Source organism: Varroa destructor, unplaced genomic scaffold (genome assembly GCF_002443255.2).
Source record: "Varroa destructor unplaced genomic scaffold, Vdes_3.0 BEIS01000003.1, whole genome shotgun sequence".
NCBI lineage: Eukaryota > Metazoa > Arthropoda > Arachnida > Mesostigmata > Varroidae > Varroa > Varroa destructor.
In genome coordinates, this window is record NW_019211456.1 from 40,738,151 (window position 1) to 40,882,329 (window position 144,179).

The 144,179-nt window shown below is 41.0% G+C and overlaps 4 protein-coding genes and 3 long non-coding RNA genes across 28 annotated transcripts in view; 4 read left to right on the forward strand and 3 right to left on the reverse strand.

Moving 5' to 3' along the window:
- The first annotated feature begins 3,045 nt into the window (after positions 1–3,045).
- On the forward strand, positions 3,046–47,868 carry LOC111247278 (serine/threonine-protein phosphatase 2A regulatory subunit B'' subunit delta-like). Of its 3 annotated transcripts, none has more exons than XM_086982204.1 (14): positions 6,538–6,833; positions 7,470–9,180; positions 21,145–21,377; positions 23,206–23,447; positions 27,859–28,019; positions 28,717–28,850; positions 32,074–32,417; positions 32,882–32,978; positions 34,262–34,329; positions 35,517–35,655; positions 36,902–37,173; positions 40,239–40,434; positions 40,685–40,768; positions 43,939–47,868. In XM_086982204.1, exons 2-14 carry the CDS (start codon positions 8,886–8,888, stop codon positions 44,005–44,007), a joined length of 2,334 nt encoding a protein of 777 aa, XP_086838330.1. In that variant the 5' UTR covers positions 6,538–6,833; positions 7,470–8,885; the 3' UTR covers positions 44,008–47,868. The 3 variants fall into 3 exon arrangements, with proteins under 3 accessions (XP_086838332.1, XP_086838330.1, XP_086838331.1); XM_086982205.1 differs by lacking the exon at positions 6,538–6,833 and adding an exon at positions 6,857–7,287; XM_086982206.1 differs by lacking the exons at positions 6,538–6,833; positions 7,470–9,180 and adding an exon at positions 3,046–3,395.
- A 1,334-nt stretch (positions 47,869–49,202) lies between these two features.
- Positions 49,203–89,039, forward strand: LOC111247209 (uncharacterized). Of its 5 annotated transcripts, none has more exons than XM_086982202.1 (7): positions 49,203–49,337; positions 53,145–53,207; positions 67,970–68,082; positions 79,337–79,544; positions 79,706–81,953; positions 85,264–85,543; positions 87,611–89,039. In XM_086982202.1, the coding sequence occupies exons 2-7, from the start codon at positions 53,150–53,152 to the stop codon at positions 87,848–87,850; spliced, it is 3,147 nt and encodes a 1,048-aa protein (XP_086838328.1). In that variant the 5' UTR covers positions 49,203–49,337; positions 53,145–53,149; the 3' UTR covers positions 87,851–89,039. The 5 variants fall into 5 exon arrangements, with proteins under 5 accessions (XP_086838328.1, XP_086838327.1, XP_086838329.1 ...); XM_086982201.1 differs by lacking the exon at positions 49,203–49,337 and adding an exon at positions 51,542–51,833; XM_022797872.2 differs by lacking the exons at positions 49,203–49,337; positions 53,145–53,207 and adding exons at positions 66,577–66,970; positions 67,327–67,460.
- On the reverse strand, positions 67,888–72,539 carry LOC147756946 (uncharacterized). 6 transcript variants are annotated; one of them, XR_015322654.1, is made up of 5 exons: positions 72,399–72,539; positions 72,039–72,121; positions 71,240–71,408; positions 70,614–70,728; positions 67,888–68,609 (listed from the first exon to the last, which is right to left on the reverse strand). It is a non-coding gene; the product is annotated as an uncharacterized LOC147756946 (long non-coding RNA). The 6 variants fall into 6 exon arrangements; XR_015322650.1 differs by having other exon boundaries at positions 67,888–68,612; XR_015322652.1 differs by having other exon boundaries at positions 67,888–68,612; positions 72,039–72,118; positions 72,399–72,535.
- LOC147756947 (uncharacterized) lies at positions 72,985–76,394 on the forward strand. The gene is made up of 2 exons (XR_015322656.1): positions 72,985–73,496; positions 74,338–76,394. It is a non-coding gene; the product is annotated as an uncharacterized LOC147756947 (long non-coding RNA).
- An 18,081-nt stretch (positions 89,040–107,120) lies between the features above and the next one.
- Positions 107,121–109,617, reverse strand: LOC147756948 (uncharacterized). The gene is made up of 3 exons (XR_015324022.1): positions 108,992–109,617; positions 108,119–108,209; positions 107,121–107,362 (listed from the first exon to the last, which is right to left on the reverse strand). It is a non-coding gene; the product is annotated as an uncharacterized LOC147756948 (long non-coding RNA).
- A 3,822-nt stretch (positions 109,618–113,439) lies between these two features.
- LOC111248061 (uncharacterized) lies at positions 113,440–120,050 on the reverse strand. Of its 3 annotated transcripts, none has more exons than XM_086983593.1 (3): positions 119,910–120,050; positions 114,475–116,485; positions 113,440–113,756 (listed from the first exon to the last, which is right to left on the reverse strand). In XM_086983593.1, the coding sequence occupies exons 2-3, from the start codon at positions 114,678–114,680 to the stop codon at positions 113,603–113,605; spliced, it is 360 nt and encodes a 119-aa protein (XP_086839719.1). In that variant the 5' UTR covers positions 114,681–116,485; positions 119,910–120,050; the 3' UTR covers positions 113,440–113,602. The 3 variants fall into 3 exon arrangements, with proteins under 3 accessions (XP_086839719.1, XP_086839718.1, XP_086839720.1); XM_086983592.1 differs by lacking the exon at positions 119,910–120,050 and adding an exon at positions 119,691–119,831; XM_086983594.1 differs by lacking the exons at positions 114,475–116,485; positions 119,910–120,050 and adding an exon at positions 114,309–114,467.
- A 340-nt stretch (positions 120,051–120,390) lies between these two features.
- Positions 120,391–144,179, forward strand: part of LOC111247328 (dual serine/threonine and tyrosine protein kinase-like) — a 31,087-nt gene continuing 7,298 nt past the window's right edge. Inside the window, exons 1-4 of one of the 9 annotated variants that reach the window (XM_086983579.1) lie at positions 126,065–126,570; positions 143,221–143,379; positions 143,720–143,885; positions 144,178–144,179. The exon at positions 144,178–144,179 is cut by the window's right edge and continues 319 nt beyond it. Coding sequence is in view for 8 of the 9 variants with exons in the window: in XM_022798110.2 (XP_022653845.1) it covers positions 142,855–142,945; positions 143,221–143,379; positions 144,178–144,179 (252 nt within the window). In the remaining variant the exon portion in view is untranslated. Of the gene's footprint in view, positions 120,531–124,089; positions 124,420–124,456; positions 125,031–126,059; positions 126,571–132,631; positions 132,651–133,462; positions 133,482–138,023; positions 138,740–142,631; positions 142,946–143,220; positions 143,380–143,719; positions 143,886–144,177 lie in introns of those variants that run through there. The other 8 variants (XM_022798110.2, XM_086983577.1, XM_022798115.2 and 5 more) reach the window with 8 other exon arrangements.

The window sequence follows — 144,179 nt, forward strand, 5'->3', positions numbered from 1 at the left end:
GTCTGTTGGCCTGCCTATTTCTCGATTTTCCTGTACACGCTTTAACATGTAGGAACAGACGGCCACAGTGGTACGTCGATCAGTGTAGACTGTTCGATAGTTGAACCTAACCTTCGTTTCTGCTCGGCGGTTTGGCTTCTTTCTCCTTTCGGGTTAGGTCTTTTTTTCAGGGTGGCCATACGATAGATCGGACGCAGGAGTTAACAGGAAGCAGTGGTACACGAGTCCAAGGGTAGAGGGTTAGTCGCGGCTGGCTCTCGGGAGTCACCTCACTGGGAGGCTGTGCCTATTGATCGACAAGCAATACGCCTTGTAACTGCGCGACCGTAGTAAAGGACGCGAATCGGTGGGCTCAGATAGGTGGACCAGCAGCTAATCAGGTAAAGCCGTCCATAGCTATCTGCCAGCTGGTTACACATATGGGTCTATATTTATGTATAACATTTGGTCCGATGTCACACATCGGCGAAGCGGACTGGGCCTTATTGGCTCGCCACTTTCGGACGGTACCTGGGCTAACTTACACTCCTCGAGGAGTCGTCGTAGTCATTGGACAACGGTTCCGTTGACGGCAGAAGAGTGATCCGTAGCGCGTATAGAGCAACGCTATCCTTCTCCTTACGAAGGACTCAGTGCCAGCACTGCTGTGGCCAGCCTAGGATAACTCGAACCTTATAAAGATGTTGAATATACTCATATTATTGCCTCACAAGACCAGGAAAGACTGTGTGTGCGATTGAAAGAAACTTAGTTATCCATAAAATAGCTGCGGCCAGCAAGCGCTTCCCAGCATCCAGCGGCCTGCCTATATCGCTATAACATATTGACCATATGTGAGCAATGTCTTATTCTCAGTGCGGGCAAATTGCGAACACAACGGAGCAATAGATAGTTAGACTTATTGCGATACTTGCCTCGATCAGCTCAGTTTAGCGTACGCGATCAAATGATGAAACATTTTGCCGTCTTAAAGACATCGTATTTTAGTGGCCCGTTTACTCGAAACACGGCTGTTACTGATCAATATTGAATATTCTGACTCAATTTCATTAAAGTATACCAAATACTCGATAAATATATAATAATAAAAATAAAAAGATAATCGACCTACGCTAAGTTTATTGTTACACGTTCACTTTTCATACGTTATTACGAGAACAACTTTTCCATCCCTTCTCTTTCGCTTTTTGAACCTAAACCCAAATCCAGATGTTGAACAAAACTGTTAAACTAATAGAAAACGTTTGCGTTGGTCTCTGCACTAAAGTCTGAATTTCTCTATCTGGCATAACTGTTCATCTTACGTTACAAATTTTTGTGGAGTTTTAGCAAATGCGCAGTAATCGCCGTTGCCTAGCAAACGCTAGACACTACAACGGGTACAAAATCAGTTCGGTGGCAAATATAGTATTATTATATATTTAAGGCAACATCTCGTGGCACCGTCTAATGACATAGAAGGAAGCCATACGTTCTCTCACGCTTTCAAAGGTCTACTAATTCGTCATGTTGATTTGCTATACGTATACTAGGATTCTTTCGATAGTAATTTTTATTAACTTGACCGGTCTAACTGTCCATTATGATATTACCAGCATTTTTCCGTTTACAGGCCAGGTTCTCCTCATCGGGCACTTGAAATATTTCCTGACCGAAAGGTTGTTTCTCTCGATATCCTACCGTAGATGGGATCATTCTTTGAGCTTTTATTTGTACAGTTCTTTAGCTGCTAGCCCTGATAAGGCTCCGTCGACGGCAATACTGTGTACGCTCGACTTGCATCGACAGGTCAATACGGTGAACCCGAAACCATTGTGCGTTACGAAGGACGATAACCAGAAACAGCCGAGGTTCGTCAATGTTCAATCCACGCTAAGCTCTATCTACGATCGCTAAAAGTAAAGCTTATCTTCGACTGGCGATCGATGGCAAATTTTTATAGAAATCTTCTGGTTCGCTAAGCTAACCTTTCTATTCTTCAAAATCGACCACAACCTCTTTGGGTAGAAGGGAAGAAAGCTAGATATTATGCAACAATGAATACAAATGCGTCTACTTTGGGCTTGTGACCACTTGGGGTTGATTGAAAGTGTACAAGGTCTCGCTGCCAGAGCACAACATGACATGGGCTGCATGAGCTGTAGAAAAAGACAAAAAACCTTTGCCAAAGGCTGAATTAGATCCCGATTTTACTCTTTAGCTGTCTTATATAACTGTCTTACGCTTATAATGGTTGCCTCACATAACTGAACGACAGGCCACGCCAGACAAAAAAACATTTATTGTCAGAATGCTTTTTCTGCAGACATCGTTAATGAGTCACGTTATGTTGATCTGACAGGCTATACCCCAATTCGACAACCCGGCTAACGGGATTTGCCTACGCAGAGTCCACTACGATACTACATACCGTACAAAAGGTACTATAAATACTCATACAGAGAGCTCGACAAAGATTTTAGAAAAAATCATGGCCTGCTTGCTATTGTCGACATAAAAGAGAGTTTGTTTCCTTTTCGCGCTTCGCCGATCGAAGCACAACTCACAACCGTGGGTACAGTCTGGCCTGCGGTTTATCTTTCGCAGTGGCCCATCGGCCCGTAACAACTGATCGCTGGCTAGGTTCCCTCTGCTATCCCCGCTGTAGCAGATCAGCGATTTCAACGAAGCTACCGAATACCAATGAGGATATAGATCAGAGGCATCGAGAGAAGGCCAAGGTATAAATGAGGACAGCGTTGGCCTGGGGTAATGCCAGATTTGCCAGGACAACGGACGCTGCTTAGGTTTATATACCTGACAGAGACCGTGCAGAGCGATTCGGAACGATGCGAAAGCAGTCGTAGCTGGCTGGCTGGCTGGCTGGGTGGCTGGCTAGCTGGCTGGCTGGCTGGCTGGCTAGCTCCGCGATGATTGTCGTTTCTCGACAAGAGCTGAGCGTTATAGCAATGGTTGAGTGTATAGTGGGTAAGCACCGATAAAAGAAAAAAAGCAAAAGCCATTTTAGTAATTTGCGTGTCCTTTGAGCACATTAATAACTATTTGTCGGTTCTCATACAGTACGTCTTTTTTTCTTAAATTTAGGTTCGATATTTTTTTCTTTTAGCTCCAAACAGTTCTCCCGAGCAACAGTTGTTCGTGGATCGTCATCTGATATTAACAGAGCAAAATAACTTACGTGGCAAACCAGACTATCAGATATTTTACATTAATGATAATAGACCACTGCTGTTTCGGAAAGCCTGCAGTGTTCAATCAAGTTACCTGCTAAAACCTATTACTTACTATTATGAAGACTGATATCATTCCAAGTAATAGAAATTAATATGCGGATTAATATACCAGCAGAGCCGTACAAGGTGTAGATCTCGACTCGACCATGAATCATTTCAAAGGTAAGTTGCTTAACATGAAATATTTTATTGACCGAACTTGTAACTTTCCTCAGTATTTATTATATTATTTGGCAGATTCGCTTTCTACTATTCAGCCCATTTCTATATTCTTCTTCAATTCAGGTACACTCACAATTGACGAGTGGTAGCTGCAAAAAATACGCTTAGGTCAATTGATAAGATAACAAATATACAAATTTCTATATCTATTCTTGAGCGGGTTATTAAGTTACGTGAAAAAGAGTATTTTTTCAAACAGGCCATCCACTTTACCGCTTCCCGTTGATCGTCCTGACTACGTAATTAACACTGTACCTGTTGAAGAGGCGAGACGCCTGCATATAGGGGCTTGTGTTCGCGCTGTTTTTTTCCATTCGCACGCAATAGGACATAGTAAAAAATCAAACAATGAATAATTTAGCGTCTCGAATTCGCGGTTCTAAAATGAGGCTGCTTAAAAAAATAGTAGAGGTCGAAAAAGTGGTGTTTTGCCTAAAGCTAGGACCGTACTGTTTTATTCAGTGTAACCTAAAACTCTGATGGGGCTAGCGAAATTCTAAAATAAGCTTTCGTTTTGAATTATCTTCTTTGCACGCCATTGAGTATTCTTCACAGAATTCTAGAGGTAGTCAATTTATCAGACTCGTTACCTACCAATAGTGTAACAAACTATAGAATTAGCTACCGTATATCATAACACATCTCCTGACACCAATGAAAATTGAATACATTCGATCAGTTTAAAAGCGATCGCTGACCTGGAAGATCTGAATTCTTTGATTCAGCCTACTGATTAAACGGCGAGCCTTTTCTTGTTCCGAATGCAAGCTTCCTCTTTGCAAACCGTGAATTTTAGTTCTAACTAAATCGTATAGGCCTAATCTTTCTTCTGCAAACAAAAACTCATGTCCCAAGCGACAGAGCAGTCCATCAAGAGGAACGACCGCTGCATATCAGCGGAACGATGGTTTTATGGCAAGAGCATAAGAACGTGCAGGCATGGCCGATGCTTAGGCCATACAATATCTGTACATCAAATAGAAGAAGAGATGCGACCTGTCGAAAGACTCAGTGGGCGTAGTCGCTGAACCCATTCAGAGTTGAAAAACGAATTAGGAGTAAGCCGGTTCAGTGCGATAACGACAGGACCGCCGTCCTGCCGTCGACAATATGGAATACAGCATCGTCAACGGTGGCGACCACAGTAAGGTCTTCGTCTTTTTCTTGTGGGCGATAGAGCGTTCCGATGAATGAATGGTAGCGTTAAACCGAGAGAGGCCGATAGTCGGGTGAAATGAAAAAAGAGAGGACAACAAGAGAAGGAGAAGAGAAGCTTTACACCAAAAAGTAGAAGTGATGCCGACGATGGCGGCAACGCCAGTAGCGGAACTACGGGAGAGATCCGCCATATTTGTTAGTGCCGTATTAGTAGCAGTTACAGCTAGAGCGGTGTTCACCAAAGTTCCTGTTTGAACACACGTGCGCGGAATAGCTGTCGGCTGTAACAGCATCAGCAGCAAAAGAAGTGGTAATGGCAGCCAGTGAGTGAGGCAGTTCAGCGACGAGAGCAAGCGCGAGCATAAACTACCTAAAGAGAAAGGGTTCAGGAACTTATCTGCGCTACCATCGGCCGCAGCTTCTCTACTAGCTGTGTTTGTACCATTAAGCCTGCTCCTGATCTCTTACTTGAAAGCGCTACAAGACAAAGTTAAGACAACACGTCTAACATAGCCAATGGCTGAAAGCAAACAGCAATCACTGTTGTGTTGACTAAGTTGGTCGGGAGTAGCAGCGTATTGGCTGCTATTGTTGCTTGCTCTGACCATGACTGCACCGCCAATGCCCTCGTTGTGATTGCCAGCAAAACTATCGATATAGCTCAGCATTAGCCGACGAAAGGGTCGCAGAGTCCAACTACCTCCACGGGGCTCAGCTGCACCAGGCTGGTAATTGAACGTTAAACTTTTTCAGCTAGTAAAGCCGGCTAAGATACCAACCACTGTTTGTGCTAGAAGATCTAGGCAGTCAGACACGTTGGTCTAGTAGTGCTGGTAGTTTTTGAATTTTTTCCTTTGATCAAGCAAAGGTCTTTATTGTTGCTAACAGGGATGCTGGCAGAGACGCCTCAGACGCTCGTCGGCGTAGATGCCGGAAATACCGCGATAAAGAACACAAGAGGGCTCGATAAAAGAATCTCTCATCTTGCGTACAAGATCTTGTTGGCTGCACAGTTAGAACAACATCGAAGGGGCGGAGGGCACGCGGGGGGGGGGGGGGGTAAAGGCGCTCAGCTGCAACTAAGTGTACAGAGAGGGATCGTTCGAACTTCGACTGTGCTGTATGATAGTGGGGGTAGTTCTTTTAGACTCGTAGGAGTAGAATACTAAGACGTCCGCCTGTCACCAAGGGGTTAAGGGATATCTCATAAGCTATGTTTAGACGGTCACATCTGGTGCCATGTGTGCCTTGTTCCTCTGAAAAGGGAGGATCAGCTCCCCGTCCCGGTTACATTGACATACACCTCATATCACATGCGGGACATCGGGGATAAATGGCTAGGGGGTGAACTAAGAGCCTGATACAAGTGACCAAACCGCTTTATGGTTTACTTCACAGTCGCGCAAACAACTACTAACGATGCGGCAAGATGAAGCTCACGTCTATCGAGTTTGACTATGTGCTCACTCATGTACATAATACTATACATATGTATTCATTATATACAGCAGTCGATCTATTAGTGCATCGGTTTTACTCCAGTTAAACCTATACGTCCATGTTGTACGAACTGGCAAGACGAAAACGGCTACAAGGAGTTATGATTACGCTGTTGGATCACAGTTCGTGAATAACATAGTCTAATAACACTATGTCTAACCTAGGGGCTAAGGTTTTTCAGTATTACTAAGCTACTAGGACCTAGCAATACGCGATACCGCATAGCTGAAGCTTCTCTCTCAAAATAGTGACGGCCTAATCGAAAATTTTGATAGGATTCAATAAAAGTCAATATAGTTCTCATGTGCTTGTTCGGTTCTCCGCATCACAACAGCCGATGGTTTAACACCGGTCATCCACGAGGTCGGTTTCTCGGGAACCCGTCAGCAGGGCCTCGCTGGCAAGACCCTACTACCAGGCCAACCCCTCCTCGCAGTCACCGACTTCTCCCAACTGTTGTGGCGAGCCCGTTGGCTTTAGTTCAATTCAATGGGCTTATGGCGCGCGTTATCTAACTTCCAGCTGGCCTATAGCCTTACTGCTCACTACTAGCCGTCTGTCGCTTGCCACTACTTTGCGGTTCTAGGCCGATCTCCGGTCTGTCTACTTTTTGCTGAGCCGCGAAAGCCGATCGTTGAACAACGGCACTAGCAGTGCAGTTAACCCTAGTGATGGTACCTCTACTGACCGCGGGCCGCTTACCACCACAATCACGATCGAGTGAGTCTTGCTGAGCCGAGTGTTCGTATCTTGTTTGTCCAGCCTTTTAGTCAGACCAGCCTAGCTAGACAGATTAGATAGAGCAAAAATTCCGCTCGTTCCCAGATTAGTAGCTGTTGTCTCCTCGGGACAATGCAAAATGAACGAGAGCAACGGTAATCGTGTCTGGTGCCGGTCCTGCTTCCACAACCACAGCATGCTTCCCATCAACGGCCTGTTTGGCTGATTCATCGGGTAGACTGGGTTGCTGCTGGTGGTTATAGGTGGACGACGATGGTGGCGGACCGTAGCTAAGCATAGCAATCGGTTATAGTTTCGGCTGCAGGTGGATATCTTTAGCCCTCGCAGCTACCTCGAGCACGACGTTGGCCGTAGCTCAGTCTGCAGCAGTTTACTTGTGCCTGCGTGTTGCCAGAACTGAGCCTGCGAACGTACGGGGTCCTAATAAACCCTGGTAAAAAAAATATACTGTTTAACATCGCATGTCAGTAAGCCTTGCGGAATTTTGCCCTACCGTGTCGATCGTAGGATTGCTCAGTTGCTGGCCTAAAACGTGAAGCTTAGTTGAAGTGTTAATGGTTGGTGTTTGTCTTCTGTCCTTCTCTCTTTTTGTTCTCTTTGTCTATTTCATTATAGCGAACCAGGCTTTCTGGTAAGAAAAACAGTAGCAAATTGGCGTGCGCCCCCCATGTCGACTTGTACTATCGGACGTGCGCAAAAACGATGCCCTATTACCAATTGAACAATAGCCGGAACCCATTGTGGACCTTTACTAACCGCAGAGTGTCGGCCATGCCCCTGTCGTTCACCCCAGTAACTAGCCGGGATCTGTAGGCACACGTTGGAACTCTGGCGCATCTGGGTTAGCCTTTCCTGATAGCAACACCGATGAAAAAAAGGAGCAGAAAACGAATACCGTCGTCATACGAGTGCTTCAGTGTATCTCTTTGTGTGTGTGTCTACGCTCCGTCAGCTGGTCCCTGGTGTGTTACTGTCTGTGGGTCTCTGTACATATAGACGTCTGGCTTCTAAACGAGTGTCTCGGCCGCCTACACGCCAAGGAACTTATGTGAATCGCGGTGCGAGTTTCATGTCAACGCATAATCGCATTCTACTGGATGCTACCGGCGTCGCGAGTAATTATCACAGGGCATGCCGGTGTCTTAGTGGGAGGCAATTGGGATTCATTGTGTGATATCGCTGGGTCGTTACCGTGCGTGATAATAAGCAACTCCATCGACGGAAAGGAGCGGTCCTCTACTGTAAACTATGAGGATCAATCGATCGACTGTTTCCGAAAGCTGTGGTACTAGCGACTGGCAAATGACCATTATTGCATGCTGCGATCTGCGGCTACTGCTGCTGCCGTCGCTGTTGCTGCAGATTGACATGGTGGCCGCGCACCTGTACATTCAAGATTGGCTGGCTAAGGAATAATTTTCTTTCCGTAGTTTTTGCTGATGCAAATCTTTCTCATCGGATTTTTTTGCCTTCGTCGTTCCAACGTCCAAGAGGCGTTCGTGCTGCCACGTTAGGTCGAGTGATGATAGTGCCTGCCATTTCTTCTATCATAACCAGGCTTATTGCTACTGCTAGTGCGGGTGTAAGCAAGTAAATAGGTGCGCACCGCTGTGCGGTCCACGCCGGGTGATGATATGCCGTCGCTGACAACGACGGTGGAAGAGGCTCTATCAGTATATCTTGTGATTTTTCTATTTCATCGAGTGCATGAATCGTCTCAGTGATTCGTCTCTAGTTCGTTTAGCAGGTGATGCGGTCCTCGTTTGTAGTGATGTGGTCTGAGTGGGCCGAGGCGGACGCACCAAACGAGGTGCTGCCAGTAGTAGCTGGTATTACTCCGGTAAACTTGGCCCCGGTATCGAAAATCTTCACTTCACTTGTGACAGCAACGGCAGCGCCGGTGAGAGCTACAGCATCAAGAAAACTAGTCTTCGTCGTGTTGAGAGTCCGCGTGATTTGCCTTCTGCCGCTGCAGCTGCTAGAAGAAGATCTAAGCATAGACGCGTTAGAAAGTCGAAGCCTATCGAGTCGATGACGGCCGTGGGCGAATCTGCTGCTGTAAAAGCTGCCGGTTCAGGTAACATTCCCAGCCGCTCCGACACGGCAACGACCGCTGTTGCACTTGGGTCTGGTAACTCCACCGTGGTTGGTGTTGTTTCTACTGACGCTGCTCGTCCAATACTCGCGGCCGCTTCCATTACTGCAAATACAACTACAACTAATAACACTATCGACGGAGTACCGAGTTGTGTGGTCTCGACTAGGATTACCGTTTATAGAAACGACTCTGTGCATCTTCCCACCTCTTCGACTATTCACCACGTTGGTATGCTGGTGCCGATCAAACTCTACAAACACTCTTTAACATTGCTTATTGCTAATTTTGTATATACATACATGTATGCGAAATGACAAGTAACTTACAAGATTTAGTCGAATGAACGTGACGAAAATAAGTGCAGAAGTTCCTATTTAAGATTAAGCAAATGGCTGACCTACTTTGCTCTCAAGGCTTAGAAAAGCGTTGTGATAAGTGGCTTTGGACAGAATGTGACTAGCACGTAACGTAACGGGTAGAAGTTTCGCATTCGAATAAATGAAAGTTATCAATATATCGACACGATAGAAACGCGTAATTGTTATTATTGCAAAGGGAATAGTTGGTCTATTGCTTTTCAGCGATTCGGTAAATTCCTAACTATTTTCACTGAATATCTACGTTTATTTGGTATTACAATTATTTCTGATAGGTAGTTTGAACCTAGTACCGAGGGTGGATAGTCTATGTTTGTAGAAACCCTCTGACGGGTTCACTATATAAGGCTGATTCGGTGTTGGATGGACTCCTCTCGTAGGGGCCGTTCGCTGTTACTGTCATTAGTGAATCAATTTAGCGGACCCGTTTATCGAGGCTATTATTACTTACCTGTTCGAACAGAACGCGGTGCTTCTGCTTTTCTCAGCTTCTCATTTTAGTGCAGAGCATCGCCGGAAGGCTTCTTGGGTCTCTCAAGAGTTAACCAACAGCTATACTTAAACACGTACTGATCACGAGACCAGCAAAAAAAAATTCCAATCGGCCATTGAGCTCTAACGAAAATCGTTATGAGTACGCCGTGTAATGTTTATGTTGTGTAAATATCTCAGTATGTACTTAGCTGTCTCTCCAGCTAACGACAAAGGGTTTTCTCAGCGCACGTTTTGTTCTACAATCGCCGTTGGAGGCATATTTCTCCGATAGAATCTAGTTCTGGCCGTTGTCCGAATCGCGTAAAACGATCAGCTATGCGTTGGACCCATATATTCCTTGTAGCTTTTCGAAGCTCTGCCAGGGAGCAAGTTCGAAGCGAATCGTAACAAATAACTTGACTAGGATTACCTGTTTGCAACTAATTATGAAGTCAGTCTAGTACCTTGCCTACTTCTTTTTGTAACGTAAACTATTGATACGTGTGTACCATTCGAGTTGGACTTTATTTGTTAGGCATCATTTCAATGCTTGCTAAAACATGAATAGAAGTAGTGCTGCATTCTTGCCTTTAATACCCTTAGTTTTTGGAGAAATACTCGCAGGCAGATACTCGTCATGTATAGGTCTGTTTTGAGCTGAAGGATCAGTCTGAGGAGAATCATGTGTAATATACCGTACAAGAAAGTCATCTAAACGAAGTCTTGCTATCGAAGCACCGACCTTCCGAATACATGTGATTGTATCACATAAGGATGAAGTTTAATTAACGTACGTACAGCTCTTTCAATGTCCTATAAATGTGATGGCTTAATCAAGCGGAAAATTGTCCCGATATGATTGCACCATAAACATTTTATTATATTTTGCCTCACCTTACTTTTGTGCTAAGCCTATTTTTAATGGTCAGCAAAGTTTCTCCATCCTGCAGCTTAGACGCTAGCACTGGCCCTTGGTCGCAGACATGGTTGAGTCCGATAACGTGTAAACATATTATCCATATTTTGCTGACTACCTAATTTTTAAAAAACTAAACAAGCATATCTTCACGGGCCTTTCGTAGGTATGATCAAAAGTATCAATCGGCTGCCATCAAAACATTTATACAATCTCACAAACAAGCACAGGTTCTCTGATATTGACACTGGACCAAAGTTAGATGGAAGCAGGGCAAGATTCCCGGTTTTTGGCTAAACAATTTTCTTCTTATTCTGAATTCATCTGTGGCTAAACTAGTGGTTTGTGGCGTTACCAAATGTTTGTATCGTATACGGATCTCAGCTACATGACATACAATGAAAAGAACGGCGTCATGTTGAAAGAAGCCTGCGTAGATTATCGAGCGCAATACGGCCCGTAATGTACGTTTAATTAAAGAGGTAAAGGGTTCGTTCAGAGATCGCTATATGCTTATACTTGCCGACTGATACATTTCGAGACGTATACGTTCATTAAGGTCAGTTGTTTGACCCTTACTAATATATCTTCCCCCTATTAAGCTTAATTATAATTTATATTGTGTTTTAAAAGAGCCGATAGTAATTCACAGTATCAGGCTACCGATGTCTAAAGCTGATGATCGAAACGGCAGCTTCAGATATCTATTGATTCGAGTCGAAGAGGCACACATGGGAAACACGTTTACTTTCTTCGCTTGGCCGATACCTTGAAAGTTGACTTTCTGTAGATTGGGGTGACAATGATGTTTCTTTGCACTTTAAGATGACCAAAGTTAATAGAAATTTAGAAAAAATTCAACCTTAGTGTATACAAAAAAAGGCCCTTCCGACTAGAAAGTTGCCCCAGGCTAATCCATTTGGTATTCAATCGCCAACCTTTTCGTAGTATCTCGAATCGCCTACGACAATCCTCCTGACACTAGAGCAAGATTCATTTGTTGATCTTCGTTTCCTACATCTCATTACCAGTGGGACATTATATTTCGCCACTGTTCCATCATTGCCTGGAACGCTCAACCTTGCAGCCCTGCCGCATGGCATCGCTCGCTGCGATGTATTGTCAGGTGGTTTGTAGCTATGAGTCTCCATATGTTACGGCTACAGAAGTGGATTTTACCCACTGAATTCTCTCAATGATTTATGCTGAATAGGTCTACCGGTAAACCATAATCATGCACAGTCTGAGCCGATTGGCCTAACTCTGCGGAGTTTATCATTCGCTTGGCAAACTTCTATAATCGTACAGATACATTTGCCCCATTTGCAGAAACGTAGTACGGCATAATATGGGACGATTTACAGCCCCAATGTTCGCTACCTTGACGGGCTGTATTAGAAATAATAATAAATATTTATTAATTTAATAAATTTGGCAATGCAAAATATAGGTGTTTGGAAAACGTTACAGGATCGTATTTTTTTGATCAGGTATTTTTTCAAAAACCCACAGCTTCCAATGTACTCAGTTATAAACATCGGCTCAAATTTATGATCATGTTTAATTAGGACCGTGAGGTGGTAGTAGTAGTAGCAGCAGCCTGCGGAAGACGATACACAAAAAAATGCCTCAATTTACATTTTGGGTTGATTAGGTTGTGATATATATGCTACGAAGACGCGGGAGTTGAGCAGTGAACTTGTTCTTCCCAATTTTCCACCAAAATGTATTATTAAAGACATTAAAAAATTGTTTTAGGTTGATGAAAGCTCAGTCAGCTAGTCATTTACCTCTATCGAATTAAATCGCCTTATCGGCTCAGTCAGTATTAATAGCAAGGAAGTATCTGAACTTCATAGCCAAACATGAACTAGCGCCCGTTTGCCTCTTCAGACAGGGAGGTAGCCGTTTAGGTTCGCGTGTCGTTACGATTTCTGTTGAAACTATTTAATAGAAAAAGCTGCTTTGTGTAGTCTATCCTCACCAGGCGATATTAAGTCTCTGATTGGTCTTTGAAAACTAGTGCACAAAGAGCCGGCAGTATGTACGTGTATAGACTGAATCGTCGTTGCTTCGCGTGTCGTCTTATCGATTACTTCTTGTATCGGCTTATTCCTTCAAGGGCATCTGCTTAGCATATAATGTTTCTATTCGTTGATTTTCCAAATGTCAAAAAATCTTTACTCGGTCTTCGTTAACGTATTATTTCGATAATGATAATTAAGCTTCTATAAGGTAAAATGGGTTAAATGGCTGACCAAGTAGCACTCCGTAGCCCGAAGCAAGGTAATGCCAGCGGCAGCAAACAAATAACAGCTGGCGCGCTAAATTGGCATAATGCGTGAAGCAATCATCGAATATTGTTTTCGTTCTTTCGATTGTCCTATACGAAGCATCCAGAAATAGCCTTTAGAACACCGTCCGAGTGCTGACTGGAGGTGAGGTAGGCTCGCTTGGAAGCGACTAGTTTATGGGCCTAGAAAACAAACGAAAAATAACTAATACATACTCTTGATTATGTTATAGCGTACACATTTGGCATGCCATGGTGACAAGCGCCCTACATTGCATATAGTCATATGCAAGTGTTATAAACAGACTTAATCTTTTAGAAACACTGACTGGGAAATCCTTTGTTAAGCAATGTTTGTTGTTTAGCCAAAAGCTTATATAGTTTTATATATAGAAATGAAGCTCAAGGCGTGTGGAACGTGACGTGAGAAGAAACCTCTATATCGAACATAGCAGCAACTTTTATGTTTGCTTTAGGAAAAAAGACAACCAATACATCTTCATATAAATAATTTCGTAATATTAAACAGCCAAAAGATTGACCTATATTTGTTTGGAAATTGTTTGGGAGCGGATAGACCACTTGAGGAGAACGCTTGAAAAAGCTATAAAACGCGTTGGCTTCATGAAACCGTTTCACTTAAATATGTTGTAGCACTTCATCCAATTTTTCGTAAATTAAATTGCCAAAGATTTATATAAAATATATAATTTTTTTCTCCGATTACAGATGTTTAAATTATTACCGTTACGGCCAATACATCACTGATAAGTGTGGGTCATTGATCCATTGAACGTTTCCTGTATTGTGCTGTGGCTTATTCTTGCTCAACTACGGCTATTGGATCTTTTGGCGTTCTTCTTTTCTTGGCATAGGCTATGTTTTAGATAACCCCCCAAGAGAAAAACCCAGTGGCGCCTGGTCTGCGAAACCGGTCCCCGCGACAGCTAAGCTGATAACATGTTGGCTTTGATCAAAGGTTAGGTTAGGCCATGGCCCAGGTTCGAATCCGGGCATAGACACACTTTGTTTCATGCAACCTAACAGCGATACCGGACGAAATATAGAGGTCTAGGTATTCTATGTGACCTCATCGTCCAAATCGTCTGATTGGAAAATTTTCATCACGATAATAATAATGTATGAGTGAACAAAATTCACTATTCTCACTAATGTTCGCTCGATTGCGTGTTTCAACAAGGTCAGACAATAGTAAATAATAATAAATAAATAATGGTAAATAATAGGCAATAGTCAGGTACTTGGCAGCAGTAAATTCAGAAGAACCATAATTCAATAAATCCTGAGCTTCAATCACAGCGTGAGCGCACACACTGTAACCCTTGCTAGGGCTACAATTTTTTTACAACCGTTTAGTTTTTTACAACCTGGGCGTTCTGCCCATGACAATCTTCTTGGTCTTGCGTGAATGTCATTGTTAAAATGTAATTGTTTTTTCTTTAAAATTACCTAGAATGTAAGTGACACTTCGATTTCTTGACACATACGAAGTCTACGACTTGATAGCTTTACAGGTTACTGGCTATAACTTTCCAGTAACCTGTCTGTTTGAGGCTCTTCGTGCTCTTACATCTGGAACAAATCTGAAAGCCAGTAGTACATAAGCAGTCTATAAAATAATTTTTTCAAACTAAGTTCACATGATTTGTCCTCCTTTTGAAAGGCTTAAAACAAATGCGCTCTCCCAAATCTATTGATAGTCGTTGAAATACACCAGCCATGTATGTCTTCGACGCTACAACTAAATTATAGCAAGTATTAAATCTCTTGAAAACTAATCATTATAAACACGTACATAAAACTGGTAACTTCGGCGAACTACAACTTCAACGGAGTCGAAGCATTGCTTACAAATAAAAATAATTAATAGTATATTTTACTATAAACCTTCGGATATCTTATAGCTAATATTCCTCACATTTGTTGATAAAATCAATAGGTTTATCGTGTAGCCCTTATTCATGTATTCGATCTATTTCTCTGTCTCTCTCTACAGTAAAGGGTGTTACAAGATCTAACCGATCTGCCTCCATTTTGAATGGTCATTAAGCTAAGTAGCGTCTATGCAGCATACAATGTTCGTATTTAGAAGTTAGAATACAAAACTAAGTTCCAGTTTTTGAAACGTTTCCTTTTAGTTTACATCGACTAGATAAATATTGCGTTGCTTCTGTTCAATAGCGGTTCTATCGGAGACATTAATATTTGGTTTGTCTAGCTACTTACAATAGACTGGACTGAGTGCTCTGGGCTAGACAAGCAGGAACGGGAGGACACGTTGCGAGGTAAGGTTTCGAAACAAACAACAAGATTCGTTTTGATAAAAATAAGTAAAGTATGATCACAGCAAGTTATAATACGTTTTCGGATACGGCAAACTTTTCAGCAAATTCGCATTCGGGCTTTGAAAGTGTTCCTTTCCGATTACTGGACGTACTCACGTTCAAAGCTTTTTTCGTGGGCGTTAGAAGCTTCTAAATTCAATGGATCAATGGTTTGACAGCAACCCAAGGCCACCTACTTTACCATCAGATTTCCTTCTCTTTGAAAGACCTTTGTGTACGGGTACTCGCCATTGGAATACTTCGGAAGAAGCAATTGCCAACGGTAGTTTAAATTGTAGCAATGTAGGCTACCAGCTTATTCTGATGGCCAGACGAAACAATGAAATCCATCACAGTCTCAGGGTCTAATAAATCTTACAGGTTATAAAATCCTCCTTACTTGGTTTCTTACCTAAAAATAAGGTTTGCCTTAGTTGTTCTACAATAGAACTTACATTGAAGGGCCACTTCCTAGACGACACACCTTTGAAGCTTTTGAGGTTCATGCACGTGTGTGCACATACTAAAATAAATAGCGTCTGCGGCGTACTGCTAGACAGTACCGTTCTTACTAAACTAACTTCATAACAAATCGTTGTCAGGTAAATATGAACGGCGAAAAAGCCACTTTTCCAATATCTTCGGACAGGTTATTTCTAAACCTACGTCACCGTTATGTTCTTTGTTATATCCAATGAGAGACAGCTAGGATACATATAGGCGACATTGATTTTTTTCTACTAAACTAAATTTCATAATATATTGAAACTATTAGATACAATATCTTTCACTGAGATTTATTCTTTATTCGAACAAAACCGTATATTTGTTGGCTTTAAGTACAATATCGCGATTTCGATAGCATTTGGTTTGAATGTATAGTTTGCATGAACGCCTAGGGTCACTGTAGGAGATATCCACAGATGTGTCTGCAGCTTTGACATGTATTATGTAAAGTAGGGTTAGATCACTCGATAGTGCTGCTAGATACTTACCAATTTCGTAAATATCAACTTACTTTTTCCTACTGTATTATACGACGGCGCGGCTCACTCAGACCTATAACTGAGATCACAATTTCCTGTCTATTCTGGTCTTAAATTGTCGCTATTTGTCGTATAGATTAAGGAAACAAACACACTCATACAAATGCTGGCGTGAGGTGTTTAGTTCTTGTGCACGTGTATATTGTTTACCTAATGCTTTGCACGTTATGGTAAGTTACATTCTCTTGAAGTCCTCTATTGTTCATGGCTTGCCCGAGTGATGCCATGGTGAAGACGTTAGTTTGTACGAGGCACCCCACAACATCTTTTTGACAGCTTAATAAAATAGCACTGTTTGACAAACCAGTGTCAGACGCTAACCAGAAACGTCCAACATCATGTGACGCGACGCAGTTGGCCGTGCACTTACTCTGATATCTCAAAAATAATCAATGTTTAAATCGTTTGAAGGGTCGGGGTACAGCAGTCTTTCATAGTCATGATACGTTTTACAAACATTTTAAACGAGTTCCTCGTCCGCACCTATCGAATCGCTTATCGTCATGTAAATAAGTACAGACGGGCAGCAGCGGGGCGACTAAGCGGAAAAAACAGCTATACTTTCGACACAGCAGAAGAAGAAGAAATGGTTGTACGAAGCCAATTGTATTATAACTCCATATTAATTGAAATAATGGTGATTACGATTTATTATTATACCACGTATGTTTACGAAGTGTTAAATTTTCTAAATTGATGTAGTCGTCGATGTAGTCATCTGTTAATGAGTAAACGCATTACTTATAAATTGCAACTTCGTACAATTCTGGCGATCTGTATTTATATTCATAATCGTATCTTATGTCTAAAAATCATACATATTGCAGGATTTTTATCGTGTATAGGACTAGACACGATCATTATTAGTACTGTATGATTGGAAACTATCTGTGTCGCTTAACAGTTATTTCCAAGCCTTTTTCAATCTACGGCCTAGCTGCCACGGCGTCCTGTCTTTACAGAAGCAACAAGAAACGCGCACACGCTCACTTCGCCGCACGTACGACAAACTCCTGATTTGGGATGTATTACAACTTCCGACGCTGGGCTCTCTTTAAACACGAAACGCGGACGATCAGCTTTGCAGTCACGCAGTTTCTGAGTGTGTACCACCCTTCCGGTTTTATTTTATTATCCCTTTACTGTGGTTTATAGAATATCTGTACTGTTTACCGTGAACATGCTAATGTGGCACCTTTTAGCCGTTCGGATATAATTGGGATGATGTTTATGGTTTACCCACACAAAAGTTCACATGCCAAACTCTAGGTAGTTGGGTTTAGGCTTATCGTTAGTCGGCGAGAAAGCCTACCATTCAATTAAATTGTTGATTCCGTTATAAATATGGATATGTTCCTGTTTTTTTTTTTTCGCTCTCAAATGTTATGGTAAATGCACATGTACTTATTAATAAAATCTAATCACCTATTACAGTCCCAACCTCTACGGCTGGAGCGTTAACTGATCGATCTATTATTACTGCAGTAGAGTTTTGGCACGAGCCACATTACAGCAGCGTGGTACGGAAGCATGATACATGCCACTGAATCTCAGGTATTTTTAGCCTTCTTATTTTTAGAAAAAAAAAAATATCTTTTTTTTTCTGGGGAATTGGTCGAGTTTCGTTTTTTACTTAGCATCTCTCAACGAAATTTGGAATTAGATGCGGGGGGCGATGCTGAAATAGAGCTTCATTATTTGCAAAAGGCCAAAGCCCGCCACCGAAACGTGCTTCAGTGTCCTTTTTTTGTCTGTCCGTAAATGTCATGCGACAAATCAATGGAGGTGCACAAACGCCAAAAGGACAGACCAGATCGGCATCGTGTAAAACGAGTAAGGATACTGCACCTAGGATATTTTCCTAAAAGTCATCGTAATTATATGCTATATGCTATACGCACTATAAGTGTAATGACGTATGGAAGGAACCATTCCCAGTACAACGTTTCGGCGAACTGTTTTTACAATGAAAAATCGTAATACATAATATTCGCTCATAACTCTCTATGGATTCGTTCGGAAAAAACAACCATCACAACGTAAAAATATTTGGTTTACAATCATCCGAGTGTGTCATTAATGCTAAGTACGTACGTTAGCGATCAACACGGTAACACTTCTTCCAGGCCCGTTCGCCTTAATCAGCATTTTATACAAGTATGCCTATCTGCATATGCCTACTACAGGAAAACCTTACTATTTCCTTTCAATGAACAGGATATAGAAAGGATATTAGGTTTTCAAGTCGTTTCGCCCACAGCCAACAATGTCAATGGAGCATTGCACTATAAATAAACGTGTATTGTTTGCACTATTCGTGTTAGAAAAAATCTGTCATTTGGAGCGTTGCAAATAAACTGGATAGATAGATCTAGCGTTAACGTATCGTCTGTTTGCCCTCGACAGGTTTAACAAAGCGAAGAATGAAAACTTACGTTTCCGGTATATAGCTACACTTACGCGGACGGCAATAAGCGCAGCGATTGTCTGGTAGTCTATTCAAATAAAAACGGACCTTTCTTGTGGATTTAGTCCTGTTCTGTGGATACCTTTCGAGCATCGGTAGATTGATTTATTTGTTTTGTTTCGACTACATGCTATAGTCCTGAACACCCGGGGCGATGCTATGCTCACTATTGTGTAGACTGTGTGGACCTGCAATAAGTTCATTTTTCTAGCATTTTTTTCGGCGTATCGGTTTGTCGAGGACCATGTAGCTAGCCCGTCATCACTAACCGGCTTCTATAGGGCTCACCTGGCTCTGAACGGAAGCGTGAAATTCATGACGAGACCTTTATGCACTATGTAAGTTCAACATTATACACAAACGAGCAGAAACGTAAAAACGCAGTCGAGACAGAATTCGAAACGAATGCGATAGATCGTTAATTGACTCCAACAGTTTAGGGAAACAACCGCAGGAGACCGACGTCGGCTTGATTTTACATTTTCATCTCTCATAGCGGGGCCTTTTTGTCTTGTCCTTATACTCTATTGACAAATTCATAATAATAGAAACACAATTGTGAGATACATTGCACAGGCCGTACGACGCCGGCTCGCGTCGTCGCGCTTGAATGGTCATCTATCTCTTAACGAGTAAGCACGCTTTTTCGAAATGTCTCACTCGAATTGACCCATCTAATTTCGACTACTTGACGCGTAAGAGACGTAAAAGCAGGTTTTAATAAGGTATATTGTCGAAAAATGATTTGTGAGTGCCTACGAGATACGAACGTAGACGTTATTCCAGTGTGTCTTCGTACAATTTCACGTCACCCATCCAAGGTCTAAATGCTCGTGCTTAGCTATCAATAAGCGTATGCTGATCTGCTGTAAGTGTTGAACTGGGTTGAATTGGACTTTCAAAGCTACGCCCTAGTTTCGTGCTTGTTTCGTATAAAGAGAAGTGTACAATGGCTCTGCGCTTTGAGACTTGTGCTAATAATTCCACCTAAATATATTTCTTACCTTTTAAATAAATGGGCCCACTAGGCTAACGCTGGTCCTAAATATAGTGTTTAATGCGTTTTAAATGAGTTGTTCTTAAAAACAGAGCCTTTGAATATTTATAGGAGCTAAACATGCATTTAAATTGCTGTTACCCATAGTAACGAGGCGTGCGGCCTCGTTAGTTTGTTACACCAATCCTAGCTTCTCCGTAATGTGTTTTCCGAGACATGCGTTCTAATGGCAGCACGATTTTGTGAAAGACCGTGATATTTCACACGCAAACCGATTCGAAGACAGGCTTAAAGTATAAAAGTAATATACAATAGATTCGCAAGCACGGGACCGCGTCACTTTGCGTGTGCCCGACCCGATTAGGACCGGAGACATTTTGGATCTAAATACCCGCCCCTGCTGTTTTCGCCATCACACGGACAGAGACGTGTTGGACCACATGGTTCATAAAGGCCGTTTACGCATTTGATGATCTCATGAGGTCACGCACTGAATAAAAGCATACAACAGAAATTTGCCAATGTTAATTATGTGAGTGACGCTCTTTAAAAAATTCAATGCCTATCGATTGCTGAATCGTTCATCTTCCAAATTGTTTACCCTGAACGTTTCAAACGGGGTTGGATAGGTGCCTTTCGCGTTGGCGTACGTCGGAAGCAGAAAGCCTTCCAAACGTTCTCGAAATTTCATCTCCATATTTTGTTGCCAGCGGCTCTGTTTCGGCCTTCGTAGAATAACCACTAAACGCACACGCTTAACGAAAGACTTGAGTTTACTGTACGAAGTATTGCGTCAACCTTGCAGGTAACTAACTTTAATCGTTATGTTAAACTGACAAATGAGCTTTCATAAGACTAAAAAGTATCACTGATTATTCAGAGCTAAAAAGTTATCCTAATCAACCATAAATTTTGCGCACTTTAGCGAGGTAAGGTCCGTGATGAAGGTCGAGTCACCAAGCTTCGAAGCCTTTTCCTTTACTTCATCGTTTTTTTTTTTTTTTTTTTGTCGTGACTCCTAATCAACTTTTGAACCACTCATTGTTCGCGTTTGCATGCCAACCCGGGTGAAGGCCCTGGGTCGTGGTTGGTGACTGACTTTATATGTCATCACCAATTTGAGATTGAAAAGCTAACCATTGGGCATTCCCGATGGGGTAGTATATATGTGCAGATAAACGAGCGAAAGTTGCTCGCTCTCGCAGTTTGTTACACTATGTCTAACAGAAATGTTACCTAAGAAAATTAATCAATTCGTGTTTCACATTTTTGTCCAGGCGGCGGATGCTGCGGCTTGATGCAGTGTGGCGTCGTGCACAAAGGCTCAGCGTGTGCCATGGCCGACGCAGGGCCAGGGGGGTCGGGAGGTCGTGTAGTAGCAGTTGGAGCACCTGGCGTCGGAGGCGCCGACCTTGAAAAATCGCTGCAGAGGATGCTCGACCCTGCCGCACTGCTCGAGGACGATGCCTGCCTGGAACGTCTCGTACATACATTCGTTGCTCAAGATAAGGTAAGTACTTCCGAGCAAAAGTAGCTGAAGAGTTAGTATTGTAGTTGCGTAACGGTCATCTAACTATGGGCGATTGGTGGGTTAGTGAAAGAATTCTGCGGTAGATAGATGGCAAAAAAGCCTGAGGTTGTATGGCGAGTCTGTCAGGAAAGGGTATAGCATACAGTAAACCTGTCTATTTAGTAAAGGGCAGTAGAGACATCGTTAAACATCTTCGCTGTTTCTGCTGCTACTGCGGCCGTACGAAGAATGGTTTCAATGATAGCAGCAATAACGTCATTACCGGTGGCGGTAACTGCTGTTAAGGGCTTTTTTTTATGAGAAAGAGAATCGCGGTCGTCGTCTTCGCTAGTAACATAACCACAACTCGATGGCTTGCTGCTTCGTGACCAATTATATAGAATTATATGCACAGCGTATGTGAGCTGGATGGCAGCTAGTTGCTTCCTTGACTGCGTGTTAAGTTTCTCGTTTCCTGCAGTATGTACGTGCTTCCTGAGCGGTATATTGCCCAAACGTGTTTAGCGTGTCCAGTATGTCAACATGCGCACATGCCTGCGTAACACGCTTTATGTTTAATGTACTATGAATATATAATAGTTAGCTTCTTTTTCACGCGCCGACAATGGCGTTTAAGCCATAAAATATTGTAGAGAGCAGTCGAGAGCCCGCACCGTCTTTGCGAACGAGTGGGCCACGTTGTATGTATATGAGACAGAAGGTCCCTGTAGAACTTTGTCTCTGAGTGCATTAACGGGTACACAAACACATTGGCATAGATACACGTGTGCCTACACAAAAGATATGTAGCTCTAATAGTGGGGGAGAGCTTTCTTTTGTATTGTGTATGTCGGTATGAGAGCTGGGTGTTTAGTCGGCCCACGTCAGCGAACTTCGCTGGTGGGCGGTAGAAAGGTCTTCCTCTTTATCCGAAGGCTGCTGCGCACTCAGCAGCGGCGGCGATGATGACTCCTGTAGCCGAGCCGTTTCGTCTATAGGTATGACTAACTAAAGTCCATGGTCAATCTATCATGCGGGCCGCCGGCCGCGTTCTGCGTACTGTCAATCAGTGGGACGGCCGATTGGGTGTGCTCGATGATATTCGACCTTCTACGTACATAGGCATGCAAATGTACAAGACACGTAGTCGATGCCAATGATCGGTCAGATATTACACGGCCACTCCGTTCAACGTGCGACCAGGAAGCGATCTGCACAATCGTAAAATTGCCACAATTTAGCTGGCACTTTTAGCGTTGTCTTTTTAGCGCCGTCAGGAACTAACACCAGTGTAGCACCAACGAACTAGATTTTCGGGGTGGGGTGGGGGGGGCATTGGTTTTTCGATCCTGGGTTGGCTCTGTGTTATTATGAAAGTCTAAACACATAGTACAGTCTCACATGCTAATGATCATATGCAATAACAAACTTTAAGTCGTATTGTTCAAGAATGTAGTGTAAGCGCATGTAGCCGTTTGAACAACATGGAATAATGTCTACTGTCAACGAAAAACTAGCTACCTTAGAAAAGGCTTTGGGAGACATTCAAAAGTGTTATGTCAGCGTTCAAATTCATATCGTAGCGTATACAGCGTAAGCTAAATATGGCCGGCTGTTCCTCTCTCAACTACTGGATATCTTAAAAGAGACAAGGAAGAACAAAAAGAGTATATAGTTACACATCAAGATCATCGTTGCTACGGTTGCCGCTTAAATGTCATAAAACATAATTGAAACATAATGGTTGAATAATCAAATACAATCGTCGTATTTCGTGCTTACGACCTTGCCAGTCAGTTAACTAGTAGACGCGTTACTACTGATTCAGATCTTGCGAGGAGACGATAAGAAGCGAGTACCTCTGGGCTGTCCGACCAACAGGCCATTATCAGGAGCTCACGTAAGTGGGTCCGGTATTCCTCCAACCAGTTCTGATGGACCACCCACAGGCGTGGCCAGCAATGCGCAGCCACTCATCAAAACCGGCTCCGATCAGAAGAAGGTTTACCAATTGCGGGCACCCAAACAGATCAATCTGCATTTTCAGTCAAGCTGTGGGCAGAGTTCGTAGTAAGTATCCTTGATTCTCGTTTCATTTCGTATATATATAACGCCTATTTCATATATATATATATATATATACATATGTCGACTTTTCGTTATAGTTAGTTCACTTCACTTAGAGGTATTTTTTTATATTGTTGTGCCTTTCGCTATAAGAGTGTATAATCACTCAATTCTCAATCTCTTTATTTACAACTTACGTAGATCTTAAATCGTAGATACTGCCTTCAGATCAATAGATGACAACCTTAGCGATTAATGATAATTTAGTGGTGCATGGTTTTTGACTTTAAGCCCACCGAACTTCATCATAACATGACTTCACTTCTTCGAGGAATACTACCACACAAGTGTTCAAGTATTCCCTAACGTGTATTCTTACTTCATCATACTTTATAAACTCATGTTGGCTGACAAAATATTTCATACTATTTATTTTTCCATTCTTTTTTTACATGCGTCAGACGTTCACAGTTTTACCAGATTTAAAATGATAGCATATAATTGTATTGAACGCCGTAAGCCGATGATCGCAATAGAATGTTTTGTTCTCAATATTATTAAACGACAGATCCTTGCCTATACATATATATATGTGTGTGTATATATATGTGTGTATATATATATATGTATATATATATATATATATATATGTGTGTGTGTGTATGTATATATATATATATATATATGTGTGTGTGTGTGTATGTATATATATATAGATGCGCGTGGGAGAGAGGCAGAACGCTTTACACAATTTTGACATTAGTCAAACGTAACGAATTTTATTTAGCTTTATACATGGTGAAAGTTATAGTGACTAAAAGAAGAGTATTGTATACAATTTATCTAGAACTTAAAACCTACGAGAATTATGCATTTGTCGGTTCATAATTGTTTCTTGTTATTTGTATTCTCTTCTTCGAAGTTCTCCGGCGTCCACACAGTTTTTTTTCACTTGAGTTTTACCTGAATCCAAGAATTGAAAAACACCTAAGATTCATTACCTTGTTACCGATAACTTGTTAATTTACAGTTACCAGGTTATCGGTTTCGACATACGCAAGCGTTTAACGTAGCTGTTTCTGTAGCGTTTATTTTTTATTTTTTTTTTTTTATATCTGTTTTATATATAGGCTGTTTTAATATCTAGGTTTATAGGGCTGTTAATGTCGGTGCGGATTAGACGAGTTATGAAATTCGGAATTAAAAACGTTCAGATTTGATTCGTGTAAAATCGAACCCCGATATAACATTATCTAATAACAGACAAGTGAAATTATCTGAAATTTCTACCATTCGTAATATTAATCCTTCAATGTAAGCAGTCCCTTTCATAGTCCAATAAAGTCGTACAGTGAGACCTGCACACATGATTCAAATATGTCCTTTTTCTTAACGTACAATGTTATTTATAATAAATAAACGTCGCTCTGACCCACAAAAATGCCTTACGTTTTTACTGGCAGTGTTTTGTACATAATACATTTACTTTTCACTACTTGGGCAAAATCAGAATAACTTAACTAAAACATTTGCATTTCGATCGAAATCAGCATAACTTGACTTTGAAGTAAGGCTTCAATTTTTTTTTTCGTTAAATTCAACTAAAAATAAATACGCTATGCGAAAACAAGGCCAGCGAATATAAGTGTTAGAGAAAACGACGTGATGTATCCTAAATTCCGTTTGGCAACAGCCAACTTCGCTTACCCGTGGTCCTTGTACAATCCCTGAATAATCATAATAACTAGAAAAAATTATGGTCTATTAAACAGGAAGATTTGAGATAATGGTGGTAGGAGTGCCATGAAGTACGGAACCACGTGTGCAAGTGATACAACTCGATAACTGCGAACTATTCATCTTAACTTTTACTTCTTCGAAGTTCTGCTAAGTTGTTTTGAGAAGAAAAAGAGACCTACCACTAGAAAAGGTAGGAAAAGAGAGGTGGTAAGGATTTAACTTCGTTACGCCGGTTAACTTTAGTTAGAGTTTCCGCGTATTCGTATGTTGCGTTCATTTTTGCCTGAGGGGAGCGTGCATTAGTCGTAAGTGCCGCTGATGCGGACTCGAGTGGAGAACGTCATTGCCGTGCCCGGAGGAATAACTAGGCAATACAAAGCCGTTCAAACTATTTTATTTGGCACCGGAGTTCCGACCCTGGCTGCGATTGCATCATGGGGCATAAGGTACGGCGCGATGAGAAGATGTGGTAAATAGGGGGCGCGACTAGGCTTGAATAGAAAAGATGTAATAATAAACAGAAACGTCCATTGTGTAGATATAACTGTAAATACTTCTACAACGCCAATAGGATGAAGCCCAAAACGGATGCGATTATTCAAAATGGTCAGGGGTATAACGCGTCGGGGGTGTGTGTGTGTTCATCCGTCGAAGAAAAGTTTGCATTACAACGCGCAAATGCCTATCTATCTCATCAGATATCATAACGTACAACACAAATGCACAGACGAGTAATACAAATAAAAAGCGGGCTCTTCATCAGCTGCGCTAGGAAACTGCTGGATATTTGTTAGAGTAATTTATCGCGTAGGGGTTCCTTTCCGATTAATCACAGTGTAAATTAACGGCCCACACGTTTTTGCAACTTTTAGCTTTTTTTTGTACAAAAAAAACCTTATTCCCACAACGCTATGAAAACCTAGCTCGTTTCGCTACGAATAATACCTCAAACAAAAACTAAATAAGATATAATGCTTTTTTTTTTCTGACTTTTTTCATTTCTGCTGATGAATCTTATGATTCATCAGCAGAAATGTGTGAAGCCAAGAGATCTTCCCACTCGAATGAAGTTGTGTAGAATTACAATAGCTCGAGATAAGCTGAAAAGTTTCGTATAAACTTAAAGTGGCTGTCTAATTCAGGTTCTCTTAAAATTCCATCTGCTTAAAATTCCCTACCGGTGTCATAGCTTGTTGCACTATCGCTAGCATCACCGACAGCAGTTCTCAGATAGCCTCCCGCACGATCTCCATATCTACGTAGATTCTCCTGGAAAACATACTTAGTTACATATACATACATACGTACATAGTTACGTAGTGACTTGATGTCAAGGCGACAACAGTCGTCGTCAACACGGAACAGATTAAAAAAAAAAAAAGAAGAGATACATTTGAAATTGGGGAACACCAAGGTCTTGGTCGAGATGGTACAATGCTGCTGGCGGTATTGTTAACATCACTACGATCTTACTTTGCTGGAATAAAGTGCAAATCAGACGGAAGCAAACATTTTATCCTTGAGATGATCGGGCTTATGACGTCTCGGTGGAGGAGATCACTCCAGCGACGACGGTCCTGTCAGTTTCTCATGAAGAATTGCGTTCTGCGAAGCTCGGAGGCAACACAAGACCCGAGTGACGGACGGAAATGTCGATTAAAGAACTACTACTGAGAGAAGAGGGGCGCGCAATCAGGTAACAAAAGAAGCAAGCAATGGGAGAAGCAGATGCTAAATATAGGTGAAAATTTACGTCGAGCAAAAACTCTTTTGATCGAAGCCCCCACTTTCGCGATACGTTTTCGTCGTCTTAGTTCATGTTTATTATGTTCACATACACGCCTGTCCATAATAATGGCTCTAGTAATAGCGGCAGTAATTGTCAGGAAAAACCACAGTGAAGTTTTGTTGAGTGAATAGCGTCGTCCTGGGCAATAGAGTCAACGCTTACGGCGCCGCATGGAAAATCGTATGGAAATTCGTGAGAATAGGAGAAAATGTTCGACTGAAAAAATCAATATGTGTGTATGCTGAAAGTCAAAGTCACTCTGACTGATTGGTAAACCACACGCAACAAGGCCATGGGTAAGGCTCAACCCACGCAGAATTTTGCCTCGAGAAAGCGTTGAAAGTGGAAATGGGAGAGGCTGAGACCTTAGTTCATACAACAACACAATTGTGCCGTATTCTGAGAGATAGTATATTGGAGTAGATGCTTAGTTAAATCGTGTTTCGTACACGATAATTTTTCTAAGGTCTAGAAGAACTAAACCTTGTAGACGAACAAAAAAAGGGCATTTATTGGAGGAACTTCTCCATCCATGTGATGTCAGACTGAGGCCTTTTGTAATCAATATGTATACTACCGTTTAGTTTGTTGTTGCCCTACAGAACAAGAAAAACTAGTTCAGCTAGATACATTTCGAAAAACTGTTTAGGTTAAATTTGAGACTAACATATGTGCACCTGCAGACTTAGTCTTATAGAGGCCCATGTTGTTAACTGGTTTATTATTTCCACTTGGGTTTTCAAAATAGCAAGGTACTAAATTTTTTTTTAATCGCTTTATTTTTTTTTTCGCTTTTAATCGTACAGCTATTTTATTTCATCCGACAATTAAGGTCTTTTCATAGGATTATTAATGAAATCCCTAAAAACACTTTGTGTGCTCCAGTGTACCTCCCCCCCGTAAACCGTTGGCGATACTTGCGATGGCGCAGGCTGCCGCACAGGAAGGCCCTGCCCATCCGGCTAGGGTCAGCGTTAAGGACAGAAAGCACATCTTCGAACAGAAATGCAGAGAGGTGGAAGAAAGCCATCAACGCAAGAAAGAAGGTGAGTGCTATATGAAGGAGTCATAATGGTTGAACATATAGAATATATATAGAGAAGGTGGAACAACTTTCACCTTGAAATAGGATAATTACTTGAGTTGGCAGTTAGGAAAATATAGGTTCAGAATTAGCAAAAAGTAGGGTTATAATTAAAAGTTGCTACCCTCATCATTTTCTTTTGCATACTTGATTCTATTTTGATCGGACATCAAACCTAATTATAGTAGCCTATAGGCGCAAAGACCTGTCTTACCTGTGAATTCTTAAATTTAGTTAGTCATCTTTTGAATAGATTTCACGTTTAGTGCTGATGTTGAGACAATCGACAAAGCTCTAACTGATCGGCCTATTTCTGCCGTCAGAGTCCTACGATAATGCAGCACAGGAATGATTCGATTCCATCTGTATTCAAACGTATGAATTTGGTAGGCATAAAAAGAAGCCTATAAATTATTACTGAGCCTAGCTAAATGAAAAACTACTATAGGTTGACAAATATTGTTACTAGTGAAACAGTTTAGCACTGTAAACTCAACATGGGTCATTCAAATATAAATCTATTTTCTATATTCTGTAATTTATGTAAATACACCCAAAGTGTTATCATCTGATGTGCATCTGCGTATGTGTACATCTATATTATCGGTCTTGATTAATTGACCGGCACTATTGGTACCATGCGGCTCCATGTGTTTTAGGTACGCTGCGGGAACAGCGTCGTTCGAAGGAGATGCTCAAAGGTTCTGTCGCTGACAGAATTTTACTGTTTGAGAAGATGCCGGAACAACTTGAGGAAGCTCGATCGCAGAAGTCACCTCCCAAGGAAATATTGGTACGCAATATGCTGTTCAGCCCCCGTATGGCAATAACGCTAGTACTAGTGAAATCGACTTGGGGCAGTATCCACGGTAGTCAAAATAGCCGGGTTGAACTAGAAAGCCAGAAAAGTGGTATGTTCGAACATCTAGAAAATACAAAGAATCTCCCCTATATTTCGAGTTAGAGATGTCCTCTTTAGACGTTCTTACTACAACATACAATTTCCTAGTCTCGGAACAAAAACCACTCCAAAATCAATATTTCTGTCCAAATGCGGTCAAATTCAAAATGGACTGTTACTTCTGATCGTGTAAGCGCACGAATCAAAAGCGGGAATCCCATTGACGCTCGTTCATTTTCTCCCTGAATGACCACACTTTTTATGTCTCAGTCTCCGATGGTGCGCTTCTCAAGCGTTGCTTGCTTTTCATTGCTCAAAATCATAACAGCCGTGTGTGCTGCTCTTCGATCCGTTACGTCAAGAAGCATTGCTCTTCCTGCGAAAGCAGGGGTAAGCAGGAAGCATGACGAGAAGAGTAGGGACAAGCAACAAAGGTCCAAATACGGCAAGACAAGGAGAAGAACTCTAAAAGGATCTGCTCCTTTTTCCCCTATCAAAGGATGAGCCGCTGACTGGGAACGGATATTTAGGAGGAGCTATTGAGCCACGCAAATACTTCCGCCATTAATTTTTTTCCCACCGTTGTTAGTGTTGTGGGTAGCCCAAGTGGTGCCGCTGCTGCCCTTACGTTTTGGGATAATTGCCACAACGCCATCATCGCCGCAACTCAGGAAAATGGCTCGTCAAAAAGAAATATCGGCAGTTCTCCTTTCGATTCTTTGGATCGCGGTTGAACCACACTACGATGCTGCTGGAACCTCAACTTTCGCCCCACTCAACCACCGCCCGGTTGGAAAAGCTATTGGAATTTCAGTCTGGTTGGAGCACCCAAAAGAGCAGAGAAGAAAAGAGCCAGACGGGTGGCGTGCCGGTTCTGTGCGCCGGCCTGTGGCCAGCTGGATTAGATGGCCCTCAACGGGAACGCGATGCTGCCAACCTTGGGACTTAGGAAGCCCTGGACTGGGGGTTACTTAAGGAACTCCGCAGAATGCCCTATACCACTGCTGCCGAATGTGAAATGTCGAGATGTTGATTAGCTTCGCTCTAGCAGAGTTGAACAGAGAGTAAAGAAGAGAAGAGGAGAGAAAAGAGGAAGGATAAACAGCCGCTTCTTGCCTCCCGGTACAGTTGCAACCGCTGTGGACGCGGTAATGGGTAGCGTCGTAAACTCACGTTATTTCGCTCGAGTACGTTGGAGGGATGGAGTGATAAAAACAAGGGAACAGATGAACCTTGTAGATGTGCGAAAACGGGGTTTTACCCCTATGTACATCTGCTACTATTAACACATTTCTGCGAAAGAAATAGAGGAGGCAGAAATAATGAGAATTCCGCGGCGGACACTGCTGCAGCCATTAGTGCTAAAGTATTACTAAAAGATAGACGAATACCTTCTCGTCATTTGACAGGGCGTAAGATGGCAATTTAGATACTAGATGTCTACCTGATTCGGTAGACGTTAAGTTGATCCATGTTCGTTGTCTCTAGAGCGTTTCGGGCCTTTGTTTCCCAACTGATAAGGTAACAGTACCCTGAGCATCGAGACCTTACGTCATATTACTGACTGCATTCGGAACATAGTACGCGGTCAGCTTGTGCATACTGGTTCATTAAAAGGTCGTAAACATTTTCTTAATATATTCATTTGTCTTGTACATAATTAGACGTTGACTGTATGAATAATTTTTCATTCCAGCGAAACTGAGCACCCTTCTTCAATAAATCTAACACATTCGTATGATTAAGAATACATGTACCCCTTCTTCCAACGAACGTTTACACGGTACTGCAGTTTTTGCGTTCATTTCTTTTTTATTCAATGTACAGTGTCCGTGTTAGTTAACAACAGTCATCGGGAGATTACCCCATCTAGCGTTAAATGGAATCAGACTACCTTTATCCACCTTTACATATCACAGGCACAAGAATCACGTAGGTTGATTAGAAAGAGCAGTTTGGTCCGATATGAACCGCAAAACTATTAGACACTATAGCTTAGGGCGCTGAAACGCTATGCTGGGGCAGGCGATCAACAATTCGTCTGCTTGCTCTCGAGCAGCTTTTGCTGGCGGATTCTGTTGGCCTCGCTTGGGCATGTTCTTTAGATTTTTGTGTGTGCCGTCTTGTGTTTCTGGGTAGCTACTGCTGCTGCTGGCGCCACTGTAACCTTAACTAGCTGATCCCCGACGCCAGATTCGTGAGAAGGCATAGTGGGTATTGCTACACCCTACCTCAGGAGACGATTGCGTCCTGGTTTGCTCCTCTCTCTTAATATCAAGGCAAAAAATGGAAAATATAAGAAACTTTGTGTCCTTCCATCGCTCAATGATCACGACGTTAGAAAAGCAATGTTAGAGGTAGAACTCTACAGAACAATCTGCACGAGGGACGTCACCGTTCTGATCGTCGCATAACCTGCTCAGATCCTCGACAGGGTCCCCCTTAAGGGACGCCGTTACTTTTGTTGCTGTTCGTCGTCCTCTTACAACTAAAAAGACGAACAAAAAGTGGCTTTATGGCATATGCATTATATAATATATAACAACTAGGCTAAGAGTGTTCGGTGAATTTGTGTTGTGAAGATCTATACCTATTGTCCATGCCTATTCCAGTCAATCCCTCGTTATTATTGTGAAAAATAAATTTATTTATTTATACAGCTTGTGTCTATTATTATTATCATCATTGCTGTGGACCGTAGCAAAAGCGCTAGATAAAAATACTGCGTGGTGGTAAACTATCGTCAAAGTAGTGATGGTACCTCACGTTGAAAACGTTGTACAGTAGACCGTTGCTCTCGACTCGTTGCATAGCAATATATCGAAGAGCTTTGCCAAATCTATCAAATTCATAGAATAAAGACATATTTATTGGACTTCCTTAAAATTAGCCGTGAACAGAAATAGTGAAAGGCTCAATTTAAAAAAATGGCCCACTTAATTTAGTAAGCTACAAGTTTTACTACACAAAGGTGATCAGGCTCTGCTTTGATGCCCTACATGTTAGATGTAAGCTTACTTCTTCGTACTCGTGAACTAAGGTTGGATCAGATTCTAAGGAGCTTTATAGAGAAAGGTAATTTAGCTATCGTCGGTACGTTTTTTTCTTTTTCTAGGTGCCGCAAGACGCATCTCATGTATCACCACCTGTCCCTGGAAGAGATCATTGTGAGACTCTTCGTCGGGCAATCCAGTCGAAATGTATAACACGGCAAATTCCGGTCTTCTATCACCCCGAAGGTAAACCTTGTGACCCACGGGAGATTGATCTTCAGATGAAGAAAATCGTGCAAGCGTACCAGCTTGTTGGCGATGCCTATTGTACAGTGGCCAAATTTTCAGTTGTTGTCAAAGCGTGCGATCTTCCGTTTTACTGGAAGACGGCATTATTTATTGCAGCTGGTGGCACCATTACTGATCGGGGCCTTCATCAACAAACCTTCCTCAATTATTGGAAATCGTAAGTTATTCAGCGATAAATAACTGCACAATTATTTAGCCCACGTGGTCTGTTTTGTGACACCCAACAGTGACTCACGGCTGTTGAGTGATACAGAGATGGCACTGTTTCAGTTCCTATTTGTTGGTTGTTAGTTATAATGTTTGGGCATGCTACGTTAACTATCAACACTGATTAGGACGTCATGTCATCTCAAAAACTAGGCGACCATTTTGGAAGCATTTCAAGAAAAATGCGCAGCGTAAATATAAATACACGCATATATAGACAAAAAAAAAACATTTAATATTCATCAAGCCCTCATCACACGCACAGATGACAGTAACTATAGAAGTTGAGCAATTGTTTAATAAGAGAAGTATGAATATATGTAAGGAAAATTCCATAATACAATTTCCTGGCGAGCTATTTTACCTACGTACGGTTTTGTTTTTGTTTATGCTTTTGATGATGCTTTGTTTCAGGATAATGTTGAACGGGCGTGATGAAGTATCGTGGTTCATCAAGATTCTTTCTAACGGTCAACGTAACTACCTGATGCCGGATGATTTCAAGCCAATTGTAAGCGCTTCTAAGCTCACGTATACATCTAGTTATAATTCAAATTTTAAGTGTGTCGTCACAAGTCATTTTTAGAAGAATATATTTATAAGCAAAGCCAAATATAGGATGGTGCATGTACGTTCATGACCATGAAAGCCAAAAAAAAAAGATTTTGAAATGAAGCTGTCTTAATAGGGCTGTAAATTATCCCGGGAATTATTTCAATACTAACGTTGTCTTCAACTGTTCTGAAGAAGAGTGAACGCTTTTTTGTTATTATATCAGAATTATTCGTTTTCGATACATCCGCAGTAATAGAATTTAGCACATAACGAGAACTAGTATATAAATATACGCCGGCTCAGTCAAAATAAAGCCATGAACACTAGTGCTTCGTATAATAACAATTCATCCACGTTTTTTTGTTAATTAGACATCCTTGTTCTCATTGTAACTTCGAAGATAAAATACTTCATAACCTTATGTCCTGTATCCCATTAGGACGCCTTTAGAGTCAGTATAATTATCTGTGATAAAACTTAGCAGGGTTACAACGACGATCTATTTAACTGCTCTCACGTAAGGTAGACTATTCGACCTCGCCTGCCAGGATGCTCCTACAGAGTTTTACTAAGGCCAGTTGACTAACCTAACTCTGAACGCGCCATTGGAGTTTTGGTTTGCTTTCGGCCCTTTGTTTCCCTACGTGTTATAACAACAGCACTGTACATCTAGCGTTGTTTTCTTTATTTTGTCCATACCAGCATAGCTAAAGGCACCGACTACTCTGCAGCGAGTATGACTGCTCCGTTAACTTTTGCCAACATTATGTAAGGAGAAAGAGACACGCGACTACAAAGGTCCGATCGTGATTGGTAGAAACCGATCGAAATTCTTCCCCTATTTTCATGTCTTACCCACTCTCTGGCTTCTGAACTTTGCCCAGATCTCTCTGTGCCATTTTATTCTATCTCTACATTTTGTTTTGCTATGTTGCTCACAACGTTGTTGCCTGACAGCGTTGTTGGTAGACCATCCCACGTGTACCAAATATAGCCCGTCAGGCTCCCTCTAAAATTACCACATCTTGAGCTGGTAGGATTCTATGGTGACTGGCCAAGAACAGAAGCGATCGCTGCTGATGCTCTGTAAGAAAAGATGCCACGAGTCCTTTCACATCTGGCCGCATCTCCTCGAACGTAGGCAGCTTTCTCGCTCTACTAATTTGCTGCCCTCCACTTTGTTTGAACGATGATTCGTTTGCTTTGACATCGAACTTGCTAGTTTGTTTATTGTGACAGGTATTAGACGTAATCGCAAACCATCCTGGACTGCACTTCCTGCGCGAGGCTCCCGAATTCCACTCCAGGTTTGTATTTTATGTACGTTCTCACCTAATTATATCCATGAATAAATAGGTACGTGTACGAAAGACCTGCCTATAAACTATTTAATTATTGTTGGTGTTAAATAAAGGCTTATTTACGGACAGCAGATCTGACTTGCGCTGAGGATTATATTCTACGTGAATAAACAATCTGGCTAAACTTGCAGATAGTTTTTTACTCGAGGGAAGGTGACAGAAGGCTTAAATTAAAAATACTAGACACAGCCAACTACAGATTGAGCAAGATTACCCAGCGGGAAACAACGTATGCTTCAATAGTTGTGCTGTCGATTTTTGGTCATGTACAGTGTCCCACGTTCCTTCTGTACCCTCCGCCCCCCACCCTTCACCCCTTAGGCTGATCTTCGTTCCTAGAAGAATCGGCCGGAAACTGTTTTATGACTTAGCGCGGGAAATTCACACGATGCATTGTATATGTGTGAGTGCGCATTCATCGCGGGTGCGTTATAGTCTAAGCTTCTTTTCGTGTCCAGCCAGAACTTACTCGGGAAAAGCCTTCCCAGGGGGTGAAGAATCACCTTATGACCTGTTTCCGCTTTTCTCCCCCTCCTGACAAGGAAATGGCCAATCTACTACCTACTCTGTCGCGGCAACAGTAGAGGAATTCCTCGTGTTTCCGATCGCATCGGGAACGCGTAGCTCGTCGCTCATGGGTAATTCACTAACGAGACCGGTTTCTTCGTCCTTGAGCTCTTGGAACCTGATGCCCTGAGGGCCGATCTCCCGATGATACTGACCCAAACACGACAGATGTTGTCCAACTCCACAAACTATCGTTTTCTCTCAACCACGCTTGCCCCCTGATTGGTTGGTTCGCCCTACGTGTGCCCGTCGCGTATTTTCATATGCATATTTGCTTAACTAGAAAAAAGGTAGATGAAAGAGGTACTACAAATTGTTAATTGAAACGCTGTTGGTGTGCCGGAAATTTCCTTCTTTCATCGGCTACGTGATAACCTTGATGCGATACAGCCATCTTAGCTACAACGCATATATAATGCGCGCATTAAATCTATAATGGACGTGGGCGAATATTCTTTAGAGTTCTTAGGAGAGTATGGAGGTCCATGAAGGCTATCTTTGAAACAGGCACCATTCTCTATAGGTAATAAATACACCTGTGTTTTTGTGTGGCGTTGGCATTCCAGATACGTGACAACTGTGATAGCTCGAATTTACTACGACATCAATGCCACGTGGTCAAGTAAACTATACGCAGACGAAGTTCGTCGTAGCAATTTGATGCAGACTATACGCCTGCTGGAGTTAGAAGACGATATAAACAAGGTTTGCTTACAATACACATACTTTAATGTCTATTAATGGGCGTCTTTGTAACGACGAACACTTGTACATGATTACTCTGAATTGTGAACGCGTATTTCCAGAGTGCTTTTATAGTCGTACGCAGAAGCTACCGTCAAGAACCTAACGACGACTAGAGATACGCACGGGTACGATGAGGGTCGTAAGAAGCTCCTTTCACAACTTTTATCAGTTAGGCCTAAATGTCAAGCAGTTAATTAAACACGCTTGTAGTCACCCGGACACCCGGCTGTTGTTAATGTCAAAATTACCCCTTTATAGATAAATAGACGAAGAGTCATGATAGAGACTAGCATAGTAAGAGAATGCGAGGGGTACAGACTAGCGCTTCCATATCTACATGGACAATGGTAAAATTGTACGTGCACATCTGATGCTTCTACGTCACCCGAACGACGTCGACTTAACGATATCGAACAATAATAGCTTGCGAAGGAGAGCGGTAAGCCGGCAGAGCGACGTAATACCCCAACGGGGCTCTCTATCCGTTTCGGCGAAGCAAATAGACATGTTAAACCAACCGTCGTCGAATACGAGCACGCATAGGAGATGTATCGTGATTCACTGCATTAGGGAGCTAGCCGATAAGTATTTTACATCCTATCAACGTAATTAATCAGCTTTATCCTAAATATAAGTAACACAGCTGAAAAAAAAAAGTTTTATTAAGCAGCTAGTACTACCAGTAGCGCCATTTCGCGTTGGTCTTCTTCCTGCTGCTATCGCTCGAACAGCCGAAGGCGCATGTCGTTTCTAGCTCGACGACGCCAGCCTTCTGCTGTCGTCGCTCGATAGGTTGTTATTTCGAACGCAGCCTATGCGCGCCGGGCATATTCTTGAGGGTCTCAACGATTGTTTTTTTCTTTGGGTATTATACTGATCACTGAACATGTGGCTGGTAGGTCACAAGAATAATTAAGGCCATCTCCAATGGCGGTTGTTGATATTTTGCAACAGAACTTTGAAATTTAGGACGCAGTAGTTGCGAGATTATGAGAACGATTATTATAAATGACAGAGATTATTATAAAGGCAGCGAGTACTGCCTTGCAGAGGCAAAAACGCACTGGACTATTCACGATATGACAACTACTCGTATACTCGCTTACAACATCCTTCTATATAGCACAAATTTTTAAACAATGTTTAGCATAATACAAAATTAAATAGCATTTATTTGCCCAATGTGACACATATACCTTTTCAGATAACGGACTACTTCTCGTACGAGCACTTTTATGTGATTTATTGTAAATTCTGGGAATTGGATGATGATCATGATCTGTGGATAGATAAGAACGACATGGCCAAACACAACAATGCGGCTTTATCGACGCGAATCATAGAACGGATATTTACGTCCGGCGTGGTAATATTCAACCCAGAGGCAAGGGGTCGGATGTCATATGAAGATTTCGTCTACTTCCTTCTTGCTGAAGAGAATAAAAAGCATCCAAGAGCCGTTGAGTACTGGTTCAGGTAGGTAATCAGAGACTCCGATTTCGTAACTATAACATGCATCTCAGGTGTGATGAGTCCTTTGATGATATCGATCAAAATTGTATATAATACGGTGATGGATCCGCTATAGTCCCTTTGAAGACCGCAACTGGGTCAAATCGTCAACTACTTACGAACAAGGATATGTGTTTATAGATGAACTAAATGTAAATAAATCACAATTATGCAATAGCTACTTTCGATGGAATCAGACTTGACTGTTTAATAAATACAGAAGGTGGATCCGTGAAATTGGTATCCTGGGCGGTTATTGCCATTATACGATTGCTATGGCGTATTCTTCCAGCAAGCTGAAACTTATGAACGTGGCGTCTGCTCCGAGTGATGCACGCCCGAACAAGACAAACTTTGCACTCGATATGGTACATAAATACTCGGCGCATATTTAGCATACTCGGAGTGTTTTATACAGATACAGAATGGACTAAATATCCCCGACACCATAATCTCACTTTCATTTAGGCCATCTCGACAAAGCTCATAGTAAAATTTCGATACGTGGACGCGTACTTGTGTCATGAACATCTCATTTCAATTAGTTATTTAGTAAGCTAAATAATCGTTTCTAAATTCAAGTCGTTTTATTTATGTTGGAACGTATTGAGAATCTGTTGCTTGGCCAACAACCATGTCCTGCGGAACGCGCATATACAACCATTGATACGCGAGACGGTCTCACCGTTTCTCGTGGCTGAGAGATTACGCAGGGCGTACGCAAACAGCCTTCCTTGGTAGGTGGCCAATAAGCTTGCCGTTCGCTGCCCAGGATTTGTTCAACTACGGACGGCATCAGCGAGCTGCTCAGGCTCTATGCCGGGAGCACACATGCTGTTCTGAAGACACTCTGTCAATGAGACCTCTTGTGTGAAAGGAGAGAGACAGATAGAGCGAACGCGCTAAAGACCTCTCGAGTTTCGATTTCCTTCCGGAGTCCTCCTCTCTGCGATAAGTTCAAACTGAAGGTTCTCTACCGCTATAACTAAAGCTGACGCAGCGATCACTTCTCCTGTCGTTGCGAACGAAGAACGCGCACTTTGGACTACCAATAGTACGCACAGAGAGCTGTTGGCATCATGGCTTATCAGTTAATTGGAGGGTAAAAATCGCTATTAACATTCACCCAAGCTTATCGAGGCGCCGTCAGGGCATCCTTCGGAAGTCTGTCCGTTCAAACAACATACCCGAATGGGCTACCATAGTCAACATAGTGGGAAGTTCGATCGTCAGACGGCCGAAGGATGTTGCCGATAATCCTTTCCGAACGGTGCGCTCATTATATACATTTTATGTAGATATTCGTTTTAGGAAGTAGTTCAATTCTGTTGTACTCATATTTTTTGTCCTACTTGAAGTAGCATTATTTAGCAACAACATAACGTTCATATGCTAGCTTGAAGAGGTGAGACGATATGGGCCAATATTTATCTAGCGCCCTCGTTGGACACGATAAAGAAAAATATTGTACCAGCATATACGCTAAAGACTATTCGATTATGTGGCCCAAACGGGCCTACTACTGTTAACTCCTTTTCGAGAAAATATCTGTTGAACGTACCAATGTCGTTGACTGCTAATTCCCTTGCAACAATTTAGCCGTCCAACAAAGCTGAAGAGGGATACCTTTTCTAGAAGGGGATGTGATTATGGGTAGAGGGGTCGATGGTTTTCAATCAGGCACAGTCAAAGTAGACAGGTCAGAGGATGATTCGGTTACCGCGGATCGATATAATATGATGCTGCGAGGTATAGAGTCGGGTTTTGAATGACCGAATTACTGTTACACCCACGGGTTCCATTGTGTTTGAAAAGTGAGGAGAAATCGTATTATAATAATGCGTTATGCAAAACCAGCATTCGGAATATCGCGAATGTATCGGCAATTATTGTCTGAAGCAATTCGTTCGGGTGATAAAAATCGAAATTTTAGTAAAAATTTACTTATACGAATATTAAATTTGACATGCGTATACATATACGCGTGCCTGCTAACCTAAACTGTACTTTGAAGTCACTAAATTCTTTAATTTTTCTTTAAAATTGGCATCGATGTCCTCCGATTTTGCATATGCTCGAAACGCAGCGGCCCACAGACCCCCAGGGTAGTTATGTAATCCAATTCGATGTAATGATCGTAGCCTTTTTTTCAGTTTGTTGTTGAAGATGCAGCCTTCGAAACTGTGCTAAAAACAGCTGGTTATTTTTATTTTTCATCATTCAAGGAAAATTCAAAGCTCAGCTGTCTCAGATTATCTCAAAAGTCTGAAAATTTATTGGTAATCAAGTCAAATTTTAAGTAAACGTATAGAATCTATATATATAGCCCATGCAGCCCCTGTCCCATTTAACCATATGCTCCCCTATACCTATCGAATAATGTTGCCCGTTCATACGGTACTGATTAGGCAAAATGTTTTCGTTGTTAGATTACTTTGTTTGAAAGACTTCCGCGTTTAGATGGAAACTAGAGGTCATGCATCGACATTTTAAGCGTTCTTTGAAGAGGCCAAATCATGATAGCATTAACTTACAGTTTCAATTCATTATAACTATTGCTGCGCTTACTTACATTGTATTAAGAACAACTTAGATCAAAGGCTTCTATGAGAACTACCTATGAGAAATAACATGTCAAAACCGTGTTGCTTTGCGCAGATGTAAACCTTGGCCAGTGCAAGTGTGAATGTCTTATCAATTGTGTTTATATTTTACCAAAAGCCTTATGCTGTTAAATATGCCGTTAGAAATGGAGTCAACATATAGAGTCCTTGCAGATTGGGATAGATTGACTAGTAGGTCGACGACTGATTCAAAGCAATTTTCTACTAATAAGTAACTTTATTGATTTCGACTTCCGATACGCCTGACTGTTTCCCTTATGTGCACAGACATCTTTAGTTTACGGATCGGGAATGTCAGCGCAATGAAGGCTTGTCTGGTCTACTATGAACTCCTTTCAGAAGCATCAACTTCCCAAACAAAGATATAAGAGCAAACTGAAATAATCTATTATGGATACTTTCCAGATGCATGGACTTGGACGGCGATGGACGCCTATCGCTGTATGAGCTTGAATTCTTCTATCAAGAACAAACCCAACGAATGGAGTGTCTTGGCCTCCAGGCAATGCCTTTTGAGGATGCACTTTGCCAAATGGTTGATATGATTAAACCCTCGCAGGATAACTTCCTCACTTTAGGAGACCTAAAACGATCGCAAGCGGTAAGAACTTATATGGGACTAGCTTTATCTTATTACGCAATTAATCAGGGTATTAGTCACCTTCGACTTCGAATAAACAAACTTCATAAGCATAGAGAAGTTAGTTTCAGTGACGAAGAGACTACCGTGGATAATAGGAGACATTTTTAGGTTAGTCATCAATGGATTCATGCAACCCCGTGTGTGTGTTATTTACATTTAATGCCGGAATTGACCGAAAGCGTAACTTAGCAAACATATTTTCTTACAGGTCGGTGTCTTTTTCGATACGTTCTTTAATCTCGAGAAATACCTAGAACATGAACAAACCGATCCATTTAGCTCAGGACCGATGGTGAGTAAATACTATACACACCTAAGAATTGTTGTATCAAACCTTTAAAATTAATTGGTTATCTCACATCAATAACTGTACTAAAAAGTACGTAAAACAAATCCTCAGTCTTTGTTCCACAGATATAAATTGGTCACAATAATCATCATCAATGTCAGTAGGCCCAGCTAAGGTTGTAGTGCCGACGCAGCATCAGTCTGAATAGTGACATGTCCTAGCAAGTAAAAGCCAAGGGCAAATGGCACGTTTCCTGGATCGGACATGTACTTCATTTCCACTAAATGGTATTGGATGGCAATAACGATACATGCGTCCTCTATCAGCCGCTATGAATTCTCTTCATCGATATCGTAAATAGTCCAGAATAAGTTATTTTTATCAGACATGGGCTTTCTGGTGCAACGTTACCCAATGTAAAATTTTAAACGTACTTCTGGCCGTTTTCACGGCTATCTCAAAAATAAATAGGTGTAAAAATCCCTAAAATTCCATATTTTTTGCCCTTGTGTATGTCGAAAATTCAGATTAGCCCAGGTAATTATTTATAAAGAGTAGAATCAGAGAGCAGGCGTTTAGTAAAGTCGCCGACTTGGTATACGGTACACGAACACAAGATACCTTTACTCTGCCATTCTAGTTGTTAGTTGATAGAGAGTATAACGGTTATACAGAGGGACTGGAGATTCAGCTTTAGTGGTAGTATTAATGTTTCGTGTTGAATTGTGCACCTATCAACCGATTGCGCAGACTTGTATAAATTTGCGCGGTTATTTAAAGAAAAGCAAGCGAATATATGCTATGTTTCCCCTTGCATATCTAAGCGGTACGTCGCTCGCTTGAATCTGGGCTTTTTTTTGCACCCGAGTGAATTTGCTTGTGAATAAATAACGCTGTGGCTATATGCCAGCAGCAAGAACAGAAACAGCTCCGTCCGATTGTTTATTTAAATTTACGGCATGCGTAAAGTATCTCAGCTATATACCGTCAATCGCAGTAGCAGTATGCAGACTCTTGAGGGACGCTTTGTGTGGTAGTTTGCCTGGTCACCAAGAGTTAACGGCTTTTTCTTAGCTCGTAGCCAGCGACCATACACGGCAGAAACATTTAGTAGATGGCCGCTCGTTTGGCCGGTCGACCCCGCGTCACGTTGTAAACCATACGTTATTTACATTTTTCCAGGCCTTTGTTACATCACGTTCCCCTCATCAACCTGAAGTCACATTTCGCAGCAATTAGGCAAATCTGATAAACTTCATATGGGCTAACAGGAGGCCTTTTGGCAATCTGCTGCTGTAACAAAAGGACTATTTTGTGGAGGCCTTCTTTTGCTTTAGCGTTATGCTAGTTCAAAATTGCATAACAGAAGCTGGAACTGCTTTAAAAATGGCTGGTTTACCTTGTTCATTCAATAAGGGACCAAAGGCTTACTCTAATTTCTATACGACCTGAAAAGACCTTATCTAAGTAAGATATATAATATACAAATTTAAAATAGAACAACCGCTGTTAAATAATCACGAGCAAAAATTATTTATTCAAATTATTAAACCATTAGGTTGACCAAATTAACTGATAACAATAAAAGCAAAACTGAAGAATCGTAGAATAATTACCAGCGAGTGTCCTAACGAGACCTGTCCCACGAGGAAGAAAGGTTCTTCTTTTCATTTTAAAAATACGTATATCAGCTAGCATGGTTAGTACGTGTTTTTGTTGTTAGCGTAAATTTGGCCAAGCATACTAAGCAAACAAGGGTAGGACGAAAAAGCCGAATATTTCGGTAAGTTCATAGAGAATAAGCTATCTACTGGAGTTTCAATCAGCCACCAACCCAACTTCTCTGAAAATAAATTACCTATAGCCCAGGTTGAAAAATGATCTGACTATAAGTATAAAAAAGCCATTTAAAAATATCAACAACTAAATAAGCACAGCATATTTTAAAGTAGAAAAAAAAATTATGGTACGTCTAAATGTCTTTTGTTTGATTTTGACATTCATATTTAACAATTTCTATAGTTGATATCCCCTTTCCATAAAACGGTAATCAGGTAGCAGACACTCTGACGAGCTAACGTCTTCTATTGGAATAAGTACCCCTCAACAAGCGGGTTTGACGACTACTACAATGCACTCATGTGAAATAAGTTGCAGTCACTTCCGATAGATGGCGAATAGGCGACTTGGTACTTAAATTAAAAACTTTCAGCTACCCTAATATTGCTGATATCCTTAGAGCAGCTGGCAAATGCTACACGCTGCCGACCGGAGTAATCGTTTACAGACACTTTGGGAATATTTTTTTCTGGTCAACGAACAGAAACTTTAGTATATACCTATTCATAGTAAAGACTATTTTGACTTGAAACTATTACGTAATAACGTGGGCTGAACGATTCGTAAATATTGGCTCTCATAGTCACTGGACAATAGGGAGAACATCGTGATTTGACACCCAATTTATACATTTCCGTATCTGTTTAGGTTTTTCTTGGTGTTGCCAATGTGCGGAAGCATTATTAGACACGAAGATATATTGTAAAAACGACCTTTTTCTTCTTTTTAGTGTTAAATCATCAACAAATAGTTTAAATGAGGCATCTAAAGTGATGATTATTGTACATTAGAAACAGTGTACTTCATGTATTTTACTAACATTTATGCTTAGATCGTTGGTAAGTTTTTCCTACCATATTTCAGAAAGGGGCAATTTTATTTCCACTGCTATAAGAGCCGTTACTTTAATTTCACCCTGCTACGTAGCCGACGTAGTCACACGTCATATTTTCACAATAACGACTATATACTTGATGTTTCTTAGCGAAGAAGTGAGAGGTGGTGTCTAGTGATTCGACTATGGCTATATGATGAGAAATAACCTAGTCAATAACGACTATTCTTAAAACAAGTCCATCTTCGAATCTTCACATGTACATATATATATATATATATTGCCCCACAATGTAGCAATTGGCTGTACATATTAGACTATATTGCTGACGCTGATCTTATACAACCTTTTCGGGAAACCCCTACCACCAGTGTTATATGCATATGATCCTTATTGGATAGATTCGATCGAGCTTCTCGATTTCTATGATTGATTGTTACTGTTATTACAATCTGCCGCTCAATGTCAACGTTTTCATTGACCTGATATTTCATTGCAGGATGGCAAAGCCGCCTGGAACCAATATGCAAAGGAGCAGTATGAAATGCTCATCGCAGCTGAAGAGTGATTGGATCTTCGCCGCGACCGAGTGGCGGTGGCTATGGCGTGTCGACGATGATGACGGCGACAACGACTACTTCAAACCGAGGCTACAGCTGCACCGAAGACTAAGTGAGGCTCAAGAGAATAAACAGTACTATTGGCAACAGCCGGATCGACGATAACAATATCAACAACAGCGACGGCATGAAACACACGGGATGGCAAGTGTTGCACATGGATGGAAAAGAGGAAGGCAAATCAGCGTCTAAACTAACTGAAGCGTCTTGGTGCGCGAACGCTATGGCTGGCGGTAGTTGCGCAGGGGTAAAGTCACAATAAAGAAGTGAATCTTTCCAGCTCTCTCGTTAACGCTTTGAGAGAATCTCATTTCTTGCCAAGGATTGAAAGATTCACGCTTTCGTTCGCGGTAGAGGGATAAAGACGGTGTCAAGGGGGCGCGGGTGCAGGCCACGTAACTCCTCCACCGCCGACGAGATCTTTGTATCTCTTCGTAAAATGCCCCGCGCGCTTCACTTAGTCTCACTCTACTGCTTTGTCAGCGATAGCGCGCTTTCTACGTATTCTGCTAAGCGTCAATCAATAAGGCTACTACAACAGCAGCAAAAAGTACAACGTGGCCGGCCTAGGAGACCTCTTCAGACCTTTGGGATATCGGCGTATGTTGTGTACCTTCTATTTTTGAGAACAGAGTCGTAGTCGCAATAGTTGCTGTTATTGTTGTTGTGTAAAAAGAGGATGATAAGGCAGGCGGGAGAGGCAAGATACGCCAAAGAAATGAGGAAAGCACCAAGCACGTAACTCCTGTGGCACTTCCAGCGATTCTAACGGGTTCTGAGGTTTGGACCGAATGCCATTTCCGCAATTTCACTTTCAAGTGATGCGATAAGGCGGAAACTTCGGTGCAGGCAGGCAGGTTGTTCTATTGTCGAACTGGCACTTTTCGCAAGCACGCCTTGAGACTGATGGCGTCTTCACTCGCGGCAGCAGGAGAAGCCTAAGCTTCGTTTGCGTTGGCTGAATTACCCAGTACTGATGCTACCGCCGCCAATTTGGCTCGAGCGCCTCGTTCCTTCACTAGGTAGTCGAAAGAGGGCGACCCAAAAGCTCACTGGACACAATTTAATGCGGGAATACGGTCCTGGGCCGGTAAGTTACGGACGTCAGCCGCTCTATGTCTATCATCAATAACAACGGCAATGGAAGCTAAAAACGACGGCGACTAAGACAAACGCTTACAGACGCTCAAACACAGGATCTAGTGGTTAGTGCCACGCGCAGCTTTACATAGATTTTTATAGCTTTTAGAAAGTTGCAAGACCTCGTTGCACCGAATACACCGCGGTAATAATGATCGGGGTCGATGCTTTACACGAATTACTGTTAATTGTGGCACCTCCATACGTATTGTTTGTCGATAGTGTCGAGCAGCGCTCTGACCTCACGCGCGAGCATCAGCCGAATTTCCAAATTGCAGCGATTTGTTTACGATCGGTTACCGATGTTCGAAAAGAGATCTATTTATGCTTAGACCTGGCAACTCCATTACGACTCGGATTTTGGCTGGGTGGCCGGGGAGGGATATTGGGTAAAAATGAAGGAAACGGATATGCTAGTTCATATGGCATCAGGCAAAAGGTGACAATCTTCTGCGTTGCTCTATTGTGTTGCTTTCTTTGTATTTTGAGACTCGAATAGCTCCTTTTACGGAGCAGGAATGATCTTCTTTCGTCTCAGAGTGCTAGCCGTAGTAATAATGGTACTAATTGTAATTATGTATTTGCTTCCGACACTTAAGACCCATCTTCTATCCAGCAGCTTTTTTCAGCGCTAATAAGCTGGCATCAGTTGTTGGTGGAACTGCTCGTCTGCACGTTTTTCTTTTCATATTTTTAGCCCCCTCATAGTTCGCCCCCACGAGCCACCTTGCGGGGGTATCTTTTGCCAGTTTTATACTTGTGTAATATCGTTCATATAATGATTGCCTATATACATTATAGCATAGCAGATGCTTGTTATTTAGAACAGCTAGTTACTTTCGTATGGGAAGAAAAGCACGATCTGCAGTTTAAGTATTTACAGAAGAATGTAGATTTATTTCATTCGTTGTGACTACGGCACGACGCCGAAGAAAGCCTGCATCGTGGCCGGCCGTTTTAAACCTCCTTCTTTTGAATTTCCTATGAAATTTGTTTAAGGCACATTTACAGGATTTGTTCACATGACAAATATATAGTAAAATATGTGTAGCAGAATGAATAGTATGCATGACCTTGTTATTTTCGAAAAAGCTTAAAAACTAACCTATTTATTCGGAGTTGTCTCAGATCCGTGCTAATATCCTGAGTGGCGAGCATGATGCGGCATAGTGTGACTGAATTCGTGCTGGGGCGTCATTTTTGCACCACAGTCTGATTGGCCTCAGGTTCCTTACCTGCTTGTCATTGTTTACCGTACAACGCTACTCAATGTAGCATTCAATGTAAAGCAAAGTAAAGAATTAAATATTTTTTAGATTTACGTCCGGTACGAACGGCTGGCTTCCAAAGCTAAACGAAGGTTGTACTCACCTGACTTCGAACCAAAATTACCGCACGTGCCCTTACTACACGTACCTGAGTTTAGTAGATCAGCACATTACCGCTGTACCGCCACAAGGAGAACACATTGTAAATAGAGTATACATACAGGTGCTATACAGAGCACGCGTATTCATTAGCGATAGACAGGCCGTAATGTGGATACGTCTTAAAACGGAAAAAAAAACAATATTTACTGTGCATGTACTCAATGACAACTTATCACTAAGCCAAAAATGACGTATGTTCGAATTGTTCGATATACGGCATCAGCTTGAATGCGATGTTGTCCCTGCTAAGCAATCTCCTTCAGCTAATCACAAGTCCTTGCCAGGACAAGCAATGGTATTTGTTGAAGAGAACGATTCAAGCATGGCGAGTATCTCAGTTAATGCAGGAACAATAATAATGATAATAATTCTTCTAAAAATAACGAGGCCTGATCGTCATCGTAATTACTCAACCAACGAGGCAAAAAATCAATGATGGATCCTCGCTTAAACCAATGGCCTCAGATAGACCTACATGATAGATGTGTATTATCGGATCATTGTTAATACCGCGATTTATTATAAGCGTTATAAATAGTAGACAATACTATATTTATTGGCAATTAAGTAGTAAGCTATGAAAGCGGCCCTAGTGCTTGAGGCGTACTAACAGGATTGTTCCGTAATGCCCGCCCATACCCAACGATACAGATATAGAGGGGGGAAGGTATAATTATGTTAAAAATGATTTTTTCTTCATCCATATTGTGTATTATGTTGGAACAGTATCATCGTCATATATTACTAATATGTTGAATACTATTCACGAAGTTATTTTATATATTTCACTATCGTATAATTAGTAGAGGTAAAGCCAACATAACAAAATACAACTACAAACAATTAGAGTCGGTCTGATCTCTGTAGCGTACTTCTGTCACAGCTGGACAGGTCATTCGGATTTATTCAAGTTCGTATGAGAAATTTCGTTTGCACAGACGCTATAGAAGCTTACGGCTGGTACAAATGTAAGATATCGCTCAGACATGTAGGTATTAGTAAATTATTGGTTTTGATGATAAAAAAATAGAAACTACGCTATACTATAGCATAATTCACTGTTCTGCATTATTTTAACATGAGCTTACATTTTCTAAACTCACACAGCGTGTACTGAAAATACGGCCACAAGATCGGATATAAGAGACCGGAATATGGCAGATGCTTAGAAGCGATAGATTTTCGATGAATTTTCATATTGAAGTACTGAAAACGATAAATAAAATCCAAAGACCGCCAGTTTTTACCACTTCTTTCAGGTCGTGAAAAGATCATATAAAAATACGCAATTATTGATTCATTACGGCACGCACGTAGCTCTAGTCATATCATACGTACACTGAGCGGCAACTAACTGGTATATATTTTTTTTACGAGATATCAAATAAAAACAAAAACAGTAATTAGGTATAAATCGGAAAGATATAAAATTAATAAGTAAAATGTAAATATTAACGGTATGTTTATTGCCCTGCCAAAGTAAAATATTCACGAAGAATATTTAAATTCATATTTTTCGATTAGATTAACATTTTTTACCAATATTTAGCCATAATTACCGTGACACACATTTACCTACGGTCTTATTATACCTACATCATAAAGCTCTTTCCACGCTTAAGCCATGTGAAAACAACGCATAGTGACACAAGTTTTTCCCCTATTTTACTTTTCTAGTAGGTAAAATAATTATCTTAATAATCTTCTAACGTTATTTAAAAGCGAAACAGTAACGCCATAGTAATTTTTACTAACGAATATTTTCGAAAGTTTCAAATTAAAAAAACAAAACCTAAAAAACCCATTATGTCATAGCTGTTTGGCATACGAAAATTTTAACATAATTCAGACTTGGCATAACTCAGGTTGACTTTCGACGCGGGTTCTGTTCGCCTTAATTTGTCATAGGTCAACAACGGAGTTAGACCATCAGGCTGATCTCAAGTTGGCAGGCACCACGAGGTAGTAAAACTTTGCGAAGTGCAATTTCTATTGACATTTACTTATTACAAATAAACGACCCCAATAAGGGTATTTCATTTTTTCGACGAAATGCGTCTTCTCCTGTTAGACTGTCTCCTACCGTTTTACAATTCACCTTATTGCTAAAACTGAATTGTATAGCAGCAAAATTTTCTACCAGCCACTGTCTCTGCAGTTCCTGCAACACTTTAAACCAAACAGATGTCCTGCAATCAATTTTATATGTGTGTATTTATCGATGATAAACTCCGACATTACAGGTTTATCTATCGTTATTGACGGAAGAGAAGAAACAGCAGGACAGCAAGGTGAAATCGACAATAAGGACCACAGCATAATCGCTTCGATTTTGCTCCATGGTATCGAAGGAATTGTGTGTGAACGTCTGCGGCTGCGCGACTTTGTGTTGGTGCATAGTAGCTCAGTTTTCGTTCATTTGGAGACCCACACCTTCTTTTTTGTCGTCGTCGTTGTTGCTGGTCGACGTACTATTCTGCTCGGTCGACTCGTTACCATCACCAACCACTATTGTAGTTCACCCCACTTTCAAATAGCACTCGCCGCAGCGCAATGACAATAATAGACGTACGGCCGTCGAACAAAACAGCTCAGTCGGTTGAACAGCTGTCGCCGGCGCCGTTACCGCGACCACCGTCAACGGCATCAACCAGCACAGATCACATATCATCATGCTTCGTCATCATCCGTACTACCATATGATTACGGTACGTTGTCGGCAGACTAACTCGTTTCTACAAACCTCCCTTCCTCACCGTCGCAATTCCACTACCGTATTTCACACTATACAGACAGCGCTAGTAAGTGCTGTTCCTTTAGCGCACGTTTCCACTACGTGGAAGTCCAGTGTCGGCCACCTGCTAGCAGGACGTCACCGACATGGACGGCGGTAAACTTTTGAAACGTGAAGTACGGCGCCATTTACGTTACTGAAGCAGAAGCAATAGCTGTACTAGTCACATCTGTGGTACTATCAGTAGCAGCAGCAGCAGCAGCCTTAGTAATCTTTTACAAGATTGCAACCGTCTGTTTTTTGACTCCGTTTTCATTATCTTACATTGTTTACGCCATTTAGAAGCCTTTCACTTTTTTGTTCGTCGTCGTCATCGCCGTCGCAGACATTTACGGCCATTCTATGAGCTGGTTGAGTCATCTGATGACATAGCAAAAGAACGAGGTTGCGTGTCCTTACATAGGGCACAGCTATACGCAAGCACAACAAGAAGTTTTTACAGTAGCCATTCTAAGGATGGCAGTGGATAGATGCACGCCGTGTGGAAACACTTAGCATGAGCGGCGTTCAATATCAAAACGATACCACTCTGCCGTCCAGTGATCTGGCTTCATATGGTTCTGAGTCCTTTTTCTTCGAAACGTTACGTAGTGGTCTAGCGATTGGTCAGAACTGCAGGTAAAAAAAGGCAGTATCGTCCGGATAGTGATGGGTCAACAAGGTTCTATTGAGACTCCTATTATATGTACTGTTGATAATCTGGGCCAGTACTAGCGTTGATTGCTAATTGGTGATCGGTAATTTTACCTATCTAATTAGCAACGTACGTCTCTTTAGTTCGTGTATACATTAGATCATATTGATAGCAAATTCGGAGGTGTTTTTTTTTGTAATAGCTATTTTTTGTGCCTACACGATTCTTTAAGGGCTAGGCTTATAACCGACTGAATAAAGCTCGAACAAAGGTAATCTATATAAACTTATCGCTATAGGCATGATTTTGTCAGGATTTCGCACTATAAAGCATAGTAAATGACAAAGTAATCTCATTTCACTAATATGATAGTTTATAGGCAATATAATTGTGCACAGGTTGCCATAAAATACTTTGGTAACGTTGAAAAGAAAAAGAACCACTTGGTCGCCAAAATCTAAAACAAACGAATTCAGCCCTTTGAGGACTATAGAGTGGAATCAACATCCACTGGTAGAAAACATCCTAACAAGCGTATGCTGATTCAAAGTTATAGAAGATAAGGTTTAAACGGACCTTCATTATAGTGTACGATTCCGGGCACTATCGTTGTTCGTGAAGACAAGAATAGTTTAATATGAATACAAGTAAAAATACTAATTTCCGTGAATGTTACTAGAGATAAATAGGACCAACGGGTCTGAAACAAGAATCTCTATCGTTGGTCAAGCGCGGCACAAAGAGTTCGAAGGCTAAAGATGAGATAACGATGGGGCAGACCGAATAAGATCTGGGTCTAGCATTTGTATTTTTAGGAAAATTCGTATATTCTCATGCCTGTTCATAATATCTATATGGAATAAGTAACTTCCTTGCGCTTTCAATTTACGAAGTTTCAGAGAGAATTGGTCAGGCCGTATCTGTCGAACGGTTACGACAGGGCCAAAAACGCACAAGATTTTCGAGCTGATACGGGCCAGTAAAATAGTGCAATACCATGTGTGTAATTATTTACTTCTATTGGCAAAGCCTTTTTAAACAGTCTTAAGCTTAACGTACTCCTGTATTTAACGCAACTGTACTTCTCCTGTCGATGACACCCATAGCAGGAGAGAACAAATTTGTAAGTTATATGAAATTTACCTAAAACATTTCTGCATAGTTCCTTTCTTTGTCTCAATAACCTATTTGAAAGCTGCATCATTCGAGCTCCTTGTCGACATACCAATTTTTTCCTGTCGTCCTGGCAGTTGTTCCAAACAGCGCTTTTCAGCACTCCTTAGCCTTACTTCCCTGCTCATTATAACCCAATAGTGTGCATGGTGGTGCCAGTGACAACAGGTTATTGCCAAAAGGCAACAGAACGAGTCGAAGTCGCGCTCGTTGTCGAAGGCAGAATCAACGACGACAACAATAGTACGAACAACAGGGGCCGTTGCAACGCAGGCTAAGTGTTCACCGTTTCTTACAAACAAAAAAGCGGGGTGGGGGGACAACGAGAACAGCGACAACCCTGCCAAATGAAAAGTGCAAACATCTTACGGCGAAGATCGAAGCTAGTCAAGGTTGATGGACGTATGCGAGAGCTAACGGTAGACGATCGACTGACTGTTAACGCCTAATAGAGGCGGCGCCAGCCGCTTGCGTCTGGTGGCATACAAACGCCATCGGTTATCTCAACTAACAACGAGCGCACATCTGATAAGGAGACGCACACCCTGCGGCAAGGAAACTAGATGGAACCCAGCGATTTCTTGGCAAAAGTGGGACTCACAAGTGTGTGTAATTGTGTGTATGGTATGCATGTGCGTGAGTGTGTGTTTAACCTTATGTACGTTAGTGCATATGTGTCAAGCAGCGTCAACCATAGGTAGCGGTGGGCGTGGTACATCCACCAACCTAAGACCGCGATCACCTAACTCCTTTCCCGCACATACCTAGGGGTCATTGTTACTGTTGTTAAGCGTCACGACGATGTTACTGCTGCTAAAGGCAGTAAAGTTATTGACACTGGTGGTGACACGATGCATGATTCAATTTAAGGCAAAGTCTGGAAAGGCCGAGGCTAAAGGGCCTAAGTGGCCCTTTAGCCTCGGCCTTTCCTCGGAACAAGAAAAGCGGTGCTGTTTAATATACTGGTACGTGTGACAGCTAGTTAGTGAACGAATCGGAAGCTAGGTAGCGCGAAACCAAAAAACCTATCGATGCATGTAGGTACAAATGCGTATTCAGTGCTGCTTATCGATTGTTCTTTAACATTCGACAACGGATCGTATCCAAATTTAAGCAAAAATGCTATTTGTGCGTATTTAAAACACTGGAACAAGCTCTAGCATTTTTACGCATGCCTTGCATATTTACATGTACTCGCAGTGAATCAATATTTTTTCATAAGTAACACTTGATAGGACCCGACAACAAAAATTCTTTATTCAGTAGCAAAAATGAATTATTATTATTATTATCATCAAGGTATGCTGTTGACAAGAGTGACTGCTTGCGGTCAGTCAAGACTAAGTATACAGCAACAAAGTGCAAAAAAAACGGACTCTCAAATCGGACAAACCTCTAGGACTTCTGATTTGGTTGCTAAGGGCAAGGTCATTAGCTCGCTGTTCGTACTGATTCGAATGCGGGACCGATTCATGGTCACTACGACCTGTTTCCAAAAGCTAGTACGCTCCTGTATATTTTATCGAAAGAAGTCCGTCATTTCCTAGTTGAAATGAAATTTAACGTGTCTGTGTTTTTGAATTGAAGGTGGATACCTTCACTCTGTGTTCCCAGTATGACCAATAATGTGACCGCTACAAATCGACAAGCATAAGGGCTCATATCTTCAGAGTTCTTCTTAATCATTATTGCGTTATTGAAATAGACCTTATGTCGCAGCAAAATTTCACTAATATCATAATGCCACAATCTTGTGATAATTAACAGTGTTAATAAAAATTGTCTTCCGTTTGTCCGAAAGGATGCCGGTAAGGGGCATAGCTATCGGGCCACCGTTTTGTGTAAAATTATTAACGTTTACTTAACGATCACTGCTTATTAAATATCAAATACCTTAACTTATTTATTCGACAGGACGGATGATTGTCTCTCAAAGCCAGGAGACCATTGTCATCGTCGCTGCATTGATTCGAAAAGGTAACATACATTTGCCGGTACTCAAGCTGGGCCTGTTTTACAACAAGTTACATACATAGAACATAGAACAATAATACGCACTGTAAAACGACAGCGTCAGGGATATTGTTGAGTATTTCAAATTTTATTGTCAACCCGTGCACACAGACGAAGCCATGTAGATACGTCAACCACATTGTTCTATTGGATTTTTTTAATGTTATCATTGCCGTAAATAGATAACATAGTCAATGAAAAAAAAATGTGTTCTGCTGTGAACAGCGCACTCTTCTGCTTGATAAAAATTCCAAGTCCAACTGTTTTGAACATTGTCAAACAATGCGTCCCACACAAAAATGAACCGGCGTTAAGTAGCCCAAATGCCTCGGCCGCTTTTTCCTGAGGTTATAAACGACGACAAAGTCAAGGGTTCGTGGCCTGGCTTTTTTCCCTAGCCAAACTGGCAGAGCTTATGTGTATTACCAAGGTATAGCTATTATTTGCCTTGGTAAGCGCCATTGTCTTCTAAGTTACTGTACACATACATTTAATACAATGCTTTGAATAGCGGGAAAAAAAGAAACAGAGTCACTCCAAGTTGCTTCAGACAGAATACGGAACAGCTTGCATGGTACAAACAACAATATATGCATACATTACATAAAAAAAGAAGACAAACTATGCTATTGGTTCGCAAGGTACTTGGCCAACGATTAGATCCAACGCTCATAAGCTCAAGGCGATATCGAGTTGTTAGCGTTTGACTCATTCGATAACTAACTCATTCGAGTAAAAGCAAACCCAGTTGGTTGTCCCAAGTTTTGTACCCAATAGATATGGGCGAGTTTTTTGTTTTTTATCCGAATTTGTGAACTGCCCATAGAACTAGCCCATAGATAAATATTCAGGTAAGTCGGCGTTGTACTTTTTGTTTTAAACCATTTTTTTTTTTAAATACTATCAGCAAAAGCATCGTACGCATGGTATATTTTTTCTAGAGGTGAACGTAGCTTCCGAATACATACGGCTATCTACGGGAGCGAGAGCAAGCGAGGAGGTTTGTCCCGATTAAACCCGACCTAGTTGTTCCGCGTCAAGTCGGGGCTTACTGATCGAAAATCGTCCGACGCCTGATGAAAGTGGAGTCCTCACCTATTGACGCTGTAAGGAAAGCAGTCGGAATGGAAAGGCGGGAACTTCTCAACAACGGCGCTCCCTTCTAAATTCGACTCGATTCAAGTCAACCATTTCATGACCGTCGCGAACTATGGCCACAACACTGGCGTGGGTGACCCTACTAGTCGAACAAGTTTGTGACCTTGACGCTACCTTCTTCGTTGGTTTCTTTGCATAGTGTGATTTTCACTTAAAACAACTTAATGTCAAGATTACGGCCGCGGCTTGTAGCGGACGCAGTCGGCGGTTCACGACCACTGGCGCACGAGTGCCTATTGTCAATTGATACCGGCGGGCAGTATGCACGTTACGCGTCTTGTTTCATATCATATAACGTTAACAGGGTTGAGGCGGGGCAGCGACCACAGAGATCCTCGGACGCCCATGGGCCGGCCGCCTGTGACCCACTGATCGAGCGATTAGCTCGAAGAGGTAACCGCCATGGGTGACGCTACTGGTCGATCGCGATATTTTTCTTGTCGACGCGCGAATCGAACTGAAAGCGTATCGCTGGCAAGTATATGATCGCAAAATAGAATCACCGAGCGATCTCTCCTCCTGGAAACAGTTGGCTTTTGATGGTTGAGCAGCCCACTATGGGCGCGCGTAGCTTGGCCATCGTCGACCACTTGTGGGAGGTCTTAGCATTGGTGCTCAAGCGTACATGGAGATGGTCAAATTTTCATAGGAATTGCGAAAGAATAGCGGACTGAGCGACAAATAAGCATAACGGCAACGGGAACATGAAGCGGCGAAGACTACGTTGGTAACATTTGCATTCGAAACGAGAGTTGCAGAGGCTCACTCGAGCTGCGTGCGGGGCAATGTTGAAGCCAAGCCAATATGGAGTCATCTTTCCCTTGAGGTGCAAACAACATACAGGGTCAGCGGTGGGAATTTCAACGGATTGGGTGAAGAGGGAGCTGACCGGAGCGGCCGAAAGCTCTTGAAAGACTATTGAGAAAATTACATATTATTTTCGACGCACCGGATGCATTGCGGTGAGTGTCAAATGTATGATACTGATAAGAGTTTACGATCTGTTAAACTTAAAACTCGAGAGACCGTAACACATGACAGATTCGATTTGCTGCTGATGTGGCATTCGTCGTTTTAGACATCGGATATTTGCTCGTCGTTTTCAATGTTATGTGTCTGTTTTCCTAATTTCGATCGGTTTCAACGCATCAGTTTATCTTAATATCCGGCCAACAACGGACATCGGTCTGATAGTTATGGAAACAACAATAGAGCGGTTCTGGCCCAGGGAACCATACTAAGCCAGGCTTGAAATAAACAACGGTACTTTGGAATCGCTCCGCATTTTTTTGCTTGTAGTGGAAATCGATACTGTGAAACTAGTGCTCAATACCTCCTCAGGATATGGATTGTTCAAGCTCTGCACAGCAAGACACCGTGACATCTTAGCGACTAGTGAATTTTTTCTGCCGAAACTACGTTCTAGGACAGCCTTTGAACTAAATTTTGCTCCTTTGCACACTGGATTACACTTGTCTAGTTAAATTAACCTGACAGGAGAGAGCGTAGGGCGTACATAAGTTGTTGCCGTTATTCTCCTTTTGTATGGCATAACTATCTGCTTGACATAGGTAAATTGTACAATGATATAGCTTATAGAATAGTTCAGTCGTTTATTTTCACAGTAATCCGTCTTAATTTGATACATTTCTGATTGGTTGCAAACAGTTTTATCATAATGTTCATTTGAAACAAGCAAACAAAACCTTATCCCAGAAAGACTGCAAATTCGCTGCGGTGGTTTGAAATAATTTCGTTTCCAGAATTTTGAGCTCCTTATTCAATTTTTTCATGCTGAACGAAGCAGCAACAAGGTAATAATACCTATCTTAAGTGGGCAGTGTATGACACCGCGAGTGAAGGGCAAAGAGAGCAAGACAGGCCTCTTATACAACAGGACAGACATACGAAAGCAGTTAGGGCTTCTGGCTGAGTCGGCGAAAAGTACATTAATGATGAACTTTGTGTTTCGATAACACTGTTTCGCAATGGAATCCCGTGTGAACATGGCTGCGCAACCTTGAGAAGACCTTACGTACACGTCGAGATACTTGGCGGCAGCCAAAACCTTTTCCTCGACTTCCGTAAGAATGGAGCAGTAACAGGTCGTCTCCAACGCTTCGCTAAGGAGCAAGTGTTCACCATCGATAGCAAAATTAACCACAGAAACGAGTATGGACTGGTTTACAGAACAATGGAAGACGGTACGATTTAAAGCAATATAATGCATCGGCGGGCCGTTGAGCGCCGAACGCAGGATTGGCTAGCTGAAAATACGAATACGTCTTGCCTCTTGCGCAGGAAAATGTTTACACACGCTAGATTCAAGTCCCCAATAATAAAGGTGAACGGAGGATATATGGAATGAATATTACCGTCGGGACTGACTCTTCTTCCGAAACATCTGGTGTTCAAACTTTAAATGGATTGCCATGTATATAGATATTGGCCAGCAACGATTTGCTGGTCTGGGTTGTGATTAATTTTTTAGCTACCATCTATTCCTCTATCGAAGTCTTTAATAAAATTGTTTTTACACTAATAGTTGAATGTAGCTATTATGCCAACGAATGTTATAAACTACAGTAGCGGATTGGTCAACTAACTAAATAGCCTGTTAGCCCCACTTCCCGAGTTCAGGATCGCTCGGATTGGAAGGATCGCAGGATGGAAGTTTTGCTATGCATACGAACCGCACACATACGGAACCGTCCGTAACGAATGATAGAACATGCATTACACCTACGTATAAAAACAAACATAATTTTATAAATCTTCATAAATACTGGACGGGGGCAAATAATAACAAAAAAAATTAATCTCTACTATTTTGTCGAAAAAAAAAAACTCTATAGCCTCTGCTCATCTATTATATAGCCATGATACACATGTTCAAAATATAGCCAATCGTTTTATTGTAAGTATCGAATGAAGAAAATTCACAGATAAATATAAAGTATTCTCACGAAAATCATCATTTTCTGTACTTGAGAAATGTTATCTACAATTATGCAGGATGTTATATTTTTTTATTTACTTAATTTTAGTACGATCTTTAAAAGACATACGTGAGTTTATCTAGAAAAAAGTGGAAGTTTCATTGACATAGGCACACACACACACAGATAATATATAATCGATAATTGTACACCAGTTTATGGTATCTTGTCTAAAGTAACGATATTCATTCATGGTTGACGTACTCGCACCCGTGTTGCACTTACATAAAGTAAATCAATAGAAACTACCAGGTAAACTCTAACTCGTAATATAAGTGGCAGCTGTCAGCAGACGACAGAGTATTACTACGATTACGTGTCAACCACACTCTCTGCGAGTAACTTCCAACCTCGTATTCTACAAACTATTAATAAGTCACTTTTGTAGTTAACAGTTATCACAAATAGCACGTGTATACTCTGCACGGCTATCATTAGTGATCCCACCAAAGCCAGCCTTTTTAATGGAACTTCCATATCTCAGTTCACGTTTCTGCATCTTTGTTCTGTTCATTCTATTTGGTGTAGATATCAAGGCTAAAAAAGGTGGCGGCAAAGGCAGAAGTTACCCTAAAGGAATATCGTAGACGAGAAGGGAAGTTGGACGAGAGTCCGGGCTAAGAAGAGTACGGAACTAAGTGCGAGTGTCTTCCCCCCAGAAAACCAAACGACGATTGCCTATCTGAGACGGTCGCCGTCGAAAAGTCGGTGATACGGAATCTAACAATGAGAACAATAGGCTGGAGATACTTGGACCTTGCGACCGGCCGTGGGAGAAGAATGAGGAACGACTGAAATGGCCATTATAGTTTATATGTCCCTAGGGTCTCCCTACGCTCTTCTCAAGCTTGCCGCCCCGAAGTCTGCAACTAGGCACAGCAGGCTTGAGGCCACCAAAGCCTTTCACTGCTTTTGATACCACTGTTGCTGCTGCCATTTGGGATTGTACCGGTTGCTGTGATCGCTACGTGTGGCATACACCAGAAACCTCCTACGCCTATCCTTGTCTTGTACCTACGACGTGACCAGTTATCGGGCATACGTTATAGAGCTCCGCTCCACGTGCGCCTCTATGGCTATATATATATATATATATATATATATATATATATATGAATACAGAGGTTTAGGACTTAGGTTTAGTTGTTGGCATTTTGTTTGCCCGCCGCTGTTGCTGCCGCCCTGTAATCCAGCTTTATGCTCAGAGACACTAACTTTACTATGGCTGGCCTAACCCTACTGCCGGACATAACGCGACAAGCGGATACGCACACGAGACAGAATTGCGAATGCAGAAAGGGGTTGCCTAAAAGTGGAAAATGAACATTTGCTCAATAGAAACCGCGGCAACAGCTGCCGTAGCCGCAGTGCTTTTCAAGAGAGAATGTCGTCCATAATAGTAGGTAACGGTGGTTTATTGGTCTGGGCAGCATAGAAGAGGGATACACTAGGAAGAAAGGTAAAGGAAACCTCGTAGCGTACCGGTATCCGGACTAACTGCAACAAAGTAAGAAAACGGTATTTATAGTAATAGCAGTGAGGAATAGTATACAAGCTCAAACCGAAGGAACATTTTTATACGGATCTAAATATCTGTCGTATAGGAGAGAGAAAGCTTTCATAGAGACAACAGAAAGGCATGAGGAGCAAAAGTCGGTGAAAACATGATGACTGTCTACGACATTATGTGGATGGGTATCTTGGAATTGACGTACATACGCTAACAATTGTTATTACGTGTAACTTTTCCAGTTCACTGCAGGCGCAAATGACGATTAATGCGCATGAAAAAGCTTTGTTCGAACCCTGTAGTTCTTGGCTTTCTCTGTGGCTAATTATATCGAGTGCGCTATGCGCGAAGTCTGTTGAAGAGATTCAGCGTGAAATCGCCTATGCCTGTTATGTTACTTCAGAGCTTAATCTGATGAGTGTTTTTCATATAACTAAATTGCCTACATGTATTTATAGTAACGACAGGCGGCGACGTCGAGCGCGGCCATCAGCTGCCACACAACACAGACTTACCTCGGGATGAAGATTTTACATTTGAACCAAAACAATTATTGCAATGGACCTGCAAATTAACTAACTTCTTAGCAAATCACTTTATTTCATTGTACTCCAATCAGAGAACCCGCAGCCGATAGAGCGTAACTATAAAGAGGTCAGCTAAAGTAATCCAATTCGGTCGCGAGTTTTACGGCCACTAAGGTTATTTTAGCTTTGCTTTCGTTGCAGCCCGGCCGGGCTGTTTCTTCAGAAGATACAGCAATTCCTTGCGATCCATTAGCGTACATACTGTGTATGGCTCATTTATTTGCGCTTTAGAAAGGTCTTCCATAGGAAAGGGGCATTGTGTCCCAATGTATTTCTTGTGTGCATGTAGCTCACGTGCGCGCCTTTCTATGTTCTGAAAATAAAAGTAGTTAAGAAGCACTGGCCGCCAGGATCTATGTCAAAGCAAATCCTATAGTTTACTGTCATATCTATTTATCGTTCTTTTATCTCCAACAATTCTGCTGTCGAGGCTGTGTTGACTTCTGTGCAGCTGCTTGGGTAGTTGCCTAGTGATATTGTTGCTTTTGTTTTTGTCGTTGTCATTGTTGCCGGCTGTCGTCGCCTTTGACTGACCAGTTTTTCAGCTTGACCGACAAATGGCAACTGATTCGGCTGCTGCGGCCTCTGACAGCGCTGCTAGCTAGCTAGCTAGCTAGCTCCCATGATTCTTCTAGCTTCTTTGGAATCCAGCGTACGCAGCTTAGCGTCAAACTGCAGTAGATACTTTACGGAGGCGATAACAATCGGATCGATCGGCTGTGGGCCGCCGGGTGCGGCAGTTCTAGCGGCGGTTTGGCCCTCTTAATTTCTTTTTTCTTCCGCCGTCGTTGTTAACGGCGGTGTCACCCTATACCCAATTCTATCTATCTATCTATCTATCTATCTATCTATCCCTCGCTCCCGGGTTTGCCGACGTAAAGCTAGCGTAGAAGCTACGCTACCTCGTCAGGCAGTCATTGACAATTGAATTACGTCAGCTTCTGCCACTCCACGTTTCTTTTTTGTTCAACCGAACATCTCATTCAGCCCAACTGCAAGTTGATTGTGCTCGACCTACTGAGCCGTAGAACTGCTACACATACAGAAACCCAGATAAAGAGAGGGAGTTTGGCCAGCTAGTACGGGTTGATATTATTTATGCCATTTGAGCGCTGGCGAATTGAAACTCAAGATGTTGAAGTGGCGGAGTGCGAAACACTTCAATAGTAAAATAAAAAGTGCAATTTAAAAAAGAAGAACAGTCCCGAAAGAGTCATTTGCGCATATGTCTGCTTAATCCAAGCTTAGACGAATTAATTAGACTAAATGAAGTCTTCAAATGTATTGAATTCTATCTTGAAGCGCGTCATAGGGTCTCATCAACCTTTGTCGTTTTAAACCAGCGGAACTTTATATCCATAATCGTCCATCAGGGATATATATATATATATATATATATCAGAGGATAATATAACCTAGTTGCACTAAGAAGTAATATGAGCCAGCATGTCCCAGCATGCTGCAATGATCATCACCTGATCCCGTAAGAGAGAAAGTTAGCTCACTTAAGTAGATCCGTAACTGTTCATTAAACAAATGGTAGAGATTAAACGTGTTGTTAGATATCGCGGATGCCCTTTTACGACGCACTTACAGTACAGCTTTGAAGAACGACGGCGTAACGATTTGGACAAGTGTCGCTATCGAATGGTTATTGAATATGATTTTCTGTACCTAATACATGTAGCAGTGTAAGGACTGCAATGAAAAACTGATTTATCCTAAATGAATGTCTAATTTGACCTTATTGATAGTTCATGGATCGCTTTTCTTTGCTGGCAACAAAAACGAATTGAGAACAGCAGTTGTAAAGAAAATTCGCCCCCTTTCGTGATATATCAGATTCATGACCGAGCATTACTACCAGACAAGGCTAAATAATTTTTAAGTCAGTCACTACTTCCCTTTTCTTCCACTAACATTCTCCAGTTCATTCATTTGAAGTTGCCCTTCTCATGCCGAAAACGGCGAATATACCCCCAGCAGTCTTTTTTTTATATGAACATATATGAATATTATTTTTCTAAGTTTTACCCTAAATTTCACCTTATATTTTGTATCCGGTACAAGTGAGAAGACGTGATAACATCGTTATTCTCCACCTATAAGGCAAATTTGATAAGAACTATCACAGCACCGACAGACGCGCACTTACTCACATATTCATATACCGTTATATACTTTATAAAAATGCTTGTCTCACCCATATAAGGTGTTGCCTTCGTCACCTCGGCCAGCACTAGGCTTCTAGCCTGCTTGTGCTATCATCAGCCTTCGACTTTGCATACCGATTGCAGCTGTTCTGTACGATACGGCGAAGGTTCATCTCATCTTAACACACAACTTACTTACGATAGCGTCGCTCGTGCCATCAACCGAGCTTCCCCGCCCCTTTTTCCAGTTACCTGTTGAAACGAAGCAGCTGGGTTGGTCACCACCATTGGTCGGCAGTCAGCGATGCCTGCGATGTTGGCCTGCGATGATCTATTATATATTACATAACATGACGTCGTCATATGAATAATCATTTAGGTGGGGACTAAGGGGGGCTATGCAGGGCGTGAGACTTTGTGCTCCACTAGTGTACTAGTGAGTGTGCGTGTGTATGTATTCACATATGTGGGCGTGTGTGCTTGAGTAGACCTGCCATGCCCAGCGGTGTTTGTGTTTCTAAGCGAGTTTCTCGATGTGTTTTTTTGCTTCGTGATGTGAACGATTGCGGTCCGTGACGTCTGTAGCGTCCGTTCACCCCTCAGTTCATCCATCGTTGATCCCCGCTTGGCAGCATTAGCCAAGGTACGAGATAGGGAGGGTGAGATGGCAGTTGCTTGTCACCAAGTTACCGAATTGTGTCACAGTCATCTGGATCGCAGCAGCAGGTCTTAGCTTGGCTCAACCCCCGCTTACTCCCTATCCGCCCCCTCAGAGATGGGATCAGCTACTAATGCAGCCCTCGTTCATATCTAACAAGCCAACGTAAAAAACGTATCGAAGCAGGGAAGGTCGGGCCTAGAAAGTGCGATAGAAAAACTGATCGCACTTTGTGCGCTGCCAAAGCAATCCCACCGACCGACCAGTCCCCGATGATGGTGATTCAATGACGAAAAAGAGAAAGCTAGCGGTGCCCAGATACCGACAAGATACGAATCCTGTGACGACGTCGAGAGCTGTTGCCGGTCGATGACAATGGATGCTTTGTATCGGTGTTTTCGAAGATCATCATAGCACTCACGTTGATCAGCGACGCGAGTGACGGCGCGGGGGCAGCTGCCACCATACTGGATTCAACTGGCGTCGACGACAGTGTGACGGTGGTTTCATAGCATCTCCTTGTACACTGGTTTCCCCTCGTCCCGGGTCAGTGTATGCTTGTCGGTAGTGTTGGTACAGTGGGTGATATAGCCTAGATTGGAATTCGTCTGAAGAACTTATTTTCCCAGTTAGTTGCCTAGTCGGTAGACTGGTTAGTGTATTATATCAACTAAACGCTTCGAAAGACCTGTGTTGAATATCTACGATGGAACAAGCTTTCGTAATGCTAAATAGTTGGAATTTTCCGACTTGCGCCTGTAGCTATGAGGATATTGATAGCATGTTATTGCATTGTCGTGTAGCTGCCCTGAAAAAGCATTATTCGTAGATTTTCTTCTGTAGCCAATACGAGTGGAGCATGGCTGGTTATCAAAAGTAGATACTCCATATCATTCAAACAGGTAAAGACAGACGCTTTTTATGCGTATAGCATCGAAACAGGTTCCTCGATATTGTTGAAACTGTATCACGACAACCACTAAATTGTCTCTCTAAATCGAAACTAAAACTTAGGCAAACGTATTAAGCTTTAAATATCTCCTTAGAAATTAGACAATATCACTAATAATATGATATTGTATTATTTTAATATTTAATATAGTAATATAAAATAGAAAGATATATCTTTACCTAGATTACAAAAAGCTTTAAGCTGATACCTAAAAAAGCATCAACTAGAGATAGTTAGAGTCGGAGGGAGAACGACTGAAATTTATTATAATTGAAGTTTAAACTGAACTAGGTGGACTATTTAATGAACTTAAGTGAAAGCCGCACAACAAACAATCATGGTACATCAGTCGAATTGTTCTCAGCATATTAATGAAACGTTATACTGCACGTTTCCCTAAATCTGTTGAACTTTTGGATGAACGAAATTACTTTTTTCTATTTTCTCTTGCTCGTAATAGCGTTTTTTTTTTTTTTCGAGTAGTTTCTAACTGCTATGGTAGGCTATTAAACTAATTTCCATTGGCGTCCTTGTTTACCGACATGAACTTACGCTTTTCAAGTCTCCTGTTTATGGCCAGATGCGTCTAGATAGGCAAGCCAGCTAATCTTATTTAATGGTACATGGTGTTATTACATAAACAGCAATGATTTGAACATAAAGTCCTGAGTATGTTTATATTCTCATCGACAAAATCGTAACAGTATAAGAAAACAGAACTTAAACGTGCACCATAAGCATCTGAAACGGTAGTTCTCACCAAAGAAGCTCTGTAAGGCTTATGGGGCCTGACAATCTTACTTAAATGGCGTAACGAATACTGTACAACACTGCTTGCTTCATTCTATTCTATACAACAAACGATCAGGTTTACCTAAATCAGTTACTACTCAAATCGCTTTTGAATTCCAATGCCTTCTGATAGGGGAGGCGACAGATCAATGATGTTATTGTAGCACTATTTGCAACGCAAAGTTGTACTTTCGAAAAATTCGAAATTATCAGCAGTGGGCAGCTTAGGTACTGCGTTCGTGGGGGCCAGTGTTGTTATGAAAGACATATGATCAGGTTATTCGAACAAGTGAGTAGTCTTATGTTTTCAACAATCCTAAGTAGTAATGTGAAGCATTAAATAGCAACTGGAACAATATTTTTGGTTACAATCAACGTTTTGATACTGTTAACGACTGCCAGTCATGTTTATTGGATCCATGGTTCAGCTATCGCAAAGTGATTAAGTGAGTCGGATTCCGGGGAACCCTTCCCCTAGTCCTGTCGTTCATTTCACTATGCTGGCCTATACAAATGGCCAGAAATCAAATTACGAGTATTGCTCGTATGAAATGCCGCCGCAAGATGGCGCCGGGTTTTTTAGTGGAATGGTGTTGACTGACTCATCATTTCGTTCGTGTCGAACTCGCTTTTCTTGTTTATCTCGACGTTTTTCCCGGTGTTCGTCATCGTTCACGCATTTCTAGAATACCTGCTAACGCAAGCCTTTACGTTAGTTGTATGGGCTTCGCCGTAATGCGTGAATCGTTGAACGGACACACGCGCTCACACACACAGCTGCGGTCCTATCGCTTACATCGCAACGGTTCGCGATTTACTCAACCAGCCAATTATCCAACCACTGACCTAATGTGGAGCATTACGTTACGAAAACTAAGAAAACTAGTCCGGCGTTGAATCAACTTCACGTGCCCTTATACACCTAAACGGAAAGGTACGCCCGCGACGGCAAATGACAAAAAGCGCAGAGCCGGTGAAGCATGGGGTCGTTGCGAGCCATGCGTAAATATAGAAATGCAGAAACAGTGCCGTTCGAACGACAAATCTGAAATACCGTTATGTATCGACCGGCATTGTACCTTTATTATAGCTACTGCTGTGCGAAGAATTTCTGGGAAGTTTCTAGCCAAAAACTTTCTCAGTTCGACGACAATCAGCCTAACCACGTAGATCGTCGATTCTGAAGGGCTGTAAAGGTCCAACGTAACGACGCCTTCTTACGAGTGGCACTAATGACGTCGACAACAAATTCCACATGTTGCACTAATAATAGTAATGGTATTGATCTGTGGTAGTAAGAATGTGTAATAGGTACATGTTATGAGGATACAGTTTGAATACAACAACAAACGTAAGAAGATCAACAGACATAGAAATCAGTAGCTAACGTTACCGTATTGATAATTTTACTAGCACATGGAGGAATATGACGCTTCGCGTTAAACTGATTGGATTCATTTTGGGTGAAGAGGGGATATAGCATTGCATAAGCGGATACGGCACTTGCAGCACTCGCTGGCTACCGACCATCGAACTTGCGTGCCTAAAAGGTTTCCTAAACCTATATCTATATAAATAAATTCAGCACTAGAGATTCGGTATTGCTGATTAGGTCCTAGCATTCTGCACAGCGCTTAATTCTGTAGAAGCTTGACTATTACGAAGTCCAAATTAATGGTAAAATTCGTGGTGTCCTGCTCGAAGTATTTATCCGAAACAATCAGATGGACAGATTAGAAGGATATTGTCTCCCAACGCCTGTTAGAAGTTAGCATGGAGTTGTAAATCTAACGGTATGAGCTCGTTTCGCGGTTAGTTAAACTAACGTTTTATAATAATAAACATTTTATGTACGATTTAATCTAAATAAAGACACTGACGGACTTAGAATTGAGGTGGTCAAAAACGAACGACTCGGACGACGATTCAACGTTGATCAACTGTGAACTGACCAGTTACTGTCTAAACATTATAAATTAAAAGAAAAAAGAACCTGGAGCTCATTCCAGTGTGAAACAGCATTTAGCGATTGCAGCACAAACGATCATTCGGGTAATATACCTCGTGCGAATTGTTCACTTTTGTGCAAATATAACGTTGCTTCCTTTTTTGCCATCTACTACTTATTCCAACATGGCGCTGAGACGTTGTTGAAACACCTACCGTAACATTTGCTAAGAATCGCCACCAGAATTACGATCTACTTCCTTACCTTTCTTTCTCTAGCTCGTATGCATATATGTAGGTATTTAATGACGCCCATTATCTACATGTTGTTATCAACGATTTCCTGCATACATACTATAAGTTTCATGTGTGATATGTGATTGAGAAGTCCCAACGATTTTGTTTCAATGATTGGTAATCTCACGTTACACAGCGGGTAGAAACAAATTTAAACTGTTGAATGATAAAAAAAAAAAAAAGCCATCTAGTATCTATGGATATTTTCTGTAAATTTTTCAGTAAATGGAAAACGAAAAACGACGACCGCCTTCCACATCGGTAATCACCAATGACTATGGCGTTTACCGGGTGTATGGATATATGTACGGCTAGGATACGCCTTCTGGGCGTTGGGCGAGCTACCGCTGTGACAAACAACAACGATCGAAGGGCCCCGTATAATTAATAGTCAATACGCTATGGATTTGCCAAATATTCGTCGACTTCCTGTCTAGAATGACTACTGTTGCTTTTGTTACTGTTGTTTCAATCAGCCATGTCGTACAACAATAATTCGCACTGTCTGTTGGTAAACGCGCGGGCTATATTTCCATTGTACTAACCAATCGGATGTTCAACGCCGTTGTGTCTCTGAACATGGCTTGTGTTTGAAGAGAACAACCTTCAGGCTCATCTTTCAGGACCATCCATCTTACTAGGCCGCTATGATGCAACAATACGTCCATTCAGTGGTATGAGGTGCAATGCATTCTTCTGTTTTTACTATGCTATTATGCTGTCAGCAAATTCGATTTTTCGATGAGCCGCGCCAGTGTCGACCCATCGTCGTTTCAATATCTCTCTTTAGCAGAGGCTCGATCTTAGATATTAGTACGAGCCATTAGCAGTTGCTCTCAAATACAGCTTTAGGTAAAAGCGATGGAGTTACGTAAATAAAGGAGCACATGTCGAGGTAATCCGGTGTGCCGCCTCAACCAGAAACTAATTAAATGAAACGAGAACTATTGAGAGATAGTGGTAACAGATAAATCATATTTGAGAACTATTAAAACCAATAAAACGATCACGTTTGACCACTCGTCAACAGGGGCCAGGTGACGCCCGTTCCCCAGTGATCCAACGTCAGTTTCGATTCTGTGATTCTCCCTGCTGTAGCAATCTGTTCAAGTAGCATCTCAATGTACGTGTGCGAATCGTTCATGCCTTCAAGCCGTCAGATGGGTAAGGTAGTAGGTGTACTGTCATTGTGCCGTTATTGTTCGCACTATTTTTTGTACTACTAGTACTAATAGCCCCACCATACAGCTACTATGACTGCTACTGCTGCCCCTAAATCGCGCTAGCAAACGATCAGCCGCTGCCGCAACGCTCGCGCGCGGATCTGGCCCTCTCTCCATGCCAAAAGTCACCAACGCTTCGCCGTTAGCGACAGAAGGCTCCACGAGGGATTGAGTCGCTGCCACATGACCTGGCCCGATCCTGAGCTAGATTGTTGAGATCTTTTCAAAACTGGATCGACCAAGATAAAACGAAGTGCCGTCGGGGTGTACAACTTTGGCATTAGTGAACTTGGTGATAAACCTCAAGAAAATACGTGCTTTCATAGAAACAAGAAGGGAGGTATTTCAAATATTAAGAAAAAAAAATATTTCAAAGGGCCAATCTGTTGTGCTTTATTCTATTGACAAAATCTTCAACAGTGTAATCAGCTGTTGTTTGTGGTGCATCAGGTGCAGGTCCAGCGGTGAAACTGGCTGATAGCCTCCGTGCCACAATGAAATGGTTACTCCTCGTAGCGTGTGCGTTGGATTATTCGGTGTGCAAAAATAGAGACAATGAATTGGTAAGACACTGCACTTATTACTTCAAAAAGTTAAGTTGAACCATATATTAGATTTGTATTTCTACATATTGTATACATAGAAATACAGATATATTCTGTACATTGTATATATAAATATATAGGAGACCGTCTATTCAAGGCTGACTGATTATAAGTAAGTCTCTCTTGCAACGAACGTTGTCAAAGATTATTCAGAAGAGCAAAGTATCTACACTAAAAAAAAAGTATCTTTCTTTTAACAGCTATTTCTGCAAATTAATATAGCCACTCAAGCGGCATGCTAGCCGTTCAGGTCGTCTTTCACTGATACCATTACAAATTTTTTTTTCATTTCCAACGTCGACAAATGGTCGGTTAACGAGAAAAATTGATCTGAAACGTTAAGTACCAATACAATGATTTTACATATTCGCTTTGATGTCCATAAGAGGGCAAAAGTTAGGTCATCTTCAAAGTAATCGTCTCGTACGCGGATCGAATTCTTTTCCATATCTCAGCTGTTTTAGCCAAAGATTCCGTTATCCGCACTTCTGAAACAGTTTTTAAATTCAACAGAAGAATAAATTGAAGACAAAAATCTGGTTTTTTAGGTTTGAAGAAAGCCAACTGTTTGGAAGGGAAGTTGTTAATCGGATGTTTTCTATTGGATAGAAATTTTGTTTGTCATAATGTATGGGCTGTCTAAATCATCCAGTTAGTTTGGCCAGAGATTTTGCGTGGAGTTAAGTATTATAAACTACTAAGTACTTCTCTCTCATTGTTCAAAAACTGTTAGACTTAAAACAAAGGATGTTTTTCTTTTCGAAAAATAAAAAGTATAAATAAACTAAAAATCAAAATAAATTTCAAGCTGAAAAAGATAGTGACCAGAGCACTAATATAACTTGATAGAGGCAACTAGACTATAGTTGTTTCTAGTCGATCCCAATTAAAGACAGTTTGTCATCGATTAATTGAACTGATGTGTTTGAATGTGATCTACTACATGTATAGCCAAGACATTGAAAGTTATTTTTAACGATCATGAAAGCTCAGCTTCAGGCTTCGCAACAACGTAGTTACTGTCTATTTGAAAGGTTTATGCCTATCGTGGCTCACAAATCGTTGTATTGCTCGTATGGCCTAAAAACGCTATGGCCTTTCTGGCAAAGGACACTAATAACATGTACAATTTAACACTAGGCACGTGATACAATTGATTTTTATGTGGACATTGTTTCTGCAATTCATAGAGTATTCATCAACAAATAGCTTGAATAGGTGCTCAATTAATTCAAATTATAAAAATCAGTTCATAAATACACTCGATAAAAACGCGCTATGCACATCACTGGTGCCAATGTATTCAAGAGTGTTTGCAGAGAAGGGGCACTGTGGTGAGAAAACTTGGCTAGATCCTTGATTTCGAGACGCTAGATTTTACAGATCCTTAAGGTAAAAAATGCCGCAACAAATATGTACGTGTCTGGCAAGTCTCGTAGCGCTTTCCTGGTGGATATTCTCTTTGGACTATGATAGATCAGCACTTAGCTATCTCACTTTGAGTCAATTATATTGTCGGTGTTCTGCACCATGCGGCCGATGTGCTTTTGTCATTACGACAGTTAAGTACCACAAAAGGAGTGTGTACGATTAGATCGTATTCATGCTTGGTGCAAATGTTTTATATATAATAACAGGAAAAACAAATCCCTATACTAAACGTTTTGAATTTTACGTCCAGTATCGCATTAGACGAGCCTTCAGGTGGCTAGCTCCAAGCACGGAATTAAGTGTGCCTACGGCGGCGCCAAATGTACAACTCGAATCTTAAGATCCTGCTAATTGTCTTCAAATACACTAACTTTTCTTATTTAGCAACCAGTTTAGTTGCTAATGGGTTTTGTCAAAATAAGATCCCTTCCCGAAGTCGTCTGTGTGAACGATTGTAACATCGCAACGCCACATAACATATAAGGCATGGGATTATTAAGCCATCGTAATATCAAAACAACTTGAAACGTTCGTCCGACAAGGGAGTAGCGTCAACAGTTGAAATAGACTCGTAACTTGATTACGAACTTGCTGCCATAAACGTAACGACCATTGCAAGCATTATTGGTTGTTGAGTTTCTTATGCGAATTAGCTTGAAACGTAAAAATAATATACACCACAATCAAAATTAGTCAACCAGAAAACTTAAAAGATAAGTAGGCTTCGTTGCAGAGGTTTATATATATATATATATATATATATATATATGTATATATATATATATATATATATGTTGTACAGATGTAAAATAAAAGTTCTAAAAGTGTGAAGAAACTTCAGTGCATATCATCTTGATATAGATCGTAGTAATTCAAAAAACACTATCCAATAAACGAGCTTATAAACCATATCGTATGCTGCCGTTCATCCACCCGCACCATGTCTAATCGAGAGACATTGCTTGAGCAGTGTTCAAAGAAGGGGAACAGCCTAGACAGTTTGCTATATGTACATACGAAAAGATTGAACCTTGTTCAAGTTTTTAAGAAACGCTTACGGGAAAACGTGCAGCACAGACGCAACGTGCGTGCCCAGTTCACGTTACAATAGCCGGACATGATTCTTGATTTGAACGCTGCTTCGGACCACCCTATAGCACCAGCAGTCCACGACTGCAATGCAATTAATGGTTTAGAATTACGACGACGTAGCTAGATTCTCCTATCTAAATGTTTCATTTTGACCTCTAGCTTTTACTTTTTCTTCAAGCTTCTTCAATACCGCATCGGTATCCGAAAATTTTGACTGCCAGTGTTGGTGCTGCGGCTTGTCATTAAACAAAAAACACTTTTTTGCTCAACGTCGGAACCGGAACACTGTTCTAGCTAATTCGAAAAATATATCATGCAGGTATTATGCAATTCAGCACCAGATAGTCCATGCTGTCGACTGAATGTAAAATACATTGAATACTATTGTGAAAGCGTTATCACGCCTGCTGCATCTTCGAAGAAGAAGAATGATGATGTCGCATCGTAGCTAGCTGAGACGATTGAATAATGATTACTATCTTCTCCACTCGCTCTATGTCTATGCGCTTAATCATCAATCACAGAAAATAATGACAGTACTCGAAGATATTATTAAAAAGTTCTATTCTATTCAAACTTAAAGTAAACACACCGTCCAGTCGCAGTCGTTGCATGCCAATATCATTAAGCCTTCAAATTTTCCAGAGTTCACGCATAATGTTGCAATAGTATGATTCGTCGACTAGTATTTCCATTGTTACAGGAAAGCTCTATGTTTAGCAAAGCAAACGGTATCGCCTGACCAGCCAACGCATTCTCCTCTATTAGATGTGTACACAGCATCCGCGTTACATAATGACAGATATAAATGAACAATTGATTTTTGCCATCAGTCCAGCGGCATCCATCGCCATTGCTTTGTTCAGAATTCATACATGTTTATACGATCGTTACCATCTACGTGTGTGCATATATCGTACTAAATATAAATAAAATTTGGGGTTCAGCAAGGGGTAAGCGCGCCCGTTGCGTGACGGATAATTGATGCGCGGTGTCGTTAATTAAATATTCCAGCTATTCGATGAGCGGCTTCATGATGAAGCGCGTATATTTTATCCAGCGAACGCAGTGAGTATCAAGTACACTAAAACTACCAGTAACTAAATCGTTCAAACCTAAAGAGCTAGTACTGATTTTTTTACGTAGAATTATTCATATTATTACTGATATAGAAATCATCGCTATATAAAATAAAGTCTAGATTTTTCTGCGAGCCTTTGCTATTTCTATGAATGCGCAGTATGTGCATTTTCGATAATTGCCGGTGTTTGAAAATCTGTCGTCGCTTATTACAAGAAAACACTGGGCAAGCAGATGTGGCACGCGCGTTTTCATATAGACTTTATTTGTTTTTTATTGATACTCGTCGTAAATAGCACCAATACGCATACCTTTCGATGTAACCAGATGACAGATTTCCTTGTACGGCTGCCAGGGTCATCTCATCGCGTTAGCTCAGGACTCACACGATCTACTATTAAATTTCCAGGAACAAGACGTCATTTGTTTTGCAAGCGTGAGTTTTACTTTGAGAATTTGAATATGCTCACTAATCAAAACTTGTCAGTTTTAAGTATCGATATATAAAAATTAACTATTTTTTCTTGCGAATTGTACCTTTCATCAGGCTTTTGGACTATATCATTGAAACGCAACAGTTCTCTTTGTCATTGTGAGTCCTTATAAATTGAACCGCTTAGATTAAGGATCACGTCACAACATCTACTACAGCCATGTACTACGTATTTTACCTTTGAAGTTCATCGTGCGCCATATCGTCGCATTGAATTTATTTATCAGTATAATTATTTCTGCATCGCTGCAAATCCACCATTCAGCGTCTATAGATAGTGTAGATTACCAAAGAACTGGGATAGCATATTCTTCAACAGCTATCTATTTCATACGTGCGCGAGGTCGAATAAGTAACTGCCTATGTACATATATGGGTGTGCAGTCATTCGTTGTATTAGGTTATTCTTGGGTTATTAGATGATTGCCTGTTGCCGTTTAGTTGACTTCTACACAAATTGTCTCTACTTCGACGACGGCAACGGCCACAGGCAGAACGTGCTTGTCTCTAATATCTAACAGCAAATGAATAGGAAAACCCGAGGCTAGGAGACATCTGTGAGCAGGGAGATATAAGGAAGATACTTCGATATGCGGTAGAGGATAGGTTCCAGGAGCGCAATTCTCCCGTCAGAGTTCTGCCCACGCACTTGGCTTGATGATGAATGCAGTTGGAACGGTTACACTATCCAGAGCAGTTCGAATTTGGTTAGCGGCTGTTGTGTCAGCGGCTAAGTAACTGCTGTTTTAGCGGGGCGGCTAAATGCAGCGGCTGCCAGCCTGCTTCTTTGTTCATTTTCAGCGTTATGTAGTCGAGGCCGGTGAGCATGCTATTAAGTATGGAGTTATAGTGTCACACGGGCAGCGACATATTAGACCAGCCCATGTTACCCCCTCGTACAGATCTCCTCTAGCAGAACGAGTAGTCCCTTATCCAATATAGCGCTTGCAGAGCTCTCGCGAGCCGCATTAACCCCGTCGTGACGTCTCTGACTGTTGATGGTAGTCGACGCCGGTTATCGACTCCGGATCAGCGACCAATTGCAAGGGATATCTTCTTGCTAGTTGTTGCGTTTGCCAATGGACAAAGGCACAGACACGCTGTCGACGCCGTACCAAACAGCTGCCGTTGCTGGTATAGCCACCTTTTCAAACGTATCATGGTAATGTGCCTTGATTGTCGTTAACCTGTATGACAACGGTTCGGGCTCTACGTGTTTCTACAGCTCCCGCTTCCACCCCTAACCCTGTTGTCGCTGTTGCTATCACTTCCCACGGTACGATTATGGTCGCATCAACTATATCTAATGAGCGATCCCGCGCGGCTATGTGAATCAACGACGTCGTTAACGCAACGTCAAAGAAAATGAAATAGTGAAAACTGCACTGGCGTCTGGGTGTTTCCACTCCCAACGCGCAATGTCATCTTGCAGTTATTTACATGTATACACAGTTGTATGTGGATATGGTGATTGGTATTCAGTAGTTTGGGCGATGTTGGGTTGACACGTGCTTCATCTCTTTCCCAGAACGATTTTTGTGGGAAGTGTAATACAATCGCTAGAGCGCGCGGTTCTTTAGTCATACTTACTTGCATAATATAGTACGTGTGCCGTGCATTGCAGGCTCTATTGTCTTGAATATAAAGCGCGTACAAAAACCGGCTGTTAAGAGCACTCCTATGCATGCTCTATACGCGAAATAGAATAGGTAGATGTATGAATAAGACATTGCGTATTGGACATGCAGATCTCACGAATGTGGCCTATCGTACCCTGCCGCGACTACTGCCGTTATACTAGATTGTTGTAAACCCAACGGTTGGCAATTATCGTCAAAGGCGGTTTAAAAATGGCTTATTTAAAAAGCCATTTTTAAACTTTTTCTTAAGCCATTTTTTTTTTTATGTCAAGTTTGTGGTACTGAAATATATAGACTGGCAGGCGTATGTAGTGTCCTATTCGTTTGGAGGTCATACGATATATACGCGTAATGCTCGGGTACAAATACGTTCCCTTTCAGTATGTTTATCACCTTTTCCCTAGCAAGCGATACGTATAGGAATGATCTGTAATAATAATACTGATACTTCAATTTTTTGTTTGTTGCAATTTTCAGTCGCGTTATTAAACGAATCCTTTCGTATTCACCCACATATTGAGCGCTCATTTCGAGCTATGTAACCAATCGCGTATTACATCGATTGGAAAGCGGTCTACTCTTGTGACTAGGAGACGCCGCATATGTATCGATTTCAGATCCCCATTTCTTCAGTTGCCAATCTTCTTAATCACGAGCAACGTTGCAGGTTTTCAATGGATTGTTTTCCTTGAACACATTAACAATAGGCAACTGAAAAGGAGACAGTGCCTTAAATAACGTATGAAATCATATTAGCGTCCTTGTTGTCTTAAGCTGGAGGGACTCCAGCTTTATTAAACACAGTTTAAAAAAATGTATCATATATTCAATATACAAAAATCGCAAAATATTTCCTTGGTCGTTGTTGTTTATTCAGGCTCTCCAAATAACAGCAATTTGTAATAGCAATTGTAAATCATTTCAAAAGATCGTCCTGAGATAATACATCTGTCAAGCTTACCGTACTAAGTAGCACATAGTAGCAACTGACCTTCAACTTTTTTATTGTTTTGTTCCGCTATGGTCCCATTTACATAGAAATACATGTAACTATTTCAGCATTCATGTTGTGCACCATTACGTGTAATATACATCTCCTTTCTGTTCATGACAAGAACATTTGCACGGCAATTTCTTTGTTGTGTCATTTAATTGGAATAGTCATAACCCTGATCACGACTGTGCTTAATGATACGACCAATGATGAACGATCATGGATGAGCATCGATGTGAGACTTGTTCTGTACAATAGTCACTATTACCTACAACGTCTAGCGCTAACATGACTGTCCCTTCGTTTGTTTCAAGTCGGAGATTTGTTAACCCATGCTACAATCTCTGCGTACATCGTGGGTCCGCAAACGTGTTGCATTCCCATGTAAAACATTCACAAAAAACAAGATGCGTTTTGTGTGCCCCCAGGCAGTTCGTGGGAAGATATTGAAGCGATTAGATTTATTGAAAAAGTTGAGTCATCCATATTACGATGGAACATGTTTCAGTTATGGTCTTATGAAATCATACATATACTAGGTTGTAAATGATTTGAAGAAATTTTTCTTTAGAAATGGCCACAAAACAACCGTAGAAGAAGAATGCCGCTCTCAGACTACCCAGGCTAATGACACTGTCACAGCGTTAATAAAATTCGGCCAAGGACATCTTATCGATCGGTTGGGTGAAGAGCTTTGTTTAGAAACAAATCTCTAAGCGGACTGATATGAAGTTGGTACATCTAATCATTTCCGTTCAAAGCGCGAACTCATTAAAATAGCAACTTTTTTTTTGTTAGACAACACTGCAATAGAGTTAAGATGCCCTATTTGTAATCGCCTGAACATTGCTGATGAAATAGTACGTTACTTAAAAATGGTCGGTTTTAGTAGGCCAGCGTTCTTGCGAGAATATCGTTGTTATCACAAGAATTTTTCCAAATTTATTCGTAGGGTATTAAATTGGATACTTATTTTATTGGCTAACTCATCGGCCCTGGTCGAAACAATTCACGTTCGCCGCCTACACTACAAGAATATACTACTTTCGACGTACGGAGGACGACGCGATGGCCATCTTGTAGACCACATACTTGGCGATAAGCGGTATAAGATATGTACTAATTCCTATACTGTTTGCTGTAGGACACTGTACAATGGACGGATTGCTAAATATTCATGGACTCACACACACACACACACACACACGTCCATTGACGCATACCCTCTCTGCATCTTCAGACAAGCACGAAACTAGATAAACGAGAATTCTAATTTAGCCATAATTTGAACCATAAACCATGTTTCTTTTTTCGGGAAAACTACTCTATTTATAGAAAGCGGGGCAGAAATAAGCAAAAAAAAATCATCTTTGTATTATTTTAGGTGTGCGTTATAGCGGTTTATTACCCACATATCAGTGCTAATAAAGCATGGTAACTATCAACGTGCGAACTTCAAGTTTTACCGATTCAGTGACTCGAGGGCCAGTAGTTTCAATTAATATATTAAATAAACAGAAGAACTGAATTTGTCACAAGACAGAGGTGTATTAAACATAGGCCTATAATCTTGATATATAAATTACAACTTTCCACATATTTAAAACAGAAAAAGGCACTAAAACCCAAAACGGTGAGAACTGCATAAACCTTGCCCTGCTCACACGTGCTATGGACAAAATAGTGTATGTTTAAAAGATTACGTAGACTCTAAAATACGAACAGGCAGAATCCGTTAATAGAAATTCTCTCAAATATAGGAAAGAAGACTGCATCGTTGCAAATGCTAGATCAACATATGTCTGTGGTGAAAATAATAAATATACTTGAAGTTTTTACATTCAATGTATGTAACTTTGTGCTAGAGTCGCAGTAAAGACATAAACCTGTAAGTTTCCTCTGCAAATGCAGGTTATATATACAGCACTGAAATATACTGTTATACACAGTAAAATACAACCCCTAAATGTACAGCAAACTATTTCGAAATCTACGCCTACTTTCGCTCTCGCAATCGTTAACGATTGAGCTTAAATCACTGAGCCGAATTTTTTTTTTCGAGCAAATACTTAATCGCCTAAACTATTGCGCTGAAAGTATTCAATTTTTGTATTTGTTCATTCAGTATGAAACCTGACATAGTGTATTTTAACTTTTCCACAGTTGTAGTTCTTTTATATTCGATTAGAGCATGGACCTTTATTACTCATAACTTTCTGCCATTTGGGTGGCAACCTATTTGTTCGACAACTGTACGAGGGCCTGTGAAGTCGTGACATCATGTTCAGATTTGAATAGCCTTTGACCCAGTTGGTTTAGAACAATACAGAAAAAAAAAACACGAGATATTGTACCCATATAGATAGCGCCAGATGACATCAATGTTTGTCACGTCCTGTACTAAAACATTGAGTAAGTTCCTTTAGGAATGATTCAGCTATACGCATGTTGCAGTATTTGGATGTATTTCATAGTCTAGCAAATGTTGGCAACGCTAGAGCTTTGGACAAGGATCTTTTGAAAAGCACGACACCGAATGGCCGACATTAGGATTGTCCGTTATATTTTATTCCGACCTTTCCTCGGCACCCTCCATCCCCCGCGATCTATTACATTTACTACCGAAAGGCCTTATGTTGAAAAAGCTTACCACTTTATATGTGAGCCTGTAGAGCTATTTTCTGGTATACATATTGGAGTACGTCCAGTACCATATAGACCACGAGGTTTCTTGTGGAAGTCGACTGTTAAAAATAGGACTCGATATGAATGAACATCGCTTGAGACATCGTTGGTCTAAATAGATTAGTCTACTCAACGAAGGGTAGGTCCTTGTAAATATTCTTCTGTTAGCGATACTCAAAGCTGAAATTCCACTTTATTGATTTTTTTTATTATTCTCAACAAAATGCTTTTTTTCCGTGGATTTAATCTTTATTCGATAAAGCTCTACATATTCAGATGTGTCATGCTTTCGTTACCTATTGGCCAGGTGTCATTGAAAATGTGTAATTAACTTACGTATTTTAAGATGTATTCGGATAACTGATGACCATTTTCTCATGTTTGAAACTGTGCAATCATGTAGAAATTAGCTAATTTTTCGTATGCTTGATATCAGCGTCGTTTCTTTGAGCTAGCTTCAATCATGGACGTACTGCTCCCCTTCTCTGTCACTGTTTACCATCGTAGGCCATGTAAGTTGTGTGTGTGCGTGTTTGCTAATTCTTGACAAACTAGATTGACTCCATTAATGTTCTGTAGCCATCCAAGTGATGGATCATCCCATGGCCACTATCAGCGGATGCCAACAGAAAAAAACGATCAGAAAGCTACGTATCAACAACATTACCAATTACAGCTCGCTTAATGGGTCCCAGGGAAAAGATGACGAGAAAGCTGTTACTTTTCTGTGAGCAACAGCAAAGGCCAGTACACAAATGACTACCGCGCGTCTTTAGCGCTCGTCGAATCGCCGTAACAGAGAATACGCCGCCGTCGAGAATGATGCATAGTACAAAGGCGCCTTACAGTCGTACACCATCCTTTGACGTTGTCGTTGGCCGTAATAGACCGATAATATATTTAGGCTTTTCTTTCTATTCTTTGTCGCTGTCAAAGGTCAAAGATATATTAATTGATCTCCGACGTTAGACGAAAGCAAATCTCGGGCAGACTGGAAGTTGTCTTTTTGCAGTTCTTTCACTAACAATTTTTAACAGTCTAAATGGCTCAAAACCGGAAAATTTTATCTATCATTTTCAGCTATTTTTTTTAGATAGAAAGAGACAGGTAGAAAGGGACAAACTTTTGTGCTATTGATTTATTTTATTTGAACGAGCTCTACATCAGTCGTATAGATTATGCGATGTTTACGAAATTCAAGTCTATTCCTAGAGGAAATTCCAAGTGCACAAAAAGGTCTATATTCTGAAATCAAGAAATTACTAAACGTTTAGTACAAGTGTAAATAATTATTACACTTAGTAATGTAGAAGCAAAAAATGATTCTAATCGGTCATAACGTTTACAATTTGCCTGCGGTACGTATACTTGTAGTTCTCTAAGCTATTTTCAACATCATCAGTTACTTCCTGGAACAAAAATTCTCAGAGTGACGAATATCCGGCAATAATTCCGTATTTTGAACGTAATTAGTGTTCAAGTCGTCTTCGAATAATGATCATCACTGTAGGTACTGTTTCAATCACGCTCAACATGATGATATGCATAAAAAAATCTATTTTAAATAAACTTACTGAAACTTGAACTTCTCGATGGTAGAAATGCGCCTCAACTGTAAGTTAATTGTCTATTGTTTAAGTGTCAACCAACGTGAACTAAAGTTATATAAGCAAATTGAACTCATACGCGGTCATTTTCACAAAAAGTTCTGTTTGTCATATTCTATCGACGTTGTGCACTTCGCAATGGTTTTAGAAATAATAACATGTTCTAAAATGACGTTTGATGACATTACAGAAGGAAGTAACAACGCGTCCGCCACCTCCCCCCATTGGGCCCTTCGCTCCAGATGGGGATCCTTTGGCCTTCACAGCAAAACCACTTGAAGTGATCCAGCAGACATTTAGTCCTATTACTCCGAGTATACCTCAACAATTTCTGCAAAGCAAAGCCTCCAGCCAACAAAGCGCAACTACCCGTAGTTTCAGTTTTCTCGATACTAAAGGTACCGTCAAAAGTAATTTGTCCACATTGACAGGGAAAAGAAACACTAATTGATCGTTGAATTTCCTGCCAAAGCAGTTTCAATTCTCTAACGAAAACCAGTCATCACGAACCCAACCAATCAGCAGCTTCTTAACATCTTTATATTTGCGCATTTTTCAGGCAATGGCGCTAATTTTAAGTTAACAGTTCAACATCCTTCTCAAACTTCGACTCCAAGACCGGACCATGTAGGCCGAATCACAAACGATAACGCCCAAACACCTAAACCAAGTGCTAAACCGGGCTTGCCTACAGAGCAGCCAATAAACGAGCGGGTTCATGTTAACGGCATTTCAGGCGAAATCGCTCTGGTCGGCAACAGACCAGTCATTATCTCGAACCAGCACCAGCGCCTACCACGTAAGGAACTTGAACGAGAAGACGTTCCTGCGGTGCACCCACTAAACGACTTACGGCCTAGCTCACGCGTATCTAAACAGCAACAGGGCATTTTCTTTATCCCTCCCGTGAGCAGAAACGCCGCTACGAAGCTAAGCAGCTCCGAGATTGATTTTATTAATGCAATTCGACCCACAAATTCTGTAAGTGAGCGAAAAATCACAGAACCCGTTGGCCGCTCAGATGGGAACGTTCATGCGCGATCGGCAGTAAGAAATGCGATTCCGAGTAACAGACCGGAGACCCCACAACCTGGTCGTAACGGTCGAACTACGGCCCTGTTTCAGGATGTCAACACTGGAGAAGTAAGACAGCAACAGAACTCTATGTTTATTCCTGGTGTAACGGGGGCCGATGCTACTCGAGCCGGAAAAACCCCCGACCCTGATGAAACAATGTCCCGTATCGAGGGTGACTTCCACGCCGGTAAAATAACAACACTCTCTCAAGGTGTTCGAGACCCATCGTTCCTCAGACAAAATCCTAGCTCACCGACCCACATTCCCAACGAAAACTTTGACACACTGTTTAAAAAGCAGAAAGAAGAACTCGAACGGAAGTTTTCTGCTAAGGAGTTCGACCCGTCATCTCTATCGGTTACAGAATTTCCTAGCTTGCAGACTACTGCTCCGACCCAGTCACAGGTCTCAGTTCAGAGGACTCCTGCACGTCGACAAAGTCAAATTATTATGAAAAATCAAAATTTCCAAGAGGGGTTAACAGACACCGGTAAGACACGAACCATTGATTTCACCATAGAACGAACTCACCATACCGGTGGAGTGACCACTCAAACATTCAAGCAAATAGTTCCTATTCGTTCCGAGGTAGAAGAACCTGTTTTGCAGCAAGCAGCACAACCACCGACCAATGGGGTGAGACTACCGGCTCGCCCCGAAGACTCCCACCGAAATGAAGTACCTGAACCCGTTCAAATGCGATTGCTTTCACCACAGCCTCCAATTGACCGTGAGATAATCCTTCCTAGCCCTAAGGCTCCCGCACCCGTTGTACAGGTGTTTGATCGTAACGCCCTTGAAGAAGAAAGACGATACCGCGAGGAACAAAGAATTTTCCGCGAAGATCAGCGTCGTTATCGGGAGCAGCAAAGGAAGTTTGCAGAAGACCGGCGTAGATTTGAGGAAAGCCGCCGGAGATTCGAGGAGGATCAACGACGATTTGAGGAACAGCGTCGAAAGTATGAACAAGATAAAAAACGTTTCGAAACCGAACAGCAAAATTTGCAACAACAACGGGTCCTTGACGAGCGGATAGGCCAACAATTTACTCGGGTCCAACAGCAGCAGGAACAACAACGGCAGTTACCAGGGCAGTCATCCTTAGACTCAGCAAAATCCCAGCAGCCTGACATCAAAAAACAACCCAATTCTGAGATACCTAACGAGCAAGTGTTTCACATAGACCACACCCAAATAACGCAACAGTTATCTAAGTCCACTGAGCCTTTCACCGAACGAGATGTCGGGTTCCAGTCCCCACTTAGTCAACGACGTCAGGACCAACCTGAGCAGCGCGTTCGACAAATAGAACGACATCCTGAACAGCAGCAACAGCTGTCGCCGCTAGCAAAAACTCATGTTCCATCGGAAACCCTGCACTTCACAATCGATCATACTACTAGCACACACAGCCAAACAACTACTCCAGCGAAGAAAGATGTGCAAATGGTTGATGTACAGGTAGATATACCTCTAACGCCGAGAGACCAAGCACGCGAACAAGAGGGCCCTCAATTCGATCAAGTGGTCACAGAAGTACGTGACCCATTCTTCCCTGTCGCGCTGCCAAGCTTAACGCAGGCTCCAAGTACAATGCCCCTATCGCCCTCAACCCCTCAAAGCCAATCCCAAAGTCCCATCGGCCGACGTGATCCCTCAAAAAAAGGATTTAATTTCTCGCCTGGCACGATTTACTCCGAAGATGATCAGACTCAGGTTATCGAACAAAGGTAAAGTGTATGTTATTTATTTTATTGATATATAAAAGTTAATTGGTTAATTCAACTTCGCACTAACATAACCTAGATTGAATAAACCGCTTTTATTATCAGTAAATTCGCAGACACCTTTTATATTTCCAGTCATTACTTTACGTAGCTGCTTGCCGTTCGTGGAATAGCGCGCTGCGGTTTGAAAATAGAATGCCAGTTCCGTTCTACATTAATTCGAAGGTATTAACCCTGTAGTCTGACTGCTATCTCAAGCTCAAGGTGGCACTACGTTGACATTCGAGATCAACGAGTGTTCTTAAAAAAAAGAACTCATCTATGTACCACTTAAGGCACGTGCGACTATTAGTGTCCTGACTTTACTTTTAATTCCACTGTCATCTATCACTGTAACAGTAGCTTGTGACTCGTGTGCACCCTTTCTTTTCGCTGAGCGGAGCATGCTCTAAACAGAGAGAAACGACCGTGGCTATACGCTCTGCTACTGCCGTCGCTAATGCTCCCTTTACAGTTCGATGAAGAAGCTACTCAGGATTAATCCAATCGAGAATGCAATATTCTATACGCAATATTGAATTACTGACGTGTATAATGAACAATACGAAAGGGTGTTACCGACTTATTTTCGATGTGTCCTTCAGTGTTATATATAGCGCCCAAGAAGGTCATAATAATTATAATCGTATCGACGATATAACTGGTGAAACTCTAGAAGTTGTAGGCACGAACAGGATCTTTCTTCGTTTATTCTATTTGATTGTCATTTCTGTCTTAGCGGTTGCCTTTAGTGGCAAAGTTCGCTGCATCTTGTGTTCCCCCCTCTTTTCGATCCGACCCGGTACCGATGTTCTGGCAAACATGGCTCCTCTCCCTAATATCTGTTGTTTTTTCGGCGTTGTTTTTCTTTCCGCTCTTTTTGTTCTGGTTTATATTGTCTCTCATGCGTTGCCATTTGGCCACTAGCAACGGTGCTGCTATAATGGCCGTAAAGCAGTCGTTATAGTGCCTGCTGCAGGAGATCAGAAGGGCCCTTTGCTGTCGCTCGTTGTCTTGGCTCTTCTTGTCAGTGTCTGAAAGCTTCCTAGACACGATTGAAATACTTATATATTGGCCTGATTAGAGAGGAGTCAGTTCCCTGTCGCGCTCTATTTTCGACTGTTCGGAACGAACTAAGGAAAGAGACGGACTTTCGACTTTTTGTCCGACCGCCAGCTACGGCTGTGGCCGCGTTACTGAACTTGGAAGAAAAATCACGTTTGATCGTCAGACGCGAAAAACGTTTACTCTATCCATCTAATCATTCGACGAACAGTACAAATCATTCGACATAGCTGAAGAACATCGGTTAGTAAGAAAGTACTTAAAAAAGAGACTACCAGCACCAGATGCTAGTCAGGTGTTATCGGTCCTCTATATACCCGATAAAGCCAACAGGATTAATTGACTCCTGATTTTACTAATGAGCGCAAATGAACAAAAATTTAATAGGCTTGAATGGAGGACCAGAGAAACGTATGGCTTAGCATGACGGACAGGGGACGAAGGGGCCAAAGTCACTGAAAGCTCACAGCGAAGTAAAGAAGCAGACAACAAACAATCGAATATTTGTGCCGTATCAGCATAAAATTCAAGGACAACAACAACCACCAAAATCCATCCTCATACCGTTGAAGGTCAGGCTAGATATGCTCTTTTGAGGTTTGTCATGCGTGGCAAGTGTGTACAAGCAAGAATTTACCCCTGCTCTTATCCCTTCTTTTTAGTAACAAGCTAATCTATGTAAGAGTAGTCTGCTTGAATTTAGTTGAGCTGCATTCGTCGAAAATTAACTATGACGTCAGTTCGAGTCTAGTTTGTTGTATCTGATCGAACAGCGATATCGCAACGGACGTACGTGAGAACCTTCGGCAGCCAGATCTTAGTGGGATAATAACAATTTTCTGTGAAGACTAAAAGTCTACTGCAAAATACGCTGCAAAAAAACATTCTAAGAATATTTGTTTCCGCAGCCATCGCTAAAATGCAATCGGTTCACCATAAACCTTCTATTTTTGCCTAAAACAACCTGTTCCGCCTAGTTAACGAACCATTTGTGAATATAATGATGACTTCTAAATTGTCTAAACGTTTCAATTTTTGTGCGCAAGCCTCAATATTGAGTTTCTTCTGTGTGCTAACAGGCAAAACCTTTTACAGCGAGACGTCTTACTTATAAGAAAAAGAAACTAACAGCATTATCCAGTTGTGCTATCTATTTGCTGAGTCATTCGCAAACCCATTTCGATGGCGGCTTAGTCCCGAAATCAGCCTTCATCTTACGGCTCTATTGCAACTTAATTTCCTGTATCATATATACTCCTCTCGGCAACGATGAAATCTAAAAAAGACTTCAGCCGTATTATCGGCTTCTTTGCGACAGTACGATACCCGCACATAAATAAAAGTTCATCTGCGGTACATAGATCTACCAGCAACCAACTGAGATGGCAGTGCTACAGAGTTTCTAATTGAGAGAAAGTTCGATAAAGAAAGAAAAAGTAACTTCTATTAAATATAACTATCACCCCCTGAGCGTTCTATTACCACCGTCCGCGTTGCCGGATTATTGTCAAGTTCATTATCATGCTAAGTTAATTGCGTATCGCTCCAAAGCATCGCACTCTCACATACGGTTTGCTTTAAATAAAATGTACAGGAAAACAGCTGTGGCGAGAACTGTAATATGGTCTGTTGTTTCCATGTTCATGAATCATTGCTACATCGATTCGCGTTCATCGAAGTTCTCATTGTTTCCTATGAGTCGGTGGTTCTCCGTTTTCATCCACTTTTCCCATCGATAAACCGCCAGGCATGTAGCAATAGCAGATGACTAGAATACTCCGCAGCTCCCAGCGGTATTGGGATAAGCATGGCAGGAGTCTTCGATTATATGTATATGTATCATGAAGTCTAGTTATTTCACTTCGATGACCATCGACATATATATGTATACTCTTAATTCTCATAAGGTTGTTAGCATTGTATCGCATACATTAGTCGTGCGTCAATTATACGAACGCTTATTCCATTCATGTAGTTAGTAAAATGTAAATGCTTGAATAAACCAAATGACAACACTTAATTCCAGTCCCCGATGTATCCATTTCACTACTAAACAATTATCCATACACTTCAATGATACTAAACGTACGTATAGACAATTTTATGCATATGCCTACTAGGAAACTTCTTTAAAAGAAATTAGATTTCCTTTTTAACCCACAAGACGCCACTCAAGATCCTAATGCTACGTAATTTTACGAATCTTAAGATCTCCGGCGCGAACCCGAAACGCCACAGTTTCAAAGATTCCACAGAATGAACAGGTGTTTGTTCTGGGCAATTTTGGAAATACGGCTCGCAAAACCCAGCAACAGGGCGAACAAGCGTCAATTAGCAAGGCAAATCGTAACGTAAACGATGGTAGTGGGGATCTCCCTGGTACCCCCGGGGTGGATTACCCCAACTATGCGCAAGTGCCCGAAACGTCGTTCGACTGTAAAGTACAGGAGAGTGCGGGAATGTACGCTGATATTGAAACGCGTTGTCAGGTGAGATTCACTACTTACAGTAGAAAGCTAAATAGACACGGATGCTCCTAAAAATTCCCGGGGCTTAGGCGTGTAGAACGGGGTAAATCCAAAGCTCTGATTATTTTAATAATCTCCTCGTATAATTTATTAGCTTTCTTTATTATAAAGTGCTCCCGTATTTATTATCATGTCGTAACAGTTATAATGACTTTTGTAAATTATCCTGTAATGGCGACTTCTTATGTCATAATTGCTGAAGCTCACGTACGAATTGTAGAATATTACTTGAAATGTTACAACAAATCTGAAGCCGAGAAACACTGTTAAATGTTTAGGTCTGTAAAAAAATATTGCCAATCACATAATTTGGACATTAGACTTGTGTTTATATATACATAAATATAAACAGAATGTGACGTTTGTGACATTTGTGTTTCTATTAAACCCAGTCTACGTCTACAGGCAAGACTAGATAGGTAGAGAAGGTAGTTAAATATATTAACACACTGATAGTCTAATACTGCATAGCCAATGGTCGGTCCCCGTGATAGCTTATTGGCAAACGTATTTGCATGCAAATCTCTGAGGCACGTTGTAATCTGGGCTTGAATCCGGGCCCTCATTTTGCTCTGTGCTGAATACCAGCCGTCTGATGGAGTGTCTAACGGCGATGCCGGACGCAAAACGTAAAGGTCTTTGTGAGGGCGCCCATTATGTATTACAGATCTATTATTTTAACTGTTATTTAATCTTCAACTAAACCCGGTACGCAAATTATTACAGTGGATATATTTGCCAGGAAATACGCTACTTAATTGGACAAAGTCTGCAATGGGATAACTGTAATTCTAATTTGTGGGATTCGCAAAGACGATCTTTCGATTGTCATGGCACAAATCTGCTTTTCTCAAAATACATACACGTGCAGAATTTTTGAAAAAATGTCACATTATGTAGATCGTAATTGGATTAGTACATTGAACAATATCTTCATTATATTCATTTAAAGTAGCAGCTACCAAATTTTATATTACAAAGCTATAAAAATTTCTAAAGAATCCATTGATACTTGAAAATAGGTTGTTTTTTAAATAAAATTGGTTAATCTCAGGCCGCGGAATTTCTTCAAAGACGCAGCGTGCTTCCAGTCAGTTTGGTACGAAACTATTACATTGCCTCGACAGTTGATTGAACAAGATATTACTTATTTTCCTTTTTAGAAAGACACTCATGCTACTAGTAAATATAACACGCGTATCTTCATGTAGCTCCATAAATCTGTTAAAATACAAATCGAGCGAGAGCACAATGCCAATAGCCCGATACTGTGATCTATTTAGAAAACAAAACACTATACACTATATGTACATATCTATATATGTACATATAGTGTAACGAACGCACAGCTTTCCATGGTCACTTTAGTGTCAGGAGCAGCGATTGTCCGCTAGCCACACAGTTTTTATCGCTAGTAGCTAGTGCTATATGACCCTAATTATACGATTGCCATTGTTTCCAGCATCAGAGCCTGGGCTCTATCATATAGAAAAGATAAAAGTCCGTCCGCATGTATTCGGTAACTTGGATGAACCAATAAAGATATACACTGACTATTCTCTATAACGAAACGAAAAATCGCTTCGGTGGACTCGAAATTCACTATAGACAATGTCTATTTCTAACTTACTGTCGGTCTGATAATAGCTAAATAACCCAATTCGATTCCTGTGAGACTATTTAAGAACGCTATCCTGTGTTATTATATTGTTCTAAAGTGCATAGCACCATAGTGTTCTTTGTATAGTCGAGTGAATAACAGCTACCCGTCACGATTAAACGGCGTAAGTTAAACTGTAAATGCAGTATATCAGGAGAGCCGATTAAATGTATGGATTCTTAACATGTTTTTCCCCTTGCATTGAAATTAGCTTCACTGTACGACAAGAAAGTCTTGGTTTTTCGAATTGGAGAAGTTCGCGCACGCTGGACGCGTAGATTAAGCATCGTATGGTGCGTGTGTCGACACAAGGCTTACTGCTATATTTCCAATAACTCTTATCTTATTTTTGGCTTTTTCGACCTCAGGCATTCCACAACTGCGATCCACTCGGTCACAAGATGAGCTTCCTTTGCCCGAATGGAACAGTGTTTAAACAGGAGCTATTCATCTGCGACTGGTGGTACAATGTTCAATGCACGGACTCCAACAGATTCTTCCATCTCAACACGAATAAGTACACCACTGCTCGTCCGAGACGTCGACGAAGACGCGGCGAAAAGAAACGTAAGGCGTCTGCTGCAGCAGCCGCCGCCGCCGCAGCTTAAGTAGCTCTCGACGTGGGATACATTAAGCCCCCAGTAGCGGATTTTTGCCAAGTACAAATTCAGTGGATAATTCTATTAGGCGGTAGAGTAGTTTGGTCAGCGAACGACCAGCGCGTAGAAACTTGATAACGATGCGAAGACTGAGACCGCGAGAGGCACACGAAATTTTCAAAGGCTGCCGATACAAAGAACTTGTGTCTACTCGATTCTAGCCTCTGGAACATTCGCGACTAAACATGTTGAGGGGCTGTGTTAGTTATCAAATTTACAAGCTGTAATAGAGCTAGAAGCGGAGTAGATATTTTTTTATCAGCGGTCTTTTCTTGTCGGACGGTACCTATTGGATGTGCAGTTTTTGAAGATGTCGATTTTAATCTACAGAGAGAGGATCGTTGCGGCATCGGCCAGCTTGAGCGAGAGGTCGTGGCAATATAACAACCAACGCCAAATCATTTGAGTAACTCTGCCGAAGAAAGGAAAGGCTCTCTATGCATGTACGGGCATCCAGAGTTGCCATTGGCAAAAATACAATAACGTATATAGTGGCGTAGAACGTGAAAGCACTTGGAAGAAAAGACGAGTCGAATCGCAATACCAGGTGATGGATCGTAAGCTGACGCCGTAGAAAACAACGATTACGTATAGGCAAGTCGTGTACAAAGTAATTCAACGCTGGTTACGGATCTGCAACGATCGCTTTAGAACGACAGTATAATTATTAGCCAAAAACGTTACGACAGTGCACGTACATTGTTGTCTACAATTTTGCTAGGTATTGTTTTTTGCGTTTAATTGATCTTCGTTCAGCTGAAACAAGTGTTCCGTATCTCTGGTTTTTGAATACGATACCGCAACAAATTAAAAAGAACTCGGAAATACTGGTCCAACTTATTATTACTAATGCGCTTTGAATATCACTCGTTTGCCCTCTCCAACACTGGCGGGAGGGCAACACACATATATTGCTGATTTTTTTATAGACAATCAAGTAAACAGTGGATGAAACACAACCCATTGCATAATCCAAATGGTGAGTTATTTATCTTGTATATATATTGCCATGTTCTCCCATGCTATTATCGTGAGCAGGCGCGCTAACGGCAACAGAGTCGGAGATAGAGGTAATGATCCAAAAGTTGTTGTTGTTGACAAGAAAGCAATAAACAGAGCTATTCAGCAAGAGGCCGTACACCGTGAACATCATTTATGTTCCTCTGAATGATTCTATTCGATAATAGTCCCAGAAAAAATGTGAAACTCGGGTGCGTATAAAGGCGGAAGAGGACCCCGCCCGTAAAACTAGGTGTTTATAGGGGCGGCTGTAGCAAATGCTACATACATGCATGAAATTAAACAGCAGCCACATTAGTCATCGTTCATGATCCAGACCTCCGCTGTCCTCGAGTAACTAGGTCGGAGCAGACTGAAGGTAATTAGATAAAGTCGGAAGTGCTTTTTAGGGATGTGTTAATTATTCTTAGCGAAGAGCCAAGTGCCCTCAGAGGCATACATTCAACCGCGCGACAGACAAATACAATATCGTGTTGGCTAATACTGTCGGGCATGCAAAGATATTCGCGATACGTCTATCAAATTCGCATCTCTAGCATAAACTTGGAGGATGTACGTGCACTTAAACAAGTTCTTAATTCTTCACGGCCTTCACATGATGTACACGCAATGTTATTTTTTTAATTATATTAATATATTTCATTAATAATTAATTAAAAATCAAAAATTGCTTACGGTCCGATTTGGGATCGGAATTTTGGAAACCAATGGAAGCCCTGTCACTGGAAAAGCTCTATTATGGTTTTTGCCTGTGCAAATGCATAGACAAATCTATATTAGCTTTATGTGGAATTCATATGCCTGCCTGTGTGGAGTCAATTAGACCATGTGATACATTCTACTTCATGTCAAACCTATTCATTCCTAATTGTTTTTTTTTTTTTGTTTTTCATTGACGAGCATCTTTGCGTACAGATAGGTATTGAATCCATTAAATGCTTGTCTAACGGATTAGACGGATAACGGATTAGATACCAGCTCGAATTCTCTGCAGAATCATTGGTTATCATCTCACATATGAAGTCTTATTAAACAAAATGATCTGCACAGAGCGATTTCTCAATATCCTTCGTTATTAAGAACTCATTAGCCACAAATATTATAGAAACTCCGTTAAATGATTGGGTACACACCAAAAATAGTTGTACACATTATTTGTTCGTTTGCCTGCAAGGCCTTTTTTAAATGATACATAGGTTATAAAGTTATGGGTATTTTATTTAACACAATATGGGCATGGTAATTCGTAACGAGCCCGCGATCGGATGCTCGAGCTTTTTGTGTTTGAGGTGCTCTGCATTCGGAGTTAAATTCAACTTCAGTGTCTCTTACCTTTCGATTCGCTCTAGCTTTTAACCTCGGGGGGGGGGGGTCACAGCAGATTTACAGTGCGTCTCTTAGGTTAGGCTTACGTAGATCAATTCTAAATTCCAGCTTTGAGTGATTGAAAAAAAGTAAAGCCTGGAAAAAAAACTTTTGAGCATACTTCGATGCGGAGTATATACATAACTCCCTTCATTGCCAACTGGGATGTAAAGGGACCGAAGAAATGGAAATTTATACGAGCACATGAACTTGCTATCTCCTCTGTTCGTGGAGTGAGAATTTCACGTAAGGGATACTTTGAAATATTCATGTAGGTCGCCGTGTTACTTACCGTGGTCATGTCTGACAAACTGTCGAAATCACATTATGAACAGAAGTCGAAATTCGAGCAGTAAAAGTTCATTATTGGCTAACCGGCGCCTGCGCAATGAAATCTAGAGCAATCGCTTGACAATAGGGATCCTCGCATATTGAGCTGCGGGAAATAGCTTACGTATGAGCGTGCAATGTCTATGTAGGACATAGGCATCTTTGGCCTGCTAGGGTGATACTGCCTGCCAGTGAGTATGCCAGTGTCGGTTACAGTAAGTATGATGAATCTGTGGTTGACAGTACCGTTTTTCCGAGAATAAATTAGCTTCTTGTATCGGAGGTATATCAACTAATACCAATTGCTATAGAGACAGGTACCATAAAAGCCTAAGTCGACTGCGGAAACCGTAACTCCTTCCCGCAAAATGTTTGGTATCAAGACGGTAGTTGATCGTTAGCCATGACCCTTTGGAGAGTAGGAAGAGAGATCATCAAACTTTCTATGATGGAGCACCGACGACTTTGAAATTTAAGTTATTCTTTTCTAATGATACAGGGGTCTTATTTAATCGTAAAAATTTTACTAAGTCTCTGTCAGTATGAACCTTAGCTTTTTTAATTTTTTTTAGCAAGCACCTTACGTTAATGTAGTTTATTGACTTTTGAAGTAAATACGACGCTCCTTAGAGGAAGTGATTACTTACACACCAATTTGTAATAATTCACTTTAATTGAATACTTTATGTACTTCTAGTTGTCGTCCTATCAACATCATTTGAAGATCATTCCACTCCCATTTTATTGAACACGGGTCTCGATAGAAAACCTATGGACACTTGAGAATTTATGGCATTCTCACACTGTGTTTTTCTTATCTGCGCTTATACGATACTTTCTCTTATGAAACTTCGTTCGAATCTAAATAAAGTCAACATTCGAAATCTAAACTTTCTAGTTAACTTTATAATGGTTAGTTTCCTGTTTCGAGATAGACGAACTAAACAGCTTTGTACAGTGGTAGATAACAAAGTGCTTAAAATGAGGAAATCATGATTGGTTGCATTGTATTATTATTATTATGATAACTTGCTTTAGATTTAACAATTTCTTATTGAAATTACCATGAAAAAATATGGACCAGTTAGTGCTAAAAATTGTTTTATTCTACGTATGAATTACGCTGAGCCAATCACAAAGGTTAAAGTAGCTTATTTCATTTTTTCTATACTATTTGAAACACATTACTCATGATTCTGATAGATTTATACGTTATACTACCGTCTCTTAAGAGCGATCTATTTATGTAACATATACGTTGATATATCATATGTAAGTTTTGCGGAAGCTAAACCTAACCTAAACAAGTTAGTGGTAGTAGACCGTTGTTTTTCGATCGTATAATAAACCCTAACAAGTAGAATTGTGTTTGTCTTGAGCTATCTGGTGCTTCGCTTGGCCAGTATTCGATTCCCTTCTACACTTAATTTGCCACATTCGCTATACTTATTCTGCAAGGGCAAACTGGCAAAAGGAACAACTGTAACTAAGGTAACTAACTTTGACCGGCAGAGGATTAATACAATTGTCTCTGAGCCGTACACGAATAGGTAACTTAATATAACGTAAACAGTTTTCGAGTTTCTTTTCGGAGACGTAAAACACTGTCGAATATGCTAACTGCACAGGTGCCAAAAAGCAAGAAAAAATTCGTGAGCTAACATGAATACAGAATTCGTCAATAAGTACGGATTCATGGATCCTAAAACTCATCGAGTTGACACGAAGTGTTACGTACACGGCAATTTGAGAGGTCCTTAAACTGCGCTATACTGCGGAGAGGCCCCGTGAAATTAAAAAATCAACAAATTTAGCATTTACTCGACATCTAGTAGGATAAAGCTCAACAAAAGAATCGGCCGAAAGTTGACCAAGCCAAGTTACGGGTATAGCTGGCCTACAACATCAACGAACGAGAACGCCAGGACACTTACAATTGATCGATTTAAACTCGCGCGCTGTTTACGGAGTAAACGTTTAATGGTGGGCCGATGGCAATATCGTGTATATGAGAGCCCACTATTGGATAGAACATGCAGCTTAGAAAAGCTTCAAATTAAATAGATACGTTGTTGCATCCTGAGCAGTAAAGCGAGCAACAATGAAATTATCTCAAAAAAAACTAGCGTAAAATATTTAAATTAATTGTTTATTTAACTGAAGTAGATTTGTGCCAGTAAAAGGCTTGCATTCATCATGGAAAGAAATCATTCGCCTAGTACCATCACATCCAATAATAATTATACATAAAATATTTTACAGTATCTAACATCTAGTTTTATATACAAAACAATAAATATACTTCGTTAGTAACAGTGCTGATCCTGTCATGCCTGATGCCAATATACATTGATTATTTGGCGCTCATTGCTTTCAGTTAAACTGTACCATAAAACCACGTTGGGCGTGCTTCCCCGAATTACCAAAGGCAACAAAGACATTGTCTGTGTTGTTATCATTTTATTGAGTCTAGAAAATGCGAGCTTTTTGCTAAACTAGATAAATTCAGAAAATTTCGGCAGCATTTGTCGAGCTAGCTTCACCAATTTCAGTGGGAACTTTAAAGTTACTAAGCAGGTATTATTGCTCAATTACTGGCAGGTCTTGCAGTTCGAAGAAAATACACAATAATATATTACTAATTCGCTAGTTCAAAGCAAAGGTCCTTTTTAATTAACCTATTACAAATCAATAGTTCAGACCTCTGTGTACTAATTTGATTTCGTCCCTATTTTTTTTTTACCTTTACGATACGCAGTACAATGTGTCTTATGATATCCATTACTTTTTTCATTCACGCAGATTGTGGATTCAAAATATATATAAACGACGCTGTTACGAAACACAGAGTTTGTGTTTGTAAAATTATTAAATCTATCAGGCTGCTAAACACTGTAATTCTTAGTCTGTTATCCCGTTATACGTTCGTAGTAGGAACAGGACTCACAAAGGAATTAAAAGATTAACTGATATTAGAAACTGATAACACGAACGGATCAGCTTTTGAGTAGTGTTTACGAAGCTGAGCAGGCTCAAATATTACAGATTCAGAGTACCATACGCAATAAGGAAACGTTGTCGTTTCGGCATAGAAGCTGCTGATAACGCTTGAGCTGCAAACGATATCTACGATTTTGACAACAGAATTATGCTTAAAAATTAGTTATTTCGTTACGAAACTGTCCTCATTATAAATAAGTCTAAGCCGGGCGATTTGTCGACGGCCAGATTAGTTGTGCGATACACCCCGCAAGATTACGCTCGACCAAACTGAGCGCTTTATTTGGATTTGTGGCCTTACGAAGACTGAATAGAAGGAAAAGCGGCACTAGCACTTAAGCGTCTTAGTAAGGTATTAGGGACCTAAGAATTTTTAATTTCACTAGATCCAAAAATTGCCAGCAAACCTCATCATTTATCCAGTTGACCGTACGTTTACTATGTAGTAAAACAGGTTCCTGTACGATATCACAGAAATAATATTCATTACTATAGATAATGACAGTCTATTAAATGACGTTTACGTGGGCCGGGGAAGTATTTATATTCAGTCTGTACGGAAACGTCAGCACCATTGAAGTTTTATGCAGCTGGGCAAGTTTCGCTGACCCCAAACTAGAACTCCCGGATTCTACCTTTTTTGTAATAATTAAAAAAAAACAATAGAAACTGCTTCTAGCCACGTTAGTTGCTTTGTCTTAACAGTTATGTTTCATTCCTAGTGATGATGTTTGAGTCTGTTGGTAGGCCAACGGAGCTTATTGCTGTCACCTTTATTGTATGTCATATAAGCTACCCTCTTAACTTTTCAATGTAATGTCATCAAATCAAGGGCTAAACTGCTTGGATATATGCTGTCTTCTCGAAGTTCACCTGCCATCAGTGAGTCAACTCTTTTTCTCTTCGAATTAGACTGCACCTAAGCACGAGTATTTGACAGTTGTCTCGCCTCAACATAGCTTGCAAGTAGCTCAAGAAATTACGCGGAAACCTTTTCTCCAGCAAATGGAAACTAGCCATAAAAAAAATAAGAAACACTATCTCTCTCATCACCTATGCGGAACTAACTCTATTAGAACAACTAATGTGTTTGTATACATTAAGGTTGTTGTTTTTACATATGAACCAACAGATCGTTAAATTGCTCATATAACAACGTAGTTGAAAAAAAACCGTACTATAAAAACATGAAAAAATAGAAGCAGGGGCGATTTTTTTTTAATACACTCATAGTAGTTTGAAACAGTCGTATAGCAACAAGTGCATTTCCCTTTGCGAACGTTTCTTGGAAGTTGCCTATTAACTGCAGCCTGCAGTCGTTTAGCTTCCAATAAGCTAATGTTATCCGCATAGCCATTTGCTGTGCGAAGAGCTTGATTTTCAAATACGGTTTTTGATTACAGTTATGTAACTTATTAACGACCGATAGACATTTTTTCTATCGAGCCATCAACACACTTCATTGAAACAAATGTGTTTCTACTCGGTACTATGCTAGTGCACAGAAGCCGTCCGGCAGATGGCATGCTACGTAATTAATATGCAAAAAAACCAATGAAAATATACAACTTGTACGTGCTATTAGCTATAGCTAGATTGGCACCTTAGTTTAAAGCGCATATATTAGACTCAAAGCGCTCTCTTCAGTGGCCGCTTCTGATCCGATAGTTGTTGTTCGACGGACCCTTTATTTGCACGTTTTCCTTTTGTCGCATCCGTTTTCATGTCTTGTGTGCGTGTGATTCACGCTGATCAGTATTATAGTAGATCAAACGACCGGTATCCGTTTCGTTATTAGTTCTGACAGTAATTCATGGACGTAGGCCAACAGCGATTCAAACGGTATACTTACGAACAGTAGCTCGTGGCCATGTTTAATGCGTGAATCGACAAAACGCGCCGTGAATCGATCGACAAAGTTAAGCTTAGATTTACAAAGCCGATAAGTTACTGGTTTGACCTTTGGTGGAGTTAGTGTGATCATCGTACTACTGCAACGACCACTTACCTATCTAAATTGCTTTACGTTCATTTTCTATTCGGCCATTGTGTCGTTCCCTAGTAGCCATCGTCAGTTTAGGACACAAGGATCGCAGGGACAGATTTCGCACATGCGCGTTCCGTTCTGATTGTTCTTGATTTTAGGGTTTCGCATGAACTTCGAAGACTCATATTAAGAAACGCCATTTAACCTACGAGTTCTAGAGAAAAAGAAACATCATCGCATAGCCCAATTGAGACGTGATCCTATCAAAACGGTGGACATTAGTCAGATGTCACAATGAAACATGGTGCCAATTCCATACAATGGATGTTGATAACTGTGTAGACAGTGGCCTCTAAGGCGAAGACATGGAAGGTTTGTTGTGCAGGCCGCTTCTATCTCGTCAAACGAGGTCATCATCATGTGGATTTCCGTTTATGTTGAAATTTACTGTTGGATATTTGGTGACCGTTAGATTACGTGCTAATTGCTCTATCCGTTGATACGTATGGTACGGACGAATTTGGGTGGGAAATAAGTGGGGCATCCCAGCAGGACGTCTAGTCTCAGTTTGATCTCTTTGAGCTCTATAATATGATACGGGCCAAATAGATCATTGGATAACGAATTAACCTACCTATGGTTGCGAGTTGTAGGATCAGTAACGGAGGTAGTGTATACATCTTGACTGATATTAAGCATCACTCATCACAATCAGACAAATTACGTTAGTAGCATCGATCACTAAGTTCAAAAAGAGATCTTTGAGTAAAAGGAGCATGTAATTTTGCGTGCGCTATACGTAAGTATTACAGCATATGATTTAGGGTTAATATCTCACAAAAAGCTGGGAGAACAAATGTGGACGACACACAAATAGCTGGAAAAAAAAAGGTCAATATTTATTTTATTGAATCAAAGCTATAGTCGCCTGCGTAGGACTTCGTTCGTACCAACTTGTAAAACCGTCTTAGAAGGCGAAAGTACGATTTTTAAGTAAGTATTTAGGATTTCAAGTTGATTGTCGCTACAGTCATCGGTCTCAAGAGTAGCCTGCTCATTGAGGAGGCGTGTTTTTGTGTCTGTTGCCAAATACACGTGCCGTAATATTGGTACGCAGGTAGTAACCTCCAAAATGACTTAATTTGCGAAGCACCCTAGGCCAAAAAGTGAGCTTTATTACTTTTAACCAAGTTGCGCAACACCTTTGTGGTAGGTCGACCGCATAAGCTCTGTTAAGCCTGGTACGCGCCGTTAATACCCAATATCATTTATTCGCTCGGCGAACGCTACCTAGACGGAATGCCCTTACTTGATGGCTGCCCTCTTCACACGTCTTGCACGGCTGTCGTACTGCATTATTGTCTGATTCCGGAAGCGATTTGTCCAGGCAGTTCAGGTTTGATGCCAAATTCTACTCATCATAAAACCCAATTGGTAAACAGTTTGAAAGGCCATGAGGTGACTTCAAAGGGTGAGCCTCACTCGTTTGGCCTACAAGAGCTGTTCAGGCGGCCTGAGCTTCTCTGCTCGAATACGGCCCGCAAGCTTGTCCTTTTATTACATCCACGTGTTAATTTCTGTTATCCCCTTGAGATCGTACCACACAGAGGCGGCCTTCCGAAACGGTTTCGTCTTTCCGCCATAGTTTCTCGACTGGCCGACGCTGGGCCGTATCGATCTAAATTCTCGAACTGCTAGAAGTCGAGTATGATGTCATCTATCCCCTTAGCACCGTCATCAAGTTTCCTTTCATCACCCATAGTCGAGCCATATCGAACCTTGTACTATGCTTCAAATACATGAGACTTACTCCGTTTTACTAGCTTTATCAATCCATAAAAATAATCAAAATGAGTTGCACTTTATCGGTGTAAAAAACGATCGCAGGCTGTGTAATTACCGGTCATAAAACTTACAGGCTGGCTCAACTTCGTATTTAAATGTTTTACGGTGATTGACCATGTACTTTACATAAACTAAAAGAATGTTACTTAATGGTCTCTCGATCGATCTTACAAGCTCACTGTTGGACGTGAGTGTTTAGGAAATCTGGCCAAATGTGCAATCGCTTTCATTGTATCATTTTGTGTGTTGCTGATCATCGATTTCACAACAAAGTGTCTCCTGTTCTTAGTTGTGTTTTACTTCGATTCTATGTTAGACGCTTGAATAAAAGCTCGTCTTAGCGCCGCCGACACTCACGTATGCAGCTTAAATCACTGGGCTTTTGCGACAAATGAAAAAAAAGTACTTTATATAACAAGGAGCTTTTATCATTTGATGCATATAATAATATCACACACTGTTCATCAACAAGTCATCTTCTAACCTAGCGTTTTTTTTCTCAAAACAGGTTTTTGGTTTTCTAGATAAACATATTTTGGACGTACCTCAGATTGAGCAGGTCTCGATATTGCAGTTATATTGTTTAATCACTTTTTCTTTACTATACAACTTCTGAATTCTATCCGGCTGGACTGACGAACGTGTAAACCTGTTCTAGACATAACCACACTGTACCCACACCTGTTTTATGCCATCCATTTAATTTAACGTTACCGCTACCGATTTCAGGTTACGCCGTGTCGTTGTTGTGCGATACGCATGAATGGCTTAGGTGTTTAATCCTGGAATCTTAGAAAATTATGAAAGATAAGGCCCAGCAACTCGAAGCCTAGGGATAATAGGATCCTAAGTGATGCGTTGCACCAATGGTCTGGCTTTTTCTCAGTACTTTGCATTATATAGGATCCGGTGTTACTGGAAGTTAAGTATGAACCACTTAGTTGTATCACAGCCATTTGGGACGCACGAATAAAATAAACGTTCAAAAACATCTGCTTCAAGCCGACCTAAGGCTGGCGTTTTCCTTTTGTGCAGAATACTTTTCAAATTCTTGATATTTGCTATGACTGATATTATTTCTGCTTACACTTGCGTAACACTATCCTATTTATAATTAAAAACGAACTTCAACCCAGTGTTCCCGCTATGTAATGTGGACATATGGAAATCTCTTCGTGTCTGTCATGTGCAAACAGCTTAGTTTGTTAGCTTACTTGTCCCGCAAGTGCGGTGAGGCGCAAGCCTTCCTGCTGGCCCCATCACCCTGCTTTGCATAGAAGCTTGACGTAGCATAAATTCTACAGATAGCTTTGCCAATGACTCTTGAACGTTGCAGAACCCTGGTTGAGTTCTGGTCTAAAACTCTACGATAAATTCAAGCTAACAGTAGTAACAGGGGGAATGGATAGCGAGCAATAACAAGTTGTGGGTAATGTCATCATCATATACATCGTGTTAAGCTCGTCAAACTTTAATATCGTCCGTCTGTTGCTTCGTTCGTTGATCTTCAGTCAGGCTGTCATATTCAATCGATTCAGAAGTATTCCAGATCGATTTACTTTCAGCTGTTGGTACCATCGAAAAATTCAACGTCTCAATAATTAGTTTTCGTCATTTTTTCACCATGATCTTATGTGGATGTATTCTTCTAAAAAAATAGATAGATCTTAGAGCAAAATTTGTCCGAAAAGCAGCAGACAATAGGGGCAAACGTACATACATTCGCGAATGATGTAACGAGTTCAGCTTCAAATACACTAATACCTATTTCTCATGCGTTATTCTGGCTCGTTATATTTTTACCAAATTTCGAAGATTATATAATATGTTAGCATTCACGATGACATCTGTTGCTACGTGCATTGAATCCGCCTTTGAGAGGCCTGTCGAACGTGGCTGTCGTATCTGTAACCAGCAAATACCTAAAAGTATCCAATTAGTTCCGTATTCCGTAGAGATATTCAGATATTAAAGCAGCTACGAACAGTCTTTCTGTTTCGAAGACAGCTTAATTTGACCAGCGGATATTTGATCAAATTTGACGAAATCACGGGTCTAAGACAGCGCCCGTCGGAGCAACAGGAACTGACGCGTATGATCTCGAGATAACAAGCCGAAGTCCTTGAACTTACGGACTTGGGCTATGGACGTACGATGGGCAGCTCATTGTGTTGGCTAGCCGTATATACGACGATTTCTTAAAGTAAATTTAGTCTATTCAATGACGTACATTTGCATGATTGTTATTTACGCCGTAGTATCTTGCGCAAAACTAAGTATTAGCTATTGAAACATAGTCACGCAAATGGCAGCGCTGACGTAAGGTAATAGCAGACGTCGAATACCAATGAGTGATGATTATATAAAAATATTTTGAAATTATATCATCACTGCCCTCGAAACCGAACGACGAGAACTTCCCAACAGATGAAACAAAATGAAAAATTTCTTAATTTTATATTAGGAAGTATTGGGTTGGATTCTTATAACAAAGAAAAAGATGAAACTGATTTCGTGTACGAAGTGCACCTTTCAGATATACCTATATTTATGTGGAAAGGCCCTCATCTGCTTTATACCCGCACACGCCACAGGGTGAAAAGCCCGGGAAATCATTTACACATCGGATCTCTACATACAATATGTCTGGGGTACATCGTTACAAGCAAATAACGAGAAAGAACACAAATTATGGAGGTCACGGCTCCTACATAAGACTTCATTTGGTGTCTACTTGGATTTTGTTGCGAATTCCTATATGTAACATGAATTAGTAAAACGCTGTTTTTTTATTAGTATAGTTCATGATTAAATTGCATCAGCTTTTAAAATGCATCGTCCAACAAAATAGACTAATAAACACACCCATTTTTTGTGATGAACCCACACAATCGGACGTTGAGGTGGAATCCCGTCACAAAAGGTCCGCGTTCTCTGCTCACGGCATATCATATATCGTGGTGTAAAATAAAGAAATGTTATACCATAAGTAGACGAGCACTGCCTCATCAATAGACATACAGACTACTAATTAGAAACCGCATATCTAAGCAGAGTGCCAACTACGGACTGGTTAAATAACAGTGGGCTTATAGTTTCAAGCCAGGTGGCCAGTAGGGACGCAACAATCGCCACTGCAAATACACCCCCACCATAACAAATTCTGCTCATGTGGCTAAAAATACCTTTGTTTAAATTTATTGGCAGAATTACCTGACGAATACGAAAGCAGTGACGAGACCAATAGTAAACGTGACCGGTCTCGTCGTAGAGCAAATCGGAGAGAATACCACTTTTAGATCGGCACGAGTGACGGATAGCGTCAAAAATCGTACCCGTACTAATAAGCCCGGGAGCAGTCACTGGGTTAACAGGAATACACGCTGAAGGCCCGAACCAGTTATTTTGTAACGTAAACATGTCTCAACAGGCCATATAAGCATCTTTCCTACCGAAGAGCTTTCTGCTGAGGGAAATTCTACGTTTGCGCCTACCCTTATAGCTCCAATCATTTTTTCAGATATTTTTGGTGTCTTGGAAGGCGAAAAGCCTAACGGCAGAACCATACGATGAAAACAGCGGATGAGACCCAGATTGAGATTTTTGATTAAAGCTATTTTTTCAAATAATTCCATGCTGAAACGTAGTTTATTCGCACCCTCGGATCATTGATACAGAAGTTGTTGTACGTACATATAGTAATACAGAGCAGAAAATATAAATGTCTGAGGTGTTTTCATATACATATATGGTTTGTTTTGTGTTACTGAATCAAAGGTCGAATGCGAAATAAGTTTAACACACATATCCTAGGCGTTTTATGGTTGTGGGCAATAATATTACGTGCGAACTGTGTCGTGTATTATTTACTTCTACTGCCCTAATTCGAAATAACTGTAGATGTAGGCGAACTTTTCCCATGAGAAAGTAAAACATGAGGCTTGTGCCCGACTGCAGTGTCTAATGAATTGCATCGGTGCGATTTCAAATGGCTGCAGGCCGCTATATATATATATATATATATATATACGTATATATATAACAGAAGCTGCACACATATAAATGCAAGTTTCTCACATTCGTTACAATTTAATCATAAGTAACGGCAGAAATACTGATAAGCGTGCTTAATGGTAACAATGATTTTACTTAATTTAAAATCTAGTATATTTAGGTTCGGGCAATGATAGCGTCGTGCACTCATGCTCACACACTTATATTTAGGAGTATATATAGGAGATGGAATAGCCGGCAACAGTAACTTGGAGCAACAGAACATGTTCTAAATAGTTTTAAAGTTAACGACTCTTCTCACTCATTTGATTCGTTCATCTGACTCGTGAAAGTATCGTTTATAAACTGTTATTAGTTTTTGAGCATATTCGAAGAGAGTTAGAGAAAGAGAAAAAAGGAACGGGACAACAGTTTCCAGTACAGCCTTAAGTTGCCATCGCAGAACGTATACATACTGTCGACCCACGGTGAACTATACGTTTATTCCTATGCATATAAATCTTTGTGTACTTATATGGATAGGTACAGCTGGGATAGAAGTAAAGCTATTTATAGTAAACAGTTGAAAAAGGGTCCCTTTTTCATTAGGGTAAAACAGCTCTAATAAGTGCCTTCTCGCTAAAGGCTTATCATCTGCCACTTAGTCCCAATCATCAGCTACGCCTTGTCGGTCCCAAGCTATTAGAAGCTGAACGCGTGACGAGTAAACGCTAATGCGGTACACGATGTGAACATGCGTTACGCGTTGTAAATAGACTATACCTCAACGTCCTCATGCCTCCCAAAACGAAATATAGAATATCATTTTCAGTGGTTTCGGCAATCCTCTAACTAAAATATTAAACTGTGTTTCTGCAGCTTTTTTTTTACAATCCGTTACTATGACCCGCTTAATCGTCCAGGAAATTGTCTCACCAGCCAACAGCGTACGTACAATGTATGATACCTTAACTCTTCCTAGTGGGCCAAAATAAGAATTTTACATTCTCATTGGCTCGATAATTGAAATCTATTTTTCTGAGGTGAAATCCATGAAGTGCTCATTTGAATAACACCCGCCTCCAATTTACATCACAAATAACAGTACACTATTTTCCTCAAGTTCCAAACGTCTACACCGTTTGCGCGATTAAATTGTCACCAAGCTATTGTTCGTAAGTCTGTCGTACAATGTGGACGTTTCAGTGGTTTCTGCTCTGGAATCGCTCTAGTCTTCTGCTTTACCCCAAAATCTCCTGTTTGTCCTTTCGGTACTTCTGTCGTCGTTTTGTAGGCGGCAGGGTTTTTCCTTCGGAAAAGAGGACGCCAATGCAGGTAATGGTCTTCGTTCAAGTTGTAACGCTGTTCTTTGATCGGCGACAGCGGCAGTCGCCAACTCTGTTGACCGGCTGCACTTGTGTTGCCAGGCAAACGCGCTCTCGTCCATTGTGTTTCGCCTCGTGCTATTACTGTTTCTGTTACTTCTACCCACAGTAGCTGAGATGGATGCGTTGAATAACTCGTTCCGTAGAAGCAGCGGTAGTAGCTGTGGCTGCGACCGCAGCCTTGTTCTTGTCCTTTTCTGCCTTCGGAGTCGACACTGACGAGGTCGGCAGTATCTTGTAATGCCCATTCAGTCTCCGTGCTTCTTTCTGTCAGTCCAATACGTAACCTTATGATTGTGTTACTTCACGATCGAGCGGGACAAGAACACCCTATAGCCATTCCGTTGTGCTGCTTTGCTACCGTCTGGTCATGCCCCTGGGTCCCCATAATCTCCTTCGTCTAGCGAGACACCGTCTTGTATGCTGCCTGCTACGAGCAAGCTTAGAATAAACCCGCACGCAGTTGAGTCGACAGCCGTTTTCGAATGCGAAAAAAAGCCAGGGGCAGAGCGGGATTATTTTCTAGCTATTCCTGTTTGCACGCGCCTCGCCATATGAGTGCCCAGCACTTGCTTCCGGTCGGCCTTTGGGTTTATAGCTATCACTGCTGCCGACAGTTGAGTGGTGACTGCCACCGCACCGAAAATAAAACAAGCCAAGGCAACTTGCCTTGGCCTAGCTGAGAAGACAGGGAGGCCCTACCGACCAGAAGATGGGGAATAGAAGAAAAAAGGTGGGAGCACTCTTTTTCTCGGCTTCTTTCAATTGCTAGACTGCTAAGGCGCATGCGAGGGCCATCAGAGTCATCATTTGTTTTAGCGGTGCGCAAACGTCGAACTAAGCGCTCTCGCGGAAATTCTTCTCTTGCTGCCTGTTGTAAGCCCCGTATCCGACCAGGACTGTCCCAAAGCGCGCTTCGAGAATGATTATGGCGAACATCCGTGAGACCGGTTTGAGCCGGCACTCGGCCTGCACCTTCACCAAACTGAACAGCTGACAGTCGTCAAACGGCCAGCAGCACTAATGCGCGGAATGCTGGCACTACAAAGAGCGAAAAGGGAAGACGCTTTCTGCGAGAAAAGTAAAAGGGACTGGGTGAATAGTATCGGTTGTGAGATGAGAAAATCGAGACTAGCGTAAAGGAGTTAAGGCAGGCGCATTTTGCTTCCTGCGCTGATTAAGCAGATCCCGAGACCGCTTCGATAGAAGAGGGTATGGAAAAGAACAGATTGCATTGCTTGTACAGAAGAAGTATTGTTTGGACTGACTATGAAGATCGTGTGCTGCTACGATGCATTGAATGGCCAGTGGCCGCTACGTACAGCGACGAGAATCAAGCGAATAGAAGGGGCGATATTTGCGCGTTCTGACAATAGACCGCACTCCCGAATCAGACAGGAACACGATTCGCTTGTAAGCAGCGGTCGGTCGACGAAAATCGAGATGAGAAAAAGGGAAGGGCTCAGGCAGGGATTTGGAACCTCCAAATGTAAAGGTGTGTTGACTAGAGGAACGGAGTTACATGGTTTAGTATTGCTTATCGTTCCCATGAGGACGTGTTTGTTTCACCGCTACAACGTGAGAGTCTGGTTAAACCAGCGTTCCAAGGGACGAAAAAAACGGAAGTGATTGGTACAGTGAAGAGGAAGCATTTGCATCGAAACAAAATCGCTTTGCTCTGAATGAGATGGTAACGGAATAAATGCCTCAGGCAATGACTGCTGGACAATTAAATTGGTTGCTCTGCCAGATCGTACATTTTACTGAGTCATGTATTTTCTAATAATGCAGAATTAACATGGTTTGATAGGGTTAGATCCATCTGAAAGTTCTCCATCTATTTCTTAAGCGGTAAGCCGTAACACGGTTTCAGTCACGTTGTCACAGTATTTTACAGATTGCGACCCGTATTTATGTGCATTCTAATTAGACTACGCATTTCTATATGGCCTGAAGTAAACGAAGAAGGGGAATGACATTTATCTATGTTTGCATATACATTTATATATATTTGTCTAGGGGAAAAATTGTTTTCAATTAAGATAAGTTTGAATCCTTTAATTTTCTACATCACGCCCATATCCGCAACAGAAGTCCGCCATCGCACAGCAATGTAATTTCAAAACGAATTTCCAGCTAAGCTTCGTATTTCTAAATATAAAAAAAAATAAATCTCCTGAGATTAATAGGAGAAGTCAAAGGCATCTCTTCAACGTGTGATACATACCGTGCTACAGCTTAGAAAGGATAACGATAGAAAGAAAGAATGTCTATATTCTGAATTTTCCCCGGTCTATAAACTTCCGCATTTTGCACACCTACTTACTTCCATTGTTACACTTCACAAATGATCCTGATAATTGTCCGCTCTATCAGCTTTCTCAGCAAAAAGCAGATATTGTCGATGCATTCGTATACACTGTAGGAAATAAACTCTAACATAAATTCTATGTGACCTCTTGTCTGCCATATTTCTAATCATGAATGGCTGCAAGAGGTGGCAAAACAAACTGCGGTTCTCTGGCCTTTCTGCCGTTTGATTCGAGTTGTCATGTTATCTTTGAGCGCAGCTTGGAGGCACCCGTATCAAACGTAGGATGTCGGCATCTTTGTAGTAAGGTAGTCAGCTCGTAACCGTTTACTTATGCGGCCGACTTACCCCTATAGTCAACCTCAGAATACCCCTTTGCCTTACTGTGTTTATTGTGCGCCTGCCAACATGTGCCCAGAGTTAAAGAGAAGACAACTCTGGACTTTGATCACAAGGCTTAACTTATTTGTATTAGTTGCATTGCTCGAAACATTGCCAATTACTTGGGACACGGCTGGAGAGTGTTCCCGTTCCATAATTAGGGGTCAAGCAGCGGGCTACCAGCAGCAGCCTGGCAACCACCTCTTTGGTCCTAGGAAAGAAGCGACTTGACGGATAAGCATGCGAGGACGGCATTAAGTCGGCGCGAAAAGCCACACTAGTCGACCTATATTGCGGATCTTGCAGGCTCGAAGCCAGAACTGTATGCACGGCCGCTGTAAGCCCTGCTACTGTACCATCTGACACCCCACAAGCTAGACCTACCAGAAAGGGAGCAGTCCTAGCAGCATTGCAGTAGTCTAAGGAGTTTGCTTTGATACGAGCTACGTATACATGCGATAACGAGTGAGCTTGCGAGAGTGGAAGGAGGAGACCCACCTTCCAAAGGGGTACCACCCCCTACAAGATCTTCCTTCCTTGTCAATTCTTGCCGTCGCCTAGTTATTACTGCCTACTGGTTCATACAACATCCACCGGTGTAATGTATTTGCACGTACGAAATGCTAGAGCAGATCGAAAGGCTTGCACACCTCGTTTAGTTGGTCATGTTGGGAAAGCAAGGACCAGCAAGTCAAAGCTTGCTGCCAATACCCTGTGAACAAGAACATTATATTCTTGCTGAAGGTTGAAGAAGTTGCCCGCCGCTGTTAGGCAGTAGTTGCTGTCGGGGCGTCTATGCTGCCGTCAAAAAGGTAGGCGGCGGGGCCATACATCTAGATGGCCCCTTTTGATGATATGGCATAAGATGGGGCCGAGGAAGCAGAGTAGTCTGCGGTATGTAACTAGACGGAGAAATCGACGAAAATGGTAGAGGAAATCAACAAACTTTCACTTTGGTTAAGAGTCGATAGATAGATAGATAGAGTAGAAGAGTCGATAGATGCAATTACCAACCTGGAAAGGGGACCGTACCTAGACCTATGTAGAGACCGGATTGACGAGATTTACCTTATATCTCGTTGCAGACCGGTAGCGGATAGTTGCTTGCAAACAATTAGCGAATATGTGTAATGATGAAGCAGTACCGCTGTAGCGACTCATACAGAACTTCGAGGCTTTCAATATTGTGTTAGATGGTAGTTTTTTGGAAACGATGACGGAGCAAAGAGCTCTTGGAAGAAAGTGGCCCGGGTTTCTTTGATCCAACATACTACTACTAATTGGATCTCGAATCTAAAGTAGAAATATCGAAATTTCCCGAATTACACAATTCACAATAGAGAGTTGCCTTTAACACTAGCAGGTGCTACGCAGGCATAGACTTTTCCAATTGAAGTGGTTTTTAGACCTCGACAGTGAGTCCAATGCCAGTATGGTTGGCCACTCATTTGTTTTCTGTTAATCAACCATGATGTCAAAAGTTTATGTACCGCTTCGCATTTTTGTCATTATATTACTGTTGCTATTTCCATCGGCATATGAGATAATTATGTACATTGAAGCTACAATATCAAATAAGGTAGAATAAAAACATATGAGATATAAACGATTTATCTACTTTAGTTACTCTTCGCTCGTTTTTTAATATCGTCTGATTGAACCAGTATCTTTTATTTTATATAGCCTACAATCATACATTTGTACGATTTTTTTTTTATTTTTTCACAAATGTCGTTTAAAGATAAACACTCCAAAAGATAACCACGTGCAAAACTCGTCTCGTCATATATATTTGCAGATAGTACTTGGCATCAATAGGACCCCTTGCTCGATGCTCACTGAACCTGCAAACATAACCGAACATACATTGTCTTCTTTTTTTTTTTACGTACTGAATGCATACTCACTCACTCACTCAAGCTATGTAAACATTGGTGATATAAACGTCCATTCGAAGATGTGACTCAGATGCAAGGCATGATACAACTCCAGGCCGCTATAATGGTACCAAAAAAGTTTCATGTCCAATAGCATTGCTTCGAATCGGTGGCTTATGACATGAGATTAAGTGTATTTTTTTAACCTAGATTGCTTTACGTGACCCTAGGTTTAATAGCTAGCATTTAGCAGTGCACAGTCATAGGGACCCTGCCTAGGAAAATTTTGATTTGGTTCCATATTAGGTCCATACTGTGAGACAAATAGTGTCAATTAAATCCCACCTGAAGGTTAACGCGTAGTGCCGTATACATGAGTCTGTGAGTTTAGCTCATATCAACCTATTAAGCGCGCTCCAGCCGCAGACTTCTATTTGCCGTTTCGATCCAATAAATAAGCTTAACTACTAAATCGATAGACGTTAATTTTTCGGACGACATTTCATGTTCAGTGCAAATCCTTTCACGCAATAAATTTTCACCCTTACTAAGAGTTGGAACTACGTTTTTCTAAGTTATGGATTGCAAGGTTTTCTAAGTTATGCAATTGAAAAACGTTTTCTAGCTCGAATGTTCCGGGAAAGCTTTTGACTGTGACGCCATTTTCTTTCACACGTTTTCGGGGGCTAGTGATGCAAATAATCCACATTCGGGGTGACTCACCGCTTTTAGAAGGATCCTTACTGGGTACGTGCTAGTAGGTGGCGCTTTCGACTTCAGTTTTGATCGAGAGCACTGTCATCTATCTGCCAATCTAGCGGTAAATGAAAATAGAGAAAAACAGACATAACCATCGACCCCTACAAGACATATTAATTCCACATATCTTTGTATACTATATGATAGTAAACTGTCCAGATTCATGAAAAATTTGGTAAATTACTATTGTATGTAATTATCCACTGAGAAGCATATAAGTTTCCTAGGATAAACCAATTGCCACCAATAGAGTAATTGGTGTAAGAGAAAACATAGTTTATGTGTAAGTCGCTATTGCTGTGTGATACCAAGATTGAACCGTAAATCAGAAAAAAGTTCGCTAAAATCATAATTCTAGTGATAATTGTTATTATTATTATCGTTAGAATTATGACGACGCGTTTATCTTATTTCCTTACACTTTGGAGGATCAAATAAATAAACGGATGTATAAACAAACACATAATAATATACAAAAATAATACAATTAATATAATAGCTAGAATATATTTATACAACAGCTTGGATAAGGGTAAGCAGCAATAACTAGCCGTTTTTTTCCTACACCATTGACGGTGCCTGCATATTATGTCTTATCTTAATATTTTAGTGGTTGTCCTTGTGCACGTTTGCGCTTGGCGTGACGTCCTTTTTTTCAACCTAAACCATGACAATCTTATATAGTGTTTACGTAGGCGACCGTGTCTTCCTCTTTAATTCTGTGCTTCCACCCTCGTTTTTAGTTTTGGTACTCCAGTACAAAATCATTCCCTGGTGCTTTCTTATTTTAAATTTTGCTATTAGTTTCTTCTTATACCATCCCTTTTAGTCACTCACTTTCTAGTCTTGTCCTATCCGATGCCTTTGTTGTCCTTTCGGTCACCGAGAGCGCGACCGCCGATGTCTCTTTTGGTGGGAGAGTACCTGGACATTCATCCGAACGACCTTTGAGTTTCCAACGTGCCCAGCTGGTATCATCGTTGCGCAAGCGCTGACATGAGTCGTGACATAGCCACCGGCCGCGGCTGCAGCCGTCAACGGTGATGTGCTCCAGCCAGCTCCATTTTCGGTCGTGTTACTGCACAGCGTTCTAACTCCCAATCTTCGCGCGTCCTCCATGTAGCAACTCCCATAGCCATTGTTACTGCCACGGTTTCTTAATCACCTCTGCAGACGCTCGGCAACGGAAGATGACTACTTGCTTCACTTCTCTTCTTTCATCCTTAGCGGTGCATTGTTGCTCTCATACAGCCTGCGCTTCTCGAAATGCTATACGATGGTACTACTACGGACATCGGTATAATAGGGTATCTATGTATCGAAATATGTCCTTATCGTTTTTTCGCTTTCTGCGCGGTCCCACGATGAAACTCTATTTCTTTCCGTGAGCCTGGTATAAGACGCTACACAGCGACATGGCACGATGCTATGTGGCGGCGATATCTGCTGGACACATAGCCATCTAATCGGGCATCGGCCGGATATCCTCTGCTAATGTGCTTAAATAACGTCGTGACCCACTCGGCCCGCTAGCTTTCTTTATCCCTCTTCAGCCCATTCGAGACGTAGAACCGTTACCGTCTACTATTTCGTTATGGCTCATTAAGGAGAAAAAGTTCGGGGAAAAACCGAACGCAGAGAGGGACTCTAATATTCTATACAATTGGCGCTGCGGCTTAAGCAACGCAGTGTCCAAGACATGACAAAGTCTTCTCTTAGATTTAAATGTCGACGATAAATGATACCGTGAACTAAGGGAAATCGAGTAGATTTTTACTAAATAATACCATTATGCCCTGTACAGCTTAAAGCTTTATTACGGCATTATACTTGTTAGCAGTGTCTGAATTACCTTATTTAGCTCATGTATATCAAGCCTGCGTTATAGACGTTGATTACTATAGTCAAAGAACGGACCAAAAGATCAACCGACGCTACATTGTTAAACCTGCTAGCTAACCTTTTCCTAGTAAGGGTAACCTTTTCCTACTACTGGTTTTCCTTGAGATCTCTAGCAGTTTTTTACTCGCACCTTCATCAGACTATTTAAATGAGTGCTATATTTGCACAGTGTTTAACCTTTTCAAGAGACTGACCGACATTCGTTTGAAGCAAATCGCCAATAGAAACATCTCAAATAATCACATGAATATTAGGATACGTACGTACATTGTACGAGTTTAGCAGAAACCATTAATTTGAGATAGGCTACATCTAAAGCCGGTTTGAGGCAAGCACTCTACTGGGAGACATTGATACATTACTAAAGTTACAACTTTGATTGCTATTCAGCCGGATGCAGAAAGTTTGGACTCGTTACGAACACGAAATAATTAATTAAATAGGGTACACTGTAGAATAAACTAAAAAGTATTTTCGAGAAGTTTTGGTGATCAATCTCGTCTAATTACGTTAGCGTCCACATTGTGGTTGTGAAAGATTTTTTTCATGTTTTTATATAATTTTTTTTTTAGGAGAAAATCGCATTACATATAAGTTACTTGCTCTCGTTATTTGATTACATATGTCCGTTTACGCTGTATATAGGAACTTGATCAAAATGAAGAAAAATACGGCAGAGGATTGGCATTTATTTTATTTATAGTTGTGGACAGAAAGATTGACTTTAACATTTTTCGGCATATAATTCATTTACTTGGAATTACCGAAGGACAACCTATGATAGCCCAGTAATAATTTAACCAAATTTAGTTTTTTCTAAGTACGGATGGAGGGTCGCATTAATTGCCCCAGTCGTTTGCAAGTTTTGTCCATGAACTTTATAAAAGGGCTTTCAACTAAAACTAGTTAGCCTAAAATGCGATCGCTCTTTGTCACTTTTTTTTTAATTTAAATAAAATATTTCGATGAAGTAACGGTACATCCTTTATGTAAATATTACGAACGATACGTTTTTTAAGTGATGCTATGTCTGGGACAAGTATATCATACAGTGTCTATGAATCTTAGATCGGAACGGCACGCTGATCACGGAAAAATCTTAGCCTAATTTTTTCATTGTCAATCCAATAGGTACAAATTAATATATAGATATATACCTTAAATTAAGTTTTTTCTTAATTAATTAAATTCAAACCTTAAACATTAAAAACCGCACCACATTCGATTGCAATAGGATAAGCAATCAAATATGGCACGCTTTTTGCGAACACAGCACTTTCCCATATACAAGTTGCTGAAAGCTTTCAAGTTAAGCCTTTGTTTCTCCGCGGTGCGCAAATATCTAGTTTTCGAGAACGACACAAAGTGTGCCTATGCCTAGATTCGAACCGCACAGATACGTTATCCACTAAGTTATCACGGGGACCCTTTGGAAATTTGAAAGCAATTAATTCAGCAATCGATACTTCTGCATTTCATAAATTACATTAAAATCACACAGCTCACTTCAACACCTATAAATAAGAATGACATCTTATGAACAAAACCTTGTACTAAAATGTCTAAGCTTTCGACATATACTCGACAGCAATCCAATTTAACATTGGCACATGCCTAAATTCCGTAACATTATCCGTATTAGAAATTAATTAAACCATATTGGTTATAGAAATAACATAGCTTAATCTTGACGATGATCTTACTGTTTTCAGCGAATTCCGCCCTGAAAATAGTGTTTTATTGGAATTAAAGGTGATAAATTGTATTTATTGATAAACGTGACTTTGAAAAAACTGAAATACGTTTTTCGCATTTTATGTCGGGTACTTCGTCATCACGTCAAGCGAGCTGTGCTTACGCCCGGGTTCGAACCTGCGCCACCACTTATCTTTTCCCTGAGAAGATAACACGGGCAGTGCAAGGTGATAAGCGGTGCTCATGATCGGTAAAGGAACAGAAGTGCCTACTTAGCGTCTATGGGTAGTGCGAAATGGGTCCGCGCAGTATTGTTGCAGGAACTCTAACGTAAAGTTAATTCCTGTTACAAAATTTCGCTGTTTTTTTTTTTAAATAAACATCAGACATTTCCACATATCGCCTAATTATTATAATCTGGTTTTATAACATTCGGATGTTTTTGCGAGCGATACTACTGAGCGATTATTAACAGTACAAAACTGCTCTGAGTAAGCCGCTCACACACGTGTACGTATATTCGATTGATCGATTTACGTCGTAGCCCGACAGTTAGTTGATGGACCATAAGCAATTTTTGTTAGAGCTGAAAAAGCACCTGAAGTCTAGCATCGCGTCGAAGAGGTAGTTGTCTCAATCAGGGGCTCTTTCCGTATGTGTATGTAGATCTATTTGCTTTGTACGGCCAACATGCAATGAACCTTGCCGGTATGATGACTAGGCATTCAAGCATTCTAAACCTTCTTCATATTCGTAAACTGTCTAGACTCATATAGTTGTTTCTTATTTTCCAAACCTGACCAAGTGGAAACCGGTGTCGACCACACCGTCTAGGTCTATTTGTGCGCGACTGATAATGTGGGTCATTCATATTCCCCAAACTAGCCGTAAGTTTGGCGCTAATGGTAATCTATCAGCCAGCGCAAAAAAAAGGGGCAAAGGTAGAGAGCAATCGAAGGGCGAAATCCGCTGGTTGGTGCAGTGGTAGGCCAGCAAAAGGCGTAGAAGAGAAAAAGAAACGGGGGGAATCGAGGGTAAGTGGATATATTGTCGAAAGTGTGCGTAGCAAGCCGTTTTGCGGTAAATCAGAAATCGCCAAGTCGAGCCCTTGGCAAGACGTGACTCCTTAGCGGATAAGCGGACACAGGTAAAAGTGCAACGAACCGGTTATGAAGGGAAACCCTAAGAAGCTGAGCATCAGCCAACACCTAGAAAACACCGGTTGCACTCCGTGAACGAATACCTGTAGTGGATTACAGAAAAATCACCTAAACTCGGAAGACTTACAAAGCTGCGTAAAAGAAAACGTGCATTCTGTACTTGGGTCAGGTAACATGAAAGGTGAAAAGCTGCTTGTATAATAAACTGGATTAATTTTCTCACTACGTCGAATTATTTGATATTGTTATCGTTTTATTAGTATCAGGGATATTAAGAATAAGAAATTCCTGTCCTTTGCAAATAAATCTATTTTTCAACTGTATCTCTCGTTGATTTCCTTTTGACGGCAAATCATCAAACGCATAGAGCGCAGCCTTGTAGGACTGCACTAGTTTGACAGGCACCCGGTACAATGAGATTTTTTTAAAAAATAAAAAAAAGAAGTTCTTTAAAATAGAACGCAACGCAACGTTATTCAAATTCGCTAAGCTATTTATACTAGAACCCATAATGAAAACAATGTTAAATGTAAATTATCCTCACTTTGCCGCTTGCCTTATCTGCTTTCTTAGCCATTTTTTTATTTCATTATTAAAACAAACTATCGATCTCACAGTGAAATCGTTTAGCGTTTCGTTTCTAGGTCGAAGATGCTGACCTCATCTTATTTCACAATAGAAGGCCAGCGTCCTACTGGTGCGCACCTCTTCGTTCTCTTGCTTGCTGTTTAGCAGAGGCGGCTGTACCAAACTGTTTTGCAGGCTCAGCTCTCGGCCAGCCTAGGCCAGCCGTCGCATCGTCATCAAAGGCGCTGGTGTGGCAGAAAAACAGAAGTAGGAAAGAACTGAAAAAAGAAGAATTGAGATGAAATTTTCATTGTTAGTTTGAGCGTACCTTCAGCGAGTACTGTATGGTCGGCTTCTTTTTTGGAGACTCTCAATGTCCACCAGTCTCCCCGTTCTCAATCGCACCTCCATCTGTGCTTGAAGCGGTAGACTGTTGGCGGGCCTCCTTTTCGTTTTTTTTTACTTCACCTGCGCCCCCCGAAGTAGCCTTTTCATGATTTTGGAAATCACAAAAATAAGTTTCCAAGCGGAGTTTGACCAACGTTAAACAGTCGGTACTATTCACGTCACATACAGTTATTTATAACTACCTACCTTTGGTACGCTTCTTCTATTGAATGAAGACATGTAAACAATATGACCGCTACTTGTTGATACAGCAGAAAATGCTTTATTCACTTGTTAATTGAAAAGTTAAGCAATTTCACCGAAAATAAAGATCAATTTCCTCTGTCTTTTTGGTCGAAAAAAAGATGACTGAAGGTTCACAGCTGGAACTCTATTGGTATTTAGCTGGCAATCGTCTCCAATTATACTTTAGTTAATCCTACCTGGTGTTTAGGCTATTCGCCATTTAGACTCCAGCTTAAGGGATGCATAGGGTATTATGATGCTTAATAAATCCTTATGCACAGAATGCTTGCACCAGTTGTTCTCTATATCTTCGAATATTTTTCAGATTACTCTTGTATTGAGCACTGCATTGTGTGTACTTACACAAGAAATCTCTGGTCAGTGGCTCCCTGCTGATCTGTGAAGTTCAACGCCAGTAAGCAAACGTAGGATGCACGTCCAATCCCGTTTATCCTTTTTGGCCCTGTAAGATCCCGCATTTCTACTTTCTGTTCAAACAAACGTCCTCTGGCTTTACGCCAGCTGTCCCGACGTCGACGCAGCCTATCAAGATTTGCGACACCCATCATCCTGGCCTCGTTCGCTCAGGGGAGTTGCGAAGGCCATGTGCCGTTGTCGCCAACTTTCACTGGTCCAAACATTCGATATATATGAATGTCTATGTGTGTGTTGTAGACGACACCGTCAACGACGCCGAATTTACTGTACAGGCAAACACATTGTAACACTCGTACTGCTGAAAGACATATTCTGTGGGCGTCCTTTGTACATACACACCAAGTTCGTTTGTATATTTCAGATCACCCTTACAGATCACTGAACGCGTACACGAGACGTCGCATTGTGGGCCACGTTAACTGATGCATGATATGTACTCTAAAAATGCCAATCGAAAGATTCATGTTGCTTGTTTTCATTAAACTATTTTAGAATTAGTGCTACGCGGTCTTCTCATTGTTCATAACGAAGCAATCTATTTGCAACCGTTAACTTGCCACATCACATATAATTGGATATCTTCAAATGATAGGACCGATGAGATGTTCAAACGTCCGCTTTGAATCACTTGGAAACTGCGCTATTATATCAATGTGCCGAAATCATGTATTTGATAGGTAATTTGCTACCAACTGCATGATTTCTTAAGAAGAGCTATAATAGAGACAGTATATGAGGCGAAGACCATGTCAGATACAAGTAATAGTGTACTTAATCTGCGTCCATTTCTTATAACGCTATTTAAATCAAAGTACCCCTCTCACCGTGGCTGCTGTTCTCATTAGCTCACCGTACGTTTTCCGTTATTTGCTTATGTATAGCAAGAACGATTAGCACCAATACCCGCATGCGCAATGGAGCCCGAGCATGCTCTGTACAGTCAACGTAACGCCGAACGTTTTGAGTAGATTTCGCAGTGTTATAAAGTGGGTCGGCTCACAGTTCTATGCAAGTCAAAGGTTTCAACTTTTACGAATAATAGAACCTGCCATTTATCATACTCAGATTTTGGCAGGAAATTTTAAAGTCGTTGCAATTTTTCTATAGCTCTTTACTCTAACGTTTGTTTCTAGTTAATTATTATTCGTACTCAAGTCGCTTGGTAACTAGAGCTGGTGATCGCAGTACGCAATTTAGACGAACGTTTTTTTGCTACGAGAATCCGTGAACTTCGGCAATTACACACAAATGTATGTGTAGCTAGCTCATTTCATCGCGTAATAAGGCGGATGAATAAATTTTCATAAGCAGAGTTTACAGTACGTCTAGTGCAAAATCTATTCGCAATTTCGAAATCGGGCATTGTGTTTTCGACATAGTTGGAGATTTTTTACTACTGCGGACATTCCTCTCAGCAAGTTGTACTCTATTAAATGCCATTCAATAATATTGGAGTTTTTTTTTTTTATTATGGCTCTTATAAACACGTGACGATTATAAATTAATGCTACGATAAAGTGTTTTCACGTAAACAAATTGGCCACTGCGTATGAAAAAGATGGCGCGCAGTCGTTAAGCCAGCCTAGTTAGCTCTCTTAGCTTCTCCTACGATGATTTGTCTTTGATGTCCGAAAGCTTCCGATCATCATCGCACCAGTTATGTTGTCAAATAACTTCACAGATTTAAGTATGAATCATCAGGCAGACCTTCGTCATGTCCATGTTGCTCTTAGGTAAATGGGCAGTTGTCACCAATGTTACCAACACCGTCGTAATCAAAAGTCTCCTGTATCTCCTGTCTTCAACTACCGCGCAATTATCTTGACAGCCGATGCCATCATGATCGAAATCCTTACAGCATCGCCACATGCCTCTTTTCAAGCAACATTTGACCAGGACTCGTGTTAATATCTGCTGAACTGCTCGTGTTAATAAACTGAAAAAGTGATTTATTAGTGTTATTATTAAGTTGATTTCTCCTCTTAACTAACATTTATAAACTTGGTATTAATGAATATTCATTAATTAGAACAACGATACTTAGTTAACATCAATAATGCTACGATTCAAGTAATCCTCCACTTCTTCCATTCGCTGTAGCATCACTCAATATCAAAGCAACACCACGGAAACTTCTTCCATAGACATAACTAGGATATCACTAAACTGTCACCCAAAGACTTCACCAGGCTAGAAAACCGCAATGAAAAGAGAAAAAATAATCAAACATAAAATTCACATCGAGTTTTTTTTTGCTTTGCCTTTAAAAAACAAAAGAGTTTGTCTAGGATATCCGAAATGTGGATCCATAAACCGAAGTTATAAACGCTACTAGCAAAGAACCCTGCCTCGGCTGATAATAATAGACATACCGTGTTCTCGCAACGTTTTTCAATGTTCCAAAATGACAAGGGCGTTAAGTCATTTAAGAAATTCTATAATACCTTCAGTAGAACTCAAATAGAAATAGAAAATAATTATCAGTGTTACTAAATGAAGAGCTGGTGAACGTACATTAAATCAAACGAGATCACCACATACATTCTATCGTAAGTTTGTTTTGTCTGCTACTATGAAGAGCCAATGAATAAGTTTTCTTAAATTTTCTAGGAAGTTCGACGCAGATCCTAAATAATTGTTTAATTAAGAACTCGATCAGATTCAGTGAAGTACGTAATCGTTTGAACGAGATCAGGCGAATGTATTGAGTCGCCGGCTTTAGAAATTGTAACTAATGGTAATTTTTTTTTGCAAACTTTTGCTGATGAACTTTTTCTTTTATCCCTAGTCATTGGTTGATAGCGAAGTACTCCAGGATTTCTTTCAATTGGCTAATTCTCTTCTTCTGTCGTTGTCATATCATTGGTTCTTATGAATTCGTTAGTTATACCACTAAGCGGAAGCAGTTCTGCATTTGATTAATTATGCGCTTGGCACCGGATAATATTATGGTTATTCGGTATACCTCATTGCTAATACGATCGATCATGTCAAATTTTCTCACCACAATCTAAGATTTTTCTTTGGAAATAATAGTAAGAAAAGATTTCCTTATGCCGCGTTAGCGGTTGTTCCCCGAAGACTGATGACTGTTCTTGCCACCCTGTACCAAAGGATTTACCATTACGTTGTCAAATGTGATGTTATCCAGCGCAAACATTGTTTTAGACGATCGTCTGAAGTTCCACTGAACATATTAACTAATACCTAGTGCCTAACTAGTACCTAGTTTGACGGGAGCCTTCTTTAAGATATTTCACAATAATTCTTTTGTTTAAGTGCTTTGAATGAGTAGCTCAAGTGGTTTGAATAAAATTTCGCTTTGATGTTGTCCTTTCCCAAACGTATTTTTGTCAGAGAGGCCGTTGTTGGCAGGATCCGCACTCTAAAAATCGTTTTCAACGGGGACAAATAATAGAAAAAACAGACTTGCTTTAATATCTACACACGAACAATCTGACATATAAACATTTAAATACCAGTCACACTGTAAAGATTATTAGATTAATCAATTCGATGAGGAATTGACGTCTGACATCGTGGAAAACACGTTTCTTGAACAGGTACAAAAGCCAGAATTGCGAATACCCGTCTCACGAATAACGGCTTGTTCAGGACAGTTGGCATCCTGATCCAGACAAACATTTCCGGGTCAGGGGGAACATCGGGGGGTTCAAGTACAAGAAAATTCAAATTTTTTAACGCGGGACTTAACCATCCTATAGAATTGGCAGCAATCCAATCTAGTACACAGATTTACGAATAAGCAAATCTGTGAACTCGAACAAATATCTAATTAACGATACCCAAAGCTATATCGAAGACTTTATTAAGAAGGCCAAGAGTATTCTATTAATTTGCCAATCAAGCCAAACGTACTTCTGAAGTTGCAATGGAAATTAAAGATCTCTTTAAGTCTCATCTCAGTTCAAACCACGCACTATGTTTGAGTACAAGCCGAAGACATCAAAAAGGAACATATGAGTCCAGTGCTGTTGAGCTGTTTAGACGCAAAAACTTCACAGCGGGAAGTACTCTCGTTCCCTAGCAAATTCCCTTCTTTCTGTTGTCTTTGTTTGTTTGATAATATTTGGAGCTGTTTGATAGGAATGGAGACTTATGGCAAATCTACATGACGAGTAGTGTGGTACTAGATTTTTACTATTTTTTTTCTTCCACAAGCAACGCGTCTAGGATATACTTATGCGCATATACTTGATTACCTCTACTGTGGCACATCTTCCACTTCAGCGAAGACCTGTTTAACCCAAATATAAAAGAATCAACCATACGTGCTTGTTTATTTAATCTAAGACTTCGTTGTCCAAGGAAGCTTATTAATATGCGTATCAAATGGCACGTGCAGCATGCTTCTTCCTTAGCGATAATGTTCTTCTTTGAAGGATCTTTGTTTCCTGCGTCGTTCCTATTTTTTGGCTTCATATTATTTATGCTTAGAGCCCGTTGGCGATATTTTTGAATTTGTGCCGATAGCTATAGCTTATAGAAAAAAAAAAAGCTTCGTTTAGTTTGTGGTTGAATAAGTTAGGAAAATGCCTATTAGGTTTTTTAACGCTCAACATTTTTCTTAAACCTAAGAGAAGTCAACGTGCAAATTCTCTCCCGTTCCAATGTCAAACAGATTACCCCACGGTAGGCTAGGAAATGTGCCACTTTATCAATGAACTATGTGTTACCTTCTAAATAGCTCTTTCCAAAAAAATCATGCCAAATTGGAATCATGAAAACACACAGTATGCCACAATTACACTTGTGTATACTTCTGTATTTAGCCATAAAATCAATGTCCTATCCCAGTAGCCCTAGTCTCCATGTTTCGAGTTTTGCACCTGGGATCGCCGTTCCATCAGACAGCTGGCTAGCTTCCAGCATAAAACGAACAGCGTGTCCGGGCTCGAACTTGAACCTAAACCACGTGTTCATTACGAAGTTATTACGGGGACCCACGTACTCACCTAGTTTCAAGCAACTATTGCCAATGTGTGGCAGCACGATGGGCATCACGCCTTATTCCAACGCTGTTATGCTACTGCACTTGAGAGTAAGAAAATTGTTATTGTTGTCGCTTTTCTATTAATACGGCTTACTTCAAGGACATTGTGCCCAAGAGATCATCTTACCTATTTATCTTCTCTATCGTGTCACAGTAATTTCTTCCAGAGCACGCGCTTAATGACGTTACCAGATGGTGACAGTTTTAGGCAATGATAAGACCCGAATTAAAACACTGCGCTAAATAGCCATTGATGCTACTTAGATCTACACCTTCGTAGGTGACTGTTACAAAACGTGAACACATAGTAGAATGAACAAAATATCGCTTAATTAATCGTCCTTACATTATGATTAATATTATATCATGCCCTCTAAGTCGGTTAGCTGGCGAAGGAGTTTCGATTGACCTTTGTCATCCCTTTCAGGCGTCAGTGCTTCGCTGGTCACAGCTGTCGCGATCGCTGCATAACACGCCAACCTGTATATGTATAGCACCTGTTTGCAACATATGTTCGATATGCGCTGTCTATCATTAGTCTGTCTGGCTCGTACCGCTATTACTGATGGCTAACTACGGCAACGGTAGCTCGCTACTGCTGTAAACAACCTGTTTCAATAACGAGCTACGCCGCCCGCGCTGTCGTCTGCTATCCCCATCCACTAGTCCGTGTGTCGAACGATCAGCTGAGAAAGTTGAATTTTTTTTTTCGATTGGCTGCCTGGTGGATGTTGGTGCAATTGTATTTTCGTGGGCTCCTTTGGCTCCCTGTGGATGCGTGTCAGATGTGTACATTTCTTGCCTTCGTGTACAGCCCGTCGGAGAGACTTATCTCTAAAAAGGACAAAGTTTAGCTGAACTATTCTTTATCGGGCGAAGATACTTGTTGTTCCAACAACCAACAATAGGTGTTCCAACAAGACGATGTACGAAGGACATATTCTGGATGTTGACAGCATGCGGCCTCGTGAGTGTTCGATATCATTCATTTGCTTATTATATAATAATAAGTGGCAGTAGTAATGATGACAACTATGAAAGAAGAACACCATCAGCCCGAAGCTGTAGACAACAGCGCCGATACTCCTTTAACTGGATAAATATCATCAAAAAAAACTCAATGTTATAATAATAGTTAACCTATAATTTGTTGTTCACATGTAAATATGTTGAGCGTTTGTTGATTCATCGGACACCTGACAAAAGAGCTTCATGCATCTATCTGTCAAGCAACCACATCTTCAATAAACCTGGCGGGCTCAAATGAAACGTTCAATATGCACACAGCAAATTGTCATTATTTTTGTAAGATCCCTAATATCTTCTTAAACGTTTACCCGGCTGGCTACCATGAGTTAATTTGAAATAACTTTTTCAATTAGTTCCGAATCCAGGCAGAGAAGTGTGTGGGGTTCAGGTTTTGCTGGTCGAGGGTCCGACAAGATTAGTGTTGTAGTCCAGATTTCTTAGCAGCAAAGTGAGCTAGTATTCATAATGCAGCATTAGTCCTTAACCTTCTTAGGAAAGGCGAATCATAACGCGAATGCGGGCGGGCTCGCTCAGTCGCTTCGTTTGGCTTCATGGCAGAGAAGTCGATGCTCTTGCATATTATGCTATGGGTTGGCCTAGGTGTTTTTCACGTTCGATAGTGAAACCAGATAACTGGGTCTCGTAATGAATCTACGCCGGGATTCGAACCTAGACTACCATATGTCTCTAACTTAATAGGTACCGACTGCGCTATCACATGAACACCTGTTCGCAGCCTATATCGTAGGTAACTTACATCTTCATGTGATCACTGATTAGGCAATCAAATTTAAGTGTGAATCAAAGTGACAAGTGATGAATTGAGCAATTTTGTTGAAGTCATTGGTAAGTTCGATAATTCAATAATATATTAAATTGTTAGAGCAGCGGTTTTGCTAGAGACGTGCTAGCTTGTGTGGTAGCTGAAGAAATTTCAACGGACTGTCGATTGGAACAAGCATCAAAAATAGAAATCGATATCAATAGTAGTGTGCGCAACTATCGCACAGTTGTTCAACCACTGAGTTCCTGGCCCTTATCCTGGAAAGCATATACAAATGGTCCTTGAAAAATTTTCTTTCAATTTTCGCGACAAGGCACTGAACATACGAGATGGAACGGTTTATCAACTAATTGCTTATATCGAACCTTTTAGTGTTGATCGTCCTTCCGTTATGCTTGGCTTACTTTACAATATGCCTTGATTTGTAGCGGCGTTTCTGTTAACTCATAATATCTACGGGGAAAGCTGATTCGAGGGGGACGTGCTATGCAAGTTCCTTAAAAGCAATAAATCTGCGCAAAGGATAGCACATTTGTGTGAGGGAAAAATAAACGCATTATAGTATGGACGGGCCGTAGTTCAATTCATTAATTTTAATTCACTGTCGTGTTTTTAGTAATTCAAAGATCATATCTATTCACAAAATGTACTTCCTTATTGATATGTTATACTTGTTCTTTAATAATTTATTAACACTAGAAAGCGTTGTTTCCATGGGTATATACGTTTTTAGTCAACTACATAGTGCTGGTATATATATATATATATAAGCTGAATCAAAATTTAAAGTTTACTATTTGCCGCTAAAAATTTTAGACTTTCATCTAGCGACAGCTAAGCTGGTAAGATGACTACATTTTAAAATTAGTTAGAATATAACGTTTCTTGTGTTTGGCAACTGCGTTATCAAAAAACTATCCTAAACGGAGCGTTCCGTTATACACATAAGGTGTCCTATTGAATTTATCGACGTGAGATTCTAGTAATTAGTATGCCTCTCTCAATTGAGAAATGCGCTGTATTTCATGTACGACTTTGCCATCCTTTTCAAAATTTTACATTGTACTGAAATGTGGGCTGATCGACTAGCAGTGATGTCTCGGATATTCTTTGTTAAGAATAACCTACGTCAAACTGTTCCAAAGTGGTATATTGATGACGAAAAACCTACGTGTATGCCTACGGTATTGCCTAGCAGTGAGCGTACTGAGACTATTTACCGAAGGATCAAATTTGTATTTAGTGGAATGAAACGTAATGAGAGATAGTGCTAACATTTGTTAAAGGATAGAGTTGTAAATAGTTATAAGACACATCGAATCTTTTGACCTTTGACTTTTGACAATCAAGTGTGTAATAAAGCTCTGCTGTAAGAATCTCTGCTGGTAAAATAACGTATTGTTTTTAGATATAAGCGTTTTAGTAAGAGTGTATTGTCTATTTTTGTTTACGCCAGCAAAATTTTCGCTCGTCCACACCGACTACTCACAAGTTCGTTCTACGTACCCAAACTAATCGCCTTAAGTCGGGTGTAGTTCCAATATTTTTTTTTAATCTATATTTTCTATTTCGTAAAATATGGCTAGAGCATTTATTATTATTAGCACTTTTTAAGTTGCGGCTTCGTATGTACATACGTTCAGCGACATAAGAACAGGGTTACCGTACATTGTTTTAGCTACTGATGCGCTTTTTAATGGATCTTACTCATCTTGAATATCAACGTTGTATGTAAGTCACAGCTCAATGGCTAATTTCTAGAACCTTAGACTAAACATCCGTACGTAGCACCCTATTTTAAATGTGGCTATGTGTATTAGATCCCGATGATTGTAGATGTACTCTGTATAGGACAAATTCTTCGAACATATATAAGGAGCACCAGCAAACGACGTTACGTTTTAAAGCACTCATGTTATTGCTTACGTTCACGTTTTTGAAAAGGTAGACGAGATTGAAGACGATCAAGTAGGTTTAAACAGTAGGTGACGCGACTTCTTTATATCTCTCAGAATAATATGCTGCCAATGACTATTGATCTGTTAATGGCAGCAGAAACTAAAACTACTTTAACTGAAAGAACAAAGCCTATTCTTATCGTCGGTAAATTGATCTTTACAATAGGTATTGCATATGTGTCACTTACTTAAAAATTAGGCCACCTGTACGATTTTAAATCTCTCCTACCTGCACACGCATCTATTCTCTTTGGATTTAGAATGATAAGCACAATAAAGAAGAATCTTATATATTGAACTGGTCGGAGCTTTATCCGGAAATCGTCATTTTATCGCTTGGAAGATCATTCGCGCAAAAGAGAATATATTGGAAGGGTATTCTGATGAGTTTACCTAATGGGAAATGAAACTAATAGAAGGTCTTCGGTACAGAATGTTATCCGCAGTTATATTGTTCCTTTTGGGAAAGAGTAATTCCCGTAACCGAATGTACGTGCCTACAGTGAAATTGATCTCCGCTATATTTTGTTTTTCCGGAAGTTTTTCCTGCGATCCTTCTGATTTTTTCGTTTCGATCGACCGCCTTGCTTATTTCTGGTTTGATAGCAACTAACAGTTACCGAGTTCTACAGTTGTACGATATATCACTGGGCGCAACCATAACGCTAGTACTATAGTGGTTAGTATTATCATCGGAATTATTATTACCTGTCTATAATTTTCAGGTGGATTGGCCTAACTCGCGGAAAGGTCTACTCACTCTCTAGTTGTTCACGTATGTCTATGCAAATAGCGTGAATATAAATCATTTTAAATCCTTAAATCGTCAGCGATAGCAGTTATCTCCGAGTGTCTGCATACGGAGCTTAGCTCTTTTGATGTATCTAAGCCTGGCCATCTATGTGAGGCCTACCTGCTACCCTGATTGTGTACCCTGTGCTTATGAATAGCAGCCTGACCATAACGCTAGCGGTTTCCTGTTTCAAGACTTGATCGAGCGATATTTTGCTTGTGACTATGAAAAAGGTTATCTTTGTCAGTATGCTTCCCATCTAATGGCCCAGCAACAACAACAACGGCCCCAGGTATGATCAAATAGCAGCTGAAACCCCAAAAACAAAAGTATCGGGAATATATCGATAGATACCGCTGATGGGTCTGCTAGTTAGGGGAAAACCAGTGTGTATTCGTGTGCTGATCGTGGAGTTTCAACTGGAGTTGCAGCTGCTAGTAGTTCTGAGAGCTGAAATGTTGTCCGGAAGCGGAGGACAAAACGTGAACCCTATTGTTGTTACTATTATGTAAACGCTAATGTTAAAGTGCTGGTGATCGTTGTAAAATTTATTATATGCACGGTGACGTAAATGTCTGATACAAGAAGGCAGGCGCACATAGTGAACTTAGTGAATAAGACAAGAATACCCTTTTTTTTATTCGTCCAAGGATTGATAAGGGACCATTGAAACATAATTGAGCTCAAGCAGGGCCCCACCAGGAGGTGGAGAAGCGTTCCATCTAGACTGACTATAGATTTTCGTAGACTTTACCTCCATATCCATCGTGAATCGTGCAACGTTCAAAGCTTGAATGTAAAAACCTCAGTTGATTTCTAGTTCGCCCTATTTAAATTCTGAGTAGTTAACTTTGAAGCTCGCGGGCGACAAGATGCCGGCATTTCCCCGCTACATTCCTCCAGGTATGCAGTTTGTTAAGCATTTTAATAACACAGCAAGAACAGGCAATAAATATTGGACTACTTTATCCATTGCTATTTCATCCATGTTTTTTCGTTATTCGGCTTTGTCTGTAACTAACACGGCGCGTTTGGGGCTAATGCACTGAAGAAAAAAAACTAACGTTTTTAATTATTTTCATTACGTCTTCCTCCGATTGGCAGCCTCTTTACGTTGGACGGGACAAAAGTAAATCTGCTTTAAAGCAGCGTGCTAAGGCTTAAATAATGTAACCTAACAGGAAAAACTATTGCACATCGTTAAATGTGAAGTTAAACTGTGAGTCCTGATCTTGCATTCTCTGACCGATGCGTACGGATGAGTTTGGTCAACTTCAATAACGATGTAATGTAGTTTTTTGTGGGAACCCATGTTTAATATAATCAATCATTTGGCACTAAGTTTGCTCGCCCTGGTAAGTGTTCTTCGTGAAGACTTAATTGCGCACTTGCCACATTCAGCCATACTATGAAAGCATACGAGGATGGTGCTAATTATCTATTAGGATAATGTGGCCGAAAACGACTAATTCAAATAGATACATGCGTGAGTTACGAAACTTAACTACAAAAACGGGTGACATGAACAGTTGGCAATTCTGCAAACGCTTATTAAACCATTTGTTTGCATTGTACACCTAATTTTTGTTCGTTCATAAATCTGAATAATTTCAACTCAACAAAAGATGTGTTGTTTGTACATCTTGTATTAGGTGAATGTTGTTCGTCCTTTGGAAGATAAAAAGCGAGGCTAAATAATACAATATACCCGGTAGGCTTCCACTCAGACGCACGGTTTCTATGGGAAATTGCGATTAGTTTGGTCGGACTACCCTCTCCCCAAGCCTTTCTTCGATGCCTACAGTTGACAGCAGTTACGTATCGGCCATTGCCGTTCGATTCTAGTCTGGTCGAGATAACACCATGAAAGCTGTAAGGGAACAGCTGTCTATTTTCGCCTAGTGCTCTCTTTGTCCATTCCAGCAGCCACTGCAGGCAGCTACAAATAGGCTTATCGATATAGAGACGGCTCCCGACATTACGCGCTGACTCATATATGTCAGTCTCTAGCCGAAACACACAAGGACATACATTCAGGACCTACAATTCATCTAGGCGAATAGTTTAATTGTCAGTTCTACGACAGAAATCCCAATAGCTGTATTCAGTCAAATCTTCAGCTGATGAAGTACTGGCCGAGGCTTTTTAACCATTCGGCCCTGCTCAACTGAAGCTGCCTGGAACGGACACAGTCGTTAACCAACTGTAGGCGAAACGAACGAAGGCCTTAATCTATGTATACAAAAGTGCACGATCAAGCTATGTGGCGCGGTGAGCGGACCTTGTGACTGTTAAATGGTAGTCGTCATTTGATAATAAAGGAGATACGAGAGTAGCATAGTGCATAGTTAAAATAAATCCACATCAAGGCAGAATTAACTAAGAAATTAAATGAGGACCAATTCTCCTTATAGTAAAGGAAACGACTTCATGATGCTTGAAAGTAAGTTGATTTTGGAATAGATGCTTTGCAGTAGTGTTTTTAATTATAGAGCCAACTGCAAATCGTGACAAAGCGCGCTCGTAGCAATAATATCTGAGGGAAGCAGCTCGTGATGTTTCACATAATTGTCTCAGATAAAATACAAGAAGTTGTTTGTTGGGTACTGCTTTCCGGCACAGGTATCATCGAATATAAACTCTTTCGGGCGCTATCATTTAAAAATCTAGTTCGAAAGTAAAAAATAAAGAAACTATGACACTCGTAAACAGGTCGAAGATTATCTAAGACGACGGAAAAAAGTGCAGGATAAATAATGGCTATGGGACATATGTATTATTGCGTGCATTACTCTACCCCATTTTGCCCCATAAACTGTCCTGCATATAAACGAACCCCTGATATTGGCAAAGATCCATCAACTAACTCGTCCTTCGGGTTGGTTCAAGAAAAAGGAGTAAGCTTTCCAGATCGCTATTATATTATTTACGAAACACAAATAGGAATCTATAAGTTTATTTGTTAGGATTATTTACCCATAAATACGTAAGGCCAGACTGTTAGCAAACGTATGGTATGTTAGACGATTCTGACTATTTTTTTCTACGTCGTCCAACGTTGAAAGCTACTGAAGAAACCATCCAGACGAGGCAGTGATTTGGAAGTTTCCGACGGAAGCCTTTCAATCGTTTAACTATCTAATGTACCTATCTCAGAACTAGAATTGTTGAATTGGATTCATCTCCTTTGAAGACAACTATATCGACGATTCCCGTTTAATTCATCAACGGTATAATGTTTTTAAAGTATTGTCCCAGACGTTCCGAGCAGACTTTTGGCTCTAAAGTAAAGCAGGTCATCTTTCTATTCTGCTTACTCCCGCAGAACAATATAGATTGGCTTTGTCTCAAAGCCAGAGTTATTTTAGTCATCTAAGTACACCGAATATACTGTACTGATGTATTTGTTTATATATACATATATAGGAAGGCGCTAAATTGAACATTTTTCTTATGCTTTGTTTTTAGACCGGCATCTAAAAAAGACAAAAACAGATTTCTTAAAGAAATGGTCAGCATGTACTAGAACTGTCATTCTTAATAGCTACGTTTATTCAATATAATTAGTATTTAGTAACCAAAAAATTCAGAAAGGGCAAAATAGCTCAAAAAGCTTAATCATTGGAGCCCGTCTAAAGAACCCAATCTGTAATTAATATCATCCTTTCAAAAACGGCGAATATTTTTTGTATCAAAAGGTTAGATGTATGAAAGGTAGGTTTTCAAACAGTTTTGATTAATTTTCAAGGTATTCAAGCCCCATGGAAAATTTTCAGCTTACTTCGTAGAAATCTCCTTCAGATTTTAAAGAAGCCTCATGCGAACCGGCAATATAGTATAACATCGATTTCGGGCAAAGTTTTTAGTCCTCGTTGAGAGTAATAGCCGATCTTCGCTCAGATTTCGAGAATGACGCATGATAACTTTGTTATTTTTTTTAGATAAGACGTTCGTCCAATACGAGATATAGCGGAAAAATGCATGCCTGTTAAGATGCCCGGCCTGATAAAGTTCTCGAAAACTTTAACGTTCTACTACTACTAAACTAATACATAGTGAGCAGTTATTTGGGCAATTTGCGCATATCTATTTCTGTTAGCTAATGTGAGCTTATCGTTCGAAACGAACCATTTCTAATGGAGATGAGCAGATCGGAATCTCATGAAAATTGTACGCGTCCTAGTGATTTTATGTAACTGGAATACTGATGGCGACTAAAAAATAGTAGTCTCAGAGTAACAAAGCTCCTAATGACACAAATGTCTCGAATGGTTCTCGCATATAATCGTTGTTTTGTCCGGCTGATTTACATACTTCTACTATTTTTAAGGGAGCGTAAAATTGAGGTTCATCATACAATTAAGGTAATTAGTTACCAAAGAATAAAAGCAACCGAGCAGTTTCAGCGAAACTGGCGTTTGTTTTTTAACATTACGTTCAATAGGTCCTCGATGTGCGAGGTACACGGTCTCGCCTACTATACTTCTTTAGTCTCCGACGAGGACGCTTTGATTTTTTACGACCTCTTCGTGCTTTGTCCAGTCTTTTTTGAAGATCTAAACGCAAGATAAGATTTTCAAGATTAAAAAATATCGTTGTGATCGATGCGCTTAACTTTCTGAAATCTACCACGCATCAGCTATCACCGCGGCTATAATATTGGGTACTTGCAGGTATGAATGAGCCCAATCACTCTACCGTATTGAGTCAGATCAGTCTCTGAATGTATGTGTCATTCTAGATACGATCTTTGATCTCAATTGAAAAAGGTTAGGAACAGAAGATGCTTTCATTTTCCTGTGTTTTTTTATGCTTCCCCATGCCTGTCCATCTCCCTCTTACGGAAATATTGACAGGATTACTGCCTACTCAGTAAAAAGTAACAACGTTCAAAAGAGTACGTTGGCGAAAGGAAGACAAGTAAGAGTCGTGTGGGTGTTTATTGTTGTTAGAGTTATTTAGTCTGCCGTCAGCTTAATTTATACACATTGAGTGTTTTTACTTACTCCAGTATTGTAGTTGAAAACAATTGCGTTATTCTAGAATTTTTCATAGAGAAAAGCCTTGACATTTATCAGGACATATCCTTAGCGATTTCTAAACTTTACTACTCAAAGGAACACCGTAGAGCTGGAAAGAACCGGTTCCTTTTTATTGATGTAAATGGTAACCGTTGTCAGCAAATTATCAGCGGTAAACAACGCCATAAGTGATGTCAAGGTTTTGCGTATAATCCTTCAGTGTGTTGTCAGTGTGGTAAGCTAAAAACGAAGAAGAGTTTAATGCGTTTGTAAATTAAGCATACAACATTGATAACAGTAATAACTACGTAAAGGATTTCCGTGTCAGAAAGGCTAGGTCAAGTTCTTTCATGTAAAGTTTATATTTCTTCGGTTACATATTTCTGTTCTTGATGGTCTCGATAATCTAATTAATCGAAAGGGGCAATATGATTCGATGTATATATATATATATATATATGTTGTCGTACTTTTTCCCGTTGGCAATTGGCAAAATTTATGGGGAAATTCACGTTACTACAAGGATTGGCTAGAAGGCAAACGTGGACACGTTTCTAACTTCCGTACAGACAAATCTACTTCAGTTTACGTACATGCTGCTACCGCAGAGAATACATTAACACGATTTGCCAATTCAAAGGTGCAATTAAGTCCGTTAATAGTTTTAGTATTATGAAAATTGACGAAACGCTTTATTTTATTCGTTATATAATGTGAACTACGAGATTAAAAACGTAAATGGCAGTACTGACGTTGTGGCCACCGAGCTTTTATTGAAATCAGGTTTTCAATTGAAACCATATAAAATCATCACCCGTCAGTAGAAAACTGCTCCGTCAAATTTACTCTGCCAAATGAAGTTTATTGTCTGAGTAGTGGACAGTTATGGCTTTACTGAACTTTTGACCATCATGTCCAGCCCTGCCCTGTTTTTGGTAAACGCGTTTTAGTTTACGTAGCAAAAGGCTAGACGATTCAGCTTCGGCGACGGACACTCACAGTACCATACACTATGCGATGAGAAGGCTAAGCCTTTCGTTGAAATATAGCGAATGTCGCTGATTCTAAATCATTTGCCTAATAAACTAAATTAGATTATCGACCCAAATTAGGTCAAACCTAAAGGCCACATCAACCTTTCTAGCTTATACCTAAGAAAATATCATGCAGTAGCATAGCTTGTTGCGGTCAGTCCACCGTTTCCGATTGTGGCTAGGAGAAAAATTATCTGTGATTCAAGTGTACGATCACTAACAGTTAGCGATCACATTGAGTCAAGTCTTCTTTATTTCGAATGAAGTGGAAGTTCCTAGAAACCAACAGTTTGCCTTCGAACTTTTTTACGGAAGCTTGAAAAGAGTCGAAATTGAAAAAAATGGCAGTATGAGAATGACTTCTAAGAAATAGAAAAAGTACTTCGTGACTGGGCATCTTTTTTGATGTTCAGTGATTGTAAACTCTACTGCAGGCCTCTTTCAGTTCCTGGCTGTAACAGACACGAGCAACAGTGGTTAAATTTCCGTAGAAATAAATGTTTGCCTAGTGATAAATTCATTGAAATATGAATTTGTTCAGAGTTGTTGTTGGTTTTCGCTATTCATTTATTTAGTGCCGGAGGATAGGTTCACCTCAAGCCTTATAGGTTATGAGAGAAGCAAAAAACGGAAGAAATTGGCTTGATAAGTTTAGCATCGCATGCGGGGCAGTCACAGTTAGCGTAGTTGAATAGCTCTTTGTTTTCCCGCGTAGTTTCTTTCTCTTCAAAGGACGATAATAGAAGGTAAAGGGAAAAGCCAGCAACGCAGGGTATGCACGTAGAGTTTTGGACATGGCCACCCGGTCACGTTTGACATGTCCGTCTAATCTGGGTACTCCAATTTGTTTGTTGCGCCGAGTAGCATCCAGGCCGTTGACTTCATACAGATGCATATAACAGAAATGAAAAAATGATTCATCTAACAAGAAACAAATAGAATATTATTTGTACTATAGCAGAAAAAAGTTTCTATATTACGTTTCTACATTATGTAGGAAATGTAAGACTTTACAGGATTGTAGAATGTAATGCATACATAGAGGAAATGAGTCATAACACAACCGAAACAATTATAGCAGATACTGAGAGCATGGAAATATTGATCATTATTGAATTAGTTATGGTATAAAATGTTTTTTCCTAACCGTTTCAGGTTAATTGCTCTTTAAAATCGATATCAGTTATTTAAAGTAGCTATGCAAGGTTGAAGGCTATTAAAAATATACTTGTAATCTATTTTGACCTAGATGACCATAATGAAGCCGAGAATGACGCTTGTACAAGGATCAAAAATGTACTTCATGAAGAAACAACAAAAGATTCGATTATAGAATGAACGTTGCAGTTTAAATTTGGCAAGGCAAACAACAACGGGGCCGTGCGATAAGAGCTAAATTGGTCAGCAAATATCGCGTCGCTTTTTTCACCTTGGTCGTGTCTCATAGCGTCGGTTACGAGCTCGTCGTCGTGGCGACTTCAAGGCGACACAAGCGCTAGAGTAATCGTACGCAGTCCCATCTGATGTCTAACATTAGAAACGGTCGCATCACTGGCAAGAGCTTCACATAGACGACCAGCGCTGAATTATACTGGCGTTCGTTAGACCATTTTATCCCACTTAAATCGATGAGGATTAAAGAGACATTAGTGGCCCAAATAATATGCTAGATATACTTCTTATAAACTGGGGGTTTCGTAGTCGCCCATATTGTTTACGGTCTGCTCAAGCGATCAGAATATCAATTGGAGGAAGAAATTGACTTTTGTAATCTAGTGAAATCATAAAAAACACTCAATTTATTCTTTATGGCTTTACTAGATTGCTATTATTATTATTAATTATAAATATTTAGTAAGAAAGTTAGTAGAAAGATAAAGTAATGTAATTTATTTACTTTACTTATTGATAACCTGGATACAGACAGGTCAGGACAGTTCCGATTGCACCTGGTTTTGTCTGAAAACTAATGGTACTTTGTTCCAACCGAAAAAAAGTCACTTGGCGAATCCATTGTATCCCTTTCGTTGCCGCGATTGCAATATACCAAGCTCTTATTTTACACCTGCGACAGTCTTTTCTGTATTTTCCGTTTAATATCAACATCTTTTCTCTAAACGAGTATCGTTTTGGCAAATCGCGTTTTGTTTGAGGTCCACCAGCTGTTTTATTTACGTGAATCGTGTTTCTTTTTCTAACTCACTGCATCTAATAGCGATCCACACTATCGTTGCCCGTAAATCTAATCTTTGCAAAATCTGTTAACTAGTCATCTACTCCCTTTCAGATGTACTTTTTCTTCTGTATCTTGCCGAACCCTTTCCAACACCTCCGTTACTCTCAGCAGAGTAAGTCGACAGGGGAACATGATGAAGCTACTATCTCAATATTTTGGGGTGCTAACAAACCTCGCCGACGATGTGGCGCCTTTGATTGTACGCGGGCGACATTTTCCAGAATGGACATGGGTACGATAGGATTTGCTGACATGTCTAGACAGGTTTTTCTTGTCGATAAATGCAGGTACTATGCTAACCAGTCTAAGTGCGCAGCTCTTACAATTGACTAGCTCACAATAAAAGCAGGAAGTCTTACTAATTAGTTGCAAAATTATAGTTGAAAAAGCGATAGAAATTGCAGGCGCCCATGGTACGACTGTTTAGCCAAACCAACAGAAACTACTAGTTTTGAGAGTGCTTTGCCTCTACTTCTATAGATTTTCATAAGGAGGAACAGAAAGACAATCTTTTACTATTTTCTTCGAATTAGATTTTACTTCCAGAAACTGCTGTCTGTTCATTATGACAAGACAACGCGTTCAGCCGTATGCTTTGTCTGATCATACATACAAACTTGCACATTTGCCGTTAGTCTAGTTGGTGATACCAGCATACACGGGGACTATGGTATTAGTAGACAAATGAACATCGGCTTTTCTGGAAGGTAATCCATAGCAAAGTGAGTACGTAGGCATGTGCTCTTAAGGGTTTTCTCTTTCCGACTTATTTCCTGTTCAGTCCTGGTAGCGCGAGCACGCACGCATAACTTTAATGTGCAGCCATTTGACCTACCACGTCTAAACATATCAACGAGATTCGTTTGTTACAGGTAGATAGACAAGGCAAAGGAAGCGTGAGAGAACTTACTGTCGATTCGATAGAAGGAAGCCAGCTGCTCGTTAAAGTTTGCGAGGGCAATACGAGCCGTACGGTATCCCCCAGCTCTTGACAGGTCGAACCTGATGACGATACAGCGGCTACTGTTAAAACGTTCATACACTTCGAACTACTGGGCAGACGGTTGGTCCACTTGAAACTGTTGTAAGCAGAGGGCGCGACGTACCCGTCGCTTGAGATTGCCTCCTAGTGTATTATAGAAATGTATTTATCTAGTTCATAAAATACTATTTGGCCTTTTCAAGACACAAGGCGAAACATGGCATAGAATTTGTTACTTCACGATGACACTGGGTGCTGGCTTCGGAATTAACAAAGCAAAAGAGAGGTGATGTGATAACATACCCTACAAAAAAACCATGTGCGGTTTTTTCGTTTAAAAGAACAGCAGCCACCTCATCACTCCCATCGGCCGGATGGTCACTACAAAGAAATTCGCGTCAGGGGGGCAAATTATCAAATGGGGCAAAGTTTTTTTTATTTTCCATTAAGTGATGCTGCAAAGACACTCGAGTTGTTGCAGTATTGTGTTCCGCTAAAGCAAGCACAAGCTTCAAGATTTCACCTAAAACGCATTCTCAGAGAATCGGCAGCATGTCGTTCTACATTATTGTTATGGCTTGTAAAACAATGTAACAAAAGTAAACAAAGTAAAATTGGACTAAACTCTATTGTTCACTATGCCGACTGACCATAAATGATGGCGGATGGTGACGCTTTAGGTCTGGCAACATTGAAAAGGAACAGTGACAATTGAAGACATCTACTACATCACCCGTGGAATTTTGTGGTCTTGTCATGAATTTTTTTGTACATTAATAGCTGATGCTTTAAGGATGTCTTTTATCTATGAGAACTGAATTCGCTGCGTGGTCCGTCACGCAAAAGGTCGATATGCGTTACAGTTTTTCGGTAAGTTCCAATCTGTCGCGAATGTAGCACTGACGATGTAGCATTACTGGCGTTTCGCAGTGTTCTATATAGGGGAGACGGACATTTCTAGTGTCGGACAAAATGATTCTGAGCCTGCCTGTAGCCGTAGGATGTGTACGCCAGCAACGGGGTCATTTTGCCTTCAAACCGCTGTCGGCGGATGTGATTGGCTTGTAAAACAAATTATCATAGATGTATACTTCAAGTGAACACAATTGACTTATATGAACATATTGAAATACTATTATTATTTGATATAAGTCACTTAGATATGGCACATGCGTTTTACTATCTAGCTCTGCTATCTGTAACGTTCATGTCGTCTCGGCACGTACACCAACTGATAATGTTAACCGCTACTCTATTGTACATCTGTCTAAACCTTTTTTGGATGAGTATGTAAATAAGAGATGTGTCGTGATAGATTGTCTCTGAGCTCTGTTCGAACCCATCTACGACTGTAAATGTTATAGCTGTTATTGTTCTGTCGGCTGCAAAAGCAGTCGAATTTTTTTGTAGAATTCCCTATATTTCAATTGGCCGGCCAATAACAGTCAGCAAGCGGCAAACGGCGAAGAGCCGAACGTCGAATTCGAGACATCCGTTGCCGGCTAGCGTCAAGATGGCACGATGTCGACATTAGCGTTCGCATGGGTGCCCTCGATGTCTACTAGCACAGCGGCCTCGTCAGTTCCGCCCATGTTCGCTTGCTTGTGCGTACGCTTGCATTCGTTAGCATAAACGCTAGTCCGAATACATTAAGGTGTCATTGTCATTACTGCCCGCCTTGTATATTTCGTATTATGGCTATACAGTATTAGCGCAACAAAATGGCGTCCATCATGCGTCTGACACTGCTCATGACGCTGCTGCTGCTGCTGCTACTATGTAAACCGTGTTTCCGCTGTTTACGGCCCTCAACTAGACAAGATTGCTGCAGCCAATCAAAGGCCCATCAATTGCCAACCATACGAGAGTGAGGCCTATGGTAACCCTAGCCAATGGAAAGGACAGAAAAATGACACATGAACGTTATGTCGAACCCTTGATATGCTTCTCACATGTATCCATGTATAAACAATGCGCAGATTCAGTGCTGCGGGCTAGGTGAGTCTATACCGCGGGCTCGTAATGGCCAGCTAGCGCACATTGTTGTATAGTAGTATATATGTTGTATATATAGTATCTGTTTAGAGCACACGATGCGTTTGAAGATAAGGAAATCGCTTGATCAAGCATAGCCATTTTTCCGAAGACTTCATAGTTTAACAGTGATAGAAGCGTAGATTGCTGTGTATCGGGTCCGCGGTTCCGTTGAAGTGTTGCGGAATAGGAAATAAATAATTCAACATACTAGTGTTTGAGGTTCGCCATACGGCAGCCTTTCATGCGTCGACTGACTGCGTTTGGCTAGTTGTGCAAAAATCCGGACGGTGGCAGCACAGTATTTTCACGTGACACAGATGATTATAGTGTGAAGAAGATATTGAGATAGCGCAAGAGATGGCGCTGTCTGTGATTGTTGGAATAACATTTCGCTGGAATCGCTGCAAATGGCGGTCGGCTTGATTTATCAACTTGGCGCACGATACCGCTATTAGAACAGTAGTCGGCTTTGAATCGGCTATAGGGCGTTACACGTTTCGTCAATCGACAAAATTAATCAGGTTATGTAACCTGCTTTCATCACAAAGGACTTTCGTAAGCTAATGCGCATGATAAACGTGCAAGTAAAAAAAGAATAGGCGCTATGGCACGGATTATCGAGAGGCCTTTCGGGTATATGGGGTGAAAGACTCTGTGCTGAAACTGGATGTATTGTACGAAAATTACACTGCGTCTAACTATAGAAATATCGTTATATTGCAGACTTGTTTGAAACTCTATTTATTCCTCTCTCAAGAAAATACCATGTTAGCAATGAAAAAATTATATCAAAATCCGCAATAGTAAATAAATTGAGATAAAGTGAATGCCTAAATGCGTTAGATATGTTACTAATTGACAAAACCAGTCTCCAACTGGTGCTATCCTGAAGTTTGCTGTAGTGTAGCAAGTGAGTGCGTAGAGTACGCTTGCGGAGAGCCGCGATCCCTGACATATGAACGTTTCAGGAAGCAGCAGGCAGTGCGGTCCAACTGTTCCAGGAGAGGGAAGTATGATCCAAATAATCCAAAGCTCGTTACTCGTTGCAACGGCTCCTCCGTGATGAGTACAGCTGGTGCCTTCTGTCATCGTTCTTTGCTGCCTCCGGTGGTCCTGCCCGAAGGCTTGAGCTACATAGTCCATCAGCTCGTGGCCACGATGGCAGTGTTGATGAATGATGTCATCGCAGAGCTAGGCCAGTCAGTCCACCGCGACAACGCTTCCTGTTGTCTACGGATGGTGCTCATGGCGTCAGCGTAGCAGTTTCTCAACGCGATGTTCCGTGCGCGCCCTTTTGAGTGCGTCCAGCCGGCACGAAGGCCAAGGCGACAAGCCAAGCGTGTATTTGTCGCTTGTTGTCTGCATTTGTTAAACATATTTACGCACTTACGCCTACGTTTGGCTAAATGATTAATTATCTGTAACTGTCTTCGTTAGAAGGGAATTTGCCTGTGTCTAGATCCTACGGTGTTCGGCGACTGGAAATGGAAAATCTGCCTTGAGATCTCATTAAGTAAATAAATGGAACACGTTAGTTGGTTATAATCACTCTACTTAACGCAGTGAGCTATTGACGGGTGTTCACAGGAGAGGCTATAGACCATAGCTTACATAAATAGAACGTCTTGAGAAACTAAATAATAATCTTAACATTCATTCAACCACTCTAATATAACGCTAGAACATGATTATGTACCTACCAAACTCAGAATATTCTATTGAAATTTCTACGCTATCTGAACTGAGGATATGCGAAACTCGAGCAAAGCTCAACAACTCTTTAGGGATGACTGTGTTTGTCTATAAAGTGGCCATATTACACAACGTTTCCCTGCGATAGATGTCTAGCCCTAGTGCGGACTTGGGGTTTTCAGAGAATACTGGGCTGGAAACGTTGCCGTGTTCTTATTGAACGCCTGTCTATATAAATCTAATTCAACTCTACTGCCGAAGATTGCAGTTGCAATAAAAACAAATAAAGCCAGATACCTTTCTGGCTGTCGAGACTCTCGAAACTTATTCGCCTATATACTTAATCCCGTCTCTTCCTGCCCCCCTTCATCGTTACCGTTTGCCCTGGTTATGTACGCAATCCTACGGTTTGCCTTTTCAACCCAATATCTCTCTTGTCTCAAATGCGAGACTCATTTTCGTTCTTGCTTACTAGTTCAGTTTTTGAGAACTGAATCTGTTTCTATGGGCGCCAGTACATGATCCGTCAATCTATTGCTGTCGCATGTATCGCATCGCAAGTAGCGGTAGCAATAACGGTAGAACTGGTGATGCCGGAAGAAACCGGTTTACTTTGCGACCCCCGACCGACCAGTGTCTTCGCGGCTAGACGACCTCTCGAACCTTTTCAACCGGCTGTCATCGTACCCGTTCGTAGTGCGCGCGATGCCGGTACGATACAAGGCGACGAATACAGCCAGACAAACGGGCAAAAGCAGAGCACCGCTATGGGCGCCTTCTTGACGCCGTCCGTTCGTCCGTCCGTCCGTCCGTCCGTCCGTTTGTGGGCTTGTCTTGCCATTGATGATGGACTAGAAACCAAAGAATGAACCCCTCAACGTAGACGGGGGAGAGAACACGCGTCTGGAGAAAGCGAGGAACATCGCTTCAAGATGAAAAGGACATAGGCGTAGAAAAGCAGGTAGGAAGGGAGGGACAAGAGCATGATACGCATATATAAAATAATACCCACAATCGTGACCCAACTCAGAGTGAATCGAGACCTCGTTGTGAGACGGCGGCTTTTGGTGGGACTCGGCGGCGTCGCAAGACGCGCGCGTCAGAGGAACAACGGCAATCCCACCATCGTCAACAGGAGGGCCATCTTGATCTTTTAAATGACTTGTGGCTACCGTTGTTTTGAAATGTCAAAATTGTCCACAATTCTAATAGTTGCTTTTACCGCCGCTACTGTTCGTTGTACCAGTTCGTTGATCGTTGTAGCCAGTCGAATTTCCCACTGGTTGATCAACTGAGCATTGTTGCTTTCAAATAAATCACTGTAAAGCGGCATAATTGAGCAGTATGGGTCGCTTGAGCTTTTGTGAGAGTTTTTGTTGTGCTGCCTAGTGTTAATGTATTGTACAAAAGGGGTGCTACCGTTCTGAAGCCGTTAAAGTACCCTATGAAGTTTATCAATTTGTGCAGCATCAAAAGCGAACCAAAACAGCTATATGAACATAGTTGGACACGACTGTGCGTGACTGTGTGCCATTGACGTAATACGTGACGGCGAATCGCGTCGTTTTCAGACGCATCGTGCATGTTCTTAAACCGCTCAAAGAGTAGATGTAAGCAAGTTTGGTCAATTGCCTCTTTAAGTAGAATTACTAGATGTAGGTATAATGCGTCTGTTTTGCTATAGATAGCACAACAGCTAATCGAGGTTTAGTTAGTTACGCAGGCCCTGCGTCTGTGTATGATCGAAGAGAAAAAAATGTTGACTATCTTTTTGTTAACAGTTAGGTAGCTATACGTTAGCAGATGATAGGATTAAGTTATCTATCAGATTCGATGTATCCTTCTAAGGGGCTAACTCGGTATATTATAGTGTAGCGTGGTCAGTACCGCAGAAGAGGAGATTGGATCTGGGGTGTACAAGGGCTTCACTGATTAATTATATTTATTGTGGTGAAGTTGGTGTGATCGAGAGAGAGAGATCGCCGTGGTAACGCTCTTTTAATGAGTCTTTTCACAACAAAGATATTCTGTCATAGGTTATCAAAGGAATAAGCTGGTAATTTCAATTGTGTTGCCTTGATAAAAGCCCATTTTTAGAAAAGGCGGTACGGCACATGTTTTCGTAAAGCTTTGGGCTTATGAGCTTTTGAAAAAAAATACATACTTGATTTAGCTAATGCCCAGATTAAGTATGTGTGCTCTGCGTTGTAATTTGAAGTCTTTGCATACTATCCAGGTCCTCACAATGGGACTAAATCTTTGAGTCAAATTAAATAGCCAGTGGTGTTTACCAGTACTCATAATGAAGGCAGATCTTGCATGTTTTGAGCTTGCACCATGTATTTTTTTTTGGAAAATTATCGTACTCGAACAACGGGGTACCAGCCGTTCTAGTTGTCGCGCGATAAATACCTACTAGATAAAGTATCAGTTACCTATATCTATTGGTATAGCGAAGCAGGTCGAAAAAATTGACTAATCCGCCCTTAAAGGCTTCCGCATCTTTACAATGTCAATAGATCAGGACCCTAAGTTGATACTGACAGTTTAAAGCAGAATAAGTTATTTGGCTTTTATTTCGAATTATGATATTTCACGTGAACGAAATGTTCAACTCAGTGGGTTACGCAAGCACTCCATGTGGTGTAACTTCAAGTGTCTATCAAATTAGACCTATCCGTTAAAAGTACAGCTAATATCACTTATATGCAAAAGTTCTTAGTGCCACTATTTTGTTCGGCGAATAAGTTACATGATATCATACAGCCTTCGGTACTGTCCTTTTTTTTTTTGCTTTCCTTAAGAAACCGGTGACTGTCCTTTTCTCTTTGGAAGGGCAGATTGAATCTATGCTTCACCGGATTTATCCTATCTAAATGAATGGTCCCGAAGTCGTCATCGCTTCACTAAGCAACTAACAGAAACGAAAGACCACTATCAACAAAGGTCTTCTTATCTTGATACTTCAATGACCTCGTATCTTTTCCGCTATTAATGTTAAAATTTGGGTCGGGTGCGTCAGAGTTAGCAACTTAACAATTTTGCCGTGTTTCCCATGTGGATAGAATCCGAAAGTTAGAGACGCCGTAGCGAACTCTTCAAATGCAGGTTTGTTTTTATTTTCTGCTTCATAATGCCCTCGAAATAAACAAGGTAGATACGAATGGTAAAAGGAAAATATACGTCCCATAGGTTTTAAATCCGTAGCCTACGTGATATGCTCTACGAGTGCTTGGCATTATCTACACATGACTGTAACCTTGGGTTGATCTCTTGTCATGAGACTAGGACATTTTATTTAATCACATATGTCTAGACGATTTGTGGGGAGACGTTGACGCCAAAAAAATCCTTTGGGGGCGCGCTGCTCATACCATAGATGAATAAGGCCTGTCTAACCTTAGAGGCAATTACTTGACGAAAGAACAATTTGCAAAAACTAATTTTTAAGTTAGTCAGCATTATTGCTACTATCGCTACCTGTGTGGTCCGCTCAACTACACAGGAGTCATATTTAACTTAGAGCTGACTGAGTTACCACGTTGTACAGCAGTTTACTTCTAGGAGACATGAACCGGTTACGCAGCGTCCCGAACACGGCGACATTTATTCTTTTCACGTGTTGAACCTTTTACCTATAAACGTTCACTGACCCAAACACAAAGGTAACGGCGAGACTGGCAATGCTTCCCTATATGCGGTTTGCAAGTTTTCTAGCAAACGGGGTTTGATATATCGACGCTTGTCTCGTCTGCGAGTGAACCGCGAGATCTCGAACGGTCGATGCGACTGACTATTCAATAGTCGCGGCGCGCAGCTCGTTCGCACTATCAAGGCTACGGAGGGAATTAAGGCGAGAAGGTGCTTAAAGCGATTACGACAAATGTTCTTAATCCAGGTTAACCATTATGGATTCACACAGTGATGGCCTAGCGAACATAGGTCAACGGACCGATAGCTATACGTTGTCTTGTGCTATAAATGGCGTTGCATTGCCCGCCTAGGTAAGCCAACTACTAAAGTTGACTGGCCGATTTGTCATGATAATCATAGTGTATAGAATGGACTGTTACTAATGCACACAGGTTGCCATTAGCTTATAGATTAACGGAGCCGTCTATGGTAAATCACACCGACTTTCGAGTGTAGTGTTCGCTAGCTATACGCGTGCGTGAGACAACGCAATTTAGAAAAAGGAGGAGATCCGTCTGTTTGTCTGTTAGTTAAACCTGTTAGTTTTCAGCCAGGCAGGCAGGCAGGCAGGCGAGCAGCTTTCTGTCGGCTAGTGTTCAGCACTAGGCACTATTCTCATAGGATTTGGTTCCACAACCACCAACATAGTATTCGGTGCTTTCGAACAGCGCCTCTCATAGTAAACAACATAGTGGCTTTCGCTTCAGCCAAAGTATATATCGTGACTTCACTGTTTTTTTTTTTCGCCCCATACTATATTATAACAGGCCACTGACGTCGATATCGTCCTTGTAAATTGCACAGCGTCACCTTGTCGACTGACAGCTTAGAGCTGACAGAACTGACGGAAGGGGATAGGTAGACGGCTCCGCCGACATATTTCGGAAAGTGGAACTCGAAAAGAGGAAGCTGTTGTGTGTGTGTGTGTGTGTGTGTGTGTGTGCGGTTCTGTGGTTCCACCGTTCCTCGATATTGTTTGCGGTGACGTTTCGTTGCCGCTTGTTGACACCGTAGCCTCTGACTACTAATGGCCGTCATCTGCCAGACGTGTTACCATAACGTCGATTTATAGTCACTGTGGAAAGCAGTCAGAGGGGCAACATTTAGACAAATTAATGTAGAGCTGTAAAAAGAGATAGCGCTTTTCTGAGACACTTAAATATCTTCAATTCTATTCGTTATTCGTATGTGCCCATCTTCATCATTGTCAGCTCTCCTTCGACTGGTCGAGAAGAGTATTGCCGTTGTAGCCTGACCCCTCTACGTTGTCACGTCTCAAATACGAGGGAGGAGATCCCTTGCCGGATAAACTCACATTGAGAGCAGCGTCGTCTCCCACAGTCTACAATATCGAATCCCAAATGCTTTAGACGGCTCCCGTTTCATTCGATGATGGTGGTTGTGGCAAGGCGTCTAGAAAGATGAAACCTTTCAAAACTAAGAACAAAAGAGAATCACGTTTTCTGCTGTTTTTCCCTCGAAAATAGGAGAGATTCGTATTGTATCGCAATGCAAGATTTCCAGCAGCCATTAGTGTATCCGGTAACTTCCTTGCAGCGACAGTATAAAGTGGGCGCCGTCGCTGGGCATAGGGCATAATTGTTGTCTCTACTCTTTATCGAAACGGCCCGCTGCACCACGCAGAGCAAAGCCTGGTGCTCTGTCAAAACAAAATACCCTTGCTGTTCGGATAGAACTAATTAACCAATTTATAAATGATTGTTTATATCGTGTATGTTGAAATACGTGACTAGTACAGGTGGGCTAATTTTCCTAATACGTGAAGTGTCTCCGTTTGTACATACGCAGCGTGTGAATCCGTCAACATGGTGCAGCTGCACAGAAAAATGATTGAGCTATCAACTACATGAGTCTGTAGTGACGAGTCATGACAAGTGATATTGTTTGTGGATAGCTGATGACATTCTACAAGGATCGTTTCTTCAGCTAGCGGTCACTAGAAAATTTTTAATTTTCTTAAATAATTAAACCAAACGAACTAAATTGATTCGCGTACGTATCGGGACGCAAGATGAATTGCAAGATCATAGATCGCTGCACCAGTGCCGCAGAGTTGCAAACATCGACACGGCGCGCTCGTGCCCAGCACCATCATACAAAATGTAATGGTTTTCTTTACTGTATATATGTGATGCTTATAGGCTTGAAACAGACTTATTTCTGATATATTGGTGCATATATCAAGCAGTCCATGTTACTCTATATAATAGCTTTAACAGCCAGTAGCAGTAGGAGTCGTATAGACGGTTATGCGACGATAGACATTATCGATGTGCTCATTTAGTACGCAGCTGGATTTTTCAAATTACAAAGGGCGCATAAGGACCGCTTGTAACAGTGTTTCTAATACGTTTTCATTCTATTGCTGCTTCGCTAGGTCGGGAGCGCCGACTCAGAATGCGATCAGAGACCACTGGTCTCTCAATGGCGAGGGAGTGCCAACGCTTCGCAAAAAATTCTCGTCAGCTGAGGCGACTGTACAAAGACACCAAAATCGCCATTGAGGAGGTCATCAAAGGCGGATACTTCAGCAAAGGTATTTCTAGCTTTGATTTTTACGCCTATCGTTTCTCTTTTTTATTTTACAGTTACACTTACGGGTCATAGTAGTATAAATAAATCGTCAGCTATACATGTTTCCATGCATACGCGAGCTTTTGCATACGCCAATATATGATCGATAAATCCTGACTGCCGCAAGATAGAGTAGGCGGTCGGGTCGGAGGGTCTCCGATTCGAATCTAATCGGGCACATGCGGTTCTGTACACGTATAAGGTAAATTACATATTAAAAAAGTTAATATATATATATATATATATATATATTATATAAACTTCATTAAGATTAACAGATAAAATCTAATATTCGATTAAAGCGATAACAATCAACAACGCGATATCGTATCAGCTGGGACGACCTTGTGCTTTTTGTCGAGTGTAACTCATTTCGTGTGCGTATGTCTGACCTTAATATGCACTGACTTAACAGCGATTACTGGATCGACCTTTTTCTTTATGAAACCTTCGATCGAATCCTGAAAGGCACGTTCTTCTTCTTCTTCTTCTTCTTTTAGACTATAGCCTTCGCTGTAATCTCTACGCTTCATAACGTATACGTACCCACGCATAACAGTTTTAGCTGAACACTCAGTCGACAGTCTGCTAGCGAAAGAAATAGGCGACAGTAGAAATGTAACCCGTAGAAGCCGGTGCTAGCTGTGCTTTTTTCACGTAACATAGGCCTGCATGAATTTTTGAGTTTGATAAATACTTACTTTGACTAAATGGCAAACGTTCTTGAACACGATGAAACTTGTCTATTTTTTTTGTGCAGAA

Excerpts from the sequence above, each read along its gene's own strand:
- LOC111247278 (XM_086982204.1), top strand. The coding sequence starts at position 8,886 with ATGACGGCCGTGGGCGAATCTGCTGCTGTAAAAGCTGCCGGTTCAGGT. Across the intron at positions 35,656-36,901 it reads TAGAAGACGATATAAACAAG|ATAACGGACTACTTCTCGTA; the intron begins GTTTGCTTACAA and ends ATACCTTTTCAG. Across the intron at positions 40,769-43,938 it reads CATTTAGCTCAGGACCGATG|GATGGCAAAGCCGCCTGGAA; the intron begins GTGAGTAAATAC and ends ATTTCATTGCAG.
- LOC111247209 (XM_086982201.1), top strand. The coding sequence starts at position 51,794 with ATGGAACCCAGCGATTTCTTGGCAAAAGTGGGACTCACAA. Across the intron at positions 51,834-53,144 it reads GGCAAAAGTGGGACTCACAA|GACGGATGATTGTCTCTCAA; the intron begins GTGTGTGTAATT and ends TTTATTCGACAG. Across the intron at positions 53,208-67,969 it reads CGCTGCATTGATTCGAAAAG|GTGCAGGTCCAGCGGTGAAA; the intron begins GTAACATACATT and ends GTGGTGCATCAG.
- LOC111248061 (XM_086983593.1), bottom strand. The coding sequence starts at position 114,680 with ATGATGGGTGTCGCAAATCTTGATAGGCTGCGTCGACGTCGGGACAGC. Across the intron at positions 113,757-114,474 it reads ACTGACCAGAGATTTCTTGT|TTCTTTCCTACTTCTGTTTT; the intron begins GTAAGTACACAC and ends TTCTTTTTTCAG.